The 139437-nt window shown below is 54.0% G+C and overlaps 4 protein-coding genes and 1 long non-coding RNA gene across 17 annotated transcripts in view; 2 read left to right on the top strand and 3 right to left on the bottom strand.

Annotated features, from left to right (window-relative positions):
• The window catches only part of PLPP2 (phospholipid phosphatase 2), a 12758-nt gene extending 7477 nt beyond the window's left edge, over positions 1-5281 (top strand). The window contains exons 2-6 of the mRNA XM_038384024.2: positions 1248-1399; positions 1834-2111; positions 2584-2641; positions 3101-3277; positions 4165-5281. Of these exons, the coding sequence (XP_038239952.1) occupies positions 1248-1399; positions 1834-2111; positions 2584-2641; positions 3101-3277; positions 4165-4302 (803 nt within the window). The 3' untranslated portion in view covers positions 4303-5281. The remainder of the gene's footprint in view (positions 1-1247; positions 1400-1833; positions 2112-2583; positions 2642-3100; positions 3278-4164) is intronic.
• Positions 5282-19654: 14373 nt separating this feature from the next.
• On the bottom strand, positions 19655-29657 carry LOC122457475. The gene is made up of 2 exons (XR_006277008.1): positions 29466-29657; positions 19655-20990 (listed from the first exon to the last, which is right to left on the bottom strand). It is a non-coding gene; the product is annotated as an uncharacterized LOC122457475 (long non-coding RNA).
• LOC119848314 (transducin-like enhancer protein 1) lies at positions 28284-54145 on the top strand. 4 transcript variants are annotated; one of them, XM_038383970.2, is made up of 21 exons: positions 28284-28418; positions 29626-29754; positions 30471-30610; positions 31293-31356; positions 32020-32064; positions 38009-38071; positions 38326-38367; positions 41536-41722; positions 42523-42539; positions 44493-44597; positions 44856-44900; positions 45392-45547; positions 46982-47120; positions 48139-48323; positions 48408-48484; positions 48819-49068; positions 51955-52202; positions 52358-52505; positions 52637-52787; positions 53362-53438; positions 53712-54145. In XM_038383970.2, exons 2-21 carry the CDS (start codon positions 29731-29733, stop codon positions 53817-53819), a joined length of 2271 nt encoding a protein of 756 aa, XP_038239898.1. In that variant the 5' UTR covers positions 28284-28418; positions 29626-29730; the 3' UTR covers positions 53820-54145. The 4 variants fall into 4 exon arrangements, with proteins under 4 accessions (XP_038239898.1, XP_038239897.1, XP_043358601.1 ...); XM_038383969.2 differs by having other exon boundaries at positions 38326-38400; XM_043502666.1 differs by lacking the exon at positions 28284-28418 and adding an exon at positions 29228-29246 and having other exon boundaries at positions 38326-38400.
• A 3670-nt stretch (positions 54146-57815) lies between these two features.
• Positions 57816-93074, bottom strand: TLE2 (TLE family member 2, transcriptional corepressor). Of its 9 annotated transcripts, XM_043502517.1 has the most exons (21): positions 92869-93074; positions 91620-91977; positions 91315-91412; positions 90540-90603; positions 88329-88373; positions 84390-84452; positions 84094-84168; positions 83281-83467; positions 77995-78011; positions 71698-71799; positions 69880-69927; positions 68714-68854; positions 66513-66654; positions 63831-63991; positions 63225-63301; positions 62393-62642; positions 60518-60765; positions 60035-60182; positions 59755-59905; positions 59108-59184; positions 57816-58544 (listed from the first exon to the last, which is right to left on the bottom strand). In XM_043502517.1, the coding sequence occupies exons 2-21, from the start codon at positions 91641-91643 to the stop codon at positions 58437-58439; spliced, it is 2226 nt and encodes a 741-aa protein (XP_043358452.1). In that variant the 5' UTR covers positions 91644-91977; positions 92869-93074; the 3' UTR covers positions 57816-58436. The 9 variants fall into 9 exon arrangements, with proteins under 9 accessions (XP_043358452.1, XP_038239558.1, XP_038239561.1 ...); XM_038383630.2 differs by lacking the exon at positions 92869-93074 and having other exon boundaries at positions 91620-92300; XM_038383633.2 differs by lacking the exon at positions 92869-93074 and having other exon boundaries at positions 83281-83464; positions 91620-92300.
• A 20673-nt stretch (positions 93075-113747) lies between these two features.
• Positions 113748-133746, bottom strand: TLE5 (TLE family member 5, transcriptional modulator). Of its 2 annotated transcripts, none has more exons than XM_038383640.2 (7): positions 133304-133746; positions 130171-130268; positions 128117-128180; positions 125295-125339; positions 122830-122892; positions 116122-116196; positions 113748-115080 (listed from the first exon to the last, which is right to left on the bottom strand). In XM_038383640.2, exons 1-7 carry the CDS (start codon positions 133328-133330, stop codon positions 114862-114864), a joined length of 591 nt encoding a protein of 196 aa, XP_038239568.1. In that variant the 5' UTR covers positions 133331-133746; the 3' UTR covers positions 113748-114861. The 2 variants fall into 2 exon arrangements, with proteins under 2 accessions (XP_038239568.1, XP_038239567.1); XM_038383639.2 differs by having other exon boundaries at positions 113748-115083; positions 133304-133743.
• Between the last annotated feature and the right edge of the window lie 5691 nt (positions 133747-139437).

Below are 139437 nucleotides of genomic sequence, written 5' to 3'. Positions count from 1 at the left end.
CTGAATCCGGAGCCGCAGGTGAGGGATATGCGGGTCTGTGGGAGGGGGGCTAGTGCTGAGCGGCAGATGGGAGAGACGATCCTTGCAGCTGAGTTGCAATTTCCGCTCTGCAGGTGGTTGTGTTTACAGCAGCATGGCAGCTGCCAGGGCCTGATAACGGGGCTCTGCTAATCAGCAGCAGCCAGGGAGCGGACTGGAGGGCCCAGGGGGGTGCCAGCTCCTCCGCCAGTTGCCTTGGCATCCCCGGAAGGCAGAGTCCTGTGAATCGGGGCAGCTGTGACTGAAGTTGTGACCTCCCTGGGGGACTCTGGGTGCCTGGGAGTGATTGGGCCCATCTATGCCATCCTGCCAGGGACCCCAACCCAGGGCTAGAGGGACCCTTGAGAACAACCGTACTGGGTCAGACTGACGGGTCTTCTTGCCTGGGATCCTGTCTCCGAACTTGGCCAGGTGCTGGGTAGTTCGGGATCCTTCCCTGGGATCTGCCCCAGCCTAGAGGCGCGTCTACATTGAATTAGACCCCGGCTACCCCCCTCCCTGAGTGACACGCGGGCATGGGGGGAGGGGACATGGATCAGGGTTGTAAGTGACTCTAGTGTGAGCCGGAGGGGCTGCCTTGTCCTCTCTGGATTTGGGAGCCCCCTCTAGTCGGAGAATAGGTGCTGTGTGGGCAGTGACGAAGAAGCCTTCCCCCGTGTGCTACCCTCTGTCGATGCCCCTCAGCCTTGCCCCCCGGTTCAGTCCTTACCTGTGTGCCGAGCCTGGGGCCCATTTGTGCCAGTGGCGGCGTTTTGGGCACCTGTTCGCTGGGCACGGAACCGCCAGCTCCTTTCACAGCGGCTGCCAAAGAGCCGTCGATGGGCCCCACGTCTGGTTCCTTCCAACCAGGACCCGGCCACCTAGGGGTGAGGCCGCTCCGAATCCCACCGCAGATCCAGGCGGTGGGGGGGCTGCTCTGCTGGTTCTGGTGCTCTCTGGGTTTGGTCTGTGGCTCCCCGAGCCCAGGTAGGCCTGGGTGAATGGGGTCGGCTGGGCCGGGAGCCGGCAAATCCCTGAACCAGAGAAAGGGACTTCAGTTCAACCCGTGCCAGGAGGGATGGGACATGGAGCCCAGTGGGGGTATCTCCCTGCTCTCCGGGGGTGGGGGGGGAGGAGGAGGGGAGCAAGGGAGATATACCCCTGGAGGGGGACTGTGCCCCCTCCTGCAGAGAGAGCCTCCCTGACTCCCCTCCCCGCTCTGCCTTCAGCCTCCCTGCCCTTCGTCATCCTCACTCTGGTGAACTCTCCGTACAAGCGTGGATTCTACTGCAACGACGACTCCATCCGCTACCCCTACAGGCCGGACACTATCACCCACGGGCTCATGGCGGGGGTCACCATCACCTGCACCGTCCTCATTGTAAGGAAACCTGGAGGGCTCCCCCTTTCATTTCCCCCTTCCTCAGCACCCTCTTAGACGGCCTTGCTCCACCCCATCCCGAAACACCTCGACCTGGCTGATCTGGACAGCAGATCCCTTCGCTGACTCCCACTCCAACCAGCCAGCCCTGCCGGGACTCAGGGGGCATCTCTGGTCCCGTTGATCTGACCGTGCGGCCGGCTCCCTGCGGGGAGAGGCTAGGGCAGGGATAACTCTCGGGGCCTCTCTGCCCACTGCTGGGAGCTTCCCCCAGAGCCAGCAGCTCCCTTCACCACCACCCTGCAGCAATGCTCTGGCCGCTCCAGCTGGGATTGGCTCAGCCGTCCTTGCCGCGCAAGACGTTGAGAGCAGAGCCGGCATCGGGGCCGCTCCTCTCGGGCGGCCGCTCACTGGCTCTCCCCTGGCTTCCACAGGTCTCCTTGGGTGAGGCCTATCTGGTGTACGCCGAGCACCTCCACTCCAAGTCCGAGTACAACAACTACCTCGCCGCCCTCTACAAGGTGGTGGGGACGTTCCTGTTCGGCGGGGCCGTCAGCCAGTCCCTGACTGACCTGGCCAAGTACATGATCGGCCGGCTCCGGCCCAACTTCTTGGCTGTCTGCGACCCCGACTGGTCCAAGGTGAACTGCTCCATTTATGTGCAGCTGGAGAATGTGTGCCAGGGAAGTGCCAGGAACATCACCGAGTCCAGGTGATACGAGAGGCTTCACGGGGGGACTTTCTCCCGGGTGTGGTGCGGGGGAGAGGGCAGCTTGAGACTAGACCAGACCCTGGGAAATGCCCCACCAGACTCAGATCCATCGGTGGGGAACGCTGGAGGGGAGATAGGCTGGGCAAGGAGACATGGACCCCCCTGGCCGCCGGATGACGGAGATGAGGTTGGGAGAGAAGGTCTAATGGCAGGTGAGGAGCTGGGAAGGGATCCCCCATCAGGCTGGGGAAGCAGCTCACTGAGGCTATATGGGGTGGGAGGGCGGAGTCAGAAGGAGCATGTGGAGGTGGAGGGAAAGCATTGCTCGGCGTCCTGCTCCAGGGACCTATCCATGGGGGATTGAGAGCATGAGAGATGCCTGGGCGGGGCGAGAGGGGTCCCGAGGGCTTATTTGAGGGCAGGGTGGAGGGAGTGGGGTCTCTCATCCTGATCCTGGTCTTTGTTCTTCTAGGTTATCCTTCTATTCTGGACACTCCTCCTTCGGGATGTACTGCATGGTGTTCCTGGCAGTGAGTAGTTCTCGCTATGTGTGCGTGCTCTGTGTCACAGCAGAGAAAGGGGGGAGAGGGGTCCAGTGGGTAGAGCCAAGGAGAAGTGGGAGTCAGGACTCCTGGGTTCTATTCCTAGCTCTGGGGGTAGGTGTGGTCCAGTGGGTAGAGCAGGGGGGAGGTGGGGGTCAGGACTGCTGGTTTCTGTTCCCAGTTGTGCCCCCGATTGTGTGAACTTGGGTTAATCCCTTTGCCTGACTGAGTTCTGGGGCAGAATTGAGCGGTATGCCCCCCCATCACTGTTGCCCCCCCTCAGCGGGGTCACACTGCCCCACATGTTTCTCGCTCTGCATTTTTAGGCCTCTGTGCGTGCTCCACGTGGCGATCCCTGGGCGGGAATGTCTAGGTAAAGCGACCCTGCCGGCACTGGGCTGGGGGGCAGCACTGGGGAGACTCACTGACCGTCCCTTCTCTCCTCAGCTGTATGTCCAGGCCCGGCTGATCGGGAAATGGGCCCGGCTGCTGCGCCCCACAATCCAGTTCTTCCTGATCACCTTCGCCATCTTCGTGGGCTATACCCGGGTGTCCGACTACAAGCACCACTGGAGTGATGTGCTGGTGGGGCTCCTCCAGGGGGCGCTCATTGCCATCCTCATTGTAAGTGCATGGGGGCATCCCCACCCCTCCCTCCATGCTCCACCGGGTGCTCTCTGGCTCTGCCTTGGGGGCCGCCAGTTGGCGGATGGATCCTAGCCCCACCCTGCAACCTTGCAGCCCTGTGCCCACCCCCTCGCCCCCCTCACAATCTTGCACGCCTGGCAGCTTTGCTCTAGATGGTGGTTTTGACTCATCCAGCCCAGGAACGGGGCACCTCGATTCAGCATCCTCTCTCTGTATCGGCCTTGCCCAAATCCAGGTAACTGCAGGTGCCTGATGCTTGAGGAAGGCGACCTACCCGTTCTGCCATCACATTAGCACCTGGTCTGTTGTGCCCCCCCAACCTTTCGCCCCAGGGGTCAGCGGGAACAGCGTAAAGATCTGGGTTGGATTATCTCCGGTCTTGGCAGGGTCGTGACCTGCAACAGCAGCACTAGCTCTGAATTCCTGCCCAGGGCTTCCTGCCCCCAGATCAGAGTCTCAGGTGCTGCTTGGCTCCCAGCAAAGGCCACCAAGGAGGAACTAACATGCTAAGCTGGAAGCAGCCGTTTGGGATGCTCTACGACGTTGCTTCACACCCTCCTCCTCTTCCTCCCTCGCCCCGTGCGGCCGAGTGGGGTGTCATGGTCCCAAAGCACCAAGAGTCAGGATTCCTGGGCTCTGTTCCCAGTGCTGCCACTGACTCGCTGCGTGACCTTGGGCAAGTCACTCGGACCGAAATTTTACCGAGGCTGCTGGATGCAGCCAGACCCCGTGGCCCTTTCTGGGCCTGTTTCACCATGCAGGATCTCCTTGGATCCACTGAGAGATGTTCCCTTGATGGAATTATCCCCTAAAGCCTCGTTCTTTTCTCTCCTCTTCCCTCCCCCCCATCCCCTGCCCCCCAGGTCCGCTATGTCTCTGACTTCTTCAAGCAGCGTCTGCCTCTCCAGTGTGATGGAAAGGACCCGGAACGCAAGCCCAGCTTAACGCTCACCAGGAGCGAGCCCGATCGCAACCACTACAGCTATCCGGGAGCCCCCTGAGCTGCGGGAGCTGGGGGGGCAGCGCTGCTGGACAGCTGATGGCAAATCCCAGGCCCCACCAGGCTGCCTACCAGGGCTTTGGAGGGAAGAGCAGCTTATCTTGTTAATTGGTTCCACAGCTAATGAATTCCTTATTACTGCATGGTGCCACGGCACCCGAGGGACCTCCTCCAGGGGGAACCAAGCGAAGACTTTTAACGCTTATATGGAGTGCTGTGTGCTGGCTGATGCCAGAAAAACCTGCCCTCCTCCCTCTCAGGTCCAGGGGCTCAGATCTCTCACTGAGTGGGTGGCTGCGTCTCGTGTTTCTGAGGGTGGCTTTCCAGCCCTCTGCGTGGAAGAGGCAGAGGGCGATGGCACGGGTGGGACTGCTTGTGAAGTGAAGAGTAAACTCCATGTGAAGCCTGAGGTGGTGTGGTGCCGAGAGCATCAAATTGTATTCGTGTTGACAACTACGGATCCTCGCCAGGACAAAACCAGGAGGACAGTGCCACCGAAACATTGCCGGGCTAACGATTTCAACCCATGTTCTTCTCTGCAGCTTGAGCACCTTAAAATATTCCCAGTAACCAGCAGCCGATGCAAATGATCAATGCATGGGGAGGGTCTGCTCCCGTCTCCCCGCCACGCTGGAGTGAACTGCCACCTGAGTTTGTGACGAGCCCGCTTTGGGGTGAACTGGACGCTCCATAGGCAACGCTTTGCAGCCGTCTCGGCTGATTCTGTGGGGGGGATGGGGGTGGGTGGGAATCTTCTGTGGTAAAGGAAACAAATTGCCATCTGGAGACTGACACGGATTCTGGCCGTTTGAGAGAGCGCGTTACCTGGTCCATCTCCTGCTAACAACCTCGCCTCCACTGCTCAGCTGCCTCTGGCACCAAGGATTTTGGGCCTCCTTTTAAACTACATACATTTTCAGGATGATGTGTTTTTTGTATTCAATGTGTTTTTATTTTTAAATTAGATCATCCTTAAAGAATGGCAGTGTCAGGTCTATTCTTTTAGTCCATAGATGTTTGTGGCCTCGAAATACATAGGTTTAAATGTTTTGTTTTGTTTTAAAAACGGGGGATTTTTATGAAACCCCAAATTAATAGACATGTTTGCCTCAAATTATATATTTTTAACATTTCAGTGGGAATGGGTTTTGGGTTCTTGACATCAGTACCCTTTCCCCCATCCCTTTCTTTGCTGGCTTTGCAAGGCAAGCTGGATGAAATTGGGCGAGGTTATATGAAAATGACTAAAAACAAGAGTGAGTGAAACTGACCAGTTCTGACTTTCAGCAGCCCCCCAGCGATCCTAGAGGAGTGAAATGCGAAAGGAAAACAAATGGGAGGAATGGTGGAAAGCAAACATGGGCACGGATCCTGCAGTTGGCTCTGTGTTATGTGCTAGCTGCTTGGATTGCACGATCCATGCCTCAGATTCTGTAAACTGCATTCGCTCGCCGTGTATCAATTTTCTTTTCTTTTTTAATTAGGATTTTTAACCTGGCTGCCCTTTTAAACAGGAGGTGGACCAATGGGGAAACTGCCACCGACACTGAGAGGAACCATGGTCCAGTGGTTAGTGCCCTAGTCTGAGACTTAGACCAGAGTTCAGTTCCCTGCTCTGCAACTGACTTCCTGTGTGGCCTTGATCGAGTCACTTAGCCTCTCTGGGCTTCAGTTCTCCATGTGTACAATGGCAATAATAGCACTAGCCTCCATCACAAGGGTGTTGTGGGGACCAATACATTAAAAATTGTGAGATGCTCAGATACTACAGTGATGGGGGATCATGTACCTAAGAGATCAGGGAAGTTTAGCAGGTTTCTAGATGGCTGTTAACTTCTTGTGCCTTAACGGTTGCTAGAGCAGAGAGGTGCCATAGGCCCCTTGCTGGGCAAAGTCGGTAACCATTCAAGTTTCTTGGCTCTGTGTAATGGGACCAGGGTAGGATTATTATTTTTATATCGACATTAAAAAAAGGCCTAAAAGCTCGCTGAATGAGAACTGTTTTTCTTGCTTTCCCCCGTAAGTCAGAGCTGAGTGACTCTTTCCAAGCAATCTTTCCCTTTGGCATTCAGGCCTGCCATGGAAAAGAAATCTCAGTCCAAACACTGTGGTCAGGGGCGGAAAGGAGGGCTTGCTGTCGGGTTTCTTAGCGTGTTGTAATTGGCAAGGCAATCGGTGGTTTAAAAACAGAAGGGGGTGATAGGCTGGGCACTTGGAAGAGGGTTGAAATGCATAGGCAAGAAGCATAAAAATGCTCCTTAAATGATAAAGTTGGAGTGGTGGAAAGCAGTGCTCAGTAATGGTTAGTGCACTGGGGAGTTGAGAAACCAGTTCAGTTCCCAGCCCTGCCACTGATTTGCCATGTTACCATGGTCATGTCATTTTAAGCCCAGGCATCCAGTACGGAGCAGCTCTTGTCAATGAGGAGAGAGGCACTTTTAACTGTCTTGGAAAACCTGGGCCTGAATATCCATGCATTGAGCTTCACCTGTCTATAAACCAGAGATGATACTACTCACCTACATCAGAAAGGTGCAGCCGCTCAATTAGTGCTTGCAAAGAGAGTGGAGATCCTGGTGGTGCCTTCCAGCAGTAAATTGTTGGCCTTCAAATGATACATGCCTGGGCTAGGTGAGATCATAGGAGGGATAGATGGTGATGTCTTGGCTGGCATCGGGAATGTTAACGAGACCCTCTGGTGGGTAAACACCTGCTCCTGCATTACTCGCACACACCAAGGAGTTCAAAGGGTGCAAGGAATGCAGGATCCCATATGGAATGGTGTGCAAGCCTGTCCTTAGCTGGACACCATCCTCTGGGCCTGATCCTTGCACATCCACCCCTGTGGAACTGGGCTTCAGGAAAGCGAACAAATCCCCTGTGTAAAGCCTTCCTCACATCACAACTGGGATGCCACAAGATGACGGTTGGGGCAGGCATGACATTCACCCCTTGGTGTGGCAGGCTGAGAGGGGACTTGGCTTATGGGCCATGAGAGCCTGATTCTGAGCTCTGTTACGCCAGAACAAATCAGGAGTTCAGGCCATGTGAGATCAGAACAGGGCACGTGGGAAGTGCTGAGCTGTGCAAACCACTCCCCCTGGAGCCCTCCGCAACCAGCAGCGAAGCGCAGCTGTTCGTGTTTTGCTCCAGGTGCTCATCTGACTTGCCCAACTCTGTAAAACTAAGCACAAAACACAAAGAGGCTTCTGCCTGGTATTTCCAAGTGTTTCTGCTGCCCGGCCAGTGGCAAAAAAAAAAAAAAAGCCCTGTAAAAACAGGATCTCGGTGGTGATTTATTATCTTCCAGATTTCCAATTACCCTTTTGTAATAATAGCGAGAGACACTGAGCAGTAGTCATTGCCTCTTGTGATTCTTTATTGCCCATCTCTGGTAAGAGCCATTTGCTCGGGTCTTTCCCCCTTTTTGAAGGATGGAGTGTGAATCTACCTGCGATACTCCTTGCTCTACCCAGCAGCTGTTATCTGTATTACAAAGAGATCCTTGCCCTCCTCTGAGATCCAGGCCCCGACGAGAGGAGGGGAGGGGACCCTGCGCAGTTGAAATTGACCAGACAAATTCTTCTCTCTGTGTTGGACATGATGAGCGGAGGTTCAGAGAGATCCAGGACCCTGTCTGTGGCACAGCTGGGAGTTGAACCCTGGCGTCCTGGGTCTGCTGCTGTCTGTCCTCACCTAGAGGTTGGGGATGATCGTTTTTAGGGCCTAGTGCTGCTCAAGCTGAACATGAGACTGGCGTATTGAGAAACCAGGGGGTGTTCGGCTCTGAGTCAGAGGCTCGGGTGCAGCAGCCCGGGTCTGGCTGTGGGGGGGTGGTGGGAGCAAAGGGGACTATAGGGAGCTGGGATAACAGTGGCTTGCTGGGGGGAGGTGGCCCAGGCTACCAGTAATCAGGGCGTGAGGGGTTGCCTGTCACTGGTGGCTGCTCGTATCTTTCGCAGCTGTTTGCTCCGGCTCAGCTGGACGAGCTGCTCCCGTTGTCAACAGCATTGGGCAAGATGGGGCTCCCTGCATGCCCCCCGCAATCTCAGCAGCAGGAGGGCAGGATGGATGTGGTGCTGAGGCTGAGAGGAGCAGGGAGCCGGGGCTTGTCCATGTGCTGGCAAGTCCAGCCGGACCCTTCGCGCCTGCATCAGCCATTTACAGCATGGCTGGCGTTTCTGGGGCCTTTTACCTGGAACGAGCTCAAAGCACGGTGACATTGGCAGGTTGGTATCTGCCCCGTTTTCAGATGGGGAAACTGAGGCATGGAGAGGGGACCCAACTCACTGGAGCTCACCCAGTTGGTGGCAGAGTGGCCATGCACATGCAGCTGCTCCTGACCGCAGTAGCTGTGGTTGCCCAGCACCTCTCATGAGGAGGGGCCAAAATGGGGAATCCTGCCTCCTCCTTGAACAAAACTAACTTTACCTTTACAAGCGAAGCGCTGTGTCCAGTTGGATCTAAACTCTCTATCCGAGATTCTTGATTTTTCAGCCAACGCGAGATGCTGGCTATGAACGAATGATGCCACAGCTGCAGCAACTCTGACGTTGCATGCAATTTGTTTTACGTGGTCCTCCGTGCTGTCGGTTTTCCATATGCTTCAGCTCTGTGCATTACCAGTGGACAACCCCATCCTGTAGAGGGAGTGGTAGCTGGGCAGGGACCAGACAGTCATTCAGGATTTGGGACTAAGCACCTTAACTGGATGTGAGCAACAGTGAAACAGTTCCCTAAGTGGTCATCTAACAATTGTCATCATGCCTGAGTCAACACTCCATTGAGATGAATGGGGCCGTCTCTCGAATGCTCATTCTAGGCTTGCTGCAGACTTGGGCTTCTGCAGCAGGGAGCAGATTCTGTAGCCTAGGGGAGGCCCGGCTTCTGGAACAACCTCCCCACCACCTTGGGCTGAAATGGCAGTTCCCAGCCCTGGCCTAGGGCTCCAGCTGAGAAGCTGGTCTCCATCCTTGCTCGGAGGTGGCCCCTAATTGACACAGAGAGTCTTGGAATGGGAACGGCACCGGATTCCATGACGAAGGCCCTGTCTACACTGGGGTTTGCTTTCATTGATGTGGTTATAGAGGGCACGTGTCTAGTCGAGACAAGCCCTGACCAGCCACTACCTACCCAGGAGAGCACTCCCCTGTGGATTGCATTTGCTCACCAGGCAGTTATGCTGCTTTGGCTCTTTACATCCAGCTTCCCTCTCCCCACCCCTGCCCGTGCCCCCACTTGCTAGGATTGTTGGGCCAGGTACTGAAGCATGTGTGTGAGGGGAGGGGGGTTCTCTCTGGCCTAGTTCCCCTCTCAATGAGGCCAGGTCTGCGCTATGAACTGTTAGCGTAGCGAGGTCCGTCAGATGTGTGACCAGAGCGGCACTGTCTAGGCCGGATGCAGCAATAGTGGCAGAACGGCGCTGGCATCATTATAGTTTGGTTCAGTCGGAGCAGGGCTGGAATGAGCTACCCTGGCAATGTTGTCGATATAAGCTCCGTCTGCATGGTGGTGGGATGGTACGCCAATATACCTACCCCGGCAAAGCAGGCCAAGCCTAGCCTGGCCCAGCGGGTTGGGATCTGTCTGGCTGACTCCTGGGATTTTACTGCAAGTCTTGGGGTATTTGGGGCTCTTCTTCAATCCCCAGCTCCTGGAGTCAGGTTACTAAGGGGGGATTTCAGCTTAGGGTTTGTTTTGTAATAAAAACAACAAGGAGTTCGGTCACGCCTTAAAGACTGACAGATTTATTTGGGCATAAGCTTTCACAGGTAAAAAACCCACTTCCGATGCACCATTTCATGTGTTTGTAATGAAAGTTTCTAGCCTTGGGGCTCTGGAGAAAAACTCAACTGCAAGGACTCTGCCTGCAACTAAACAGAGCCCCGTGTGGCTTTAGCTCTAAAGTCGCATGCTTTTTCAAGCTAATCTTTGATTTTTTTTCAGTAGGCTGGACTCATGTTTTGGGGTTTTTTCCCAGTGATCACAGCAAGACCATGGCACCAGCAGCTGCTTCCCTCCTCTCCCTTCCCCCCCCCCCAGGCCTCGGCTTCTGCACACTGTTGGTATCCCCATTGCAGTCCCACTGTGAGCACAGCCAGGTATTCTGATCTTCCCAGGCATGGAGGGGGCCAACTCTCAGCAGCGGAAGAGGTTGCAGTGGTTGAAATGCCAGCAGCTGCCCTGCTCCAGCCTGGACCCAGCCTCAAACTGCCCCTTTGCAGCTTCCTGCCCGGAAGCTGCCTCCTGCAGCTGCAGGCACAAGGGGCTTCTCTCTTTTCTCGGCCAGTGTGGCTGCTCCCTTCCCCCAGGAAAGGAGCTGGCTCTTTGGATGGATCACTGGAAAAACCAGCTGGGCCACGCTGCTATGCCTCTGACTCTTAAAGGGCCAGGGCCTCTCTGGCTGGGCTCCTGTGCACTGCCATGTGAGTGCAGGGGAAACGGGGCAAAAGACTTGGGGGGGGGGCAACCACAGCTGCCCTGGAGTCACTGCCAAAGGCTGGGAGGGGGCCCTGTCCCACCCCTGGGGAGCCGTGAGCTGGGTTCTCCCATATTCCAGGACGGAGCGGGTGGCGTGTTGCACCTGGGGTTCTGGCCCACTGGCTTTCCATCAGGGAGGGAAGGAGCCAGCTGAGTTTTGTGCCTGGCCCAGTCAACATGTTCCTGGCGGTTTTGTGCAAAGCTGCATAAAAACCCTCACAAACCTGCTGGGGTGGGGGGCAGCCTGGCATGAGCAGGATGCCACCAGCCCCAGCCTGGACAAATGAGAGCTCTGCTCCCCCCAATCCCTGTGCCCCCAGGTGTGAGGTTGGAGCTGAGGATTGTGGGGGGCACGCTGGGCCTGAAGATCCATAAAATATGGGAGCCCTGTCTAGGGGTCAGAGAGGGGGAGGTGCTGGGAAGTCAGGACTGTTCTCGGCCCTGCCAGTGACTTTGGGCAGGTGCCTTCCTCTAGCTCGGTGCCTCGGTTTCCCTGGGTGTGAAGTGGAATTGATCCTGGCCATATGGGGCAGGTGAGGCTTAATGCTTGCAGAGAACTCCAAGCCTGTTGCACGGAAGGGGCAGGGGCAGCTTGTGTCAGATTTAGGGCCTGATGCTTTTTCATTATGCTGGAGTGAATCCAGAGTACCTGGATCAAGCTCATTGGAGTTACAATAGGGGGAATCAAAAGTGACTCAATGGAGTTACACTGGAGTGAATTGGGAGTAACTGGATCAGGCTCATTGGAGTTGCCCTGAAGTGAGTCCAGAGTACCTGGATCAGGCTCATTGAAGTTACAAAGGCAGGGGGAGGGGGGTAACAGGAGTGATTCAATGGAGTTACACTGGAGTGAATCTGGAGTACCTGGATCAGGCTCCTTGGAGTTCCACTGTGGGAAGCAGGAGTGATGGATCAGGCTCACGGGGGTTTTGCACCATCGGCAGCCAGGGCAGACTCGGGCCCTGCTGTCCTGTCTTCTCTCTGGTTTGCCAGGCCCAGGGAGAGAGCTCAGTGCTAGGAGCCCTGCTTGGAAATTCCACTTTGAAACCATTCCCTTCCCCCCGTGCGAACGCTGTCGGAAACTCTGGGCTTCGAGGCGCCCAGCCAGCTCTCCCGCTTTCCAAAACAAGCCGCTTTCAGCGGCGTCTGGCAGGGATCCTGCCTCCAGCCCCAACCAGGGCTCCAAGCCACCGGAGAGCCCCCCTTTTACGTGTCACTCTCCCTCCTTCCTGCTGCTCTCTGCTCACGCGCTCCCTCCCACCACCCTGTTCCAGGGGAGGGGTTCCCCAGCCTCGTGCAATTCAAGGGGGGAGCTGGAGTCCCCACACTGTGGGGTGTCCGCCGTTGAGTCTCAGGCCTGGGCCTGCTTGCAGTTGCTCCACTGCTTCCAAAATCTTTTGGCAGGGCGCCCCTGCAGGCGGCAGTGCAATTCCAGCTGGGCAGGGGAGGCAGGGCCCACCCTGCAAAGGGGCAGGCGGGGAGGGGCACGGTGAACAAGGTAGTGCCTCCAGGCGTGGGCAAGGGAAATGGGGCGTCCCCTGGTGGCGTAGGGAGGTAGTGCACTCGCGCTGGGTAAGTATGCAGAAGCCGGTTTACTGGGCTGTTCAGGAGCATGCTCAGCCCCCCACACATCCAGGGACAGAGGCCCTAGCACTGTTTCCCCCGCCTCACCTTCCCTGGGAGCGCTGCTCAGGCCCCCCTCTCCTGGCAGGGAGTGTCCTGGGCTGCCCCCCACATGCCTGGGGGCAAGAGGCAGGAGAAAGCCTAGCCTTTCCACCAGCATTGTGCTCCCCCCCACCACACACACACACACACACACACACACATGCTGCTGCTTCCCCTCCTGTCCAGGATCTGCCAGTGGAGGATATTACTCAGCTCCCAAGCATCCCTCTCCAACCTGGCTGGCAGCCCAAAGGGTGGAGCCTGTGGGGAGAGGAGCTTGTGGGCTGGAGTTCTGGGGGTGGGAGGAGAGATGGGGTGGGGGGGGACAAGGTAGGACCGGGGCGGGGAGAGGAGAAAGTTTAATAGCAAGTTCATGGACAAGCTGGGGGGTGGATCCTGGCTGAGGAGGAGGTGATAGCTCTGGGCCAGGGCGATGGGTGGCATCTCCCATCTTCCAGCTGGGATTTTTCTGTTTCCTCCTCGTCTCTCTCTCCCTCCCTCCTTGTCTGCTCTTGTCTCTGGGAGAGAACCTGCTCCCTCGCTGGCTTCGAGCCCTGCCTGCCTGCGATCCCCCAGCCCGGCTCCCCCCACCCACTCCGGTGGGCCCGGTTTGCAGCCTCCAGGAGCGGAGGGACTACTGGGGTCACTGGGAAGGGAAGGGCTTGGATGCTCCCTCATGGGCTTTGATCAGTGCCACGGGCTTTAGACTGAACGGTGGCACGTTAGCCTGCGTGGCACCATCCCTGCCCCTTACCCCACAAGCAATGCTCTCCCCGCCTGCCCCATACATCAAAACCCTTTTGCTCTGCCCTCCCTGTAGCCTACTCAGAAGGGGCCATTTAGCCTCAGCCGCTGGGAGGCAGGTGAGTGTCGTTATCCCCATGGGGGGAAACTGAGGCACCGAGTTAAAGAACCTGCTCAGGGTGAGTACCTGTTGTGGTTGCCGGGAGATGGTGGGCTTAAGCCAGCCCAAAGCTAAAGGCTTAACTGAGGGAGAGAGGCCATTGAACCCAGGCCAGGAGTAAATACTGGGGACAACAAATGAAAAAGCAGGGGTGGGAATGGACCAGAGTGGGGAGAGAACCCAGGTGTCCAGAGCCCCCAAAGAACACAGCCCTGCGCCCCAGGACTGCGCTCCGGCTAGCCTGCAGACCGCTAGCGCCAGCAGGAAGACTCCCCGGGACTCCAGTCGGCTGTGGATCAGCTTTCCCGCATCCCCCACCCCAAAAAAGTCTATTGGACTCTGCGCTGGCATGAGCCATTTCCAGCCCCCCGGAGCAGCGCCGAAGAGGGAGGAAGTGAGCGTGGCCCCGGCCGCTGGGCCCGGCTGCAAGGGGCGAGGGGCTGCTCTCCCCTGCTGCCAATGCCGCTATACCCGTCGCTCCGGAGGGGCTCCCGCGCCCCCTGGTGGCCAGTGCCCTCCCTGAGGCCTGGCTTCCAAGGGGCCGCTTTTCCCAGAGCACCGGTGACTGCCGGTCGGGGGTCCCTCCGCTCTGGGAGACCAGTTGACGTGGAGTGGGCTTGACCCTGGCTGTCCCCCAGCCCCTGCAGAATCAGTCGATGCAGATCCTCTCCCGTGCTTCAGTCCCTCCGGCCCTGCCAGCCCGTCTCCGAATGCCTTATAGCCTCTGCCTGCGGACCACCCCCCGGGGAGCTAGGGAACACGGCTCTAGAAAGGGCCTGATCCTTCCTTCTTCGCTTCCAGGGGAATGTAACCTGACCAAGGAGAGCAGGCTCAGGGCCTGGGGTTATCACCCCTTGCTCTGCAGCATAATGCTACCCTGGGTAGCACTCTATGCCCGTCACCGTGGTATCTGAGCCCCAGAGCCGCAAAGATATTTAGGCTCCTATGGGAGCTAGGTGCCTAAATACCTTTGAAGGAGCTGGGGCTGGAGTGCTGAGGGAAGCACTGAGCCATGTGATTGGCACCAGCCACTCCCGGGTACGGCTCTGTTCCTTTAGTGGTTGGGCTTGTTCGCTGATGTGGTTTGAGGTGGGCAGGGCTCCTTGTAGCTTGAAGGGGAGGGGGAGAGGAGATGGTTGCTAGTACCTGTGGGAGTGAGTCCCACGCTCCTTCACCAGCCCCTGGTATCCCCTACACCCCCCCACACACCCCATCTCCTGTGCTAACCTGCATCGCCTTGCACCAGCTGACGCCATTGTAGCAGAGGTGCTGAGGATGGTGGTCAGCAGGTATCCTGCACTTGTACCATCAAGTGCCTTGGGAAGAAGGACTGAGACCTTGAACTTGACCCGACCCTGATTCAAAGTCCACTGCAGTCAATCCTCCAGGCCCAGACCTTCAAAGGTGCCCAACTCCCGTTGGTTTCAAATACCTTTGAGGAGCAGGGCCACCGGGAACTCTGCTGGGCTTTGGCCGAGGCCAGGGAGGGTACATGTGGGGCCCAGTGTTGTCACAGCACCCTGCAACCTCACCTCTGTCCCCCAGACACACACTGCCTCCCACCCCCCGCTGCGGATCAACCACCCCCTGCTGGTGAAGTGTAGAAGAGGCAGCCCTCTCCCCCACCCCCACCCCATCTCCAGCGGAGGGTGAGACGTTCTACTCAGGGCGCTGGATCGCCTCAGCCCACGTGGCTTTACTGTCCTGCCCCACTGGCTGGCCACTGGATAGAATCACTGACCTATAGGGACCACAAGGCTCAGCTAGTCTAACCACCGGCCAAGACACAGGATTTGCACAGCGCCCCCTCCGCTGTATTGCCTCCTTCCCCCCCAGGTTATGCACCACCGGCAAAGTCCTGCCAATCGGAGGCAAGATCTTTCTCACCGTCCCTCGTACCTCGGACGTTGCAGGAGGAGGCACCGCGCTGTCTGCTGTACGGGCCCCTGGCTTGGGCAAGTGCTTTGCGTCAGCCAGTTCCCACCTCTAGTGTAGAGTCGCCAAGTTGGATTTTTTTTATCGCTTCTTCCTTGCGCTTTGGGGAAGGGAGGGGGTTGATCTTGGCTCAGCAGTGGGGGCACTTTGTGTTTCTAGGAGGCGCTGTTTGCTCCGCCGCTTGGGAGCCTCGCACTGCAGAGCGCAGGCACCGCTGATTAATTAGTCCTGGGCTGGGACCCCATGGTGCTAGGCGCTGGGCAAACCCAGAACCAAGACACAGTCACTGCCCCAAGGAGCTTACAATCTAAGTGAGACGCCGATACGAATGGGAGTGGCTGTCAGTGACGGGGCTGTGGGCAGCTCGGCCTAGTGGTCAGAGCAGGAGCCAGGCCTACCGCGGGTGGTTGCCGGGCGATGGCAGGCCTAAGCCCCCCCACAGCTAAAGGCCATTCAACCCAGGCCACTAATAAATTCTGGGGACAACAGATGAAAAACCAGGGAGGGAGGAGTGAGGGTCAAAGCAGCCAAGCCTAACGGTCAGCGCGGGAGCCGGGAACCAGAGCCCAGGGGCAGAGCTGGAGCCAGAGGTCAGGAATTGGAGCCGAGGGTCAGCGCTGGGGTATCTGGAGGGAGGCATGGCTGGCAGGCATGGGCGCTAACACAGCTGCAGGCAAATGCTTGGAGCAGCTGCTCCAAGAGCTGGCTTGCTGGGCCTTCCAACTGCTCAAGCGGCATGGGCAGCCGACTACAGGCCAGCGGTGCTCAGTAGCTTGCCCAGAGACTGGCTCTGCGACAGGCCCTGCTTCCTGGCAGCGACCCCGTGGCGGCTATGTTAGAGACCCTCACTTTTCTTTAATCCTTTGGGTATTTTAGCAGAACTCAGGAGATCCAGGTTTGATTCCCAGCTCTGACGCTGCCTCTGTGTGAGGACAGACAAGCTGCTGCAGCTCTCTGGCCTTCGTTCCCCCCGTGTAAAATGGGGGTTGTACTATCCCCACAACCTCACCTACGTATACTGCAGGCTCTTTGGGGTAGGGAGCTTGGCTGTCATGCTGTGTCTGTGCAGTGCCTGGTGCTGGGGCCCTGATCTCGGCTGAGGCTTCTAGCTCCTCGTGTCGTACACGTAACATGGTGCCCCTTGCTCAGAGTGTTCCCAGCTGGTTTCCTTTCCGGCCCCACGCTCCCTCTATGATTAGCTGAGTCGATTTCTAGTTTCCCTTTGCGACTGTGTCTCTCCGGTAATTACAGCCAGCCTGATCCTGGAGAGTTATTCTTGCTTGGGAATACCAATGGGCTGGGCCCTGCTTTTAATGTCCTTTTGGGAGCTGAAATCCGGGACTAACTGTTCTGGCTTAGCAGCTGCTAATTCTCTTTCAGAGTCCCTCACTCCTGCGACCAGCTGGGAGGTGGATGCCTGGCCCGGCTCCTTAGCTGGCGTCAATCGGCCTAGAACCCTGAAAATCAATGAAGTGACGCCGATTGATGCCAGCTGAGGATCTGGCCCATTATGTCCCCTTGCGGAGGGGAGATGTAGGGGGTTGTTTTTTGTTGCTCCCACGCTGCAGCTCTCGGTAACTTGGCAGAGGGCGAAATGCCGGGGAGTTTCGATTGAAGGTGGATCGGTGGGATTTAAGACAAGTGAACCACTCGTGGCCCAAGGCCTGGTGAGAGGGTCTGTGGACAGGCCAGAGCGGGAGAAAGGGGAGGGCGGCTCAGTGGGCCAAGCCAGGCAATCCGGAGCCGCATAGGAAGACCAAAGGTGAGCAGGTGCCCGAGCCAGCCCTGGTGTGCCTGCAAAGGGCTGAGATGGGCAGGAGGGGGCAGCACCAGAGCAGATTTAACCCAGCCTAGGATGGAGAGGAGGAGGAGCGACCAGCATGTTGATCATCCCTGCAGCCCCTTCCACTTCCTGTGGCTGGCTGGGAACCCTGGGGCTCTCTGTGTCTGCACCTGATCTGGGGCGAGGCAGGGCTGCCCCTGCGGCTCAGACTCCGCCTGGCACCAGTCGCTCCCCCCAAAGGGCTCTGCTTTCTTTTGGCAGCTGGGGGAGCCCACTTGGCATGGGGCTGGGATTGAACTGAGCTCCCCATTGGCCTCCTTGAACTGAGCTCCTTCCAGGGAGGGACAGGCACTGAACAGGCATTCGCCAAGGGGATTGGCTGGCTGCCCTCTGAGGAGCTTTGCCAGCTCCCACCTAATGGATTCTACTTGGCGTCCCTGTGCCTGGCTGGTTAGGACCCCGTGTGCTGTGAACTTCCTCCCAGCAGTGCCCTGTCTTAGAACCCCATTGGTGGGCACTTCCTCCCCCATGTGCTGTGAGCTTCCTCCCAGCAGTGCCCCCCTGTCCCAGCCCCTGTGTGCTGTGAGCTTCCTCCTGGCAGTGCCCTGCCTGGCGCCGGCTCTGCCTCCAATGCTCGTTTCCTCCAATCGCGATCTGCTTGTCAGAGCCAGAGCAAATTCAAACCCTGGCAGTTCCCTCCCACCACTAACCTTGGCCGTGCCAGTCAGTGCCGCCAGCGGTGGGAGCTTGCTGCCTGCCGTGCCTTGTCCGTGGCAGCTGCTGCTGGCTTCCAGAGCAGGCGCTGCTGTGTGCGTTCGGGAGATGCCCCTCGGCACATGGCAGCATCTCATCTCTTCTTGTCATTTTTTGTTGTTTTTTTTTTTTTTGCCTGGCCATAAGGTAGAAAATAAATAACTAGTCCCGTGAATCCATTTGGAATTGCTGCCTCACGCTGCCTTCTCCTCTGGGGACAGAGTGTTACACAGATGCTTCCTTGCTCAACAGGAAGCTCTCCTTAGCTGCACAGGCTCCCAAGTCCTCCCGATTAAAGCAAGATGCTCTAAAAGATCCCGTCAGCCATGCAGGCCTCCCTGAGCTCAGGCCTGGCAGCTGCAATACTGGGAAATCAAGGAGGCTTGTTAGAAAAAGCAGGTAGGAAATAAGGAGGAACCCCCCCTCCTGGAGGATTTTTCGTTATTATTATACAGTATTATTACAGCAGAGTCAAGAAGGCCCAGCTGAGCTCCAACCCCTATTGTGCCAAGTGCTGCCCAGACACAAAGGGAAGGACAGTCCCTGCCCCCCAAAGTGGCCAATCTAACTAGAGAAGGCAGCCAAAGAGTGGGAGAAAGGAAGGATTATTAACCCTATTTTACAGATGGGGAGTTGAGGCACAGAGACGCAAAGGGCCAGATTTTAATGCAATCTCTTGTTATGGCAGGCAGGGCACTTTTGAAAATGTGGCCTTTTCTGACTTGCCCGTGGTCAGGCTGTGATAAAGCCGGTTTAGATCTAGACCTCTTGAGCCGAGCCCAGTGCTCTAACTGCCAGATCTCCCCTCCCCGCCGCATCATGAAATTCACACCAGACGGGTCCTGGGGCGGAGAAGCAGTTTGAAACAGATTGCGTGTGACAGACAACAGGAAGGGCCACAGGATCATTTGGCCTCTCCGGTGCTGGAAGCGTGGGAAACCGTTCTTTGGGCATCAGCGGGTGTGTGGCTGGGGCTGTGTTTCTACAGAAGGCAGCTGGAGACGGAAACAAGAAATGACCCACTTCAAAGCCTCATGTACGAACCCTGGGGTTCACCCTGGGCTAGCATCTATTTCCCTAGCCTAGATTTGCCCCGTGAATGGTCTGACATGTATTAAACCGGGGTCTGCAGCCCAAACGTCTACTGACAGCTATGGATGTAAACAGGATGCCACGAGAGAAAGTGCCAGTAGGTGGCGCTCCAGAACATACAGCATGATGACTGGGCTTGGTAGGGCCAATAAAACTTGTAGTGGCCCTGCAAATGGCTTCCGCTTGTAATGGCAGCAACCTGCTTTGAGCACATCGCAGGCCTGCCTCTGGGGCGAGCCACAGCAAGGCAACACAACAGCGGCGGGGAGGACGTGGAGGAGAAACACATTGAAATGGCCAGGGTGGGCTTTAGGGGGGATTTATTGACCTCACTGCTGTTCACATCTCTGCTCCTGCCAGGGCCGCGCAGGCTTTCATGACCAGGAGCGGGCAGGCGCTCAGAGACACCTGGGATGTAAGCAACCTCAGCATCCCTCCGTGTTGGAGCACTGACTCCGAGGAAAGAGCATCTCCCCCCCCCCCCCCCGCTGAGGTACCCACCGCAGTCCCTTGTACCATGCTGGGGCACACTGGGCTCAGTACTGATTCAAAGGGGGAGAATCACCCCGTAGTGGTCACCCCCCAGCTTCTTGTCGCACAGCCATCCCTAACTCACTGGGACATTTGGGTGGGTACTGACTCAGAGGAGAGAGCGCCCCCTATTCACCAACTCCTGCATCTGAATCGAAGGCCTCCCGTCCAGACTTAGCAAGCCAGCAATCACCAGCTCACAGCTGAAGGCATGGCTTGGGGATATTTTTATTTAACCTGGTACACATTCTGCTTGCGATGCAGTGAGCCCCAGCTGTTCCCTGCTTGCTGCCCGGGCTCTCTTCCTCCCTCTGGCTCTGGGTTTACTGATTCAAGCGTCAGCCCTCCAGCAGTGCAATAAGGTCTCTTCGGGCCACCCTCCCTTGAGCCAGGATGACATCAGGCAGCCAGGTGGAAGCAGAAAGCGGTTCCACCATGATGGATAACGCTGTCAGCACTCTGTCCGGTTCAACACCAGAGCCTGTCTTGGTAGCTGAAGTCTGTGTGCTCTTTCCCAGAAGGATGCAATCGGGGATGGGGAGGAGGTCAGAGGTCTGAGCTGGGATTAAACAGACATATTATAGGCACTTCTTTTCATCATTGCTTTAATCCTTTGGATATTACTATAGCAAGATGAGTGACTTTCCAGAGGTAGCACTCTGGACTGGGAGTCAGAACACCTGTGTGACCTTGGGCAAGTCACTTCACCCCTCTGTGCCTCCGTTTCCCAACCCTTTGTCTCTCTTGTAGATGGGAAACTGTTTGCAGGCTGGGTCTTGCTATGTGTGTGTACAGCACCTAGCACAAAAAGGCCTTAATCTCAGTAAGGGCCTCTAGAGGCTGTCATAATAATGTATCACATAGAGATTTCCCTATAATTAAGCCACTTCACCAGCTCTGTCTCTGTTCAACACTAACAGAGTAACCATCCAAACACTACAGTTTGCCAGTTGAGCATTGTAGGGTTTACAAAAGGCTATTATTGCAGATTATTGAGGCTATTATTGAAGATGCTGTAATTTTTTTGGTGTGTGTGGGGGGAAGAATTGAATTAGGAAAAGAAGGGTAAAATTTAGGTCTAGAGTTTTTGATTCCCAGATTCCATGTCCACGCACTCACTCTTTCTCACACACACATATATCATGAATTTGATGGCATGAATAAAACCTAACGCAGCCTCAAACCATCCTGGTCCAGGTTTTGTAAAGCCGATAATATAACTCACAAGGTTTTGCCAAAACCCCAAACCCAGGTTCCCTGGTCCATTTCTGAAAATTTCTTTGCATCTCAGGATATGCATCAAAAGGCATCAGAAAGGGAGTGCAGTCTAGTAGCCAGTGCAGGACCTTGGAGTCAGGACTCCTAGGTTCTCCTCTTAGTTCTGGGAGAAAAGGGTTGCCCAGCGGTTAGTGCAAAGACCTGCTTGTCAGAGCTGCTAACATCTTTTCCGCCACGCTGTCAATGATTCGCTGTGACCTTGGGCAAGTAATTTCATCTCTCTGTGCCTTGAGATTTATGGCCCAACTCCAGAAATTATCAGCACCATCTACAAAAATAGAAACATCTCCATTATTACATTTTAAAATATCATAAGAGCAGCTGAGTCGCACAATGGGAGGCGCTGGCTCAGCTATACACACCCTCCTCCCCACATATTAGCAAAAATGTAGACACCTATGGTGGATGGGGAGAGAGTGAATCTTTCCCTGGAGTAGGGGGAGCTGCACGTGGTCCGTGCATGGATTGTCAAGGTACTAGAGCTGGGCTCGCTGTGGTGGATTCAGTAATCCCCTTAGCACACTGGGAGAGCGGTGTTGTGAGGAGTCATGCTTGGCCAGCATAAAGAAGTACGGCCATTGCGCTGGCTGAGGTTAGAGCCCCGGCTGTGGAGAGCCTTTCTGAACTTCTGTTTGAAATCCTCTGATGTGTGGTAAGATTTGATTGGTTCGTTTTGAGTTTCCAGCTCCTAAGGTAATTCTCCCTGAGAATAACTCTCCTGGCCTGGCCCAGCTAGCCAGAGCACCTTGAACGGGCCTTGCCGAGTGACTAATAAGCAAAATAAAATCAAACTGCCGCTTTTGGTTTCCCTTTTGCATTTCATTCAGCATGATAAGCTATTAGTCAATTTCCCCTTCGTGTCTAGTCAATGTCACTTTCTTGGTCCCCTGCTCTCACACAAGGCTGCCATCTCTGGGCTGCAAATGCTGTAGGGGAGTGTTTATTCAAATTTTTTTAAAAAATTGGAAAATGTTCTGTTGCTCCTACGGTTTGTAATTTTTTTAAACTCCCATTTAGGTCTGAATTTGATCTGCTGGCGTCCCAGTGAAACCCTCTCTGCTTTCACAAAAGAACAGGAGGACTTGTGGCACCTTAGAGACTAACAAATTTATTTGAGCGTTAAGCTTTCATGAGCTACAGCTCGTTTCATCGGTATGCATTGAGCTGTAGCTCACGAAATTTTATGCTCAAATAAGTTTGTTAGTCTCTAAGGTGTCACAAGTCCTCCTGTTCTTTTTTGCGAATACAGACTAACACGGCTGCTACTCTGAAATCTCTGCTTTCAGACACTGAGTGTTGGTGGCCTGTGTTGCTAGTAAGGTTGTGGGTCTGGAGCAACCCTGCTTGGGAGGGGATATCAGGCCAATAAAGACTGGGCGAGACACAGTGAGAGGGATAGAAACTCGCCCCACTCAGTGGACACCGGTGTGTCTATATCAATGTGTGTCTATATCAAGGGTAGGCAACCTATGGCTTGCGTGCCAAAGGCGGCCTGCGAACTGATTGTCGGTGGCACTCACACTGCCTGGGTCCTGGCCACCAGTCTGGGGGGGGCTCTGCATTTTAATTTAATTTTCAATGAAGCTTCTTAAACATTTTAAAAACCTTATTTACTTTACATCCAACAATCGTTTAGTTATATATTAAAGACTTATAGAAAGAGACCGTCTAAAAACTTTAAAATGTATCACTGGCACGCAAAACCTTAGATTAGCGTGAATACATGAAGAAGCGGCACACACCACTTCTGAAAGGTTGCCGACCCCTGATTGTTCGTCTGATGTAATGCTTATATTGCGGTCGTGCCTGGAAACCAGCTGGGTTGGGACCCTGTTAAGCTAGGTGCGGTACAAACATGGTAAATGACCAGCTCCAAACCTACAGAAAGGATTCATGGACTTAAAGAACGTGAGTTGTCCCACAGATGCCATTGGAACAACCCAAGCGCTCAAAGGTGAGCGTTTGTATCAGTGTTTGAAGGACTGGAGCCATATTTAGTCATTTTTACAAATATAGTTCAAATGAGATTTTCAAAGGGGCCTGAAGGGATTAATTCTTTCAGAAACTGGCTCCTTACTCCCTTGGGCTGTTTTTCTAAGGCCTGGTCTACACAAGGAAATTAGGTCAGTCTAACTACGTTGCTCAGGGGTGTGAAAAATCCATGCCCCCCTGCATGACGCTGTCTTTTTTTTAGCATCTGTGCAATGTGCCTCAAGTGGCATGTGACCAAGATTCATCACTGCTGATTGGTTTGGTCCACTGACTGGATCATTAGCTTCTCCGGCCTGGCCCGGGTGCTGACAGGGAGCGTGATGCGGACACTGATCCACACCCCGCAGCGATGCACTTAAACTGACCTTCTCCCCCACCCCCCGCCCGGTGCAGACAGCGCTGGGTGGATGGGAGAATTCTCCTGTCGACCTAGCTACCGCCTCTCGGGGAGGTGGATTATCTATGCCAACGGGAGGACCTGCCTGTTGGCGTAGGTAGCATCTTCACTGAAGTGCCGTAGTTGTAGCGTTTTAAGTGTAGACAAGCCCTAAGTCTGAGCCTTTAATGGATCAGCCACACTATGGTTCCTCCATTAGAGACCGTAGCTAAAAAAGCTGTTTAATTGTCTATCTAGCTCTTCCTTCCTGGGTCTTGTCTATGCTATGCCTGAGATTTTCAGCAGTGGCTATTGATTTTGGAGGTTTCGTCTGAAACCCCTTAAAGGGGCCTGATGTTCAAAATGTTGATCTGTGTACGTGACTATAGGGGAGGCAGAATGCAAAGGTTTAGTTGAGTTGTTACTTGACTTGCGGTGCCTGGAAATGCAATTTGGTCTTCACACGCAGGTCTGGGACCATGAACAAAGTTATAAAGAAAGAGCTAAGCTCAGAGACTTGGAGGATTCTCTCTTCCTTAGGTTGTGGCTATTAGCGTAATAGGAGTATAGGGCTGTGGCCGCTCAGAAGATACAGAACTGGCATAGCTACCGTTGTTGAAATGTCTTATTCCTCGCTCTGTGACCCTGGATTGACCTGCAGCCATTGTAAAATGTTGAACCAACTAGCTAACATACAAAAGAAGAAAAAATCAGTGGATCTTGTCAATCACAGCTGCGGAAATGTCTGGATGGAAGAGCCCATTCAGGTAGTGGGGGAGTCACAGGAGAAGGGGGCTGGGGAGAGAGAACCGTTTGGCCTAGTTTAGGAAAAGAGTAAAAGGAAACGGGGCAGGGGTGGAAGAATAGTGGGAAGAAATGTACAAAGAAGAGCAGTAGTGTAGATTGGGCCCTGCCACTCGTTGCACTAGTGATCGAAACAGTGGTTTGAGAAGGGGACTACCAGCCAGAAGACCTGCATTCTATTCCCAATTGTGTCACAAACCCAGCTGCCCTTCCCTGTGCCTCAGTTTCCCCTGATATAAAACAGACATATCGAGAGGCACCTACCTCACAGGAATGGTGTGAGCACTTAGAGTGGGGCAAAGGGGTATAATGAAACCAGTCTGTGCGACCCCGCCCCGCCCCGACCCACTGCCACAGGATGGGTGAAGGATCGTGGTCTCCAGGTTGAAAATCCATTCGCTAGTGCCACTCTGACCCTATTTCCCTTCCCCAGAGATCCTGCAGCAAGACAAGCTGATACAGCTCCAGGGTCCTTTTACAGAAAGGTCTTTCTTCAGCCTCTCCTGCTTCTGCGAATGTTTGGGCGGTGGAAGAGAGGGAGCGCGGCAGGCCATGCCCATGTTGCAGGGGGAGCTTCGCCTTCTGAACTGGCGTCTGGCACAGGGATCCTGCGGGGGAACCCGGCTGTCCAAGCAGCTACTGAAAGGGGACCATGGAAGGCAGAGGGAAGGGTGCCCCGAGGTGGAGTGACCAGACAGCAAATGTGAAAAATCGGGACGGGGGTGGGGGGAAATAGGAGCCTATATAAGAAAAAGACCCCAAAATCGGGCCTGTCCCTATAAAATTGGGACATCTGGTTACCCTACCCTGAGGGGAGGGGGCTAGAGAGAAGCAGCAGGGTGCAACTGCCCAGACTCCCTGCTCCTGCCTCAGGATGTTTGTCTGCAAGGAAAAAGGGGACCAGACGTGCACTGAAAGCCAAGAGCAGGGAGATGTAGCTGGAGCCTCTGGATTAGGGAGGATGAATGAAAGAGTGCAACCCTCCTCCCATCAGGATTGCTGCCTTGCCGGAGGAGACTCGGTTCTTTGCAATGTGTTGAGACACAAAACCTGCTCCTTGGAGATCACTACCCACTGGTCCCAGATACTCCAAAACCCTTCCCTGCTGGTCGACCCAGATTGTGCCTTGTTAGCTCCAGGCCTGATCACTGCTCAGACCTGGCCCCAGCCCAGTGGAATACTAATTGGGAGCCTGGCCTTTCCTCATCAGGCCTGGGTGTGTGGGAGGGGGCACCGGGGGGCGGGGAGATGGCCTAACTGGAAGCAGACCCACTAATTCAACAGTAAACTCAGGCTCTCCTTCCACCTCCCCTGCCTATTAAGTGATTCTTTCCACTGCATGATGTTGTGTCCAGGAGGAACTGAAGATTCATAACGGTTGAGTTGGGGGGGAATTGTCAGCTCAGAGGTGTCACTTTCCTCCATCCACCCCCCTTCCCTAAATTTAAACAGGAAAAGCTTTTAAAACGCACCTGCCTGTATGTCTGCAATACAGTTCTCTTCCCTTTGCCATGGTGTGGGAAGCAGGTGTTACACAAAGTGAGAAAGGGATTCGAGCAGGGGACTCGATGCAGGATGCCTGGGTTCTACTTCTGCCTTGAGGGGCAACAGATTTCACCTCCCTGAACTTGCGTCTCCAGCTGTAAAATGAGGCTTGCATAATTCCCTGAAGTGGTCTGGAGGTTTGTTAGCAAAGAGCTTTGAGATCCTTGCATTGCTCGTATCTAGCATGTAACAAACCAGGGCCTTCTTTAAAAAACAAAAAGATTGTAATCAAGATGAAAACACCAGACATCATCGCTCCTTACACAGAGAACCGGAGAGGCTGGCTCCGTTAGTCTTAAGCTTCGGGCATGAAATATGTCCATGGATCAAAGCTCGGCTGTCCCAGTTCAACCTTCTGTGGAAGTCAAATTTAATTTCATGTCGTTTCTCCTGTGTGTGTGTGTGTGTGTTTCGATTCCATTGGCTCTGCATGGCCTGTTCATAAGAAGCTAGGCTTACTCTGATGCCCTTGACCAAAATTTCACACTCTTTACCCCCTCCCCCTGTCATTATTTGGTTGCTGTGTGCTGGTGGGTTGCCACCGTCAAGCATAGAGGTGCCCGCTGGGAGAGGCAGGGAGGGATCCTTTGGGGTATAAATGTTGTTCATCAGCTTCCATATGAGGAGAGATTAATAAGACGGGGACTTCTCAGCTTGGAAAAGAGACGACTAAGGGGGGATATGATGGAGGTCTATAAAATCATGAGTGGGGTGGAGAAAGTGAACAAGGAAGTGTTATTTACCCCTTCACATAACACAAGAACCCGGGGTCATCCACAGACATTAATAGGCAGCAGGTTTAAAACAAACAAAAGGAAGTATTTCTTCACACAATGCACAGTCAACCTGTGGAACTCCTTGCCAGGGGATGTTGTGATGGCCAAAAGTAGAACTGGATTCAAAAAAGGACTGGATAAGTTCATGGATGATAGGTCCGTCAATGGCTATTAGCCAAGCTGGTCAGGGGCACAGCAATGTGCTCTGAGTGTCCGTAAACTTCTGATTGCCAGGAGTTGGGACTAGAAGACGACAGGAGATGGATCACTCAATAATTGCGCTGTTCCGTTCACTCCCTCTGAAGCGTCTGGCACCAGCCACTATCAGAGGACAGAATACTGGGCTAGACAGACCATTGGTCTGACCCAGTATGGCCATTCTTACGTTTTTCATGTTCATTCAAAAGCTGAAGGAAAGAAAATGACTTAATGGAGAATTGATGGGTAAGGCCCCAATCCTACAACTGGATCCTTTTGGGTGGATCCCTTTAGGCCAGCAGATGGACCAGTGTTGCAGGACCTGTACTTAAAAGTGCAACCATCTTTTCAAGGATCTGTGGGATCCCTGTCTTATTTTAACCTTCTCCCTAAAATTTGTTAATATCAATTCCTCCCTCCTACTCTGTACATGCTCACAACACACCAGGAAGTGTTACCAGCTCTACAATCTTATTGCAAGAGTCTTAAGCGATGGTCTAAAACCTGGAGTCCCGTGGAGTGAATTTCAGCTGTCTAGGATAGGTGCTGGAACGAGGGTTTCTGGGAGTGCTGCCGGACCCCCTGGCTTGAAGTAGTAATAACAACCCAAATAGATGGTTTCAACCTTTAGCACCTGGTCCTACTATAGAAATTGTTCCAACACCATTGGTTTCTAGTTCTTGTGGTTATGGAGAAAAGCCTGAAAGCATGATGTATGGGCTCAGAAACAAGAAGGCAAAAGAAAAAGAATAAAAATTATTTCTCTCTCTCTCTCTCTAATTTTAAGCCAGTCTCGTGATTTTTGGAGGGCCTGATTGAGAGCTTAGGGTTGGTAATACTGTATAACCTCACACACAGCGAAGCAGCCTGGCCTACAATACACTTGCCTTCACCCTTCGACTCAGCACACCTCCTACTCGCTCATCGCTCACTCAGAGATAAAACCCATGGGCACACAACACATTTGTGTTATGACATATACCAACCGTGCACTCAAAATGCAGCTACCACCCATGCAGCTCCAAAAATCCCCTCCATGTGGATTCTCATGGTCATTCTCTCATCTTTGTCTGTCTTGTTCATTCATACAGCCCAAACGCTTGCACCCAGTGCCAATTACTAGCATATGCACAATGCACTTACATAACCCCTTCACACAACCCAAATCAGTCACTTGACATGTTAGCTTATACACAACACAAGCCAGATTCCTTCTGCACACAACTCCCTTCCACAGCATGCTGCCATTCATCCAACCAATAACGTTTGCACACGCAATCTTGCCCGTGTGCTCTTGTGCGCACAATCTCGCCTGCACGCCCTTACACATGGAACCTCACTTGCACGCTCTCACACACGCAACCTCCCCCGTGTGCTCTTGTGCACACAATCTCTCCTGCGTGCTCTTGCACAGGGAACCCCACCTGCACGCTCTTGCACACACAACCTCACCCGTGCGCTCTTGCGCTTACTCTTTCAATGTCTCTGGCACACTCATTCTCTCATCTTTTCACGCGCACTCTCATTCTCGTGCATGTTAGGTTTTCTCACACACACACACACACACACACACACACACACACGCACACTCTCTCTCTCTCTCTCTCTCTCTGTCTCTCACTTTCTCTTTCTCTCCCAATCGGGGCGCTCCTGCCCCTTTAAGGGTTAACCTTCCTCTCCGCTACATCGCGTTCCACAGATTGACACATCCTCCTGGCGGCGGGTCCCGGCCGCCCAATCGGCGGCAGCCAAGCCGTGCCCCACGTGGGGGCGGGCCGCTCCCGCCGCGCTCCCATTGGCCAGCCGGCTCGGCGATTGCCCGCACGAGCCAGGCCCCACGTGGAGCTGGCGCTAGTTCATTGATCGCGCTCTTCCCCCCCCCCCCACCCCCAGCCAAGCTGCTGCCGCTGTGGCGGGGCGGGCGGGGGCCGAGGCCGGCCGGGAGCGAGCGCGCGGGCAGCCCCCGACTCCGCGCTGGGCGCAGCCGCCCGGGGCCAGCGGCGCGGTGAGTCCCCCGGGGGCCGCTCCCTGCCCGCCGGGCTCTACCTGCGGCGGAGGGGCAGGGCCCATTGTTTGCGTGGGGGGCACGTTCTCTGGGGGAGCAGGAGAAAGGGTGGGGGGGCTGATTAGCAGGAGAAAGAGCTGGGGGCACTGGGGGGCCGGAGCAGCTGGGAGAGGGGCCCTCTTTGGAGTTGCAAGGGAGGGGCTGCTTGCTGGGTCGCCAGGGAGGGGTGCAGGTGGGAGGGGGTGCTTTCTGGGGTGCAAGGTATAGCAGGATGTTTGGTGGGGAGCTTCTTCTGGGGTGGCCGTAAGTGGGAATATTGTCTAGGGGAGCCATGGAGGGGGCACTAGACGGAGGATGCTAGGGGCATCACCAGATGGGGGGGGGTTGCTGGGTTTTTCCTTTAGGAGCCAGGGAGCCTGCAAGGACGGGGGCGGACGGGGGGCGGACGGACGGACGGACTGTATTTACTTGCCTGCTCATGGCTACGCATGGACATGTATGCTTGTGGGGGTGTTGGGTGGGCTGGGCTAGGGAGAGGCAATGCTGGGGAGTGCCCTGCTGTCTTTGTCCAGGGCCTTACCCACATAAAGAGGGCTGAGTTCCTCCCCCAGGTAGGGCTGGCAGCGGTGCTTGCAGGCTAGGTGCATAGCTGGGACATAGGCACTTATGGGATGCATAGGGAACCACGTGAGGCAAGCCTGGTGGGCCTAGCTATTTTAGTGATGGGGGCCAGCGAGGTGCTTGTAATGAACGGGGTGCAGGGTGGGATCTTAATGACCGAGCTGGGCGAGGAGCGTCTGGGTCGGTGGGGTTGGAATTCAGACCAGGGTGAGCTGGATCCTGACAGTTTGTAGCTAAATGAGTGCGAGCTTGTTGAATATGTGGGGCCTAGATTCAAATTATGGGTGAGATTATTGCGGGGTGGGGAAGAGACCTCTGGGTATGTACGATGGCTGAGGGCACTGCTGTACTGGGATGATGGAGAAGGGGTGTAAGGCAGAGACCTTGCTATTGAAATGTAAGAAGCATTTCTTGTTTGGGTCTCACCTTCTTGTCCCATGGGATGGCGGAAGATGAGAAGCAATGGCTCTCTGGCTGGCTGTAGTAGGACTAGTGGTAGTTGGGGTTTGGCAGGACAGGAGTGATGGGGGGATTCTCCTCCTTTGAGTTTCCTTGGCTGGAACGTGGCTGTCCCTGTCTCTTTCAGAGTCTGGAGCTGGCTGGCCTTGGGCCTGGGCCCTGAAAGAGGATCCCGTGACGGGAGTGGTGGCGTGAGATACGGCTGGGATTGCAAGCCTGCTTTGCTCCAAAGATGTTCCCCCAAAACCGCCCCCCGGTGAGTGCCCCGGTTACACTCCGTTTCCACGGCCCTGTCTGGAGCAGCATTGGGGCGTTTCTTACTTGCGCTAAATTGACCCCTTTCCCCACCGCATCCCTGCAGGCCGGTCTGTCTGGATTGCCCCGCCTAGGAGACGGAGGAAGCTGTTGTTGCAAGTATCTGTGCTTCTGCCTTTGCGTGAGAGTCCCACTTGAAGTGTGAATTTAAACCAGTGCAAAAGGCAGTGTGGATGCCCTTATTCCTGTTCCTCTTAGGAAGAGGGTCCAAGATAAACTGAATGACCAGCGTTTACACAGGGGGTTGCACTGATTTAGATAAAACTGTGCAACTTCTGCGTAGACGCAAAGAATTAGAAGGCATTTGGTTTAATACCCCTCCGACGGTCCATCCTGCATTCACCTTAGTGCTGTTGTTCTCCAGCTTAGCTGTTAAACCCTGGCTGTCAAGATGGGACCAAAGGTGGCAAAGGATCACCCTTCGAGGAGCTGATTTCCTTTGTGTTCATTGTCCTTCAGCTGTCCCCTTCCCGTGAGTGCCTGCTGTCTGTCTGTCCCTTGTGACAGAGCCAGGTGTGGGAATGGTGGCCCCAGGAACTGGGACTGGACATTCTGCAGTTGTGGTCCCCCTCCCAAAAGCTTGGTTATTGCAGGCTGCATGAATAGCATGGCCACGTTCTGGTGACTGCCCTCTTCCTTCCACGCCCTCTGCCGTAGGTTCATCTCCAGGCACCCACCGTGGCTTCGGCAGCTGCCAGCACGGTTTCCACGACCCCTCAGTCCCTGAAACTGACCTACCCAGAGACCCTGGACCGGATCAAGGAGGAATTCCAGTTCTTGCAAAACCAATACCACAGGTAACGCGCTGCCAAGCCCGACAGCGAGAAGCGGTGCCACTTTAACTGGGCTGGCAACAAAATACTCCTCTATCTCCACGCTGGGCATTATGTCTCAGTGGGCGGGAAGTGGCATGCCACGCCGGCATGGGCACTGAGCCATACGTGCAGCGAGAGTGTAAGAAGCCACCTCGTTTCCTTGAAACGCTCTTCTTGGGCAGCGCTGCCCAGCCTGCCAAAGCCCATCAAGCGTTCCTGGGCTTAGTCCCACGGGCTTTCCCCTGCGTGTCTGGTCATCCGGGTCTGGATTCCTGCCTGCTGTGTGGCTAGTCTGAGTAATCCTTAAATGCACCCCCTTCCCCTGCTCCTGCTTTGTAGCTTGCTACATTTGGAAAGCAGATGAGGGAACATTCAAACTTCCTGCAACCTGTTTCCTTGGAGCACGGAAGCCCACGACATACACTCCTTCCTGTGCGCCTGCCTGAATTCCTACCCCCTTTTCCCGTTCCCTACCTCTTGGCAGATGGGACTGAATGGATTCTTCCCAGTGGCTCTTTTCTCTGGGCTAGGGGAGGGCAGACCGAAGTTTTGCATGAGTCTGTTATGCTCAAGCTTCATGCTACTGTGCCACCAGCTAACCCTTGTTCTCTTGTTGGGGGGTGGTGGATGGGGGTGGGGGGGGTGTCTCTCTTTATTTTTACAGCTTGAAGTTAGAATGTGAAAAACTGGCAACAGAAAAAACAGAAATCCAGCGACATTATGTCATGGTGAGTGGGGTGGCGCTCCCCTTTCCCAGAGTTCGGAGCGAGCAAAAGACCAACCGGGTTGGGTTTCCTTGGCTCCCGGTTTGTATTTGGGCTGCTACGCCTGCTCCGGAGATCTGGCTGTGTGAGCTCACTCATGAGATGAGTGCAGCTGAGCTCTGCCTTGGTGGCTTTCAGTGGTGTGTTATTGCTGTGGGAGGGAGCGCTGGTCTTGTGATTTTACTGGGCCCCAAGCTGTGTGGGGAGGGGAGGGAATTGAGAAGCAGGTACAGCCCCATCTTTGCTCTTACTGCTGGAGTTGGGAGGGGAAGGGGTTGGAATCTCCTTGTTAATTTCCCTTTTCCATCTCTCTCCTTTCTGCTGGAAGAGAAATGGAGCCAGACTGTGAGCTGCAGAGATCCCCTAGAATGTGGGGCTTGTGTTTGAAGAAGACAGTCCTGGTTGCTGTATTGTTTCTGTTCCTGGGGGTGGAGTGCTGGGGAGAGCTCACCCTGCTCCTGGCAGTGAGATTTGGGGCAGTATCTTCTGATCCCAGCAGGGCCCGATAATGCAAGAATTCGGGGTCAGGCTGACCTTGCACGCCTGTGCTGGAGAGGACTTAGCAGTGGGTGGTTTGCCCATTAGCCTCGCATCTCCTTTAGTGACGCCGTGTTCTTTCCCTTGCAGTACTATGAAATGTCCTACGGCCTGAATATTGAAATGCACAAACAGGTGAGTCTCTAGCATGCCTGGTCTTCCCTCCAGCTGTCTGTGGGAGCCCACGGTGGGCTCACCCTTGCTTCCTGCTTTGTAGCCAATCCCCATCCCAGATAAACCCAACCCTGTCGCTTTTCTCCTTATGCAAAAAACAGCTTGGGCCATGGGTTCCCAAGATGGGGGCTGGGAAGGGTGTCGAAAAGTCACACTCACCCTGCCTTTCCCATGTTGCGTGGGGTGGGACCCAGCCCCCCCACTATGGAAAAGGACAGGAGTCACTGTTGCAGAGTTAGTGGAGGATTCCATTTCCAGCTCTGCTACTGACTTGCTTAGTGCCCTTGGGACGGTCCCTCGGCGCTGCCTCCCCTCTGCGATACAAGGATAGTTGTGGCCGACAGAGGTGGTCTTCGTGCGCCCCTTTGAGCCTTTGCACGGTGCTGGGGAAGCTCGGCGAGCATGCAGGGAAGATGGGCTTCAGGCCTGTGCGCTCAAGCACTTGCGGGAGGTGGGTTTTGACATTTGCCGCCATCCTGCTTGTCCAATCAGGGGACCTGGTGCCGTGGGACCCCTGAGCTAAGCCAGGCAACCCTTGGGCATTCAGCCAACGAATGGAAGATGGGTGAGAACTGGGCTCTGTAAGCCTTGGTGAAAGCTGTCAGATAATTAGTTACCAGGCTCTTGGTGAGCTCCATTCAGCAGCTACGCCGGGGCTGCCTGGGGGCCTGGCAAGGGTCCTGAGGCCCTGTGATGCCCAGGAAGAGCAAAGTGTTGGCTCTTCTCCCATTGCTGCCAGATCTGCCTTGCTACCCACAGTGGCCACACCGTGTCTGTATCAGGGAGTCCATGCGGGAGCAGAGGTGGGTGTGGGGAGGGGACTCTGGGGCTCCTAAGCCGTCGGGCTGTCCTTGCCTCCCCCTCCCCCCGCTGCACTGCACACTGGGTTACCAGCTGCTCAGAGACAGAAGGTTTCTTCTCTTCTATTTTTAAAGAGGCTGCATAGGAGTCTGGCAGCGTGTGCCTTCACCGGGCACGTGCCTTCCCCCCAGCCCTGTGGACTCACGCCCCCCGGCCCGGCCAGCTGTTGCATGGGTGTCTCTCTTGGGAGCTTTGTGCCAGGGTCGCATTTTGTTTAGAGACCCAGCTGCAGCCCAGACTGTGCTGTCCCCCCCTCACCTCAGGAGCATTGGGGGATGCGCTGGGGGCATCCTCAGCTCCAGGTTGCACTGACGGCTTTGCGTAGCTGGCCTGCTTCTCTGCTGCCTTCCCAGCAGAAGGAAAAGGCCACCTGGTAACGCCAGGGGCTAAGGGAAGCACGAACCACTCGCCCCCACATAGGAGATCGAGAGCCGAAGGGAAACGGACCCAGCTCTGCTCCCCCCTCCCCTTCTCCCCCATTTCATCTGGCTGCTCGCTCGATGTGCAGACAGCAGTATTTACTGCCGATTCCAGGTGCCGCTGGCCGCCTGCCAGTGTGCTGTCTGCACTTTTAACGAGGGCCCGTAAGTCTGCGCTCTGACAGCCAATGGCCCTCGTGTGAGAAATGGGAGCTGCCCGCGTAGAAGGCCGCAGGTTATCGGTGCTGCGGGGAGATGGAACCTCTCCTTTGCACGGCTTGCTCGTCGTCCCAGGTGGAGCCTTTGTCTGGGTCTTGTCCCGTTCTCACCCCGCCTGCCCCCCCCAGCAGGCAACCTAATGCCCCGAGCCGGCTGCCTGCTCCAACCCCCCCTCGCCCACTGCCTCTGCCAACCCGCACAAGCCCTGTTTTATTTTGCTTTCTCGCACGCCGCTAGCTGCTGGCATAAAGAGCGCATCATTAACTTAATGCTCAATAAGGAGTCTCATTAATAAAAAGGACGAGCGGCTGAACGGTCCAGCCAAGGAAGAGTCCACCCAACGCACGTCTTGCTGAGCCGGGTCTCCTACCCTGCTCTCAATAAGCTCCGAGAAGGATCCCAAAACCCCATTGTCTCAAGCGCCCACTGGGCAGCTATTATGGAATGGGCCGCGCTGCCTCCTAGCCAGATGGAGTCCTCGGGAGCTGGGGACCGAAGTCCTCTGAGCTGCAAGGGCCTGGTGCCGCTCCGTCCTTAGCCCCTCCGCTGAGACCGCCAAGAAGCCGGGGCTAGCTGTGTTGGTTCCAGCCATCCGTTCGAAACAAGGCAAAGGCGATCCGCTTCTCCTGGCCTCGCCATCGCGTGCTGGGCTTCTCTGCAGCCGCTGCCCTCTGGCTGACTTCGAACTGGTGATCCGGTCTAAAGGTTTTGTATCCCGCGAGCTCTCAACTGACCCGTCCAGTCCCTTTTACCCCGGCCACTCGTCAGTACTGGGCCGATGCACTAGTTAAGCCCTGATGCTTCTCCCTGGGCTGCCTGGTTTCTCCCTCGTGTCGCTTGACTCTGGAGCGCCCCGCTTTCTTGTGTTGGAGCTTTGAAAAGGCCGGCGGGTGAGCGGGCCAAGCTCTGTTGGAATGGCTTTCTTCTCTCTGGCCGGCTCCCGGGCTGGGAAGGAAGCCCTGGTCCCTAAGCATTCAACAGGGGATTCATTGCACTGCGGCTGGAGGGGCTGGATTTTCTTTTAACGGCTGCTCCGTGTTGCACTATAAACCCTGCCGTGGTCCAGGCGGGAGAAGCTGCAGGCAGATCCCAGCAAGATGATATTTTTGGCATGTTGTTTGTACCAGGGAAAAACCCTCAGATCTGCTTGGACTTGGACTTTTCCTCCCAAAATAGCAAGCAAAGGGGAAGCAGGGGTTGGGGTGGAGAGAGAAAAAGCCCTGAAAACAGCATGATCATTTTTCATGCTGAGAGCGTTAAAGTGCCAGTAAATTGCACATTAACGAGCGTGAGCGAATTGGAGGCAGCGCTCCCCGAGGAGCTGGCTGCCCATCAGTGCATTAGGAAGGAGAATCCATCACTGCTGGCCCCAGGAGATGGCTAAATCCTTCCCAGAAACTACCTGCTGCCAATATTTTTTTTTTTCTGGGGACTGGTGTGTGTCGATGCAGAGGGGAGTGGCCGTTTCCTTTTTGGTGCTGGGCCGGGAGAGAATGCAGAGAGCACATGGCTCTTGGCTTTGTTTTTCATGAGTGAGGGAGATCTAGGACAGGATCATTAGATTTGCAGGCTCCAGCTGAGATCAAGGCTTCACTGTGTTAGGTGCTGGACAGACGCACAATGTCCCTCCCCAGAAGAGCTTGCAATCTGGAGGCTCCAGAGAGGGGAGGTGACTTTCCCAGGTTGCCTGCCTGGCTCCCAGTTGTCCTGACTCCCAATCCAGTGCCCTGTCTGCTAGGCTGCACAGCCTCTGAATGATCTCCTTGGTATGTGGCGCTAATGAGGGTCGCCCCATTAGATAGCGATAAAGGGGGAGGTACCGAGCATCTCTTTGGGCCCATATGACTCTCTCCGGGGTGCGTCCCATGTGCGATGGCTGCAGGATGTGGGGACCCTTTTCTGGCCACCCATGGGTGGGTCTCATGCTCTCTTCTCTGTCTGACTGCTCGAATCCTGCCCCGGGGCTGTGCCTAGGTCATCTTCTTGGGCATACGCCCCCACCAGGGCCCTGCAAGTCTCGTCATGTGGGAGTCGAGCCCAGAGACTGCTTGCCTCCCATCCTGCCCTGCCTGTGGTGGCTTCTTAGAAGCAGCTGCCTCCGCTCCAGCGTTGGGAAGAGCAGAGCTGCTTCAGGCACCGAAGCCAATGAGAGTTGGGGCGCCGGGTCCCCCTCCCTTCCCCCCCCACAGCTGGGTCGTGCTAGAGAGAGGCCTCAGAGCAGTGCGAATGAACTAGCCCTAGGACGAGAAGGGGGTTCCTCAGTTGGAATTCCCTCGCCCCAGCTGATTCATGGGGTGGGGGCTGTGAGGGTCACCCCAGCCTGGCTTCTCCTCTGTGTTTGAGGGGATCCCTGTCCCTTTAATTCATCGCTTCCTGCAGCTGCTTGAAGCTGGAACCAGTGGAGACGGGGCGGGGGGGTGTGTGTGTGGAGAGTCTTTGTCTGGCCTTGCCCAGCTTGGTAGCTTGGGGCACTGATTGAAGTGCCTTGCTGTCCTCTCTCCACCTCCTTTCCTCTTCCTGCATTCAGGCCTTCTGATTGCTTGTGGCACTCAAGTGTTGCAGAAAAACAGCAGCTGTAACGAGAGCACCTCTCCAGGGCTTCCTGGCAAACCACTGAGCGCATCAATTAGCACTCGGCAGGGCCGGAGAACTATTTCTGGTGGGGAGAGGAGACATTTGGGGGTGGGCATCTTGACAGGACATGGGGTGTGTGTTGTGGGGGGGGTGGCAGCATGCTATTACCAAAACTTGGTGTTGCATGGCTCATTAGGTGTCAGCCATGGGGAGATGTTTGCACTGAGAATCTGGGGGAAGCTTTCTCAGGGGTGGGGCATAGCAGGCATGTCAGCACCTGGTCTGGATGCTAGGATCTGGCTTTTGAGATGCTGTGGGCTTCCTGCCCCCGTGCACCGAGAGCTGCCAAGGCCGGAGGAGCGTTGAGTCGGCAGGGACTGGCTTGCTGGTGCTTGGATCAGCCTTGGGGTGCAGGGGGCTCTGTTCCTCACCTGTCTAGGGGAGATTGTTACTAGGTTTCCCAGGGAAGCTGAGTAGCGTCCCCTGCAGTAAGGACCCCCCCCCGTCCCCTCCAGGTGCTCTCTGGATCACACATCGGTTCCACTGCCTTCTCCCCTTCATTGTAGCTGGGCAGCGGGACTCCAGTTGGGTCTGGAGGGCCTGGGTTGGAAGGAGCCTGCGGGATGGAGAGTGGTTGTTAAGGGAGGGGGCAGAGCTGGGTATTAAGCAGATAAGCATGTCTATTGCCCCCGAGGGAGATAGAGCAATGAATGAAGAGCTTGTTTGAAGATGGGCTTTGATGTATCAGTGGCTTCTGGGAAGTGGCGGTATCTGCTACCAGGGGACGGGAGGGGGGATGCACGGGAACAGGGGAACATTTAGTCCTCTTTCTGCTGTGGGTGGAAACTAGCATGTATTTGGCTTGCAGCAGCGCCCGGGAGCCCTGGTTCTGGAGCAGTGCCCCTCTGCGCCAGGCATTGCACAAACAACAAAACAACTGGCCCTGCTCCAGAGAGCTGACAACCTGCCTCCCCCAAGACTCCCCTTTTCCCAGGGAGCTCTCTGAGGAGGAAACGAGCCCCGGCAGCCTGCACGCTTGTCCGGTGCGTGGCTCTCCGCTCACGGCACTGGTTTCTGCTGCACCGTAATGCTAATGGGGGTGTGTGGGGCGTCAAACGTGCACATTGGCAGCAGAAGAGGCCATGGAGGGCAAAGCAGCCTGGTGCACTGGTTAGAATCGGGTCGGGGTGGGGGATAGGACTCCGGGGTTCTATTCGCAGCTCTGCCACAGCAATCGTGAGCAAGTCACAGCTCTGCTCTGCGCTCTCTGCTTTGCAAACGTAGGTAGGTATCATCCCCCCCTCCAGCGAGGGGAGAGACGAGCTAGCTTCTGGGAGCCGTGGATGGTGGGGTGTGTGTGTGAGATCTCATTGGTGCTGGGAGAACACATCTGTGTATAATTCGGTTTGAAATGCTGCAAAATCTAGGCTGGGATGTGGTAACTGCTTAGCACTAGCCGTGCTGCATTGGCAAAGGGGATCTGCGCGTGACACACTCGAAGCTTTCAGTGGTGCACAACAGGGCTTAAGTGTGATGGGTGTAGTGGGATTCTAGAGGCGGAAGGTAACCCCTGTGTTTGAATAGGGTCAGGACGGGGGCTTGCGCTGCTCCTCGTGGGCTCTCTGATGGGCAGTGTCTCCTAGCTCCAACTCACTCTTGGCTTGGAGGCTAGGCCAACGGACAGCCCTTGGCAGGAAAGGGAGGGGGTGTTTCTTGGAGGTCTCTGCAAGCCATGGTGAGCCCTGCCCAGGGACCCGAGCCTGTGGTGGAATAGATGTGCAACAAGAGCAGCTCAAAGGTGCCGCTGACGTTCGTGTGTTTTCTCCTTCCAGACAGAGATTGCCAAGCGACTCAATGTGATCTGTGCCCAGCTCATCCCATTCCTGTCCCAGGAGGTGAGGTGAACCTGTTGCCTCTGCGGGTAGGGGGTGCGTGGGCTCGTACAGGCTGGCTGGGCATTCATGGCTCTAGCCGGGGCTTGGAACATCCCAGGCTGGCACAGGCTGTATTCTCAACCTCTGGGCAAGCCAGGCACCTCCGCCTGTGGGTGGGGAAGGATCAGGTCATGCCATTTCCTTTGCCTACCTTTTTAAAGGTGACCAGAGGGTTGGGTGTGTGTATGTATTTTAATTATTTTGTCTCCTCACAGCATCAGCAGCAAGTAGTCCAGGCAGTGGAGCGAGCCAAGCAGGTGACTATGGCAGAGTTGAACGCGGCAATCGGGGTATGTGAATCGCCCCCCGCTGCTAGCCACAGTGTGTACTGCCCCTCCTGGGGTTTAACTCGGTCTCCTGCACCTGGGGCTGAGGGAGGGGCTCTTGGCCTGTCCGAGGCGGGCTCCATGTGCCCCTCTAGTGGGCTCTCTTGGCACTGGGTGGTGCCGCTCCCACAGCTCGGTGCATCCGAGAGGGGATTGTCCTACTTTAGCCGGAGCGGCTGCTGTCTGGGACCTCGGCTGATGCATTTCTTAGGGCTTCTATCCCATAATGAGCTCAGTGGGAGGACGGGGGAGGGGAGCACTCCACTAGCTCTGGCATCTAACAGCAAGGTGGGAAGCAGCTTCCCCAACTTGCTACAGCTCCTGCTCTCCCCCCCTTTCCCTTCCCCCGCCCATTGCAGGGGGTAGAATCCTAAGCTGCTTTATTGATGTTCCTGGCCCTTTAAAATTTGCCCCGCAACCTGAGCAGTGGAGTCTCCAAATTCCAGGAAACCTTGTGTAGGGCAAATGGGGTTTTGTTTTTAAAGGGCCGGTGCTGTAGGTACCCCTTAAGTCCTCCGCACCTGTGTTCTGCCAGCAAGATGCACCATCCACATGGGATGGGGCGTGGTTGGCCCCGTTCACTGGAGGGCAGTGTCCTTTCTCTTCATCTTCCTGAGATGCCAGCAAAACGCGTGCCTCCAAAGATTCCCTGGAAATACCCTCAGAGTATGAACCCCCACTCTCCAGTGCAGATGGCTAGTGCCTTAACCCAACCCCGTTCAGTCCCCACCGGGCACGGCCCCTAGAATTGTCTTAAGGTTGGGCTGCCCCCTTCTTGGCCTTGGGGGACTGTGTGAAGTTTCAAAGGTCAGAGAAGAGCTATTGATCAGGGACGTGGGGAGATGAGCGCCCTTGAAAGTTGGCGAATGTGCATTAGGGGAGCTGGGATGGCTGTCTCTGTGTCAGGCCAGTTGCCAGCCAGGTGCGTGGATGGGGGCGCACAGCCAGCCCTCTTGGGGACTTTGTACTGAGTGGTGGGAGGATAAGGGAAGCGTAATCCCACCCTGGGGCCGAGAGCGGAGGGGAAGCATGTGAGATGCTGGCAGAAATAAAACGGGGAAGGAAACGGGGCCCAATAAAGGAGCGGCGGACAACTTGCTCCATAGCCGCACTTAATGAGCAGATTGAGAACCTTTTAAACGGAGGGACGTGAAAATGATAATGGAACAGGGTAATTGGATTTGGCACGGCATGCCAAGGATTGGGGACATGAGACGCCGAGCAGAGCGCCTGGAACAAACCAGGACGAGGCAGCGTTATGGATCCTTGCAGCGGGGAGGGCTGGCAGCTTGGCTCTTCCAAGCTGTGATGGGGAAAGCTGAACGCAGCTGAGAGTTGGAGACCTGGATGTGACAGAAGCAGGACAAATGGTGCAGGAGAGAAGAGGCTTCTCCCAAATGTGGGTCGAAGAGCATTAGCGCTTGCATACCTTGGTGAGACAGAGGAGCACTGCTTAGGAGGCATAAATTAAAAATGATGGAGCTGGATCATGGCAGGGCTGGACAATTGATGTGTGAAGTTACCTTGCTGCTGTTGCTCAATCGATGTGGGTGCTGAGGGTTCTGTGGGCTGGTATGTCTGGGATTACTTAGCCACAGACATCACCCCTTTTTAGAAAGGTTTGGCAGAATTCACTATTTTTATATATAATTTTGATGAAGAATATCGATTATTTTAAAGCATTTTTCCCTTATGTTTACATTTTCACCGTTGTGGGAAATTATGGGTGGATCATCCAATTATTTATGGGCAGTAGATGCTGAGAATCCAGAAGTTACAACTTTATAACCATTAAAACACAAACTACCAACATCACCTCACGTATCAAAATACACAAATTAAAAACTCTTAAATCAAACACTTGAGGAGCATTTTTCTTACTTGGCCTGTTTGTAAGTTTTTTGGTTAGTGTTGTTGGAAACAGTGTGTGTGTGTGTGTGTGTGTGTTTGTGTGTGTGTGGTGAAAATGACATTTACCAACAAAAATCTGACCCTTCCATGTCTATTTTTAGTTGAAAGGTCACAATCAAGCTCTATTGTACCTCCAGATTCATCCTCTGTATTGATTTAAAAAAAAAAAAATCAAATGCACCCACAAGGTTCTTATTAAAAAATGAACGCCACCCAAGGTGCTTCTCTGACCAGCTTTCTGTTGCAGTGTAAACAGAGACTTTTCCCTGCTGTAGTTTGTCACCTGGCTGTTTGAGCCCTAAAAATGCAAATGAAACAGGACTCTAAACAAGAGTGAAACAGGCTCTCTCTGGCCCCATGGAGAGAGATGTGGAAAGTAAAGTGTGCAGAATGCAAAGTGGATTGTAATTGACGTTTTATAAAGGGGTGTTAGGGACTCAGATGGAGAAAGGGATGGGCTTGGGGGTTTATTTATTTATTTTTTTTGGTTTGCAAGTGAAGTTAACAAGTGGCCCTATTGGGAAGAGATTTTTTTTGCCACCATCTTCCCAACAGTAGCCATCCAAAACTCAACAAGGAAGAGGGAAAGTGATGGTCGGCTGAAGTAGAGGATTGTTGCGTATGGTGAATTACACTGCTAGCCCAGCCTGGCTCCTGGCTTGTGATATCTCAGGTGGCCAGGGGGAAGCCAAGACCGCTGCGGCGGAGGCAAGAGGGTTATTTTGGCCGCCGTTATCCTGTCTGGGATGTTACCTGGGAGCCCTCTTCAGGGAAGGCCCAGACTCGTGTCCTCCTGCCGCTGTAGTTCTGACCTCTCCCTTTATTTCTTAAAGCGGATGTAGCGCCGGTGCCAGGGGCTGGACTGAGAGCTCTGGAGACTGACGTCCTGTGTCCGTAGTGCAGGTACCACATGGGCTGCAGTGGCCAGGCCAACTTCCTCTGGGCCCCGGACAGCCTGCCGTCTGACCGCTGTCGGGCAGCAACCTCTGCTTCCTGCACGGATGGAGTGAGGCTCTGTCCATCTTGCTGCTGGCAGCTTCTTGGCGATCCTGGCTTGCAAGGGTTCTCAGCCTTGAGTCAGCAAGGCTGGCCTGGCTCTTGAGGGCAGGGTGGGGAAAAGCAGATGCCCCCTCTCATCTGGCGCTGGCGTCTCATCTGTCCGGTCTTCCGCTCTCTCTCTCTCCGCAGCATCAGCTCCAGGCGCAGCACCTGTCCCACCACGCCCCTCCCATCCCGCTGACCTCTCACTCCTCTGGCATGCAGCCCGCCAGCATCGGTGGAGCCTCTGGGCTGCTGGCTCTGTCCGGGGCCCTGGGAGCTCAGGCCCAGCTCCTCCCGAAGGACGACAGGGGACTTCACGACAGTGAGCACAGAGGTAGGGCTGTGGGCCAGGGTGTAGGGCATTAGGAGAGCAGGGAAACTTGACCCTGTCTTCCCAGCTGTCAAGAGGGTGAACTCCAGAGAGAGTAGGGATCCTGGGGTACGGCTGGCAAGGGGGAGCAGAGCCCTGGGGTTACACCCCATCCCGGCCAGCCTTGGACGGCACGTGAAGGCCGTTCTCAGTCTCTCTGGGCGCCCTGCTCTCTTGCACTGGGGTTAGCGATTGGACGGGGCGAAGTGCTGCAGGTGGTGGTTTCGGCCTCACTCAGCCGGGCACGGGGCAGGGTATCGGTGGATTGGGCCCTCTGAGTAGAGGCTGGGCGGTGGGGCAGAAGTTTGAGTTTCCCTTCGGTCCTTGCCAGCAGGGGGTCGCTTACAGCCAGGGCCAATTTCAGGCAGCAGCCCAGCTCCTCCGCCCGGAGCCACGTACTGGGGAAACTCCCCAGCTGCTGGGGGGGTAGGGGGGGGGCTTGCAACGAACACTTGGAACCCTCGGGCTGGGTGCTGTGGTGCAGGATAGGACCCCAGCCAGGACGCCTGCCAGGGGGTCCAAATCCTGGGAGCTGAACCCCCTCATGCCCCAGTAATGTGCCGGGTTGGTCTCCGGGACCGGCCCCCTCGTGTCCACAAGCTGCAGAGGTGGGTGGCCGCAGACGCTGCCCCCCAGGGAGAGGAATAAGGAGGGCGGGGGAGCGTGTGCATGCTGGGGAAGGGGGGGGGCTCTGAGATGAAAGCAGCACCCTCTTCTCTCTTCCTTTCTTGCCCTGCTGCTGATCCGTGTTGCCATGGAGACAGAGCGAGACCTGGGTCCCGTAAGTACTCCCCGTCCTCCTCCTCCTCCACTTATTGTTTCCTTCCAGCTGCAAGAGGCTTTGGCCGGGGAGATTGGGTTGGGGGCAGGACGGGGGGGGGCGGTCTTTAAAAGCATCCTTTTAGCCGTGGGTGGGTGTGGGGGGGGAGGTTCCGTCCCCTCGGTGTGGGTGGGGGGAGGAAGTTGCGGGTCTGGCGGAAGAGGGGTTACAACCTTAAGCAGCATCCTAGCTGCTGCAGCTGGTAAAGAGCTGGCAGGCGGCCAAGGTCAGGGTGGATTGAAGTCTGTGTGGATTCATTTCTGCGTTGCACGGGGAGGGAGGCAGTGCGTGGCACCTCCACACGGGGGGAAGAGGGGGCTTTGCATGAGCCCGCCCTCTAGCTCGCCATGGGGGCTGGAAGCTGCGCACCCCTTGGAATGCAGTTCTGGGGGGGAGGGCTCCGCACCCTTTATGAGCAGGGCTCGAGGTGGGCAAAGTCTTCCCACTCGGGCTGACGCGGCTACAGCTTGTGACCCTGGAAGCCCTCCCTCCGTGTCCACCCGGGCCCTAAATCCAGACTTTCCCCGAGGGGGGTGGGGGGGAAGGGCTGGGTTCATCTCCCTCATCCTTCGCCCGTCACCCCTGCTTGCTTCCTTCTCCCCCGCCCCCCACTTCTGCAGCTCTCTCACTGTGCAAATAGTGGGGCCCCGTCTCAGCCCCACGGGTGCAGTTCCCATTGGTCTGGCACCGCCCTTCCGATGCCAGGACTGCGTTGGATCCGCAGCAGCCCCTGGTGTGTGGGCGCTCGGCTGGTGATGCTTATACCTGGTTTGGTGGGCAAACTGAGGCAGAGGGGTGTCACACAAGGTGTGGAAGCCAGGAGTCCTAGCTCCTGCTAACATCGGAGTGGAGGAGCGGTCTCCTTTCTCTGCCAGCGGCATTCCTAGGTGTCCCCCTGGCTGCCACAGACCAGACAGGGACTTGCCAGTGCCTTACTAACCCCCTTGGGATCCTTTGCAGCCCAGATTTCCCCTCCTATATCTGCACCCACTAGGTGCCTTGTAGGCCCAGGATGGAGCTGGGGTGGCAGGAGGAGCTGGCTGGCCAAGTGCAGGAGTCCAAACGGGCCAAAGCCTGGGGGTGAGGGCAGAGCCATGATTCTAGCTGGTGAACTTGAGCCATTCCTGCAATGCAGCCTGTTCTCCACTTGTCGGGGGGTTTCCCGGAGACTGCCAGTAGGGGAAAGAGGAAGGCAGTTGGTCCAGCAGACTTGGGAGTACCCACGTCTGGGGGTGGGGGGGGGATCTCCCGGATTGCAACTCTTGCTGAGTGCGCGTCCCTATGGCCACCCTACTCTGCTGCCCTGCGCAAAGCTCCGGGCTAGTGGGAACCAGGCTGCAGGGGGGTGGGCAGGGCTGTGACCGCAAGCTGCCAGCAGAGCCCTGGGTGCCATGGAGCTCGGCTCACTCCTCTTTCCCCTGCCCCCACCCCCGCTTTCTGCCAGGACCTAAGCTGGGTCTGGAGGAGCCACGTCTGGCTGCGTGGCAACTGGGTCCAGAGGCAGGCGCATGCCCTGGAGCCAGGAGCTCGCCTCCTGGCTGGATCCCACTTCTGGCTTTAAGCCCTGCCCCCATCGGCCGGTCACGTTGCTGCCCTGGGGGCTTTTCAGGGGGGGTGAATGGAGCCTCAGTTCATCCTGCACTGCTCGAGAGATGCAGCCAGGGGAGGGTTAAGTGGCTTAGGTGTCCCATGGGCAGAGCAGAATCCAGCTGTCCTAAGGCAGTGGCCTTGTGGGAACATTGTGGGGTGGAGGGTGGGGGGCTCTGCCTTATCCGTGTCCTTCCTGCTCCGGTGGGGAGGGTAGAGGCCTCTTTGGGGCCAGCAATCCCTCTTTAAAAGAGTTGTGTGTGGGGGTTAAGCCCGGGCCTGCTGTCTCAGCTTCGTAATGCATCTGCTCCTCCTCTCGTTCCCCAGAGCTCCCTGGTGCTGCCCAACGGGGAGCGGGTGCGAGCCATCTCGGAGTACCTGAGCAACAGCAAGAAGAGGAAGGCCGAAGAGAAGGACTTTGTCACGGACTACGTGAGTGGTTCTTTGCAGCTGCTGGTTGTGGGGGCGTATTCCCGGGATACGAGAGCGGGAGGCCTCTCCCCTCTACTAGCTCCTTGTCTAGGCTGGGTTGGCGTGTGCCCAGCCGTAAGGAGTCCTCCATGGGAAGCTGCCTAAGTGGTGCGGTGACCCGTCGGGATAAAACCAGGTTCCTGTCTCCAGCCGGGCAGAGCCCTGTGCGCGGGGCCGCGCCGGCTGCTGGGTGTGAACGTTTCTCTCTCTGCGTTTCAGGGCAGTGATGCGGACAAGAGCGAGGACAACCTGGTGGTGGATGAGGTCAGTGCTAGAGAACGTGCCCTGGCTCGGGTGGTTGGCATTTAGATGGGCTGAAGTGCAGTCTGGTGGGCTTTAGACGCACTGTGAACCTCCTTTCCTTGTGGGAGGGCCTGGCCCTGTTACCGAAGACAAAACTGGCCCTCAGAGGTTAAGGTCGCACTACTGTGTAGCAGAGGTTGGAAATGGAACCCAGGAGTCCTGCTCGAATCACTAGACCCGGAGAGGGGGAAGAGCACCCAGGAATCTGGACTAGTTCTCCCCGCTGCCCTAACCTGTGAGGCTCCACTCCTTCCCAGAGCTGGGAGCAGAACCCAGGAGACCAGAGGCCCAGTCTACCCACCCCTGCTCTCACCGCTAGCTCACCCTGCCTCTGGCTGTTGTACGGAGTTCCCTGCTGGCGTTGCGGGAGATGCGTGGCTCCTGTACCTGTCAGCAGCCGGAGCCCCCCCCCACCTGAGGCCGGTCAATCTCTCTCTTTCTGTCTCCCACAGGACCCCTCCTCCCCGCACAGCGTCCACTCGTACTCCTCCCGCGAGAACGGGGTGGACAAAGTCCCGTTGCAGCGGAAGGAGGCTGTGCCCCTCAGTCCCACCTCCATGGCCTCGTCCAGCAGCACCTCCCCATCCCGGAGCAAGGACCAGCCTACAGTATGTGGGGGTGATGGGGCTGGTTTGTTTCCTGCTATCCAGGGAGCAGCAGGGTGTGGGGAGGAAGCGCAGTCCCCTGGTCACAAAAGGGGAAGGCAAGGCTGAGCCAGAGTCTGATCTCACACAGGTGCTACCCTGCGGGTTTCGTCCTGGCCTCCGTTCCCACGGGGGTGAGCAAGCTCAGAATCAGGCCCTCCAAGGGGCGAGGGCAGCGCACGTCAGTGTATCTGAGCTAGCTTTGAGCGCGCTATCAGTAGCAGCGTGGCCGCAGCGCCACAGGTTAACCGCCCCCAGCACAATCCTGCCTGGGACCGTAGGTACGGACCCCGCTGCAGCTCCTCCGCGCCATTTAGCGAGCTAGTGCGATCCCGGTGTAGCTCAGGTGTGCCCACATGGGCTGTCCCCATTGCAATGCAGACGTAACCTGGGCACGCTGGTCCGGCTTTGCTCAGACTTCAGGGCTATGAAACTGGCTGCTTGTTCTCTCTGGGTGTGGCGGGAGAGGGCAGGGCCTTATGGTCAGGAAGCGACCATGTAAAACCAGCCCCACGTGGCAGCTGCACTGACGGCCAAGCCCAGCGTTTGCTCCTGCTGGCCCGGAGGAGTTGCCTGCATCCTCTGCAGAACAAGCTGGGTCACTCTGCCTCGTGCTCGTGGAGTGGTTCGTGCCCCTCCTGGTGCGAGTGGAGCTGTTCTGCCCCTTGTGAGCCCCCAGGGGCAGCCCGCCGGAGCTGGGGAGCTCTGCTGGAGAGGAGTCCGCCCCACCAGCCACAGAGGCCGTTGCAAGGGCAGATCCAGGGGGGGAGAGTAGGACCGTGTTTCCTGGGCTTCTCCTGCAGCCGGCCTCTGGCAGCAGCCTCTGCCCTGAGTAGGGTGAGTTTGATGGCCTGTCGCAGGGTCCTTCTCCACTCTGCGCCAGGCTCCTGTGCTAACCCCTGTGCATCGGGGGCATGGACGTAGCTGGCCTGCTGCACAGGTGCCGGCTTGGCTTGCTGGGGTGCTGTATGCCAGGGCAGCATGGCTGTATCCTTGCAACTACACTGAGTTAAACCAATGCCAGGCTTTAGTCTAGACAAGCGCCAGTGCAAGCACCCTCTAGAGCCCTCCATCTCTCCCTTCTCGTGCCCACGGGAGCATCCCAATTTCACAGCAATGTTTGGGGCCTGGGCTTGGCCCCAGCCCTTCTCCTGGGGGGAAACCGGGCTGGGCTGTCTGTTCCCAACCGGGCAGTAAATCAGAGGCTTGGGTGGCTGCCGGTTTGGGGCTAGAGGGGCTGCAGCGCGGTGGGTGGGAGGGGGTTATAAGAGCAGAGTGCAAGCTCTGGGGTGGGGTTTGGTGCCCCGAAAAGCCCTGGCTGAAGGCGGTGCCCGTGGGGGAAAGGCACTTCCAGGCTGCTGCTGCGGCGAGTTTTGAGTTGGACTCTCTGCTTTGCAGGTGGAGAAAGCCGCAGCTCCCGGTTTGAAGTCCAGCACCCCGACTTCCCCAGGGGACACCACGGGGCCAGGGTTCAGTAGCAGCAGCACCACCCAGCAGTTCCGCCCGGGGGCAGCAAAGCCCTCGGCGGATTCGTCAGGTAGTGGGAGGCTGGGGAGACCCCTGAGGTTACAATGACCGTGGGGCAGGGAGGGCAGCGAGATGCAGTTGCTCCGCACTTGGATGCGGAGCAGCCTGTTGTGGTGACCCAGAAGACCGGGCTTTGACTGCCCGGGCAGCTGGCTCTGGCGCTGCCCTGGTGCGGGGGACTAGACCCCAGTCTGGTGCTCCCCATGTCTCAAGAGGTGGCACCACGGGCCTGGCCAGGCTGCTGGGACAGGGCACCCCAGCCAGGCTGGAGTGGTGTGATGGGGAAAGGATGCCCCAGCAGCCACCTCGTCCACCTCCGTGATACCAAGTTCAGTGGCTCTGAGGCCTTGTCCTGGGAGAATGAGAACTTGGCTCCAGGTACCCTGCCAGCAGCTCCCAAAGCCAGGGGGAAGCCCTGGAGCCTCGCTGAGTGCTAGGGCTGAACGGGGGGGGCCAGCCGAAGGCAGAGCCAGCTGCCTGACACTCAGCAAGGCAGCTCCCCAACCATGCTCCTCGAGCACATTGCCTGCCCTGCCAGGTGCAGGGGGCACTCAAGTGAGCCCACGCCTGACGCCCAGTGGAAGAATCCGCGAATGAGCTCACGCGCACCCCTGGGGGGATGCCGCCTCGCTGGCAAAGGTGGGGCTTCGGCGCCAGCAGCGTCAGCAGATCTGGCCATCGGGAAGCAGGACCGAACTGGGCATCGCTCGACGCCAGCTGTGGTGGAGAGAGTGAGCTCTCTGCGGCCCCTGTGAACGGTGGTGGCGGAAGCTGGCTGGGCCGTTCTCTGCGGCAGGTGGTCACAGCAGCCCCCGGCTGGTGGCTCCGCTCTCCCTTGGACTGGAGCGGGCGCCGAGCAAGGCCATGCCTGTGCCTAGCCCTGCATGCGGCCAGTGGATGCTGCTCCCCCGGACAGAAGGGAGGTGGGCCCGGTCACACCATAGCTTGGGTTGGCCCTGAGCTCTTCCCTCCTGCCCCTGTCCTGGCCACTGCTGCTCCTCTATCTCGGTGACTTTCTCCTTTCCCAGCTCTGGGCCTGAGGAACCCGCTGGCCATGCAGAGCTCCTACCCGGCCGCCTTCGGCATGGCGCACCCCTCTGTCAACGGCGACATGGCTGGGGCTGGCGCCTACGCGGGGCTGCACCTGGTGTCCTCTCAGATCAACGGGGCAGCAGCGGCCGTGGGAGCCACCGGCTATGGCCGCTCCCCTCTGGTGAGTGCACCGGTGGGGTGACGGGGAGGCGGCCAGCCTCCTCCTGCAGGTGACTGAAGGGGATTCTCTTCTCTGCTTGGCTAGATTGGCTACGACCCGCACTGCCACATGCGTGTCCCGGGGCTGGCGGCCGGCATGCAGGCGGGGACTTCGGGCAAACCGTAAGTGCTGCACACGCCAGGGCAGGGGAGACCCCTCTGGCAGGAGGCTGCGAGCGGAGCTGATGGGGGGTGAGGGGGGATACCCCTTGTGTGCTCCCTTTCCATGTTGGGCGTAGCCCTGGCCAGGTGTGAGTCTGGGGCATTGGATGGCAAAGTGGATCCAGCTGCTGATGCTGAGCTGCCTCCTTCCCTTTAAATCACCCCTGGCTTCGAGGGGGTTTTGGGTTTGATGCTGGTCTTTGATTAATGTGATGTGCCCTCCGGGAGTGGAGGGAGAACCAGACCCAGTTTGCTCATGGGACTGGATCTTGCTGATGCCTCCCTCCCTCTCCAGCGCCTACTCCTTCCACGTGAGCGCCGACGGGCAGATGCAGCCGGTCCCCTTCCCTCCCGACGCCCTTATCGGTACTGGCATCCCCCGGCACGCCCGCCAGCTTCACACCTTGACCCACGGTGAGGTGGTCTGCGCCGTCACCATCAGCAACTCCACCCGGCACGTCTACACGGGGGGCAAGGGCTGCGTGAAGGTGTGGGACGTGGGGCAGCCTGGGACCAAGACCCCTGTGGCGCAGCTGGACTGCCTGGTAAGGGGAAGGGTTGGAGGGCAGGACAAGAGAAGCAGAAATGGATTAGGGCTGGTCAGCTTAGAAAGGGGATATGAGAGAGGTCTATAAAATCATGACTGGCATAGAGAAAGTGATTTGGAGAAGTGCTTACCTCTTCACATAACGCACACAACCCAGGAGTCACCTGATGGAATTAGTAGGCAGCAGGTTTAATACAAGCAGAAGGAAGTATTTCTTCACACAACACACAACCAACCTGTGGAACTCACTGCCAGGGGATGTTGTTCTGGCCAAATATCTAGTTGTTTTCGAACCCAGTTAAGTTCATGGAGGTTAGGTCCATCGATGGCTATTAGCCAAGGGATACAATGCCGTGCTTGCGTCAACCCTAAACCTCCGACAGCCAGGAGGGGAATACTGGGGTGGATCACTCCAGCTGCCCTGTTCTGGACACGCTCCTCTGATGCTTTGGTATTGGTCGCTGTCGGATACTGGGCTACGTGGACCATTGGTCTGACCCACTATGGCAGCTCCTACGTTCTTTATGTCCTCGGAATTCCAGTGCAGCCTCGAGCGGGACAGACCCTGCTGGGCTGGATGCAGCCTCCAGTGCTTGTGGGTGCAGATGAGAGCATGTAGATGTGTCCGGTTTAGGGAAGCATTTAGATGGGCATCTTGCATTTAAGCATCTCCCCAAGAGGAGTAAGAGAGGTGCTCCTGGAGACTACCAGAGACCTGCAGGCGCAATGAGCGTCGGTGCAAAGTTCCCACCCAGAGAAACAAATGGGAGGTTGTCTGCAAATTAGCCTGAATATTCCCCATCGCTCCTGGCTTTGAGGTGGGGCATGGCCGCTGTGCTAATGTGACCATTTAAGACAGGAACTTAGTTCAGTAGAAACTCCACAAAGAGGATTTGGGCCTCTTGGTTCTTCGATACGGTGATGGGCACAAAGGATTTTGTGAGCATTGGCGGCCAGTAGCAGCCTGGGTGTATCTGTCTAGGTGCGCGTCTGGCCCCCGTCATCAGAATATCTCGGCATCTCACAGTCGGTGCATTTTATCCTCTGGCGGTAGCGTGTAGCCCTTTGTGTGTCACAGAGAGTCGTTAAATAAAATTAGTGGACATAAATTTAAACCCTGCTCCGTGCCTCACCCCACCTCCAAATTTCACCTCCCTTTAAACCATGCACAAATTGCTTGATGTTTGTGCCTTAGTTTACCCATCTGTAAATTGGGGCTAATACAACTGAGCTACTTCCTTAGAGAGCTGGGCCTCGAATCAAGCAGTGTAGATTGGGACTCGGGGAGGGGGCTGGGTTCTGTTCCTTGCTCTGCCACTAGCCTGCTGGGTCACCACAGGCAAGTCACTCTGCCTCCCTATGTCTCGGTTTTCCCATCTAGAAAACAGGGGTGGTGATACTGACCTCCTTTGTCAGGTGGTTTAAGATCTGTGGATGAAAGGGCTGGGTGGTGGTATAAAGCACTCTCAGATCCTTTGATAAAAGGATCTATGCATGTACAAAGGGCAAAAATCCTTCAGTTGCATGCACCCCAATTGAGGAACACACGTGTGCACACAAGCCCAGCTTCACCCACCCCCATGCACAGGGCTCGCATGGTTTTCAAAGCTCTGTCCAGATTCGTCGTCATCTGGTGAGAGTGAAAATGTAGCCGCGCTATTCCTTGGCTGATAAGTTAGGAGGACACGGGGAGCGGATTACTATTGCGGACAGGAAATGAGTCTGTTGGTTTTGACAGTGATGTGTGTAACCTGTTTCACTGTTTCCCCTGGATCTAGCCCTTGACGCCCTGGTCCTGCAAATACTTATGTGAGTGCTTAGCTTTAAGCACATGTGTAAGTGTTTGCAGGATTGGCCGTAGTCGGTTTCTGCTTTTGCTTATGGGGTCTGTAGTCCCTTGTTTAAGGAGAGAGAGAGACATTCTGGAAAATGGGATTCTAGGGCCACTGAGGCAGGGACAGGACCTGGAACTCTTTTTAGCATTGACTGACTAGATTTCAAGTATGTCCCTTTCTGACAACAAAATACAGAGCTATCTTCCTGTTGGCCTTAAAGCAGCAGTGTGGTAATAAATCTTCTTCCTGGAGTTGTGCTGACCTTGAAGATACTGATGCATAAACAAGGAAGCAGATGAGTCATGATCATTTCAAGCTGCACTGGAAATTTAGGAGAGGGGAAATCTGTATTGGAGGTGGTGCATAAATTATTTGGAGAAGGTTCTCTGTTCTGTGTTAGGAAGGAGGCTAGACAAGACTAACGTAGGGGCCCATTCTGGCCTTAAATCCATGACCACCTTTGTGAGGCAGGGAAGTGCTGCTGTCACCATTTGACAGGTAAGGAAACTGAGGCACAGCTAGGCTAAGTAACTTGACCAAGGTCATACGTGGAGTCTGTCGCAGAGCTGGGAATAGACTCCAGGTCTCCTCCAGTGTCCTGATCACTAGCCCTTCCCACCTGGGAGAAGGGCCTGTGTCCCTCCTGACTAATCTGCTCCTGGCCATGAGCCCCATCCCACAGGCTCTTGCACGGTTGCTCCTCTTGTTCATGTGCCAGAACCAGCCGTGTCTGTTGAGCAGCTGCTGGGGAGAGCCGATGCTGTGGGCATGAAGCACTAACAATTGCGTGCTAGTAAAATGAAGGCCCCCTCTTGGGCCCCAGGCATGTGTGTTCAGTGCTGGAAGCCAAGCTCCGGAGGGTGTGGGCTGCAGGTCTCTTCCCGCTGCCCAGACGGGCGCACTGCAGATGGTCCTATCCGCTGGGGTTTCCCCCATGGGAGTCCTCTCCGGAGCTGGGAGGCCTCGACTGGCCCCTAGCTAGGACTCAAGCGGATGTCTGAGCTGTGACAGTAACTGACCCCTCTGCTCTACCTCCTCTCCCTCCCCAGAACCGCGACAACTACATCCGCTCCTGCAAGCTCCTCCCGGACGGGCGCAGCCTCATCGTGGGTGGCGAGGCCAGCACCTTGTCCATCTGGGACCTGGCCGCGCCCACCCCCCGCATCAAGGCGGAGCTGACCTCCTCAGCGCCTGCCTGCTACGCCCTGGCCATCAGCCCCGATGCCAAGGTCTGCTTCTCCTGCTGCAGCGACGGCAACATCGTGGTGTGGGACCTGCAGAACCAGACTCTGGTCAGGTGAGCCCCGGGGTTTGCCTGCCGCCTGCTAAGCATCCCTCCCCAGGGCGCAATGCGCTGTGGCTGGCTGGCGCTGGAGAGGGGAGGAGCTCCCTGGCCGCAGGCCCCGATGCGCAGCAGGCGACGGTGCCTGACGGCCGCTCTCTCCCCTCCAGGCAGTTCCAGGGCCACACGGACGGCGCCAGCTGCATCGATATCTCCAACGACGGCACCAAGCTGTGGACAGGGGGGCTGGATAACACGGTGCGGTGCTGGGATCTGCGGGAGGGGCGCCAGCTGCAGCAGCACGACTTCAGCTCCCAGGTAGGGGGGCGACGGGGCGCTGCAGAGCCCAAGCAGGTGGGGGGCGGTTGCTGCATGGCGCTCTCCCCTCTCCCACAGAGCCAGCCGGGCAGGGACCCGTTCCCTGGGGCTTGACTCTGCCTTCTCCCCAGATCTTCTCGCTGGGCTACTGTCCCTCGGGGGAGTGGCTGGCCGTCGGCATGGAGAGCAGCAACGTGGAGATCCTGCACGTGGCCAAACCGGACAAGTACCAGCTCCACCTCCACGAGAGCTGCGTCCTCTCCCTCAAATTTGCCTCCTGCGGTAGGGACGCGCCGTCGCTTCTAACCCCCTGGCTGGGCCGAGCGGAGCCGTGAACCCCTTCATACCAGAGTTTCAAGCGAAGGCCTGTGTCGTGCCTCTGTCCCACCTGCAGTGGGAGGGAGCTGTCCTGCCCCAGCCCTATAACCCCTCTGCTCTGAGTCCCATGTCTGAGCTCCTAGGGGAAGGCGGACAGCCCGTTTTGCACCATGTGTCTAGGCAGCTCTGCAGTGGGAGTAGGAGGAAGCAGAGGGGCCTTCCTTCCTGACCCTTTGCAGCGAGCCTGGTACTCTCTCTGAAGCACGAGAGTGCCTCGCCTGTATCTCCACTGGCATCAATCCACCGATGGCTCTGCTGAGTCAGAGCAATCCCTTTTCCTCCACTTCATTTGGCTTTGGGGTGTAATTTTGGTGCATGCCTCTGGTTTCATGCAGGGGGTGGGGAGATATTCCCCCACCTGCTTCTTTGTGCTGGGGCTATCCTATGACTCATCTGGGGGGTGGGGCCACATGCTTGGCTTGAGCTAGGCTTGCCCCCTCTCCGTCTGTCCTGGTCACGCTCCGACACTCTGCCACAGGTAAATGGTTTGTGAGCACAGGGAAGGACAATCTGCTGAATGCCTGGAGGACGCCCTACGGAGCCAGCATCTTCCAGGTGAGCAAAGGGTTTGCTTGTCCTGGCAAGGGGTTAAACCAGGGGCAGTGGCGGGAGAGGCCGTCTCAGCAGGAGCCAAGTTTTTAGCCCAGTAGTAAATTTGTCTTAATCCGTTATCCTCAAGCAATCGGCTCTCTAAACTAGCACAGCCTTGTGCCTCCCTGGAGGTCTTGCTAAGTAGTTCAAGGCCAGCTGGTATAAATCACTGCACCACTCCACGGCCTTATATATGAGCTGGTTTGCAACGTCTCCTCTCCCCGCTCTTCCTTGCAGTCGAAGGAATCCTCCTCGGTCCTGAGCTGCGACATCTCCACCGACGACCAGTTTATCGTGACCGGCTCGGGAGACAAGAAGGCCACGGTTTACGAGGTTATTTACTGAAAGGCGGCTGGATGTGGGCGAGCCGGCTGCGCATCCGTCCCAGCCTGCCCCTTCTGCCCTGTGGACAAACATCCACAGCAGTGACTTTCCAAAGAACCCCTGGAAGGGAGGGGGGCGGGAATCAAAGCTGGAGAGAAGAGCAAAGTGGGGGACCCTTGGAGTTCCAGCCGGTGCCCCCGTCCAGTCAGGAAATCGCTCTCGGCCTGAAGGGACAGCGTCTGCCCAGATCTGACTTCCTGGGCGCACTCATTCTTTTGGGTTTTTAATCTGAACACTGGGGGATCGTTTTGTTTTTGTTTTTGTTTTTTAAACTGTTGTACACTGTTTTGTTTTGTTTTTTCTTTTTAAAGCTCCAGGCTGAGCTGGGAAGGAGGCGGCCACTCCATCCCGGCTGTCTGGCTTCTAGGTTTTATTTAATAAAATAAAAAAAAAAAAAAAACCCACCTGAAGAATCCCCCGCAAGAGCGGTGAGCCCCGGTGTCCGTAGAGAACAGCAGCCCACGGTGCAGGGGGGCTCCAAAACAATCTTGAGTGAGGGCTGGCAAACCAGAACAGCTCTTGTGTCACCCCCTGCAGCTCCTAGTGTCTTTGGGATGGGGAGTATTGGGATAGGTTGAAGCAGGGATAATAGCGCCCAGCAAGATGTTGAGGGTTAAGCGATTTCAGGGTAGTTTTTTCCTGCAGCTTGGGCGGAGACTTACTCGGTCACGGGGTGGCTGTGAAAGGCTTGGATTTGCTAGAATTCGTGCCCCCCCCCCTTTGCCCTGGTGCAATGGAGTACGTGTCCCTGTGCCTGTAAGGAGGCTGGGAGGGTTGGTCTTCCACATGGAGTGGAGAGCTCCTAGGGGTGGTCTCAGCTTCAGTGGCTGGCTCTAGGTCTCTCAATGGCCCTGGGCAGAGGCAAATCCCCTGGCTTGAGGGCATAGGGAACATGGTGTCTTCCAGCTGGAAGGTGCCTCTGCCCTGCTTCAGGTTTTCCAGTCTCTTCTGAAGAAAGATGTGCGAGCATCAGGGGCTGGTGCCAATGTCCCCAGGGCCTCTCCTGTGGGCGGCTGTTACTGCTTTGGCCTAGCTGGTGCAGGGCAGGAGCGGGCAGCTGCGGGCCTGCTTCTAGGGTCAGCGTTTCAGCCTGGCTGGGGTCCCAAGCTCCCAATGCTCTGAGCGTGGGGGCAAATAGCAAAATCTAGGGGGATGGGAGCAGCTCTCTTGTAATTCCCTTGCTCCTCTTTTCAGCCCCCTGCAAGAAGAACCAAGGGGCACAGCCTGCTTCCCCTAAGTACATGTGCTCATGGGGGGAGGGGGAGGTATAGCTGCAGAACTGCCCCCCCCATCCTGTGAACCCCACGTACTCCCTCTGCCAAGGTGGATCTGCTGCTACGCCCCTGCTCAGCGAGAACACTACAGGTCGCTGCAGTGATGCATCCATCTACCCTTCCAGCTGGCATCTGATGCTGCCTCCCGGCCAGGGTCTCTGCCAAGTGCGGTCTGTGTGTGTATCTCAGGGGGAGAACTGGTGTACCCTCTTTAGGCCTAACCGTTCAGCTGCCTCAGCAAAAGCATCTCCCTTCCCCCCCCCCCCCACTTCCTCTGTGCGGGGGGGGGGAAAGTGTTTCTCTGCTTCAGGAAGTGGTGGGGGTTTCTAATTGCTGCCCTACTTACACTGCCTGCCTTCCCCCTCCTGCAGGTGTGTCTGTGCAAACTGCTGGCTGCCTGGACTGAGGGCTGGCTCTCTACCCTGCTGGGGCTGGAAACACTTGCTCACCCTGGCCAGAAAACAGCTCTTCTGTTTTGCTGGGTTGCGGGGGATAAGCGGTGGAGGTTTTGAAGGTTTTTGTTCTGTTGGGGTGGGGGGAACCCTGACCTCTGGAACTCTTGTACAGAACGGCCACTAGCCCGGGGGTCAGGGCAACCGCCTGGGAGCTCCAGCATCTCGTCCCTGCGCTGAAGGGTGCAGAGCGGGGTTTTGAAACCGCGTATTTACTCCCACGTCTCGGGTGAGGGCTGGAGCTATGGCTCTGCCTTGAGGTCTGCCTAGAAATTCCAGCCTCTACCTGCACCGCCTTCCTCATGAAATTCTCAGCCGGGGGCTACGATTCCAGGAAAAGGAGTAAAACAAAATGGCCCTTTTTTTGTTTTGGACGGGACAGGGATGTGTCAGACTTTCAACAGGCTCCAGGGCTGGCTTCCACCCCCTGCCTGCGTGCTCCTAGACGGGAAAGCTTGGATGGCTGTTGTAGTATCAGTGGTGGACTGCAATTACAAGGGCTGGGCATTGAGGCTCATCCTTCCCTCTGAAGTCCCTGCTCCTGCCCCATCTCTAAGCGAGGGCCCTTCTGCAGCTGTGGGGAGAGCAGGGCCCGAGGGCGAGGTGCGTCTCCCTCCTGGAGAGCTTTTGAAGAGGACTGCAGCGTGGGCGAGCACTGCCCCGGCCCTGAGTGCTGCTGGGTTTTAGCCCCTTTCCTGCTGCTGACATTGGGTGAGTCGCTTCCCCACCTGTAAAATGGGGGGGGGGGGAAACCTTTGTAAAATGTCGTGAGAGCTCCTCTGCCAAAGAGCTCGGTATTAATGCCAGAGGGCTGGCTACAGTGCGTGAGCATCGGTCTCGCCCACGCCCTGCTGTGTGTTTCCCAACTGCTTATTTCGCCAGCCTGTCACCGGGACCTGTGCAGCCCCTGTTGCTTCTTAGCATCATTCCCTGGAAGGCCAGACACACCCCCCATCTCCCTGCCCCCCCAGACATGGGGCCTACGGCTGCTTTAATTAGGCAGCTGTACCATTTTCCACCTATTAGCATCTCCCGCCTCTCAGATTGGGCTCCACGGTGGTGCTAGGCACTGCTAGGGTTGCCAACTGGCTAATTGCACAAACCCAAACACCCTTGCCCTGGCCCAAGGCCCCACCCCTGCCCCTTCTCACTACATCCTCCCCCCCCCCACCGCTCACACTTTCCCACCCTCCCTCACTTTCACTGGTCTGGGACAGGGGGGTTGGAATGCAGGGTGGGGGGGGGTCTCAGGGCTGGGGCGGGGGGCTGCAGGCGCTGGGAGGGAGTTTGGGTGTGGGAGGGGGCTCAGGGCTGGGGCAATGGGTTGAGGTGCAGGCTCTGGGAGGAAGTTTGGATGCAGGGGGTTAGGGGAGGCTCTGGGAGGGAGTATGGGTGCAGGAGGAGGGGCTCAGGGTTGGGGCAAGGGGTTGTGGGGGTTGCAGGCTTCAGGGGGGCACTTATCTCTGACCGCTCCCAGAAGCAGCGCCATGCCCCTGCGGCTTCTAGATGCAGGCAGGGGCAGTGCGCAAAGCCACCTGGCTGCCCCTGCCTGCAGGCACCATCCCGGCAGCTCCCATGGGGCACAGTTCCCGGCCAATGGGAGCTACGGAGTCGGTGTGCCGAGACACCCCCTGGCTGCCCCTGCCTGCACCTAGGAGCTGCAGGGACATGCCACTGCTTCTGGGAGCCGCGCGGAGCCACGGCAGGTAGGAAGCCTGCCTTAGCCCCGCTGCACTGCCCCCGCCGACCAGACTTTTGGCCTGTGAAAATCTACTGGATTACTTTCAATAGCAAGCGGGAGATTGAGGCCAATTGCAGGAAACTCCTGGCAACCCTAGGCACTGCGCATCCTCGGAGGGGTAGGCCCTGCACTGAAGAGCTCACAGTAAACCCCCAAAAGCCTGGGAGCCAGGAAGGATTATCCCCATTTTACAGGTGAGGGTCTGAGGCCTCATGAGAGGAAGTGACTTGCCCAAGGTCACCCAGAGAGGCGGTAGCAGAGCTGGGATACTCACCCAGCTTGCTCAAGGTCCGGTCCAGCCCAGCACCTTAGCCCCAACCCCCACCCTAGGAGAGGACCCACCTGTCACCAGCATCTCCAGGGAGGACCCCAGCTCCTTTTTCACCAAGTCACCGAAGCAGTGGGGGTGTTTCGTGGGGGCCCTGGCTGTAATCTGGGCCCCGTGCTTGTCCCCTGCCATGCGGAAAATCCATGTTTCATAACACAGGGATTGAAACTACAGCCTGTTAAATACATTTATTTACTGAGGAGAAATTACAGCTGTTTTCTCAACAGAAAATTGGCGTCATTAAATCAGTAGCAATAATGTGGGAGAAGGGCCAGGCCCCAGCCCCTTTGCTCACTGAGTGATAACAGCATCACTTGCACCTGTAGCAACTCCCCTCCGGGCCTTGGGATCCGGCCATTGCTAGTCCCCTAGCTGGGAAGCCCATCGGGCCCTGCCTCTCCAGCCAAACCCCCGCGTGGGTCAGATCCCGGCTAGTCCTAACTCCCCCACACCTGGCCCAGGGAGGAAGCGTGGAAAATGCCGAAAGGAAGCGAGGCGTCTCGTGTCTCCATCCGCCTGCACCTGTTTGCGTGTGGAGGGAGCGTTGCACTCAGACAAGGCCCATCTCCGAGCCGGGAACGACGGCGCGAGGCTCGGCAGCTGAAGCGGTGGGGAGCCTGCTCCTGGCGCTCGTCGCATCCTGAGGCCCCGGCGATTGGTTGGAAAGACTGCCCTGGGTAGCGCTGGTTTTGGTCCCGGTACAGCTCGGTCCCGGCAGCTCCAAGGCAGTGTTGCCGGCTTTTGCAGGCAGAGGGGGGAGGAGCGCCCCCGCCCACGCACGCTTCAGTACACCACTTCGTAGACGGTGGCTTTCTTGTCGCCGGAGCCTGTGACGATGAACTTGTCATTGATCGAGATGTCACAGCTTAGCACCGACGAGGACTCTTTGGACTGAGAGAGAGAAAAGTGGGGAGGTTAGGAGAGGGCACCTGCCCCCTGGGCGGCCCCGATAGTGGGATAACAAGGTGGGGGCTGAGAGCAGGGCCAGGGAGACCAGTGGCAAAGACTGGCCAAGGCCTTGTTCTCAGGTGAGTTAAAATCAGAGCCCAACTTTCAGTACTCCCTGATCTCTGCCAGGGCAGGGAAGGCTGGCGCTAAAGGCCATTAAAAGCAAGAGAAAGCCTCCCACTGATTGAACTGTTTTCAGAGTAGCAGCCGTGTTAGTCTGTATTCGCAAAAAGAAAAGGAGGACTTGTGGCACCTTAGAGACTAACAAATTTATTTGAGCATAAGCTTTCGTGAGCTACAGCTCACCAACCGACGCTCTGGGTCAATCAGGAATTAATTCAGGACACTCCTGTTCTGCCTTGTGCAGGAGGTCAGACTGGTCCATTCTAGGTGAACCTGGCTTTGGGGCAGCCACTGATGGGCTGGGCAGTTGCTCCCACTCTCGGCATTGCCGGGGGCAAGGGATTTTAGCAGAACGTGCCTCCTGGCAGGGCGCCCTTCCCCACCTGAAAGATGCTGGCTCCGTAGGGCGTCCTCCAGGCATTCAGCAGGTTGTCCTTCCCTGTGCTCACGAACCATTTACCTGCAGCGGGAGGGTCCAATGGGTCAGCGGGGGGGCTGTCGCGTGCATGGACGAGGGATTCAGCAAAAGGGGAGACGCTGCCCATAGGCGCGGGGGGATCCCAACAGTATCCCACAAGCAACCACCTGCCCTGGGAGCAGAGGACGATGCACCGGGGACATCCAAAGCACAGCCCGGGCTGCATAAACTTTAGGCCTGCCTGTAAACATGGAGTCCCACCCACGCAGCCTTCCAAGCTCTGCCCAGCTCCGTTCCATGTTCCGGGACTGGCCACTTAAACCCCATTGCGGAGCTCTGCCGTCACGCTCAGATGACATTTGTGTGACATTAGCAACTCCAGCCCACAACCAAGGTCGGGTCCCCATTGTGCTGGGGCCACACAGACACGGAGGAAAACGGCCCCTACCCCAAAGAGCTAATCATCTTCACGGACCTTGGGTGGGAGGGGAAACTGAGGCACAGAGCGAGGCCCAAGGTCACCCAGCAGGACAGCGGCAGAGCCAGTCACTGCCCAGCCATGCAACCCCTCGCCCAGCCTGAGCCCGCATCTGCACTTGCACACACTCCTACCGCAGGAGGCGAATTTGAGGGAGAGGACGCAGCTCTCGTGGAGGTGGAGCTGGTACTTCTCCGGCTTGGCCACGTGCAGGATCTCCACGTTGCTGCTCTCCATGCCGACGGCCAGCCACTCCCCCGAGGGACAGTAGCCCAGCGAGAAGATCTGGGGAGAAGGCAGAGTCAACCCCAGGGAACGAGTCCCTGCCCGGCTGGCTCTGTGGGAGAGGGGAGAGCGCCATGCAGCAACCGCCCCCACCTGCTCGGGCTCTGCAGCGCCCCGTCGCCCCCCTACCTGGGAGCTGAAGTCATGCTGCTGCAGCTGGCGCCCCTCCCGCAGGTCCCAGCACCGCACCGTGTTATCCAGCCCCCCTGTCCACAGCTTGGTGCCGTAGTTGGAGATATCGATGCAGCTGGCGCCGTCCGTGTGTCCCTGGAACTGCCTGGAGGGGAGAGAGCGGCCGTCAGGCACCGTTGCCTGCTGCAGGATCAGGGCCTGTGGCCAGGCAACTCCTCCCCTCTCCAGCACCAGCCATCCGCAGCGCATTGCGCCCTGGGGAGGGATGCTTAGCAGGCGGCAGGCAAACCCCGGGGCTCACCTGACCAGAGTCTGGTTCTGCAGGTCCCACACCAGCAGTCTATGCACCCCTAAGTGTGAGCGTCGCCGACCGGCAACGAGAGGCAAAGGTCCCCCGGCTGATCCCAGCCGCATGCACTTGACCCAGGGGGCCGCACAGGGAAGGCCCTGCGATATATGGGGGCGTGGAGCGGGGCTCACCTGACCATCGTCTGGTTCTGCAGGTCCCACACCACGATGTTGCCGTCGCTGCAGCAGGAGAAGCAGACCTTGGCGTCGGGGCTGATGGCCAGGGCGTAGCAGGCAGGCGCCGAGGAGGTCAGTTCCGCCTTGATGCGGGGGGTGGGCGCGGCCAGGTCCCAGATGGACAAGGTGCTGGCCTCGCCCCCCACGATGAGGCTGCGCCCGTCCGGGAGGAGCTTGCAGGAGCGGATGTAGTTGTCGCGGTTCTGGGGAAGGGAGAGGGAGGAGCAGCCTTAAAGCCAGTCACTGGGGAGTGCGGGGGTCCCTGATCCAATGCCCCTTAAGGGTCAGTGGAATGGCTCCCCTGATTTCAGCAGGCCAGCTGCAAGCCTGCAGCCTCAGAGCCACCTGTCCTGCAGGGAGGGGGCACCTGTGCCAGGGACTCAGTGGAGGTCAATGGAGTTCACCCTGCAAGGCTCAGCAGCCGGGCTCTAAAGTCCTCCAGGCCTTGAAGCAATTTCCACCTTTCTCCAAAGCAGCCCAGTTCCCCACTTCTGCTTCCCCTACAACCTGACCTAGTGTCCTGCCCATTGCCAAGGACCCCACAGTGCTAGTTGCTACCCCCCCCCCCCAAAGGCTGGGCTCTGGCCCCAGGGGTTCACAAGTAGGAACACGGGGCAATTAAATGACTTGCCTGAGGTCACACAGGGAGTCAGCGGCAGACCCAGGAATTAAACCCGGATCTCCTGAAGCCCCAGCCAACGCGTTACGCACAAGCCCATTCATTGTCCCATGTGCCTGAGGATGTTAGCGCCCAGTGACAGAGACTGGCCTGTTTTACCCTCCATCCCATTGGCGGATGGGGTTTCTGTGGCATGGGAGAGACAGAGAGCGCCCCTAACAGCAGTGCAAAGCACAGGGAGCTCAGCACGTACTACGGCCAGCCAAACCTATCCAGCCCCCTTCAAGCACGCCCAGCATCGCAGCATCCAGCCTGGCTGAAATGACCCCAAGCTGCGATTGCTTCAGTCCCAGACCCGCCACACTTGGGACAGTTCATCGGGAGCTGTGTGTGTGTGTGTGTGTGTGTGTGTGTGTGTGAAGCAAGGGCATGAGGGACAAAAATCGGAGCCCTGTTGGTCAGAGATGGGAGGAGAGCGAGTGCCCCCCCGCGCCACTGGTGCTGCATTGATGAGCCGTCCTGCCACACTCGACGGCTCCGCAGCACCTTCCAATAAGGGCAGGAGCACCGGAATCTCTGGCATGCTAATGAGCAGGGCCCCCGGGGGGGCAGCTCAATTATTAATCGCTTTTCCTTTTGATGAGGGTTTTCTAGCGACGGAACAATTCCAGTCCCCGCCGATGCTCCAGACGCACTGGGGAAGCTGGCCTGGAACGGCCCCAGCTGATACACGCAGCTTCGCTCCGCTTTTAAAATGAACGTGGCAGAAATCGTTTCCCACCACTGCCTGGGCACGGTTCCTTTGCTGGCTCAACGGGGGAAACTGAGGCAGGGCATCACACACACACACACACACACACACAGTATTGGCCTAACCAATGCAGAGCCCAGCCCACAGTGGGCACACAGCAGCAAAGACAGGCACTAGAACTCAGGGATCCTGAGTCCAAACTCTATGGTCCAGTCTATCAGCCAAGGGGGGACACTCCAACAAACCAAGTGACAATCTGCAGTGCGTCTCGCCTGTGATACGGAGCCTGGTGTCTTTGTCTGCTGCAGCACACAGGGCCAGATCCTCAGCTGAAGTCACCGCAGCAATGGCGATTTTCCCCAGCCAGGGATCTGGCCCTCGAGGGTAGCAAGGAATTGTGCTGGATCCAACAGAAGCCACCTTCCCCCTGCTCATTTGTCCCCAGGCCCCTTCCCCTTACCAGGCAGTCCAGCTGCGCCACGGGGGACTTGGTCCCAGGCTGCCCCACGTCCCACACCTTCACGCAGCCCTTGCCCCCTGTGTAGACATGCTGGGTGGAGTTGCTGATGGTGACGGCGCAGACCACCTCGCCGTGGGTCAGGGTGTGGAGCTGGCGGGCGTGCCGGGGGATGCCGGTGCCGATAAGGGCATCGGGAGGGAAGGGGACTGGCTGCATCTGCCCATCGGCGCTCACGTGGAAGGAGTAGGCGCTGGAGGGGGGGAGGCAGGTAAGTGCTGGCAGGCCTTAAAGGGATGCAGCCCTCCTGGGCGTTACGCTCTGTGTCTGGGCATCTGTCACCCACTTTTGTCCCGTGGCCTCCGGCTGGAGATTTCCCCTGCCAGGGAGGGCGGGGGTCACACACTAGACAAGGAGGGGCCTCTCCAGGTAGTAGGTACCCAGCCCCATTACTGTAGTAGCTGAGCCCCTCCCAGCCTTACTTTATTGGTCCTCACAGCCCCCTCCCTGCCCCAAGAGGCAGGGCTGTAAACCCCAGCGTCCAGATGGGGAAACTGAGTCACAGACTGATGAAGCGACTCAGTCAGGGACAGAGCAGGGAATTGAACCCAGAGCTCCGGAGTCTTTACAGCAGAGCCCTAACCATTGGGCCATCCTTCCTCCCGGCTGCAGCACGGCCTTGGCCTGTTTATTACCGCCTCCATGTGGGAGCTCCTGTGCGGGCCAGTGGGAGCCTGGCTTGGTGATGACCTGCATCCCACAACCTCCCCCGGGGCGTTTCCACGACTTCCTCCCCCCGCCCCCAGCCCCTCTGCACAGATTTGGCTGAACTTACGGTTTCCCCCCAGGGATGGCCGGCAGAGAGGAGGAGATGGTGGAAGCCCTCAGGTGAGGGTGAGACTCAAAAGCCACCTGCAAAAGCAAAAGGGAGTCTGGTGCACCAAGCGGCGTGGTGGGGAGGGGCCGCAGGGGCTGGGCCTACAGACGAGCAGGGTCCGGCCGCCCTGCGCTAAGACTGGCTTGGAACAACCTCTCTGGCTATCTCTGCAGCCTATTTCCTCCAAGAATATATGGGAGGGGGCAGCGGCTGACCAGCAAAGGGCCAATTCCTGCTCCTGGCAGCAAAACTCTGATGGGACCAGGGCTTGGCTGCAAAGGGCACCGCCCTGGCCATGTTCCAAGGGGTGAAGAGCTTCAAAGAGACAAAGGGCCATGACAAGCTCACCCCCCAGCTCCCACTGGGAGCCGGGCACCTAACTGGAAAGGTGCCCCACTGTATTCGACTGGCCCGTGCCCTGCACTGAGCTGCCCCCTGTTGAGTTCACCGCTGCTACTCTCCATCCCACGCATGCACGGGATTTTGTGGTGGGGGTGGAGAAGGGCCTTTGTAGGAGGCGGCTGGAGGTGAGCTGGCCTCTGCCCCGGCCAGTCTGCGACTCACCAGAGGGGACCGTCCGTACATCACCGTGCCGCTGACTTGCGGAGAGAGGTGGATGCTCACGTAGGTGCTGGGGGCAGCGAGCTCGCCATTGATGGTGGCGTGGGGCACCATCCCGAATGAAGACGCGTAGGTGCTGGGCACGCTCAGGGGGCTGCGCAGAGCTGGGGGTTCGAGAGAAGAGAGGCAGCACCCCTGGGTGCTTGTTACCTGCATTATGGCAGCATAACGCCTCAGAGTGGGTCCTGGCCAGCGGGGATTGAACCTGGGACCAGTGGATCTAAATGCCTGAGCACCAAGAGCCAGAAGCCAGGAACTTGTGAGTAGTTAATATTTGTACCACAGTAGCACCACGAAGCCCCAGCTGAGATCAGGGTCCTGTTATGTTAAATGTTATACAGAGACATAGTGAGAAGCAGCTGCTGCCTCAAATGTCTTAGACAAGGCAGACAAAGGGGAAACTGAGGCACAAAGCGGCGACGGGACTTGCCCAAGGGATCAGTGGCAGAGCCAGGAAGAGAACTCAGTCCCAAGCCAGTGGCCCTAGCCATGCTGAGGCTCTGAAATCCCTTTAAACGGGGCTCATACCGAATTAAGCTAAATCAACACAAGTGAGTTCTAAGCTGATCCAGGTGCATTTATCTCAGAAATTCTCCTCATTTATCAAGATCGATTTCCATCCCCCTGGTCAGAATAATTTTCTAGCACAGACAAGGGCTTCATTTCTCAAAGTCTTGCTCTATTTCCACTTTGAAAACTGCCAGTCTCGATCCATGCTTTTCCCCACTACCCAGCTGTCTGCCTGGACACATTTCTATTAGCAGAAATCCCCATGACGCTCTACGGCTCCTCTCACGGGAGGGTTGCAAAAGCACCCTCCAAACACCAGTTCACAGCAACCCCTGTGAAGTTGGTAATGCTCCCGGTTTACAGATGGGGATACTGAGGCACAAAACGGCAAAATAACTTGCCCAGCATCACCCAGAGAGGCAGTGGCAGAGCTGGTCCAAGGCACCCTTACAGCCCTGTGCCTTTAACATTAAACTACACCCCTGAGGACTTTCAAGTGAGCCCCACTTATACAGCTAGATCTTTGGGGCAGGGACCATGTCTCTTGCTGTCTGTAGGGCGCCCAGTTCAATGGGGCCCTGATCTCAGTCGGGGCCTCTAGGCGCAACTGTGAAACAAACAATAAATAACAGTGCAGGGCCCAATCCTGCACTGCTTACTCAAGGGAGTAATACAGCAATGGTACGCCTTCTTCTGGCTACTGTGCACAGTACCAGAGGGGGCCCAGAGCCACAAATGACAGAGGACCTGGAAAAACTCTCCTAGGAAGAGAGATTGAACGGACCGGGAGCATCACCTGAGAGAGGAGACGAACAGAGGGCACAGGACAGAGTCTCGAAAATACTGAATGGTCCAGAGAATGGAGATCAGGAGCTTCCGTCCTGTCTCCTAGCACAAGACCAAGAGTGTCCAGTGTAAGAGTTTGCTTGTTTTCCATCTGCTTTTGTCTCTCTTTCCTGGTTCCTAAAATAACAATGTAGCCGCAGCGGCTCGGGCTAGCCACCTAGTACGTACCAATCAACTCTGATGGGGTTTCACTCGGGCAGCTAGCCCGAGCTGCTGCGGCTACATTGTCATTTTAGGCGCTCGCTTAATCAGAACTAGTACATGTACATCTAACCCAAGCTGGGAGTGACACCTTTCAGCTGCAGTATAGACATAGCTTCAGGGTACACACACATACAGCACCCAGAGACAAATCCAGCATTGGGCCCTGGTCTCTGAGACTGGCCAGTATCTGATGCATCAAAAGGAGATGAAAACTCTCCAAAGGCACCTGGACTACAGAACAGTATGCACCGTGGTGGGGAGGAAAATACATGAGGATCAAATAATTGTATCAAAATAACCCACTGCCCCCAATACCAGGGACCCTTTGTAACTAGGCACCATGTAGACACATCGAAAGAGACGAAAAGCCGACGGTCTCTTTTTCACAGATGGGGTATTGAGGCACAGAGAGAGTAAAGCCTAGATCCTCAAAAGGTATTGAGACACCTGAATCAAGGGAGTTAGGTGCCTTTGATAATCTGGGCCTAAATGACTTGCTCAGGGCCACCCAGGGAGTCTGTGGCAGAGCCGGAACTGAATCCAGATCTCCCGAGTCCCTGTCCAGTGCCATACCCACAAGACCATCCTTCCTCTGCCAGTTCCTTCCTGAGCCCATCAGCCAATGTCTTGAAGCATGCGCGTTGATCACCCTTGTTTTCACATGTATAATCAGAAATATTATTAGTCAGAAACAATGCAGAACCCTTTCCAAAATCCAGACACAGTATTTGTCATTCTGAATTCCTGAAGCAGTGAGTTCCACAGATTGACACAAACCATACTATGGACCCACACCTGAAAAGTAAGGAGGGCCTTGCATTGCACAGCAGGCTTTCTTGATGCATTGAACCTGTTGGTGTAATTAACCGACGCCATATTAGTGCGGCAGAAGCGCTTCCATAAAATTGGCTGTGATATGGGTGGAAATCCACCACTGACCCAGAGCCCTGTACATTGGTAACTGCACCAGCTGACATGCACAGAGCCCCCCTGCACACAAACATATGCTGTGTTATGAGGCCAGGCAGTTTCTCAGAAGGACGCGGATGTCTTAGAGAGACTCACTGATGGTGTCCGTGGCAGGCGGCTTGGAGGAGAGTTGCCGGAGATGGGAGGCCGAGCTTGGCCCAGGGCCAGGCGTAAGGGAGTCCCGTGGAGGAGAGGAGCTGGAGGACTTGGAGGTGGGAGTGTTGGCTGAGGCATCATTCTGCAATGGAAAGGAGATGTTACCCTGCCCTGCTCTACAGTCTTCTAGCCAAGGCCCCCCAGAGCGCTACCTGCACATTCACGAAACCTCACACACCCCGATGGGGAAACTGAGGCAAGGGGCAGCACCGTAATTTACCCAAGCTCACGGAGAGATTCCATGGCCGGGTTTGGTACAGAACCTAGGAGTCCTGGCTCTTGCTACTTCAACCACTGGGACTGGACCCCTCTCCTTTCCAGAGCTGGGAAGACAGCACAGGAGTCTTAACTCCCAGCCCCCTGCTCTGACTCCCTAGAGAACACCCCCTTCCAGTTAATACTTGCACAGAGAATCTGCAGCCCCCGCCCCAGGACTGTGTGCATCAGCCCCTTTGCAGGATCAGGCCCATCGACCAGCCGCCCCACTGTTTCACTGAAGTGGTGTCCAATAACCCCTGGTGCATTTTTGCTCGCCTGGGGATTTTGTGCAGACCGGTAGAAATCCAAGCGGAGCCCGCAAATCTCACATCACTCAGGTCATTTCGTCTGCTCTAACCAGACTGTCCCGGGAAGAAATACCAGCAAGCGCCAGCAGCCCTAATGAGGGCTCCCAAACCTCTGCTGCCGACAGATTGCTCCCGCTGAATCTTATAAGTGCCTCTCGCTCCCCCACTTGATGGCTGGGCTGGGAATGACAGCACAATCAATACCCTCCTTCCCCATGCTTTCCTCCCGCTGATGTTTCAATCTGAGAATCAGGTTGATGCTGGGCAAATCGATAGATTGCCCAGCGCGAGGAGGCGCCCAGGGGAATTCTGCAGGCAGCCGGATGGAAAATACCTGCAGAGCCATTACCAGCGTATTTACCTCCCTTCCGAAGGCACTCGCCCCTTGCCAGGCAGCACGGGAGACCCGCTAGCGATGGCAGTGCTTCGGAACTAATTAATTAATCAGCACGCCAAGGATCTCCAAGCATCTGATGCACGCGCGTTAATTAGGGCCTCCTCGTGCTCCCATGGCACAGTAGACACACTGTGCAAACGGGATGAGGCGAGGCCCAGGGCGGGGAACTGGCTGGTCCAAGGATGTGCAGTGAGTCAGTATAGAGCTGGGAATAGAACCCAGGTGTCCTGACTCCCGGAGCCCACCCTGCTGCAACCACAAGGCAAGGCTGCCTGCGGATAGCACAGCAAAGCCCACACGCTGCCTGCACCCCAAACCGTCCTGTCTCCTCGACTGCTGTTAACCCTTAGAGTGCCAGAGAACCTCCAGGGGACACATAGACCCTGGATTTGACTCCGGTGTCATGTGGCCTGGAGGGTTAACCCTTTGGGGACCAGTTTGTTTCCTAGGCTTCCAGTTGGGCCTCAGTGCTGGAGAAGGAGGGAGGGATCCCGGCAGAAGAGGATTGTTAGGAGGAGTAATCCCTGGTCTGTTGTGCTCTCCCCCCGCCCAGCTCCCACTGCCACCTCTCCATCTGGCATGATCCCTCTTACCCCATTGCCAATCATGCCTCAGGGCTTGGAACCAGCAATGGGGGACGTGGGTTGCATCAGGATAAGGGGCACCATGCAAGGGGCTGATGCTGGGGCAGGGGGAGGGGCAGTGCAATGCAATTCTTCCCCTCTGGAGGGGGCAGGGTTCTTTCCTCGTGTCCGGCAGGGACGGGGGAGCCAGGGGAAGATGTGGGGCAGGCAGGGATGTGGGGCGGGCAGGAAGCAATAGGATGGCAGGGAGAGAAAGTGGCAAGACACTCACTCATTAAGTGCTTGAGGCGTTAGGGACCAGACAGAAAGCCCGAGTAATTGCGTGTGATGGGGGAAGGGTGCATGGGAGGGGATTGCAGGGGGCAGCATCCACTATAAATCCAGAGCTCCAGCAGGGGCAGCCCCCGGTGCAGCCTCAAGGCTGGATTGCCTGCGACATGCCCTCTAAGCAGGGACAGAGAATCCATGCCACTCGCAGATCCACTGGCGAGGAGCTTTGGACTCCCCCACCCCACCCCATGTGCTGCAGCAGGGATACAGAGTTAGGTGCCGATCCCCCCCATCCCATGGCCTCTCTCCAGCTCATCTCCTTACCAGGCTCTGGTCCTTCAATTTGAGGGGCGTTGTGCTCCGGCTGGAGGCCAGGGAGGCTGGGCTTTCAGGCATGTCCCTGCGGGCGGGCGGGAGCTTAGTGCTGGGTGCGTGGGCAGGGCTGCTGGGCTCAGAGGGCGGGTCCTGCAGCGGGGAAGAAAAAAGCAGAGGCGCCTTCAGAGAGGAGGAAACCGGGGCCCACTGTATGCCCACAGCACAGGGATAGCACGGCCAGCAGCAAAGCGGGCTCTCCCCGTGCCAGACCCTGGTGCACTGGGGGCCATCCGCTGAGCCGAATGGAGATGCTCCAGGGTCACACAGCTGGTGGAGCGGGGTCCAGACCTGCTTTTGTAGATGTACCCTAGGAGGACAGGGGGAAATTGGCTCTGCTTTTGAATGCACTGGGAATTTTGCAAGCCATATTAATTCTCTCTCTCTCTTTTAATGCTTTGGGTGGTTTCCAATTGGCTGCATTGGGCAGCCGGGTAGCAACTGGGAAGAACTGGGGGATGCCTGCCGATTTGCTACAATATAATCAACCGGACAGACAAAACGACTGTTTGCAAATAAGTTGAGTCTCCACTCAGGGACAGGCGCCTCCAGCTTGCCAACCCATGGACCTTCTGACCAGGGAGGTTTTTTCTTTTAAAATAATAGCTCTGGGGTTCTTTCTGTTTGCCTTTCCGAGGTCACATTTCCCAGCTTCTCTCCACCATCAGGAAGGCTAGAAACTGACTTGTGTTTTTTTTTTGTTTTTGTTTTTTTTTTTAAGAAAACTAAGTTTCTGATACAGACACATGACTTCCAGAACTGGGGCTTCCCAAAAACCACCAAATATCACAAGACTTGTGATAAAACCGCCAGAGGTGGCAACTCTGACTAACAGAGTCGCCTTCAGTTACCATCTTAGGCCTGGTCTATACGCAGATTTCAGACCAGTATCATTATTTCAGTTCGGGGAGAGACGTTTCCAGATACGGTTTTATCAATACAGCTGCTAGAAGTGCCTTACTCAAGCAGAATTCATTCCACTTTCTGCGTAGCTATTACCTTCACACTGAGAGAACTGCGTCCAACCTACGTTGCAGCTGAAACAGTACAGCTAAAGTACTATGAATTGTGTGTCTAGACAAGGCCTTAAGAGAGCTAATTAAAACCTTCTCACTCACCTCATCCACTACTAGGTTATAATCACTCTTATCCCCGTCGCTGTCCTGCTGAGGGGAGAAACAGAGCAAGGAACCATTAAAACAGCAAAATACCGACACAGGAGAGATCTTCGAGGCAGTGCTGCCTAGTGGCTCCAGCACTGGATTGTGACTTGGAAGACCTGGGGTCTATTCCTAGCTCTGCCATTGGCCTGCTGGATGGGCAAGTTAGGTCACCTCTTTGTGCCTCAATTTTCCCATCTGGAAAACGGGCAGACTGATGCAGATGTCCTTTGTAAAGTGTTTTAAGATAACAGCTGGAAAACACTAGATAAACCCTACGGATTATTATTATCTATCCACTCTCTTGGCTTGTCTCCCTGACCCCAAAGCCCAAGGAAGTGAGTGGTGACTTCAATGGGCTTTGGATCAGACACCACACAAGCAAAGGCTGTGTCAGATGAGCGGAGACCCAGAAACTCCTTGGATTTAAGGTCTCCCTGTGGAATTCTTTTTTAAGGTATTTTCCCAAATATTTTTCTGCAGCACTTTAAAGCTAGTAAGCAATGTTGAAAGGTCCCTTTTACTTAAAAAGCTCTTCAGAGTCGTCATTTCCTATCTCCATAGGATCTGGACTGAATTTTCTTTTTTAAAGTAATCATCATCAGCCCCCAGATTTCTCCCCCAAAGCTTCTGCAAAATCTGGAAGAAAAATCCCATAGCATCTGGGAAACATTAAAAACAACAACAGGCTGGGCAGGTATATAATTGTTAGTAGTATTGGAACAGAGCTGAATGTGCTCAACTGAGATCAGGGTTCCATTGTGCTAGGTGCTGTATGTACAACTAATGAGAGACAGCAAGATTGCAGTCTGACTAGACAAGAGAGGAAAAGGTCAGAAGGGGAAACTGAGGCACAAGGAGGAGCTGTGATTTATTCAAGGTCAGTGGCAGAGATGGGAAAAGAATGAGAGTCTCCTGAGCCCCAATCCAGTGAACATGCCACCTGCCCATGTGACCCCTAACGAGAGAGGCTGGAGCAGACCCCCTCTGGGGTTCTGTTCTGGACACTGCCCAAGGCCCTCTGCCTTGCCTCCAAAAGCTCCATAAGGGACTAGAGCTCCCCCATGGTGCAGGTCACCCCAGCAGAGAATGTGGCTCATTGACTTTAATGGCACTGAAGCCAATTTACACCCTGTAAGCAAGATCAGAATCAGGCTCACTCTGTTCCTGCCCCAGATGCTTCTGGAACAACTCCCAATGAGGCACCCCGCTGCTCGTCCCCAAGGTCACCCAGCAGAGGCAGGAATAGAACTGAGGTCCCCTGAGTCCCAGCCCAGTGCATTATCCACTGAAGCATGCAACCTTTCTTCATGAGCCCCTAATGGGAGAGTCTGGTGATGACCACCAGGCTGAAAAGCCCCCCCAGGGTTCTCTGATAGCCCTTTGGGGGTTCAGGGAGACCTCAAGCTTCACACATGGGCAGCCCCCCCCGGCCTGGTGCAGTGGAACATTGGTCCGCTGGAGTCTGCGACTGAATCATAGAACTGCAGGGCTGCAAGGGACCTCGAGTGGTCATCAGGTCCAGCTCCCTGCACTGAAGCAGGACCAAGTAAACCTAAGATCCTCCCAGACAAGGGTTTGTCTAACGCGTTCTTATGAAAAGCCCCAGAGGAGCAGGATCTGCCTTTTACATCACTACATGGTAAACCCAGACCTTCAAATACCCGAGTGCCCTCTGCCACTTCCATAAGCACCTTCCCCCCTAGCAATACGCGGCCCATCCTCCCAGGGGCAGGGATCCAGGCGTCGCCCGCCAGGCTCCATGGCTGCACTCACATAATGTCCTGGCGTGTCCTTCTCCTCCCGTTTCCGCTTGAGCCCTGTGCCACCCGGCCGCTCCTCACCCTGCAGGCTCTCTGGAGGGGAGGCAGAAATGCTCTGCCCAGGGGAAGCGAGAGGAGACCAGAGTTAATGCATAGCAAGAGTGGAGAGTCCCAGAAGCTGCCAAGCCATTTCCCACAGCTTCCTCCCCGGAGGCCAAGGGGACCGGGGCTCGGCACGCACGCACCAGCTTTGCGGCTGGCCTTCAGCATGTGTGGCCTCGCTCTTTTCGGGGTGGGGAATTAATGTCATGGGCCTCTGGCACCTGAGCCTCTTCAAAGGCCAGGGTGGAGACTTTGGGTCTCATAAATGCTGCAGCTACCCCGATCTCCCTCACTAGTCGGGGGGTGGGAGTCACTTGGCACCAGACCCCCATCGTATCCGCTCTCTTGGCAGCAGGTTGTAAAGGGGAGGTCAACTCAGGCTCTCAGATCCCCCCACCCTCCAGCTGCCTTTTTAACACCCTGGGACTCTGCTCCTACCTGGACGCACCCACAAGTTCTCAGATTGGCACTGTGCAAAATCACACCCCAAACGTTAAAAGGCAGAGGCAGGTTTTATCCTAGTGGTTAGAGCAGCCAGTGAATATTAGGAATAGAATCCCAGAGTCCTGTCTCTGGGGAGGGAGTGGAGTCTAGCAGGTTAGAGCAGGGGCTTTTCTGCACCTCAGTTTCCCCATCTGCACAATCAAGATAATGATCCTTACTTGCCTTCCAAGAAGGGGGGGAAAGAACATGAGGCTTAATTCACTGAATGTTTATAAAGCACTTAAAGATCTCCCTGAAAAGGCACCAAACAGCTGCTGAGTTTTGTCAGTTTCACTTTCTGCCCTTAGCTCCCATGGCCAAGAATCATCCAGCGCTGCCCGGGAGCCCATGCGACCATCCAGATTGAGATCTGCCTGCTCCCCACACGCCTTCCTTTTAAAAAAACAAACATCTCTCCTCTCCCGGGCTCAGCCACCTTTGGGCACGAACATTGTTCAACTGCCAGCATGTCACTTCTTCAGTAAATCATTCCACAGCTGGGCTGGCAGGATTTTTGTGCTTGCACTGAAGGAAGAGGGAGAAATAAAAAAAATCCACCCAGCCCAACAAGGCCACATGCCTTTCCACAGTCAGGCACCGCCAGTGCATCTGGATGGGGCGGGGGGAGGCGGGGGTCAGTTCAAGGAGAGATACCAGCCGCTGGGAGCTGGCACAGGCAAACAGATCTGTGTGCGGCAGGTGGGCCTCGTAAATGACCTATTTAAATAAACATTTTCCAGAAGGAAGGGGGGGGTACCTGGGAGCAGATGCACCCCCCTGACACACACACTGGAGGAAGCGCTGTGGTCTCTTTGCAGACCAGCCCTAACAGAGATGTTTGTATACTGGCTAAATTAAAGCAACAGTGGAATAACAGCAGCCTCCCTTAGTCCCTGGACTTGAAAGAAGTTCTGCCCCTTTGGGAGATAATGAGGCATGACAGGAATGGAAAATCCCCATCAGCAGTCTACTGTTTACTCTGCACTTCCCCGCCTTAACCCCTTCCCCGCTGGAACAAGGGATGTGGGGTATGAAGATCAGCTAGTACATCCCTTCCCCCCACCCCATTGGCACTGGCCTGGTGTAGATTTGATTGTAACAAAACCTACGTGGGTGTCTTAAATCCCTTTATCCCTCGCTACCATGCTTTTCGGTTTCCTCTGATGATAATACAATCAATTCTCTCCTCCCCCCACCCCCACACACCTGCTTTGGCCAGACGCTGAGCCCCATGGAACTGGTGTATTATCCGGAGTTGACACTGGTGTTACAGGGACCATAATCTACTCGATTAGGCTGAGAGGATACTGGTCTGCATGGGTTTCAAAGTGGGCACCGATGTCAGGGTGCTTGGGCTTTGGGCTGCTCCCTCAGAGACATCCTGGGGCCTGATGTGCCCGGCTCCTGGGCACTCACAGTTCCCATCGAGTTGTAGTGCCCAGAATCTATGAAAATAAGGCCCTGGGGTGGGTCAGGTTGGGCACCTAGATCTGAAAACCAAATCAGTGGCCAGGCTGGAAAATTTTGACCTAAAATTGGTCATTTCCTCCCCTCCCCTTCCTCTCCATGAACTGGCATTTGTTCGGAGCAAGGATCACCCCCTAGCAAACTCAGAGTGGACCAGAGGAAGTGACCTGTTCGCCCCACAGATAGTTAATGCACCGGACTCCCTGCTGTAGGAGAACCCAAACAGTTTCTAAGGATTAGACACTTGTCTGGCCTCTCCAGTGACAATGTGCCAAGATGAAAATGACCATCAATCCTCAGGCTTCATGGCACAAGCTGATCCGTGGCTATGGTCAGGCAGAATTTCCCCCAGTCCACCCCACTTATGTACTACAGTAATGCCTGGGAGCTCCAGTCATGGCCCAGGACCCCACGGTGCAAGGTGCTGTACGAACACAGATCGTATGTGCCCCTCAAAAGCTTACGCTTTCCTTTAAGGATCTGGAATCGACCCCTTTTGGATCAATCCACCTGCTGTGGCACGGTAACCACTGTTCTTTCTTCTGTGCCTCACGCTGGCTGCCTAGCACATCACTGGTCCAGCCCAAGCCATTTCTCATCCTCGGAGGAATTACAAGACCATCCTTCATGGTGGATCGATGCAAATAACTCGCCAGCTTGAGGGGCATAGCGAGATCTTTAACCCTTCCTTGCCCGGCCTCCACCGTTCGCTACAGACCAGAAAGGCTGAACCACAAAGCAATTTAGCACAAAGGCAGCACCAGACCCTGTTGGCGCTAGCTGCCTGTGCCCTGAAGCATTCCCTAGTCTCCTATTGCACCAGGACAAATGCCTGAGTAGCATGAATCTGGAATACATTTGAATAGGGTCTTTTTGGCCCTACTGTGGAGATCAGAACACCCCTCCTCTTCCCCCTCCTCCCACCAGGCTACTGTGAAGTCACCTGGATTTCACAGGTGGACACGGCTCAGATGAAAGACCAGTTCTCTGGGCTTTTGCTCAGAGTACACACATATGGAGAGAGAGCTCTAAAGGCAGGAGGAGTGGTTCAAGCCTAAAACTGGGGGCTCAAGACATGTGGGTCCTATTCCTGGCTAGATCTTGGGCAATTCATTTCCCTGCCCCGTGCCTCAGTTTCCCTCTCCGTGACCCTTGGCTGGTGAGAGCTAGCTAAGTGGGGGTTTGATGCCAGGCACGGATGCAAGGGAGCTGCTTTAACTGGAGTCCTCAAGAGCCATGCACAAACCCATGAGTCGCTGGGCCCAGCCTGCGGTGTGGAGAAATGCAACAACCAGGCCACCCCTACCCTGGCACATCCCCTGGCCCCCGGACTCAGCCTGCTGACAGCGGTGTATCAGCGGGCAAAGCTGGAGTAAGGCAGCACAGGGAGTGGGAGGCACAGCACTCGCAGTTGATCGCTGCCAGAGCGGGGCAGAACAGCTCTCTCTAGGGCCCCATTGTCTTCAATGGGGGCAGGTCTTCCTGGGGGTGTTTAGAGCGCACTCACCCCGGGGTCAGAGCAGTGGCTCAGGAGTCAGCGTGGGCAGGGAGGGGGGGCTGGGAGGGTGTACCCTCTAGAGTCTCCTCCCAGAGTTTTGGCAGGGGGTAGGATTGCCTGGGGGGGGGGACCCCCCGAGGGGACACTCCTGCTCGTTCAATGGGAAACACTCTCTCCTCGGAAAGGATGCAAGAGGATATTTTGGGAGCAGCGCTCGACCTTCAGACACTTGCCTCAGCGAGCGGGCAAATGGGCCAAGTCAGGCTGAGCACCTCCATCATTAAACTGCCCCCCCCCACATCCCCAACAGGAGCACCCCTGTCAAAGTGAGGGGGTTATTTTATCCACCTTTTATCTTGCACGCTCCCAGCTCAAGACTGGATCGCTGATTCCCTCCCCTGCCCCCAACTCTGCTCAGAGCTCCTAGCAGATTTCACCTGGATCCGTTACCCTTCGCTTCCCATCCTGAGCTGCTGTGTGGCGCTGTTAAATGGCCACCATGCTCCATCCTAGAGATGGCTGCATTTTAGGGGTGGGTGATTGGGTTTCCTGTGTGCTTTTTGTAGTGCTTTTAAGTAGGGTGAAGAGGACAGTAGGAGACACCACAGGGAACACTTTCTGATGTCAGGATCCATAGGATATGCCTGTTTCCTCTGGGGCTGGCTGGAGCATGCTGCACAGCTCTGGGGGAGGGAAGGCCCCCCAATTCCCAGAAACCCCCTCAGTGGACACAAGGGTGTAATGGATGCACCCCGTTTTACACACTGCAACCTGCAGGCACCTGCCCATGTTTATTACAGTGTGTACTTTACAGTCACTGCAGCTCTGAATTATGAGAGGTGTGTGTCTGTGTCTGCTCCCAGCTCAGGGAAAGTGCTGGACACTTTGTACGGACCAACAAACAAGGATGAGGCCGGTTCTGTGCCCCTGGCAGGTTGGGGCTCCCTTTCATCAGGCCAGCTCTGAGCGAGGCTGATTTCTAGAGGAGGGGAAGGGATCTGGTGGGAGACCCAATTCCTCCATCCACAGCCCAGGGCAGCCTTCCGGGAAGCTTCTCCTGCCAGCGGGCACTCACCCTGGGGATAGGAACGAGAGGGGAATTCAGCCTCTATGGTCCACTCAGTCCCCAGCCAGGGGCTGAGTTTGCTAAGTGCTCAGCATCCACACATCCGGCCCTGCTCTTCCAAAGAGCACCCAGCGTGAGGAGCCTTTGCAAGCCCAGCCCTTCGCCCCGAGAAGGCAAGTCATTCCTGGGACAAGTCACCCTAGGCACTTCCCTAGACCTTTCCTTTTGGAGATTACAGAGAATTGAGCTGCCAGACCTGCCCTGTGAGGATCACTGTCCCCATTTGACAGCTGGGGGAAACTGAGGCACTGAGCAGGGAAGTGACTCAGCCAAGGCTGCGCATCAGGTCAGTGGCACAAACTAGTAACCTAACTCCTTGAGCCATGTCTTCATTACAAGGCCATCATCCTTCTCTACCAACATGGGCCCATCGCTCACTCCCCACTCTGCAAGGCCACCAGACAGGCTGGATCCGAGTGCGAGTCATAGTCAAAAGCCTCCCACCCTGTGCACCCCTTCCTGAGACAGACAATCCCTCCTCACCCCCGAGAGGGAAAAGCAAAGCTCTTTGGGGAATGCGTCAATGATCTTTGCTTCCTTGGTGCAAATTCCAGTTCTGGGCCAGATCCTCAGCGGGTGCAAAAGGCGGTAGCTACATTTACTTCAATGGGTCTGGATCTCCGGACGGTGTAAACCGACATAGCTCCATTGAAGGCAGTGGGGCCCAATCCCCAGCTGCTGTCAATCCACTGAAGTCCAGGGGGTCCGCCCTCCAGGGCAGGGGAGAATCCCACTGGAGTCAGATCCCCAGCTGGCGTAGGTAGCAGTAGCTCCCCTGAAGTCAACGGAGTGATGCCAATTGACACCAGCTACAAATGGGGCTCTCTGTCTTTGATACAACTCCACCCACAGCCCCTGGAAATAATCTGTTGACAGAAGCAAATTAAACGTGGATCCCGAGCGCTGCAGAAACAGCCCTCCTTTCTCTCCTGCTGGTTCCCCTCCAGCGGTGAATCGTTAGACTCAAGCCCTGGCATTGAAAACAAAGGGCAGCAGCAATGCTATCTCGGGGCTGTTTGCTTTGAAAAGGTCAGGCAACAAAACATTCCTGGGAATCCCAGTGCAACCACAAGAGAAGGAAGCCGGGCGCAGCACTTGGAGAAAAGAGGCCACTCGCCGCTCTTCTGGGAGGCACCAAAAGATGGAGTCTGGCTGAGCCTGTCCCACCAACAGAGTGACCCCTCGGTCCTTCATTCTCTCTGCTGCTCTGGGGCCCCAAAGGGTAGCCCCTCTGGGAATCCACCTGCCACACAGGGGGCATAGCCAGTGTAAGGGCCCTGCTCCAAACCTGCTCCCACCTATAGCCTGGCCAGAGTACCCTGCACTGTGGCTAGCTTCTGCTTTCCAGTGCCCCACCGGGCACCCAAAGCCAGAGGCCTCTTTGCCCAGAATCAGGTTGGGAGTTGGGATTCAAACTTAGCTTCCAGCCCTGTGCACAACCGAGCTGACCTCCCGTCTCCCGATCATTGCAGGCCGGGAGGGGACAAGATGCGCCCACCACCCGCCACAGCACCAAGACTGTGTCATTTCAGTATGTGCCCTCGCTCATTGTTTCAGGTCCAACACCTTCCCTCTGTGCTAATTTCCACCCTCGTCCAGACAGGTGATCTCCAGGCCCCCGTAGCATAGCTTACCCGGCTTGGCGTGCGCTCTGGGCTCCATCCAGCAGGAAGACACAGGTGCGTCAAGAGCCCCAGATTGGAAAAACACAAAGGGAGAACAAAGAGATTCGTTTAGTTCTGATATCATGTGGCCAAGCCCAAACCAGAGAGGTCTGATCTGGGTTGTACGTCCCCAGACTAATCAGGGCTATCAGCCAGGAAAGGCTGGACGAGCCATTCCTGGCAAGCCAGCTATGGGGGCACAATCACTTCCTTGCACTAGTGAATGGATGGTCCAGATCACTTGGGACTAGAACTAGATCTTTCCACCCACTGGGCTTCATTCTAGCATCAAGGGTTATCCTGGAGGGAGGACTAGGGCCGGTCATCCCACATAATCACAGGTAAGAGTGTCTGAGACACATCTATCTGAGTCTGACGCAAAGCCCCCAAGCAGGAATTCAGAGAACCTCAAAGCCTGCGGGCTGTGATGCCACAGCTTGTACCATAAAGAGCAACAGTCCGTGTAAAACAATAGTAAATTTTCTCTCGTGGAGGACAACGTGAACCCGTGATCCTTGGCCCAGGCTGCAGGGCCGATGTTGCTTGTACTTGTGACCAATACAGGAACTGTGCAAAATCTCCATGTAGCCTGGATTTGCTCCTTTCTATCAGGGTGCTTCTTTGGCTCCCTCTCCCCGAGCCCACCTTTCCAGACTACTGTGCCCCTTTCCAAGGCCGGTGTAACCACCTGGGAGGAAGCGGGCCGGGGGCGCTACAGCAGAGGAGATGCAAGAGGCCGGGCTCGGCTGGGGCCCGGCACCTGCCGGCCAAGAGCAGCAGGAACAGTGAGTGTTACCTGCCGCACCAGCCTCAGTGCCCTGCCCCATACTGTCAGCCACCCCAAGCTCACTGTGACACCAGCACCCCTTGGCAAAGGCCCCCTGATCTTCACAAACAGCTGTCACCGCAGGCCTGACAAACTCACTGCACCCCACATGTGTCTTACAGGGCACTTACCCACAAAGAGGAACGTGGAAGGGATCTACACAAGGCTGGTAACTTGTCAAGAGTGAGAATCTTTGTGAGATGTGTGCATGGGTAATATTGAAGGAATAATGTATTTACATTAAAAGTCTGCTTTACAGACTTGGAGTAGAAATTAGTCACCAGGGGATAATGGCCTTTTGGGGCAAGGGGGATTTGTCACCCTGCCTAACCTGGCTGGTGATGCAATGCAAGGCTCAATTGTTTAGCTTTGCACAATAGTAAGATTTTTAATGGGACACCACCAGAGAAAATGGCAAACAACTGAAACGCCTTAAAGGTAAAAAAAGAAACATTACAACAGCCGATGAAGTGAGCTGTAGCTCACAAAAGCTTATGCTCTAATAAATTTGTTAGTCTCTAAGGTGCCACAAGTACTCCTTTTCTTTTTGCGAATACAGACTAACACGGCTGCTACTCTGAAACCTGTCATTACAACAGCCGTTACCTGTTCTGACAGGCTGTTTATAATGCTAAGTTTATTATTTTTCGGAGGTTGTGAGTGGGGGCGGAGGCACAAAGTGGAAGTTTCGCCTAGGACACAAAATATCCTTGCACTGGCCCTGCCCCTTTCTGCAGTCTGCTTTGTCTCGAGTCCCCCCCATGTTCCACCTCACATCAAACAAAATCAGCCATAAAAGTACAAAAGTGTCACAGCACACAAGTACTGAACAATGGCTGACTTTCTCCTTTTGACCATATGATTATAAAATAAATCAACCGGAATATAAATATTGTATGTATTCAGTGTATAGTACATCGAGCAGCATAACCAAGCCATTGTCCGTATGCAATTTTAGTTTGTCCCGACTTCGCGACTGCTTTTTACATTGCCTATTGTAAAACTAAGTGACTGCCCCCAGGGGTACGCGAACCCCTGGTTGAGAACCAGTGCCCTAGACCATCCTTCCTCCCCTATCAGCGCAACCTTTAGCATCAGAACACGTAAGCTACAAGGGGAGGGTCTGAACTTCCCCAAAGTTTGAAGATACTCAGATTGGGGGCGGAAGGAAACGGAGGTTGGGTGCAGCAGGTAGACACACAATCCCTTGGCTAAAGGGAGACAGGCTAACTGATGCTGGACACAATTCTAGAAAAAAAGCCAGGTGCATCCCCATACCCATAAGCCCTGGTGTGTGCTTCCACTCTTCAAAGGCTTTGACCAGGCCTCTTTTGCATGCAATGCATGCGACACAAACACCATCGCCTCAAATGAGCCGAGATCACCAGAGGTCTGACTGCAAATTTCAGCATGAGGTTGTCTGTACAGTGCTCCCTGCTCCCGGAATATCCTGGCTGGTAATGATCGCATCAGCATTTGGAGAGGATAAATGGGTTCTCCCAGCAGAGTCCCAATCTTCTCTGGCAGGTGGACAGATGCTCAGGGATGAAGCAGACGGAAATCAAGAGACGGGGGAATGTGAACATATTTAACGGCTCCAGGGCTCGCTGGTCAACACAAAGGGGTGGGAGTGGGGGGTTACAATCTCATAATGCAGGATGGATTTAATAATACCAGTTCTTGAATAATTCAACCCAGAGATATTAGGATTACCCCTTAGATGTATGTAGCATTGCATGGGTTTTTAAGGGCGAAAGGGACCATCTAATCCATCGCAACACAGCCCATAGGAGGGCACCTACTGTCTCCTGCGTCTAGCCCAGCAGTGCACAGGACAGACTTCCTCTTAGGCCTAATCACATCAGCCACACTATCAGAGGCTCGTTCACCTGCGCATCTACCAATGTGATATGTGCCAGCAATGCCCCTCTGCCATGTACATTGGTCAAACTGGACAGTCTCTACATAAAAGAATAAATGGACACAAATCAGACGTCAAGAATTATAACATTCAAAAACCAGCCGGAGAACACTTCAATCTCTCCGGTCACACGATTACAGACCTGAGAATGGCTATCCTTCAACAAAAAAACTTCAGAAACAGACTCCAACGAGAGACTGCTGAATTGGAATTAATTTGCAAACTGGATACAATGAACTTAAGCTTGAATAGAGACTGGGAGTGGATGAGTCATTACATAAAGTAAAACTGGTTTCAGAGTAGCAGCCGTGTTAGTCTGTATTCGCAAAAAGAAAAGGAGTACTTGTGGCACCTTAAAGACTAACAAATATATTAGAGCATAAGCTTTCGTGAGCTACAGCTCATGAGCTGTAGCTCACGAAAGCTTATGCTCTAATATATTTGTTAGTCTCTAAGGTGCCACAAGTACTCCTTTTCTTTTTATAAAGTAAAACTATTTCCCCATGTTATTTCTCCCCCCACCCCACGCCCCACTGTTCCTCAGACGTTCTTGTTAACTGCTGGAAATGGCCGGCCTTGATTATCACCACAAAAGGTTTTCCTCCTTCCCCCACTCCTTCCTGCTGGTGATGGCTCATCTTAAGTGATCACTCTCCTTACAGTGTGTATGATAAACCCATTGTTTCATGTTCTCTGTGTGTTTATATAAATCTCCCCACCGTATTTTCCACCGAATGCATCCGATGAAGTGAGCTGTAGCTCACGAAAGCTTATGCTCAAATAAATTTGTTAGTCTCTAAGGTGCCACAAGTCCTCCTTTTCTTTTAAAATATCCAGTGGCCTACCTGTCTGGTTCTCAAAGGGTTAAGCAAGAAAGAGTAAAGCCAGCTTTTCTCCTCTTCCAACTGTTGTCTTTTCTTGGGGTGGGGGGGACTCTTAAAGAGACACTGTCAAAATTTAAAGCATGCAGCTACATGCGGAGGGGCCAGGGGTGTATACACCCCTCCCCCCCGATTGCTGGTGCCACTCATGCTATTTAAAATGATCTAGTTTTGCTTTTAATAATGTTAAATCTGTAGTTTCCCTGTCACCATTTTTGTTCTTATTTATATAACCGTTGCACCTGAGAGTTCTCCATCAGGGAACCGTCCAAAGCAACGCAACGCTTATTGAAAAGACAAAAAAGAGTTTGCAAACTAGGTTTTGTTTGCAATTTAGCAGGGATCTTAGACAGGTCGGTTTCGCTTCTGGCGTCTCATAAACCAGGCTAGTGCACTTGTGTTTGGGTTGCTAACATTACATTGGGACCCCTGTGTGTAAAGAAACAAAACAAATGATTGAGTAGTTCTTTTTTGTTTCCTTTAAATAAATCATAACAACATTCCTAGTACAATGGATGCTCAGAACACACGCCTCTTAACCACAACCTATGTTTAACATACACTGCCCCTACTGGAAGGCAGCATGGCCTAGTGGACAGAGCACCAGTGTGACATCCAGGAGCCCTGGGTTTTATTTCTGGCTCTTCTGACTCTGGGCAATGCACTTCACTACCCAATGCCTCAGTTTCCCCATATGTAAAATGGGGAGAGTGAGACCTCTGTTGCAAAGTGCTTTGAGATCTATGATAAGAAGCACTATAGAGCTAGATACTGTGATGACCCACAGTAGGTGAAGGAGCGTTCCGGGGAGGCATGCGGAGCAAAGCGTCAAAGAAACAGCAGCAGCTCTGCTCATTGCCCAGTGGAGCCCATCACACGTGCCTTTGCGTGTGCACTCGCACGTGCACACTCATGTGTGTACAAATACACACATGTACGGTGGCGCACACACCCACACACACACACCCCTGCATGCATGGGGCACACAGATAAAGACACACACATCCTGTGCACGCACGCGTAGGGTTGCACATGGAGACAACCAGGCATACGTCCCTGCACACGCGTGTGTCTTCAGGCTTCCATGCGGCACTGTGGCTGTTCCCGCCGTCAAAAATAGCCCCAACCTCGCGAGGTTCCAGGGACTTAATTAGCTTTATCTGCCACTCGCCGCGCCCGGCGCTTTCCCGGCCGGAGCCAGCAGCTGCCTCGCACCAGTGAGCCCTGGGTAAAGGGCAAAGTGGGGCAATGTCTGCCCTCACCGCTGTGGTTTGCTGGGGCGGGGAAGGGGGCTGTTGGCTGGCACCAAATGGCAGTGCTCGTTAGGGACCAATCACTTCCTCTCCAGTCCATGCCCTAGCCAGCCTGGCTCTGCTCCCCAGACACTCCTCTGGCATCTCCTTAGCTAACCAGTATTCCTGAGCGATAGAAATGGCAGCTGCAGGATCCATAGAATATGAGCACAAGGAAACTCTCCAGCGGCCGGGCACTGTTCGTTCTGTTGTGAGCTTAACTCCCAGGCACCAAGGACGCTGCTCCAGCATACGGGGAAACAACCAGTCTTTCAGGCTTCAAAGGGTTGATTGCCCCTTGTCCCTCCCCACCCCCACACCATAAAAGTCCCTTACCTCTGTTATTCTCGGCATCCTGAGCCCCCCTGTCCTCCTTTGCGGCAAGCTGAGACTGGGCCACCAGTGCCCCCGACAGGGCCAGGAGTCCCGAGGCGCTGGCCAGGCTGGAAGACTGCATGCCCGAGGGGTGTGGGGTGAGCGGGATGGGAGGTGCATGATGGGAGAGGTGCTGGAGCTGCTGCTGCTGAAGGAGAAAGAGCCAGGGCTGCGGGGTATTGCTAGGAAACCCCCTTCCCAGGAAGTCCCCTTCCCCCTGTTTCAGCCCTGCCCCCGTTCTCCACCCAACCCCCCCAACCCTGCTACCTGCCCCGAAGCAGTTCCAAGATCCTTTGCCCAGCTGCAGCCATGAGCCCAGGGCTGAGCACAAACAGGGACACTCGCTTGGAGGTGGGGGGTGATCAGGCTGTCTGCCGCAGGATGACCCCCAAGGCTCCCTGCGCGATTTCAACAGCTCTCCTTGAGACCTGCCCAGGGCCTGGAGCATCTCCTAGATCAGTGGGACTTTGGCCACGGTTGTCAAAAGGCTCCTGGTCTCCACCCAGGCCTGTCCAATGCTGCCTTGAGGCCGTGATGTCCCCCCCACCCTCTCCCTGGCTTTCCTGCGTTTTGCTGCCAGTGCAACACTGTCTGGCTTGCTCATCACATGGCTGCAAAGGAGGAAGACACAAGGTGAGGTCACAGGGGGCATCCATCCAGCTGGCTGGGGGCAGCCCCGAGCTGTGGTCTGGGGTTACCCTGCCAGGGGCATCCCGGCTCCAAACACTCCCTGAGCAGGACTCCCTTCCCCTCCCCCATCGCGGGGCTACTCACCCCAATGATGCTGTTCAGTTCCCCCATGGTCACCTGCTTGGCCCTCTCCACAGCTTGCAGCACCTGCTGCTGGTGCTGGGAAAGGAAGGCATGGCAGGTCAGGAGCCTGGCCAGGCACGAGGCGCTCACCCTCCTGAGATCTCGCTCTTACCACAGCACAACTGTTTATCCCAGTGCCAGCTCGGGTCCCTCCTCCCCTAGCATTCAAGCTCCTAGTGCAACCTAGTGTCCTCCTCCACCGCCACAGCTCCACCACTCGACCCATCCCCCAAGCAGCCCGGTGCACGCCCTCTTACCTCCTGCGTCAGGAACGGTATGATCTGGGCACAGATGGCGCTCAGCCTCTTCACGATCTCAGCCTGAAAGGGGGAAAGACAGCTCAGTCATGCCAGACGCTGGCACTGCTTAGAAGAATGGGGGCTCTTTAAATCAAGCCCCCTCCACCCAGGCTCCATAGGAAAGCACAGGGCTAGGAGCTGCATTGATAGCGTGGGCTAAACTCCCAAACTCCCGTCCCAGCCTGCAGCGGGGCTCAGTGGAAAGAGCAGGATGGATTCTTTAGGGATCACTGCTCCAGAGTCCTGGTGGGGTCCTTGCAGGGCATGTCCCCAGGGTATTACATGCACTGACCCATCTCACTGGATTTCACGGGCTCCCCCAATCCTGCTGGGCACAGACCCCGCCTGCAGCCTGTGCCTTTGGTCCATTGGTACAAGGGCTGGGTGCTCGGCCAACCCGTTTTCTGGGGTTTGCGAAAGGAGTCGGTATTCACTCAGAACTCTTCCTGTGGGGGGTCTCTCGTCTGCCCCCTAGAACCATCGCCCAGACACACGGAGTTCATGACACCCCTCGGAGGAGGAGAGCATTACGATCTCCGGTGTACAGATGGGGAAACAGACAGAGGGAGACTAAGTACCTTACAAGACAGAATTTAACCCTGATCTCCTGAGCCCCGGGCCAGCACCTTAGCCACAAGGCTCTTCCCATTCACTTAACACCTGTCTTTTCTTTCACGGCCGAGTCAACAGAAAAACTCTTCATAGCCAAAGGACAGGCTGTGCCAGTGCCGGGCACAGAAGAGCCCCGAAACTTAGCTGGCCCATGGCTGGAGCAGAAGGACCGTCCTAGAGAGGACTGGCTCCTCTGAAGGATGTTTCTCTCCCTTCCCTGCCAAGTGGGACGTGATACCAATAGCATTCAAGCTGGAGTCAAACTTTCCAGCCCCCAGTGAGTTCGAGTGGGTTCAAAATAAGGCAAAAGCAGTTCATCCACCCAACACTAATTCCCTCCCTGAGCCTTTTCTGGCAGGCTGCTTGGGGGATCTGGGGCTCTTCCCTACAGGGCTGTAGCTGTGGATATAAAAATCGGCCCCACTCCCTGCATTGAGCTTGATCCGTCACCCCCACCCGTGGAATCTTTCTAAACTGCCTAGGCTGGTGGGCTGCCCAGACGTAATTTGTCTACTGGTATTTATTTTGATGCATGATCACACTTAGCCCTTCAGCTGGCTTTTCCATGTACTGATCTCAGAGCACTTTATGAAGAGACGACACCACAATCATCTCAATTTTACAGAGGGGGAAACTGAGGCACCATGAGGGGCAGTTACTTGCCCACAGTCTTAAAGGGAGTCAATAGCAGGGAAAGGGGTAGAACCCAGGTCTCCAGTCTCCCAGCCTTGTGTCCTACCCACTTGGATACACTGCCTCCTGCAAGAGAAGCAGTAAAAGCCTCAGAGCTTGATAACATTTAAATCACATGCCTCACGCAGCAAATCCACCTTGGCACTCGCCTGGGGACGCAGATGAGCTGGTCTGCTATATTTTTCCATCTCAGATTTCTAGGACTCTCTGAGAGAGGTGCAGAGAGATTGAGCGCGCTAATAAAAAGCCCAGCGAAGAACAAAGGAAATCTGCCAGGCCCCCTAAGTAACACGGCCCCGGCAATTCCCAGTCACAGCCCGGGGGGCGGGGCACACAGCACAGGTAACGCCACCCAGCCTTCCCTCCTGACGCCTGCCAGTGACAGAGCGTCTGAGCGGCAGAAACCAGAAACCAACGGGATTAATTCAGTCCAATAGAAATTAAAGCAGCACTACTCCTCACCTGCAGCTCTAGTCCTGACTCCCGCTCCCTACTCTAACCACTAGAACGTACTTCCGCCCCAGGAGTTTGCAGACCCAGTCTTCTGCTCCTAACACTAGACCACTCACACATTCAGAGCTGGGATTAGAACCCAGGAGTCCTTGTTCCCAGGCGCCTTTGTTCTAACCACTTGGCAACACTCCTTTCCACATCACTGTATCTTTGTTGCCTTGTACAACAAACAAATACGGTATGTTCTCGTTCAGCTCCCGGGGCTCCTGCTGAATCTCGGGATCCCATCAGAGTTTGGAGTAAATTAGGAAGCTGAGAATGAAAGTGACTCTCACGCACCACCCTGCTAACAAAAGGAGCAAACTTGGAGGGCTGAGCCAGCTGGAGAAATATGGCAGTCGACTTGCCACTTTGTCAGGCATAGTTCCAAACTAATTTCTCTGGCAGAGAGCCCTGCGATGACTAGATTGATAAATCTGAAGAGGAAAGCAAATTACAGCTGGAACAAAAGGAGACTGGGACGGTGAAAAACACTCCAGTGTCTTTGGGAAGGGAAGGGAAAAAAAAAAAGATCCATTTGATTTTCAGTTCCTATAGGCCTTCTCTCCAGTTCCACCAGCTCCCTACTGTTCACCCCCAGCTTTCTCTGTAACGGAGGTGCCAGATAAACCATCCGCCTAAGAGCGCAGCAGGTGCTAATGCCCACTGTGCTGGGGCCTAATTAGGGGATCGCCAGCCAGATTTTTAAAGGTCTTTTGGTGCCTACAGATGAAAATAGGCACTAGTGGGATTTTCAGAAACGCCTTGAAATCAATGGCGCTGCATCTTTAGATGCTGAAGTACCTTAACAAATCTGATCCTTAGCCCCCTCTCAGATTGGCTGAGACTCAAAGGCAGCAAGCACCAACCTACCAGCCAATCTCTAGGTTCTTTACCTAACCACAGATAACCACCAGCATACAGCCTACGCTTAAGCCTGGTTCCACACCTGCCCCTCACACCTTTCTCCTTCTCAGCCTCCCTCTTCCCCTTGTCCTTCCATTTTAGCTGATCCCCTCCTAACTAAACCCACCCAAACATTATTAAACGAAAGAAAAACCATGGCTCTACCATGCTATTTGCAGCCATCACATCGATCATTCTGCTTAGGTCTTCAATCCCTTCCCCTGGGTCTGTCTTATCTATTTAGATTGCAAGCACTTCAGGGTAAGGACAGTATCTTACACCGGGTTTGTACTGCACATGGCCCAACACGGCTCCATCCTCCATTGATCCCGAGGTGCTACTGTACTAAATGTAAATCATACCACCACCCAGAGGTTCTGCCATGTGCATTTTTCAATTGTTATCCATTTAAATGTTCACAAAAGTAGGGGTTTTAAGCAACCCCCCCCCCCATTTTTATCAATTTAAATTTTCACAGTTGCAGGAAATTTGGGGGGGGAGGGGGCATCAGACAATAATTATTTAATGACAGTAGATGTTGAGATCCAGAAAGTTAAAGCTTTAGAACTGTTAAAACACAAACTGTCAACATCACATGTCAAAATCCACATAGGAAATAGCCTTAAATCAAAAGTTCTCAGGCAGAATTTTTCTTGCTTTGCTCATCTGTAAATTTAGATGATCACTGATGGAAAAATTTCCCCGGGTTTGTGTGTGCGCAGTGAAATTGACGTTTACTGACATTTATCAATAGAAATGAAACTCTTCCAAGTTTACATACAGGCCACTAGAGAGCGAGTCCATGCTCTGGCATGAGCTTACACGCTGAATCGGGTGTGTGGGCTGGCTGGCTAACGGGGCCTCGGGAATGCCTTGCAGTGGTCTCGTCACCTGGCTGCTTATTGAATTCAAGTCCCTGAGCAGACCAGAGGTCCAGCCCCCAAGTGAACCTCAGTTTCCAATCACCATGCTGCATTCCCATGGGATTAAGCAAATTCTCCCAGCCCTGGGTTTAAACCGGAAGCTCCGCGTTCAGATCCAGCCCCAGATGAAGACACAGAATGGTCTGCGTCGGAGATAACTGGGGTTGGGGTGGGGAACAGATTCCAGAGATGCTGAGCACCCACAGTGGGGGGTTCCTCCTATATCCTTCCCCCAATTCCCCGCAGCTAATCAAGAGCCCACCTCACTCACCTGCTTGTGCATTTCAATGTTCAGCCCATAGGACATTTCATAGTACTGAAAGCAAACCAGAACACAGCTGGTTAGAAGAGGACTCCCCATTCACCACCAGATAATGAAGCAGTTACCAGCAGGCCTTGGTAGCTACTCCACATGGCTCCCCCCCGGCCAAACTGGCCCTGGTGTAACTCCATCAGTAGTCAATTACAGAGATGGGTTTTGCTTTTCCCAGGGTCAGGCCCAGATTTATTGACTGAGGGACAGATCAGGGAGCTCTAGTTCTATTCAGCTTTAGCGCATGGTGATAGGTGCTGGCCTCTTTCAGTTCTGGGATGGTGGGAGGAGCCCACAGAAGGCCCGCCCCCTCGGATGACGGCGGGGCCACAGGACCAGGAGTCAAGGAGGACGAAAACAAGGACTGGGAGATGGTTCACCAGCCCTGGAGATTGAAGGCCTGTGTGTAGTCACCTGGGCAGTAGCAGGGCAAGCTTCCTCAGCATTGTCCCTGGAGGGTAGTTCAGTCTCCGTAGCCCAATCTAATCCAGGCCAACTCTGATGGGCCTGCCACAGCCGATCACCACTGAGCGCTGGACTCTGAGTCTCTGGCCCACCCAGAGATTAAGGGGCTGATTTCTCTGGCTCCAGCTCTAACCATTGGATAATACTCCCTCTGGCAATGAGCACCAATGGCAACAATGGGCTTTTGTGATGGTGGGAGGGGCACTCGTCCACCAGGGACTGGACTGAGACCCACCAAACTTGTATCACCAGAAACCGATGAATGGAAATGATTTTTCAGTCACAATTTAGCACAAGTTCAGGATGGTGACCTGGAGAAGGTATAGGTTTCAGAGTAGCAGCCGTGTTAGTCTGTATTCGCAAAAAGAAAAGGAGTACTTGTGGCACCTTAGAGACTAACAAATTTATTAGAGCATAAGCATAATGCATCCAATGAAGTGAGCTGTAGCTCACGAAAGCTTATGCTCTAATAAATTTGTTAGTCTCTAAGGTGCCACAAGTACTCCTTTTCTTTTTGGAGAAGGTATATTATGGTTTAAAGAAGGTAGCTCGGGATCTTTGATTCGCCCTGTTGTCATTATACCAGGAAGAAGGAGCAGTCAATGAAACAGAAAGGTGAAAAATTCAAAACTAATCACAGGAAATGATTTTTTTCCTCCAGACAAAGCTCCGTTTAGCCTGCGAAACTCCTTGCCACAAGAAGTCACTGAAGCTGAGAACTTGGCAGGATTTGGACAGGGATCATACATTTGTATGAACAAGGACAGCCAGAGGGACAAAAGTAAAGATTAAAGAATCAATGAGTGTTCTGGAAGAGAAATAAGTCCTCATGCTTCAGGGCATGCACAACCCCTAGCTATTGGGGTTAGGAGGAAGTTTTCCCTGGAGGCAGCTTGTCCCATAACTGCCTCCTGAGGGGTTTTTTACACCTTCCTCTGAAGCCCTATTGGGATCCGGGAAGTGGGCAAGCGAAGCCTGTCCACTGCTAAAGGATCCCCCCCCCTTCCTCTGAAGCAGCCGATAATGTCAGAGACAAGATATTGGGCTAAAATCAGACCCTGGGTTTAATTCACCATGGCAATTCCTGCGTCCCTATCCCGTTTCCAACCTCAGCCCTAACCCCACCAGGCTGATTTGCTTGGAGATGAATCCAGCCGGAGGCCTATAATTTGCTGGAATTATGGGCAGTGGTAAGTAGCAATTCTGATTAACCCCGCGATGGCCATTTCAAGAGGCCCCTTGTCAGAGTCCATCCTCCGGCAGTACTCTGGATGGGGTTTTATGAAACGGCCCCGGGGTTCGGTTTAGGCTGGGTTTTTGCTTCCAGCCACCCCCTCTCCACCTGGAAGGGCTGGACATTAATAGTTAAGAGGCCAAATGCAAAAATGGCATCGTTCCCAACATCTAACAGCATCATGGCAGTGGCAACAGACGGCGCGGCAGGAACCAACCGTTGCTAGGAATAGATATTAACTCCTTCCTAACCAGTGCCCTTCCCGTCTTCCCCACCCCAGGAGAGCACCCATAGGCAGTTTAGTGCTACATCATCCAGCTAGGAGTGGCAGTCCTTGGAGGTCAGCTCTCAGGCTGAATGGCTTGTTGACCTGCCCCAGTAGGATGATTATGGGGCCCCTGGTGTGTGTGTGGGAGGGGGGGGGTCAAGAGGCCCAACTGGTTCACAGGGGCAGGTAGACGGTCTCTTACCATGACATAATGTCTCTGCATCTCAGTCTTCTCGCTCGCCAGCTTCTCACATTCCAGCTTCAGGCTGCAAGGGGAAACCATCTTCATTTGCAACCCTGCCCAGATCCACCTGCACCCCCAGGGGAGCTGGCTGCAGGAGCCACCCTGCACACCTCCCACCCACCCCCGCTACAGGGGAAGGGACCACCCCTGCACCAGGAGTCGGGTGCCAATGCTCCATGCCATGCATGGCCCTAGCTGGGTTCCACCAGCTGGTCAGCGTCTTGGAGCCTGGCTTGGAAGGGTAGAAATCTGGCCCCTGGCCTGTCACCCACCCAGGCCCACTCCCCTGAGCTCCTCTCCCATCGCTGTCCCCCTGTGCTACGCACCTGTAACACTGAGTCCAGCGAGGCCTTGCTCTGGATTGAGAAAATAAACCTGCCTCCTCCCACTTTGCCTGTGACCCTGAGCACAGCTCTGGTTATCTTCTGACATCCCTCCGGCTCCTTGTATCCCCTGAACAGCCTGTGTCCCACCCACCCCCCAGCTCCCTCTCCCTGATCTGTGACCCGAAGACCGCTTGGAACTCCCCCTCTGATTTGTGTGTGCCCAGCCCAGCCTCGAACTCCTGCTGTACCTGGGATCCTTGGCACCACTCTCTCAACCCCATCCCTCTTTTCCCTGTGATCCTAGATGCTTGTCTATCTGCGTCACTCACCCTACCCCAGGACTGTCCCTTCCCAGTGACCCCCTCCCCCACACCTGCCTGCCCCACCCCAAACACCCTGCCCCTCACCTGTGATACTGAGCCTGCAGGAACTGGAATTCTTCCTTAATCCGATCGCAGATTTCCAAAATCGAGAACTTGAAGGGCTGCCCAGACTGAAGTGGAGTCTAGAGTGGATCAGTAACAACAACGGTGCGGCCAGCACAGCCCACCCCATCGCCAGCGCACTGCCCTGACCCACCTTCCAACCCCAATCCTCTCCTCTCCCTTAGCTCATGGCCCAGGGACCGCCCCCGCCCCCCCCATTCCAAAATTCAACCCATCTCCTCACTCCCAGCCCGTCCAGCACACCCGGAGCCCAGGATGGTACTTACAGGGTGCCGTCCTTGTGGGTACATCCTGGGAGACTTGCCCAAACTTGATGCCCACCGGAGGAGGGAGAACACCCTCTTTAACCTCCCCACCCTGGCTTCTTCTTTAACTTCTCCAACAGCCGCTGGTATCCAGGAGAACAAGAGGGCAAAGAATCCTGTCTCCGGGAGGGATGGACGGATGGATATTGGAATCTTCCTCCGATGGGCTTTTTATTTTTTTAAATACAATTATTTATTGTTGTGGGTACAGCTCAGCCGGGGCGAAGAACATTTCCGTCGGGTGAAAGGGGAGAGAGAATTCCTCCCCAGCGGGTCGTGCTTGGCCGGGTTGCCTCGGCCCCCCCATCGGACACGAGGCCTGGGGGGGAAATATAATCTGTCTTAAAGCACCAAAAAAAAAAAAAAAAAAAAAAAAAAAGACAGGAACAGAAGGTCAGTAAAAATCTGGCCGGATTTCAATAGTGGTCCCTGGCTAGAATGAAAACTGCCTCCTGGCAAGGCAAAGGGAGAGCAGGGGACTCTGTCGAACCGGATCCTTAAGGTGGTCCTTTCTCGGTAGGAGGTGGCACTGGGGGCTTTGCCCGCTGGCTCTGCGAGCCGTGTCAGAAACGCTTCCCATCCACGAGAGGTCTCAGAGGGTGGCAAGGCCTGGGAGAGAGATTCCCCGCACCACACGCCCACCGTGGTGGGAAGGCAAACTGAACGGAGGGAAGCAGCTGCTCCCACTTCCCGAGTGGCTCCCCCACATCCTGCTGGGCTGGGGGAGGACGGGTTGCTAGCCAACTGGCCCGCTCAGTCTCCTGCTCACTTGGCCTTTGAGGACAGGGCCCCGGATTCAGGCGGGGGTGGCCTCCTCGTTGACCTTTCGTGTCACTGGCTCTGCAATATCCCTGCGTGGGCCCCCTTTAAGTGTGGGGCTGGGCTGCCTCAACCAGAATGATGGGGACCCCCCCCAAATATCCCCCCACTCCTGTGCAGCCACACCACTCACTGACTGTCCATCCCTCATGCCCCAGACACACCCGCCTCTCCCAGCCCACCCCCTTGTCCCTCCTCTTTGCCCCAACAGTCTCTTCCCCCTCCTCTGCCCCCAGACCTCTCCTCCATACAGGGCCCCCACCCCACTGGCCTCTGGGATCTTCCACTCCCACAGAGATCCATGCTGCCCCACTGCCAGTGCCTCAGACAGGTGGGCCCAGATCTGAAGGGGCCTGGGTGTAAGCCCCCCCCCGACCTAAATGAAGCCAACCTTAATAAACTTTGCCCTCTGGAAGCCCGCGCTGCCTCCATCAGCCTGGTTTCATTCTTCCTGGCCCTTTGGTCAGCAGAGCTGTCTGCTGGCATTATGCAGCAGCATCTCGCTAGCCCATGGCTTGACACTGGGCACTGGAAATAGCACATGCTGTTTGCACAGCAATAAAGGCATCATAAATATATAATCGTAAAATATACTCAGGGTTTTAGAGCCTCTGTCTGACCCAGTGATCCAAACCACGCTGCAGCCGGGAGGGGGCGTTCCCTGGGCTGCTGGGATGGGTTTCCTTGGAGAGAAAGGGAAAAAATTCGGAGCTGGTTTTCGTGGTAGGATGGCACAGGCTGTTAGCCACCCCACAGCTGTGCCATCTGCATCGTTCCTTCCAGCACCTCCTGCTGGGAGCAGACTGGCGTGGCTCCCTGGAGGGTTTGGTGGCATGGTTCTTACTGAGTGAAGCTACCCCTGACATAGGGGGGACTGAGAAGTTGCCCACACACCCCCTCTCCTGCACCCTTCCCTACAGCACCTCCTGCTGGCACAGCGGTAAGAAGCAATTTCTCCACACATTTGTGTGCGACTCCGATGAAGTGAGCTGTAGCTTACGAAAGCTTATGCTCTAATAAATTTGTTAGTCTCTAAGGTGCCACAAGTCCTCCTTTTCTTTTTCCAACAGGAGAGAGTCCCCCTAAATGACAACAGGTGGATTATTAGGCAGGGAGGCAGCGTGGCTTTCCAGGTGCCCGAAAAGTCAGGCCATGGACGCCTCCTCCTTCCTGAAGCAGAATCCTCCAAAAGGGCCCCCCACTCCCTGCAGGATCAGATCAGGATCAGGATCATTATTATTATTATTACACCCAAGCCTTCATGCTGGTGAGAAAACCAGCCCCTGGGTCCACCTTAACCAGCTTTGCAGCCCCGGCTACTGGGGCCCTGCTTCCATTGGCTGCGAGCGCCAGCCAATCGGCCCCGCCCGTTCCCACATGGGTCTCTGATGTCAAAGGCTTCGGAGGCTAATCAGGAGCGAGAGACGCGGGAGGATAATCAGGAGTGAGCTGGGGGGTGGGGGAGGGAACCGCCCCGGGGCAGGCTGGGATTTGTAGTCCTCTCTGTCCCACACCCTCCAGCGCCTGCCTTGCCAAGGCGCAGCTGCAGCTGGAGCGGCTCCCGGAGTTAGTTTTTGTTGGAGGTCGCAGGTTGCACAGCCTGGGGGCTGGCGTGCTCCGGGGGGGGGTCCTCAATTTTCAAGCATCCTTCCCTGCTCAATGTCATGCTGCTGCTGTGATGGCCAAGGGCAGCATCCTGCTTAGACAGGCACCCAGACAGACAGGGGAATCAATCACTCTTCTGGGCCTTTGGGCTAAGGGCGAGTGTACCAGCCGCTCGCTAGTCCAGCAGGGGCCGATCTAGGGTGACCAGATGTCCTGATTTTATAGGGACAGTCCTGATTTTCGGGTCTTTTTCTTATATAGGCTTCTATTACCCCCCACCCCGTCCCAATTTTGCACACTTGCTGTCTGGTCACCCTAGGCCTATCATAGGCGTTGTTTGACTTCTATTTTGGTGGGGGGAGAAGCTCCAGTCAAGCCAATGGGGCCATGTGTGGAAGAGCAAATTCCACACTTGCCATAAGCTTGCATTTCGGGGGGGGTGGGGCAGGACAACCCCCGCATTGTCCTCCAAACTAGGCCCATAGGGCCTGTGTCCTTTTGGGGACAGACTGAGAGCTGCTGAGTCACACTTCAGTTTCCCCAATTGTAAAAGGGGGAGAAGGAGCCTGAGCCCCTTTGGAAAGCAATGGGAGATATACAGCTGATAAGAGCTAGGGATTATGGTTTATTGCCAGGGTCCTTCTCCTCCCTACCTGGCCCCCGACTGGCAGTTCTTTGGAGCCAGGGCTGTCTTTGCTCTGTGCCCAAGCCAGCTGCTCTGCCTCTGCCCCTTCTTGGCAAACACATTAACTCCCTGATCTTCCAACCCCAGGCTTGCTCCAGCAACCCCAAAGACCAGGGCCGCTGCAAACTACATTGCCCACAAGCTCCTGCAACTCTCTCCTCTGCCCTGTCAATCAAAGTAACGTGGGCCCTGCTCCCTCCTCAGCATCCCCACCCAAAGTGGCTGGATGGTATAATTACAGCACATTGATCTAACTGAGCAAGGCTTTCCTGCTGGCCATGAATCAGGCTTTCCAGAGAGGAGCACATCCCTTTAACATTAAGCACAGCACCTTCCATCACCATAGGGCCTCAGCAGACACACACACACATATATCCCAGCTCCCTCTCCACTGGGTTGAGCCCGCAGCAGCGCGAGAAGCAAACAGAGCTAGGCTCTCCCCCCTGTGAAAGTGAAAACAAGCTGAGTAAAAACCCAGCCGATCTTTGTCTCTTCCCCTCAAACTTCCCCAAAGACAGAGCCACCTTTCTGGGGAGCGATCTGAGCATCCAGCCCCTTGGAACCTTAAAAATTCCAACCTGCAGCTAGGTCAACGCAGCCCCAAGTTCCACTCTGCAGCCCTCCTTACAAGCTGAGGTCTTGTCCCATCTGCAGGGATGTTTAAGATCCTCAAGTTGCTGGGATCATCCGAACAGCCCCCCAGCCCAAAAAACAAATGTCTTTTCCTCACAGTAAAAACAACGAAGAGTCCAGTGGCACCTTAAAGACTAACAGATTTATTTGGGCATAAGTTTTCGTGGGTAAAAAACCCACTTCTTAAGATGCATCTGAAGGCAGAGCATCTGAAAAAGTGGATTTTTTACCCACAAAACTTATGCCCAAATAAATCTGTTAGTCTTCAAGGTGCCACCGGACTCCTCGTTGTTTTTGTGGATACAGAGTAACATGGAGACCCCCTCTGATACTTTCCTCCCAGCATTGTGTGGCGTGCTATGGGCCAGCGGCCTTGCACCACCCAAGAAGTGGCTGTTTTTGTGTGGCTGTCTGTAGTTGTGAAGCATGGGTGTCCAGGCTGCTGGATGGTTTGCTTACATATAATAAGTTGTTGGTTCTCAGACCAATTTCTAGTGGGGAAAAGCCCACCACCACTGTCAGCCCTTGTTAGCCCCCTTGTTGTCAGCCTCATCAGAGAGACCAAAGATGGAAGGACACACAGCTGGGGTTCCCATGCTGGCAGTTATGACCAGGTGCCAGGGGGTGATCACTACCTTGGCCTTCCCATATTGCTGAAACCTGGATTAGATAATGTAGCTAGCTTTTATACCATGCTTTTCATCAGGAGGTCTCAACATTCTTTACAAAAGGGGGTGAGCATCATTATCCCCATTTTGCAAATGGGGAAACTGAGGCAGAGAGCAGGAAAGTGACTTGCCCAAGGTTACCCAGCAGGTCAGTGGCAGAGTTGGACATAGACCCCAGGTCACCTGAGTCCCAGTCAAGACAGAAAGGGGATCCCAGCACGGAAAAGATTGAGAACCACTGAGTCTCAGGGACTGATTCATCTCACCCATCAAGCCAGAAAGAACCAGTGGATAGATCATAAATTCAGGAACCAGGACTCCTTTGTCCTATTCTGGGCTCTGCCACCAATTTACTATATCCCATTTGGTGAGTTCCTGTGCCTCAGTTTCCCCAGCTGTGAAAAAAGATAATGCTATAGACCACTGAGAGATTGACAGATGGAAGATGCTATGCATGGTTATTTACTGGATTTCAGCAGGCCTTTTTTTTTCCCCCGAGGAGAGAGACTTGGGGGGGAGGGACCTAGACAAAACCAAAAAACAACCCCCAAAGTGCTAGAATTTTTGCCAAAAAGATTCCAAGGGATGATTTCATCCATTCTGCATGTTTTGCTATAAACATAAAAGCTGCAATTAGGAAAGTGGCTACTGTAAGCCAGCGAGTGCATGGAATGTAGCGTCGATACCGCCCCACCATCCGCTCCTGACCACCGTAAATTCCCAGGATTTCAGGGTATTAACCACAATTGGCTTGGCATCAGGCTAATATGCAACAAACCTTTTATTGCCACTGCTAACCGACCGCTGATTTCTTGGGGATTGCCTTCCAATTAAACCTCTGTTCAGGGCTCAGGAGCAGGGATGATCCTGAAATGCATGGGGCTGTCAAAACCCTGACCCTCTCTCCCCTCCCCAGTCTCAGCTCCTGGAATAACAAAACTTCGCTGTTCCTTAAAACCCTTCGGCAAGGGAGCACTCAAATCAATTAAGCATTGCAGCACCCCTGGGAGGCAGGGAAGGATTACTCTCACTGTGTCACATGAGGGGAAACCGAGGCAAAGAGATTTTCCCAAGAGGCACAGCAGTGAGCGAGGAGCAGAGCTCAGAACAGAACCCCCATGCTCTAACCACTAGATACTGCTTCCCTCCCAGAGTTCTGGCTCCCAGTCCCCTCTCTAGACCCAGCTTTTCCCAGAGCTGGGACTAGAACCCAGGCATCCTGGCCCCCAGCCCGCTCCTCTGCCCACTAGACAATTCCTCTCCTAATGAGAGCGCCTTAACATTAGAGCTGGAAGAGACCTGTTGTGGCACCCAATACATCGCTCTGGCCAGGACACGACCGCACCCTACTGTAGGTGTCAGAGTAGCAGCCGTGTTAGTCTGTATTCGCAAAAAGAAAAGGAGTACTTGTGGCACCTTAGAGACTAACAAATTTATTAGAGCATAAGCTTTCGTGAGCTACAGCTCACTTCATCGGATGCATGAAGTGAGCTGTAGCTCATGAAAGCTTATGCTCTAATAAATTTGTTAGTCTCTAAGGTGCCACAAGTACTCCTTTTCTTTTTACTGTAGGTGTGTGGCTGTACCGTGAAGGGAAGTTGTTAGCCACAGAGAGCAGAGGTCCCAGAAAGGATAAGTGGCCAGCCTCAGCTATGATGAGGGCATGTAGTTCCCAGGCCTGGAAAGGGCAGATATTCCCAGCCGTGGGCACCGGCTGAGTGGCTACGCACCCAGGAGGGACAAGCTGGCTGCCACAGGTGCCCCCCCTTCAAAACCAAGGTGGGAGGTGACAGCTCCTGGCTCTGGAAAAGGGCTGATTCTTTCCCAGGCACACAGGAGCTGAGGTTCCTGGTGTGGAGAGGGGCTTTGCTGCTAGCCACAAAGGAAGAGAGAGATCCTGGCTGTAGAGAGTGGCTGAGTTCCCAGCTGCAGCGGGCCTGAGTTGTTTCTCTCTCACCAATGCCTGTATCTCACCCACCAGCCCCATGTGCCCCCACAGGGCACCCCCATGCCTGGAAGGGATCACCCATCCCTGCCCGCGCTGCCCCCCGCGCTGGCCTACACTTTTGGAGAGTTCCCACTTTTGACGGGAGGGAACGGGGAAGAGCCAACCCTTAAATATTGCAGGAGCCAGCTGTACCTGGCCCTCTGCACACAGGCAGCCAGGAGGTTAAATATTTAATGTGCCACATTTCTTCCTAATCTTTTATTAATTATGTTATTTACTTGCCGCAGGATGAAGGCTATTGGAGGAGGCAGAGATGACAAACTTACGGACTAAGACTCCTCCAAACTCCCAGCCCTAAAATCACCTGCTGTTACTACCGCTGGAACAGCAGCAACAGTCAGAGTGTTAGTGTAGACAGGAGCCGGTGTTTTCACTGCGGCAGGTGCCCGCCCCTGCTCAGAGCAGGGCTAGACGGTGGTGAGGTCACCACGTGAGGACACCTCTGTGCCGGGAGCTCCCACTGGTGGGACTGCACAGGTGGGACAAGCCTGGCATGTGTGTACACAGAACAAGAGCAGAGGGAGGGGGGGCTTGGTAATGAGGGCACGGGGCTGGGATTCAGAAGATCTGGGTTTGATTGCCAGCTGTGCCCCGGAGGGCGTCACTGAATAGTGCTCAGTATGCTGGGTTTATTAAAAGCTGCTCCATTATTCTGGTGCCTAAATAGGTGCCGAGATCTTTTCAAAATCCGGCCCCGTAATCTTGCCGTGCCTCAGTTTCCCCATATGTAAAATAGGGAGAATAATCCTTTCTTTCTCCCACCCTCGATCAGTCTTGTCGATTTAGATGGGCAGCACTTTAGGGCAGGGACTGTGTCAGACTGTGTGTCCATGCAGCCTAGCACATGGCCCTGCTCTTTCTACTACAACATGTGGCAGATCCTAGCAGAGGAGAGGCCAAATCCTTGCACGCTTGCTTGACGAAGAGCCTGCCTCTCTCTCTCTCTCTCGGAGCTCCTCTCCCTGCATGCCCAGCTGGCCCATTTCTGTAGGGTTAATCGGCTGCCTGAAAAATCGCCAGGTAATTGCATCCTGTCCAGACTACAAGGGTTGCCTGGTGGCACGAGAAGGCATCTGTGGCATAAGTGGTTGATCGAACCCATGATGGAGGCTATCGGACCAGCAGAGGCACATTGGAGCTCTTCAGCTCACACACTGTGTTGAATTAATCTCTCTTACTAAAAAGCAGCTGGTATTTTCCCCCACTTCACCTCCAGGTACATCCCTCCAGTGCAAAACAACAGCTTTCCCTGCTGCAGTTATATGCTTAAATGAGGTTCCAACCTGCCTCCCTGCCCAGCAAACTCCTTCCTCTTGCTGCTTTTCCTTTTCTTCATTAAAAAATCCCCCTTGGACATTTCTCAGGAGCGAAGGCAGCACGGACCTCAAGCGATAAGCTACAATTAACCGCCCCGGGCACAAGAGGGGAGAAAGCTGTTGCTCCTCCCAAGCAGAGCTCCCTGGTAGAGCTGGCAGAAATGTTTGTGTTGAGTAATTTCAACAGAAAATGGCGTTTTGTTGGAAAAAAATATTCCAGAGGAAAATTTCAGGTTTTGACCAAAATAAATAAATAAATAAATATATATATATATATATGTATAAATAAAACACAAACTGATTGTTGTCAACTTTTTTCATTTTTTATAAACTGAAATTTTTTTAACCCAAAAATCTGAAATGGGGGAAGGGTTGTTTTCATGTTTGGAAAGGTGAAAACGTTTCAATTTTGGATTTGTGTGGTAAAACCAGGGGTTTGGTGGGACAGTTTGACAAAAACGAAAACAATTTTTCCCCCCCTGGTTTTCTAAAACCAAACTAACCAACCCATAGCATTTTTTAACCCAGCTCTAGCCACTATTCTGTCTCCAACCTTGGCCGGTACAAGATGCTTCAGAAGATGTTACAAGTAACCCTGAAATAGGCAGTTATGGAATAACCAGGATGAGGAGGAAAAGTCTTCAGAACCCTGACTCAGTGATTGGTTCATCCCTTAAGCAGGTTAGTTTAGAGCCCGGAGAGTAATTTGGGCCAGTGTGCACTGGAACTAGACCATAACAACTACCCAGTGCTTAACAGCGGTAGATATGGGAGCGCTTTGCACCGGACGTCATTATCATTATCTCTGTTTTACAGATGGGGAAACTGAGGCACAGGGCGGGGAAGTGACTTGCCCAAGGTCACCCAGCAGGTCAGTGGCAAAGCCAGGAATAGCAGCCAGGTGTCCTGAGTCCCAGTCCAGTTGTCTGTCCATTAGCAGTGTGGCCTTCCACATGTAGCTATGTCTGTTTGTCGATCAGCAATGAGACCGATCGATGTCAATATAATGGGGGTGTTTGAAATCAAAGCCAGGATCCAGCAGTGTGTGTTGAAGACAGCCCTTCTCTCTATAACAGGATAAACCCACCAAAACGGATCCACCACCTCACCTGTCCTAGGGCATTCCTGAGCTGGGGTTTGCACTTTGAGTCCGACCCAAACAAAACTGAGTTAGTTTAAGAAATGTGGCCCGCACCAAACAGCCACCATGAACATTTCCGGGTGGGGAACAATTGCTGCAGCACCTCCCAAATGTGCCTGCGCATCGTCTCAGCTGAAGAGTCAGCCAGGTGAGCCCCTATCTGCGGGCAAGCCAGGTTCAACCCTTTCTGCTCCCCAGCTCTGGTGACCCTGGAGGGTGGGATCCCCGGCCCAGCCTGCCTGATTCAACACGATTTGTTTGCTGCTTTCGAAATCTGACTGGACCCTAGCTGGCTCTCAAACAGTTGGGTCAGGAGATGAGATTCTGGGGAACTCTCAGTCTTGGCTCCCCTGCACCTCCCACAGTAGGAGGAAGGGTGATCTGGGGGTTAAGATCCTTGGCTAGGGCTCAGGAGATATGGCCTCAATTCCTGGCTCTGCCGCTGACTCTCTGCATAATCTCGGGCAAGTCTTTTCCCCAATCTGTGCCTCAGTTTCCCCATTTGTAAAAAATCCTCCTACTCTTTCTCTGTTTAGGGTATAAACTCTTTGGGGAAGGGATTGTCTCTATGCATATGGACAGTGCCTAGCACAATGGGGCCCCGATCTGTTAGGGTCTCCAGCTGTGACGGGAAATTTAAATTAGGGCACCCTCTTGGGGCTTCCTCCCTTTAGACCCCCCATCCCCAAACCCAGCCTTCCTTATTGCAGCTCATTTTGAAAACAAGAGGAGACCCCCTTTGCTGGGAGCCAAAAGTCAAGCCAAGCCCCCCCTGCAAGAACACGGATGCTGCTCAACCTGCTGAGAGCCTCCGCCAGAGAGCCGGGGCCTGTGCCAAGCTGGGCGGGCGCTGGCAGGATTCCTTCTGTGCCTTGCCAGTGGCTCAGTGACAGCGTTGGAAAGCAGGAGTTTTTGCTGTCAGCTACCATGAACCCCATTTGCTCATGTCAGCTGGAGAGACCCGATGGGCTGCCTCTCCCCACCCCACCATGGAGGCAGCGCGGTGGTGCTGGATGCCCTCTCCATTCCTATCCAGTAAGGGCTGCCCCTTGTTAAGATTGAGTGGATAAGGTATGGAGCTGGGAAGCAGGAGACCTGTGCTTTGCACCCACCTCTGCCACTGACCTGCTAGAAGACCCTGGGCAAGTCACTTCCCCTCACTGGGCTGCTGTCTCCTCTCCCAACCCTCTGCCCATCCCATCTGTTTAGGCTGTAGGCTCTTGGGGGGAGGGGCTGTCTTATGTGTCTGCAGCACCTGGCACACCAGGGGCTTGATTTCAACTGGTGTCTCTAGGGGCAGCTGTAATACAAATAGAAATGACCCACGCACACACCCTGACTCTCCCCTGTAGTCCAAGTTCCCAACTCCTCTCACACTGGATCCGATTTAAGATGAGAACAAAGAGTGCAATAGAAACCCCCTGCCATGCACACACTCACCCTCCCCAGTTTCTATCTTTTCACCCTCCCCGAATCCATCATCCCTCTTCCTTAACTTTCTCCATCTCAGACCTCCTGTGCAACACAGCCCCAGCGGCTGGCACTGACCCCTTGCGCAGACCTGCAAAGCTGCTCTTCGCACAGAGTTCTCTCTCCCCTGCTTGAAACCGGCTGGCAGCCAAGGGCTGGAATCTGGGCAAATCCCGATGTGTAATGAGGGTATGCTTCTTGCAGCAGGGACCTACCTTCTCTTCTTCGGCCTTGCCCACCTGGGAAAATTTCTGCTGCTGGGACTGTCCCTATCCTGGTGGGAACGGCCTCACGTCTACACACAAGGGGTCTCCCATTGACGGGTCTTTGGGCATCCGTCAAAGGAAGTTACTCTGGTTGCCATCCAAAGTATGGCTGGGAGTTCAACCTCGGCTGCACAAACTGATTTTCACTGTAACTCAAGTGGAGCAAACACCTATTATTATTCTGCATCAGCACGTGGAGGCCTCGACCAAGATCAGGGCCCCATTGTGTTAGGTGCTGTACAAATATTCAGGAAGACCCAATCCTTGTCCCAAAGAGCTCTCAATCTATAGAGACTACGGTGTGGGGGGGGGGGTGAAACTGAGACCAGAGAGAGGACATGACCCAGCTGGTCAATGCCAAGTTGGGAACAGAACCCAGGGCTGTGTACTGGCTGCCCCTCAACCCTTCCAAGAGACTCCAAACACAATCATTTGCAAAAAGCCATGCGTGGTAAATAACGCAAGATCTTAAGGGCCTTGATTTTGAGCTTGCAAATTAATTGTGCGTGCAATTTTGCAGGTGCATTCAATAGCAAATTGGGCGGCTTGAGGTCGTGAAGTGTCAGCAGATACCCCCGCAGTTATTTGCCCTAGTGAAAAATTCATTTAGAAAAATAACTGATAGGGAACCAATTGGTGGAAAAATCCTCCCTCAAAGTACCAGGCAAAACTGCTGATGATTTTGGAGCCAGGAGGCAATCCTGGGGCTAAAGGGGTTATGGTTAAAATACCAGTAAACACCCCCCACATTAGGGAATGAAAAATTCTGCTCAGTCTGTGAAATCAGATTTACAACAATCATCTCCGGAATCTCTGTTGCTTTGCAGTTTGGGGGTCAGCGGGAGATTCCTGAGCACAGAAGATTTGGTGGGGACAGAAGATTAGATGTATGGTACCCACCGTGCACTCACTTCGATTACAGGCCACGGGCTCCACTCTATTCAACTCCAAATCGGCTCCCTGCGTAACCTTCCCGCGCGTCCAGCGGTCTCAGATCAGGTACCGGCAGGGTAAGCGATTATTGGCTACGGCTCAGTGCCCTGTTCGCTCAGAAGCATGTGGGAGTGGAGGCACAGATGTGCTTCCTGGCAGCCAGGCTGAACCGAGATTGCGCGCACATGGGAGCTGGTTGCTGGCTCACTTGCAGCAGTTCGGTAGCAGAGGGGCCAGCAGCTATTGAAAGGCAGTGGCAGTGGGTTCTATTCCCAGCTCTGTCACTGACCTACTGGGTGTTCTTATGCAAGTCACTTGCCCTCTCTGTGCCTCAGTTTCCCCTCCCACTCATGCCTATTTAGACTGTAAAGTCTATGAGGCAGGCTCTGTCTATCTGCGATGCCCAAGACAATAGGGCGTTGATCTCAGTTGGGGCTTCCATACATAATTTTTCAGGATATAAATACATTTTTATTACTTTGGACACAAGCTTTTCTCTCCAGCACCTGGGGGTCTCACCCCAAAACAACAGATCCTGCAGGTGACTTGGGTGCAAAGCACCCTCTCGACACTGATCCTAGAGCCCAGCGTGCTCCTTCGGGTTTTTTCCCCTCCATGACATCTCCAGGGCCTGCTGCAGAGCCACTGGTGCCCGGGGAAGCTGAGGAAATGAGAGCTGGCTGGGGGGCCTGCAGGTGTGGGGGTGGAGGCGCCGTCCTGTGGCTGCAGCATCTTTCCCGACTGCTGCAAACCCCTCTCTCCCTGCCCACCCTGGAGACACTGCAGGTGATGTTTGGCCATTGGATCTCTGGAACTGCTAAACTCAAACCACCCAGGGCGCTTGGTGCATTGTGCTCCATGCGAGTAGGGGCTGCAGGACACCTGTAGAGACTCCCCATACCCTGCCCCCCTACTGGCCCTCTTGCATTCAGGTCCTTCCTTGGCCATTGGGATATAAAGGCAGGGTTTGCCCTGCCCCTCCGGTGACAGGCCTGTTCTCAGTGTAGCCGGACAGATGCTTTGCTGTTGAAACTCATCAGCGGGGAGGCAGGGGAGGTGCTAACCCCACACCCCACCCTACAGGCGGGTCTGGCCCATCCGTAAGCACAGCACCAAGGTCTCGGGAACTGCAGCCTTTGCCTGGGGCAGATGTCTCACCTGGATGGCTGCTGGGATGCTGCAGTTGGTCTCTCTGACCGTACCTACGCACTCTCCATAGGGCTGACAAAGGCCAACAGAGCCTTTTGCCTCCAAGTCGCTGGCTCGAATTCCATCCAGGCTGGCAGTGGCTGAAGTTTGCTACCATCTGACTTGCTTCTAGGACTGTGTGAGATGAGTTTGGAGGGTCTCAGCCCACCAGCTGGCTATCCACATGGCACAGTTCTCCTGGCACTAATTTACCTCTTTGTGGGCAGCCTCAGCAGAGAGGCCAAGGACACAACGCCCCATGGAGACAGGATTCCCTTCTTGCTCCTTGCAGGGTGGAGACACACCGTAAGAACATAAGAGCGGCCATAGTGGGTCAGACCAAAGGTCCATCTAGCCCAGTCTCCTGTCTTCTGACAGTGGCCAATGCCAGGTGCCCCAGAGAGAATGAACAGAACAGGGAATCATCAAGTGATCCATCCCATCGCCCATTCCCAGCTCCTGGCAAACAGAGGCTAGGGACACCATCCCTGTCCATCCTGGCTAATAGCCATTGATGGACCTATCCTCCGTGAACTTATCTAGTTCTTTTTGAACCCTGTTATTTTCTTGGCCTTCACAATATCCTCTGGCAAGGAGTTCCACAGGTTGACTGTGCACTGTGTGAAAAAATACTTCCTTTTGTTTGTTTTAAACCTGCTGCCTATTCATTTCATTGGGTGACCCCTAGTCTTGTGTTATACCAGTAGACAGGTGCTCCCGCTGCCCCCAATCTGCTAACAATCTTTCTCCAGGGCTATGGAAACATGCACTCCCCTCTAACCCAGGAAGAGCCCCACACAGTCCTCCTACCACGGCAATCAGCCAACGCTGACTGTGAGAGCCCTTAGAGACCTCCAACAAGATCTGACAGACACAGCCCCGCTCTGAGCGTACACAAGAGGCTCTAGGCATCAGCAAAGCAACATGTGCTTGGGGCGGCACAATTCCAGGGGCGGCAATCCGGGCACCCTTTTTTTTTTTTTTTTGCTTGGGCAGTGGCTCATTTGGAGCTCGAGGCGGCAAACTTTTTGCTTGGAGCGGCAAAAAACCTAGAGCCGGCCCTGACAAGACAACCGCAGGACAGGAAGGGAAACTGAGGCACGGGGCAGTGACATGACTTGCCCAAGCTCTCCCAGCAGGTCAGTGGCAGAGCCAGCACTAGAACCCAGGTCTCCTGAGTGCTAGTCCAGTGCTCCATCCATTGGACTTTGCTGCCTCCCATTAAAGTAATCAGCGGGAGGCCTGGGAAAAGAACCTCGATCTCGGAACCTCTTCCTGATCTTTAATGCCACATGCTCCCGCCTCCCCCAACGCTCAGATTTGTGGCTGTGGCCATGCCGAGGGCCCTGGGCTGCTCTAGCAGACCAGCCGCTGCTGTTAATAGGCCCCGGGAGGCTGTTTACCTCCAGGAAGCTAAATTCTCAGCTCCTGCCATGCTGGGCAAGGAGCTCGCTGCCTCGTTACAGAGGAGACAGGCGGGGCCCAGCCACCAAGCTGTTACACTTCCAGGACACCTTGTCACCACATCACCGCAGGGGTGGGGGGCAGGGGCAGGAGGCAAAAAGCCAGGAGTCCTTAAAGGAACACAGCAGCTGCCAGAGCCTCTTCGCCGGCATTCCCTTCGATCTGCTCCTGGATGCACTTACCGGCTCCTGAGTGGTTTTTAATTATTGATGCCTCTTTTAGCTTTTATCTCATGTTTGCCGCAGCCGTGAGGGGCTGGCGGCTCCTGCATTAGTGATGAATTGGGAAGGAGGAACCGTTCCCCCCAGCCAGCTCCCGCCGTTACAAAGCACTCCCGGTTTGTGGCTTATGGCACTGTTTCAAGGCAGCGGAAAGCAAAGCTGTGCCCCCCACCCGCCCCCACCCCCGGCACCCAGGGGAGCTGCTGCAGCAGAGGTGACAGGGATCTCGCAGGCTCAGTCATTAGAAAGGGAGGCTGCAGTAGGGAAGATGGTGACGAAACCCACCGGACCCAACCCCTGCCACCTCCTAGCACTTATATGCTGGGCTTAATTTGTAATGAAAGAGGTGCCAGGGCTCAAGCAATTTTTTTACTTTCATAACTGACGTGGCAAGCCCAGAGGTGCCGGGGCTCTGAACTGTCAGGCCCAGAGGTACTGGGGCTCTGAACTGCCAAGCCTAGAGGGGCCGGGGCTCTGAACTGCTCAACCCTAGCACAAAATAAGCACAGCTTATATGTCACTTTCCACCCATAAACCTCAAAGTGCTTTACAAAGGAAGCCAGTATCATCATCCCCATTTTACAGATAGGGAAACTGAGGCACAGAGAGGGGAACATGACTTGCACTAGGCCACCTATCATGCCCTGGCAGAAACAGGAATAGAAGCCAGGTCTCCTGAATCCCAGGCCAGTGCTCTATCCACTAGGTAAGGCTGCCTCCTAAAACAAATAAATACCAGCTGTTTCTGTCTTGCACATGTTAATCCCCTAATGAGGCAGAGAGGTGCTTTTATCCCTGCCTCAGAGCTGGGGAAACCGAGGCAGCTGAGTTTAATTGATTCACCCAAGGCTGCAAGCAGGAGTCGAATCAGTGTTAGAGCCAGGAAAACAGGCAGCGCTGTCCAGTGGGTAGGGCACTAGGCTGAGCAAAGACTTGGCTTTTACGCCCACCTCCCTCTTGCAGATACTGCTGTACCAAGAGGCAGTGTGTCTCATGGGAAGGCACTGGGCTGGGAACCAGGACACCAGCTTCTTTTCCTGGCTCTGTCACTGACCTAGCAGGTGACCTCGGGCAAGACACCTCTCCACTCTGGTGTTCCTGTTTCTCCTCCCATGCTGGGTCTGTTGTGTCTATTTAGCTTGCGAGCTCTTTGGGACAAGGATTGTCTCTTGCAATGTACATACAGTGCCTAGCACACTGCCTAGCTCTCAGCTAAGGCCCCCCTGGGACTATGGCCATACAAATATTAACTACTGTGGAGTTCCTGGCCCCAAGCCCTGTGCTCTGCCCATTCTGGGGAGCAATTAAGCATGTTCCACCAATAGGATGAGCCCTACAGAAACAACACAGGACCGTGGGTTATTCCAAGACCCTGAACTCCATCCCAGCGGTGAACATCACCAGCACCAGCTCCGCTAAAACTCTTACCTCTTACTGTATGATCTTTGTCAGAAAGCCAGGGGCAGCAGAGCGAGCTCTGAGAAGGGCCCCTGGAGAAGCAGGGGCTGGATTTCTTATGGGTATGATAGGAGTGTGTAGTGGCCCCTGCTGAGAGCAGGGCCCCATTGTGCTAGGCACATGGCAAAACACAGTCCTTGCCCTGAAGAGCTTCCCTCTACATAGACAAGACAGATAAAGGATGGGAGGGGAATTAGAAACCCAGAGGGGAAGTGACTTGCCCAAGATCACCCAGCAGGTCAGTGGAAGAGAACCGAAGTGTTCTGACTCCCAGCCCCGTGCCCTGAATGCTGGACATACTGCCTCCCATGACAGCAGCAACTGCAGGAAGCAGCGGGTGGGAAGGAGTTAAATTATTTTTTTTCTTCTCTTCACTGAAGAGAAATTTACCTGCAAGCTACAGCTCTGGAGTTTCAGATCTTCACTGTAGCATTTCAAAGGAAAATTTGCCTCTGTATTTTTCACCTAAGCTTGGGTAACTTTCTGCTTTGCAATTCTGAGTGCCCACCCAATAAAACTGGCTTTGTCTATGTTCACAGCACTGGCTCCTAGACTAGACTGGAGCCAAGACTCCTGGGTTCTATTCTCAGCACTGCCTCCCTTCCCCTAACTAGGATCAGAAACACCAACTAGAACAAAAAAGGCACGGGCTACGTTCTGTACTCACCTGGCTTCATTTCCCTTCTCAAAACACAGCTGGCAATAAAGCCAGCAGGCTCTAAGCAGCAGTTTTAAAATACTTGGATTCCCTGAAACGACAAGTTCCAATCTTGACTGGGTCAGCTCAGACTTTTCATAGAATCATAGATTATCAGGGTTGGAAGGGACCTCAGGAGGTCATCTAGTCCAACCCTCTGCTCAAAGCAGGACGAATCCCCAACTAAATCATCTTAGAAAAGAGACGACGGGGGGGGGGGGGGAGGTGGGAGAGGGGAAGACATGATAGAGATCTATAAAATCATGACTGGTGTGGAAAGCGAACAGGGAAGCATTATCTACCCCTTCACATAACACAAGAACCAGGGGTCACCCAATGAAATTAATAGGCAGCAGGTTTATAACAAACATAAGGAAGTACTTCTTTACACAACATACTGTCAAACTGTAGAACATATTACTAGGGGATGTTGTGAGGGTCAAAAGTGTAACTGGGTTAAAAAAATATTTTAAATAAGTTCATGGAGGATAAGTCCATCAACGATTCTTAGCCAAGATGGCCAGGGATGCAACCCTGTGTTCTGTGTGTCCCTTTTTGTCCTCCTATGATAGATAAACTGAACACTGGTTAATGCTGCCTAGATATCAGAGATCCCCAGGGAGCTCTTCATAAGAGCAAGGATCAACTTAGGTGTCTCTCACCAAAATTTCCCCTCCTCCCACATTCTACCCCAGAGATGGCTGCATTTCACTGCTGCTATGGAGTATGGTTGAGAAGCCCTTTGGGTTTAAAGAACTACAGACATGCCAAAATAAATCCCAGGTGAGACACACCCAGCCAAAGGCGAGGTGCTGGGAGCCAGACAGCCCAGCGAGGCAAACACCATGGGGGGGGGGGGGCCTTTAAGAGCTGCGTTTCTGCAGGATTTAAAGATCCTGGTGCCAGGGGCTGTTTATCAACCTGTCTGCCTGGGTTCCTCTTTCGACATTAACAATCGTCTCGCGCTTTAACCTCCTGCTCAGAAAGCAGAGCTGCCTTGAATCCAAGAACTAGTCTTAAATCACACTAACAGGGCTCTGGAAAAATCCAGCCATTTGCCTCTTGCACTAGGGCCGGAGACGAGCTTGTACTGAGGAGAGAACAGGCCAAGAGGACAAGCTTGTTTGGAACCAGAGTGACACATCTCCTTGTTTTCAGCTAGCAAAAGGGGAGATTTTAGGGTGATTTTTTTTTTTTGAGAAATGCATTAGAAAACCCAGCTGCCTTCAGAAGCCACCAAGACGAACATCCTTTGAGTGATCAAAAAACGACCAGAGAGAGAGAAACACCAGAGAGACCCACAGCGCTTTGCTAGCACACCAGCCGGGGAAGTCATATGCCCTGGTGGGAAAGCCTGAGGCATGAAATCAATAGGCTCCTATAGAAATCATGCTCAGAAAAGAAGAAAAATGCAAGATGAGCTCAGCATCTGCCCAGAGATCCAGGCGATTTGAGAGAGAGATGGCTCTCTGTTTACATTTTAAGTGGGCTAGGGCCCGGGGCCCCTGGAGACTGACGCTCTATATACAGCATAGGTAGCATCACCACATGCCTTCCCCCATAGCTGTCAGGATCCCGCAGCTCACAGTAAACACTGTCTTGTTGTTCATTCAACCTTTGAGTGACCTGCTGAGGCTGCAAATTCATTCCCATGCCAGTGAGTTTTGTAATGGAGCCACCTGTCCACCCCCATTCTAAGGAACCGGGTCGCAAACACGCCAAACTGACTTCACCATCAGCCATTGGAAGGTGACAACACCCGGTCGCGCCTGCCCGCAGGCTAGATTTGAACCCACGACCTAGCAGTGAAAGACTCTGCCTGCCGCAAGCCAGCCCCAAAGCCAGCTAAGTCCCCACAGCTATTTCTAGAAGAACTGCTTTAGCAAATGTGGCTGTAACTGAAGCCGCCGAGTTGGCCTCTCGCATTATAAACCTTGATTCCTGGATGTAGCAAAGACCATGGAGCAGCTGTTGGACTAGATACAGCAGGAGCCGCAGCTTAACAGAACCTGACCCACGTTTGCCTCCATGGTCCACAGAGCCCCTGGCTTTTCGACTCAGGCTGCTGACCACAGGTCTAAGCAGGTACAATCTGCATGGGGATTTTTTTGGGACGTGCTTTGACTGTCCCCTGGGAGTCAGACTGAGACCCTTCAAAACTCATTTCACATCAGTCCCAAAGCTGTGCCCAGCTGGTGGCTCCTATCTAATGCACATGGGCAGCAAACAGGCCCCCAGCGGGTGAAGGCCTCCATGCACCAGGGCTGATCCAGCCAGTGCTGCAGCAGCTGGCAGATCCAGCTCGAAAACGCTTCATTGTGTTGGTGGAATTGTTGATTTTTGCTGGACTTGCTGGATTAGAGATTAAACTCCTCAGAGAGCTGGAATCTCCTCTGTTTCTGCAGTTCAGTTTCAGGGCTATATCCATTAGTGTCTGGGAATGGCACCTACCTCCCTTTTTATTCCCCGGTATTAATGCTATAACAGACACCTGGCTACTGAGGACAGATGTCCCTGTGCCATACACTACAGCCAGATGGAACAGAACTCAGATGCCCCAGTCACTTGAGCTAAAGGAGAATCTCCATTAGCAGTTTAGGACACACAGTGGAGCAGTTCCGATTCTCTGATTGTACACACTCGCCATTCATTACAACACATATATAGCACGCCTCATCTCCCAAAAACTTTACATCACCTAATTAATTAATCCTCCAGCCAGAGAAGCAAATATTATCCCCATTTTATATATGCTGACCAGTTAAGTGGCCCAACCAAGGCCACAAAGAGAGACTGTATCAGAGCTGGGAATAAAACCCAGGAGTTCCTGGGGACCCTGAGCTGTTCTGGGATCCTCTTTCTGCTTTTTCTAGTGACATAAAACAAAACAAAAAAACAGCTCCAAAGAACTAAAAAAAGGAACCCACAAAAAATAACAGCATGCAGTTGACTGACCCTGGACCAAGTGAGTATTATACAGGGCCATACGCTGCCCCCACGGTGCAGGGAGCTCTGCCCACAGAGGGAGTATAAGGCCCTTCAAGGCAGTTGTTAAAGGGACATCGAGGACCCTGACATCTAAACCCCATTTCTGAAACTGACAAGAGCAGCCTCAGGTTCGACAGCCACCAGTTACAGCAATTTGACAAACCCACCTCCCTAGATTTTAAAACCTTTTTTCTCTCCCCTGTTGGCATGTGAAAGCACCCCACACCCACACATGAGTGTCACATACCCCATGGGAAATGATGAAATGCTCTAGATGCAAACTGCTGTTGAATGCGCAAGGTACCTGTAAATGAAAGAACGAAGCTTCCCTCCCTCCCAAATCGCTGACAGAGAAGCTTGAGGTTACTGAAAAAACTGTTCCAGGCAAAAGTGGGATTTTTAAGTGCACAACATCCTTTAGAGCAGCAGACACACAAACTGGTCTCTTATAAACCTACCTTGTGTTTTCAGGCCAACCCTAACAAAATCCAAGGGGAGGGCAGGGACCCAGGCCTCTCTATGTGGTCTCTTGCACAATTTACCAAGTGAATTATGGTCTCTGCCCCTCCACCACTTGCACACACCATTCTCTGAAGCAGCCCAAGGCAGGATAATGCACTCGATGAACCTCTGGTCCCATTTGGCAAGGCAAATCCTATCTTCTTAAAAGGGGATGATCTTTGCTAAATGTGATCAGTTTGCAGGCCCAGTGGCTCGCGCTCCCCGACTCAGCCAGCACCCAGCTTTACCAGGGCCTGAGCCGGCACTGCTGCAAGGCCTGACAGCTTTCCCCTATTGACTTGAACGGGAGCAAGACTGTGCAGCCAGGCAGCAGCACTCTCCCCACTCCAGCTAGTCTGAGAGATCCCAAGAGCAGAATGAGGTTATCGAAGCCAGAGGACAGCTACGCTTAAGAGCTAGCAGCCAATTCCATCAGTGTGATCCCAGCCCCAGGGCAGCGAGGGGCCTGGATTGTCCAGAGGTGATGAGCAACATGAGAGCAGCTGGATGCTCAGCACCTCTTGGGCGTCGGGGGAGAGATCAGGCCTGCAGCATTTCACGGAAGGGACTAGTCATGTGTAATCTGTAGAGGTCATATTATAAACAGCTGCAGGCCAGCACAGATCATTTGCACCAGCCACGTCTAGTGGCCTTGCACTGTAACATTCAGCCACCAAGAAAACCCATCACAGAACTTGCTCTTGGCCAATCCTGGCATCAGCTGCGTTTCCCCAGGAAGTCACCTGCTCCTCCCCCTTTATCTACTCTTCTGCTTGCGCTTGCAGGAAGCCACCGGCCTATTCCTTTGTCAGAGTCGTTTTGCTTCACCCAAAGCACCAACAGCAGCAGCAGCCTCTCCCAAAGCGGAGCAGCAGCTCAGGGCGCAGGGTTAACGCTGACAACGTGATGCAATTGCAGAGCTCTGCACGGTGCCAGTGAAAGGCCCGTGGGCTGATGACTGTATGAAGCCAGATGGCAGCTACTGCCTGGTGATTGGGAGCGCAGAGCAGAGAAGGGAGGTTTTCCTGAAGCAGGGAGAGCAGAGAACACCCAGCACGGCTCCGGACCGAACCAAGAGTGCCAGCACATGAAAGGTGCTGGGGCCTGGACAGCAAATCCTTGCACGGCCTTTTAGTCTAGGCACTGCAATCGACCCTTCACTCGGTTTCATGTGCACAGGCGGGGAGTTGTCACAGGAGTAAAACCACCCCAAATCAGTGGGATTCAGGCTCCCTGCCCCCTCTGAAAACCACAACGGCACAGAGACTCTTAGAGAGACAAGGAAATCTCACTGCCACTGGAAGGCCAACTTCAGCTGTAGCCCTGATTTTGGTGGGGGGGGGTGAGGTCAGGCAGAGCACACGTGGCCAGGTGCAGAATTGAGGCAGGGCTTCCCCAGCCTCGGAGACTCCCAGCAGAAGCCCCTGTTGAGGACAGGGTAATGGAGCAGGTGGGCTCTGGGAAAAACCCTTCCTCATGCTCAAAGCGCACCTGACTCCTACGCCCGCTGGAGCATTCACTCATGTAACACCGAGCGCTCACCGCCTGATGCAGTGTGCGCAGGATCGGGGCCTTGGGTGTGTTCTTTGCCCACCACTCTGAGCACCCAGCAAAGGCAGCACAGTCCAGTGAATACAGCACCGAGCAGGAATCCGGGTTTTATTGCCAGCTCTGCTGCTGACCTGTGGGGTGAGTTGTCTCCTCTCTCTGTGCCTTGTTTCTCCCTCCCATCCTCTCTCTCGTGTATGCAAGTCTAAGCTCTTTGGGACAGGCCCCGCCTCTCACTAGGTGCTGGGTGCTGTACAGACCCAGCAGGGCAGTGATCTCAGTTGTGTCAGCCATAATATGAAGACCCAACCCAATTTTACAGATGGGGAAACTGAGGCACAGAGCAGGGCCATTCAAGGCCACACAACCAGTCAGGCAAAGAACCCAGGTCCTGTGCTTCTGCCCTAGGGGGTAGAACAGAACCCGCCCTCTCCCCTTTTATTTACCAAGGGCCCAGAGAGCAGCAGCTGAATCGCGGGGTTAACCAACCTTCTTATTTCTTTATTTGAAAGGCACAGCTAGTAACATCCTCAATACAGCATTTTCAGTTCCTCTTAGTATAGGTTGAGTGATTAAACACAAAAAGCAAAACAAGATTTCTCTCTAAAGGACTATATACAAACACGAGATTCTTTTTTTTTTTTTTAAACTCCATTTTGTGTGTTTTTTTTTTTTTAAAAGAAAGACACGCTAGCGCACTGAAATAGAAACAGAGAAAGCTGCAGTATCCTTTTTCAAACGGGGGGGCAGGGAAGTGGGGGGAGAGGTTCTAATCTGGTCTGATTTCTCCCCTCCCTTCCTCCCACCATCATAGACAGCCAGGTCCAATGCTGAGGAGGGCCAGCGGGCGGGGGGACTCCAGCTAGAAGTGGAGAAGCAGCGCGAAGAGAAACACCTGGCGCCTGGGGGCACTGGATTAGTACTATGCTCCCAGGACTGGTTAAACAGGGACACATGCAGGACAGCAAGGTGCAGAACTGGCGCTAGTGCAGGTGGGGTGCCGAGAGAGAACCGGTCCAGAACCAGTGAGACGCAATTGAAACCTACAGAGGTGGGGGCGTGGAGGGGCAGGGAGGACTGGGATGGAGAACGGGTCTGTATCTTTAAATACGCACCGGGGAGGGGTGGCGGCGGAGGAGAAGAGGGGCGGCAGGGGGAGAAAACAGGCAGAATGGTAACACTGTGGTTGCATGCAGTACCCAGAGTCCAGACACAGCTGGGCCCATCTGTCCAGCACGGGGTCAGATCAACCTACTGCGGGCCAAGAGCTGGGGACAGCAACGCTTGGCCCGAGCCCAGGCCAGCGAGGGATCTGGGGGGCTGGCGGAGAGTGGAATTTAACAGCCCCGCATTCGTAGCTGTGGTGTTTATTGCTGCCGCGTTTTTCTTCCGTTCTCAAGGGAGATGGAGGCTTGGATTCCCACCCCCTTCCCCATCCCCCCTCCATCGTGGGCATGGGGAAGGGGGGGCACAGCATGGGTTGCGTGCCAGATGGGCTGCCACCATACAGACTACTGCAGTTTTGCGAAGCGTTGACCAGAGTGATACTGCATCTTTTACTGAACCCCTCTTCCCCCCCTCACAACCCCTCACTTTAATCCGACTTCTCCCCGTCGTCATCTTGGTGGGTGTCCCCGTCGTGACCGTTCTTGTCCTCCTTGGAGAGGTGAGCTTGGGAGCCCAGGGCGGAGAGCGAGAGGAGCCCGGTGCCGGCGCTGACAGCCGGGAGGGAAGGGGGCTGGAGGCCCACAGGCAGTGGAGTCAGGGGGAGAGCCAGAGCCTGGAGCTGCGAGAGCTGGTGAGCTTGAAGCTGCTGCTGTAGAGAATGATGGACAGACAGACAACAGGAGAGGGTCATGTGTCATTTGGGAAGCGGGCAGCCCCATTCCCGCTAAGGGTCCCTCTCCGCTGGGGAAGCTGCTGCCTCTGATACCCCAGCTGCAAAAGGCTTCATCTCAAAATGCCATCTTGGCCAACAGCTGGGACTGAACCAGCGACCTCCAGAACTAAAAGCGTAGGCCGCTCCAGCTTGAGCTGAAGAGCCTGGGCCCTGTAAGAGACTTGCCCCCCCTCTGTGGATCACCTGTAACCCTTCCCTCCCCCACGAGTTACACTCATGACTGAGCCGTGTCCAGACCAGACTACAGCTTTAGGCTCAACCACGTTCCGGGCCCCGTGGGTGCTTGGAGCCAAACCTGCCGCGCGAGCCCTGCCTTATGCTTTGACCCTGTGCGGGAGCAAGGCCACTGGGCTGCGGCCAGGCTCTAGCCTTGTTCCTGTGCTGCGTGGATGGAGCCGAGCCTGATGGACCCCCGCAGCCCTGTCTAGATGCTCACATCACCGGTACTCGAACGCAGCTTGGCTGCTGATGGCTGAATGAGCGCAGAACACGGCCTGGCCTGACGCAGCCCCGTCGGGCTCTTACCACATGCTCTGGCTGGGCCAGGCCAGCCTGATGCAATTCCTACAACCCAGCCCGGCCAGGGCACAGCTGCAACCAGCCAGCTTAAGCAGAGGTCAAATGCTCTGTGCGTGGGTCAGGGTAGGATATGGTGAGTGGGTCTTGGGGGGCATCGGAGGCAGCTGCTGGCCACAACGATGTGCAAAGAGCCTGCGTCGGTTTGGGTAGGGAGGGGGGCAAAGGCCAAGGCTCAGAGCCCCACCAGTTCCCCTGCAGAAGAGCTACAACCCTCTCCACTCTGGCCCCACCCTGCAGCATGCCAGGGCCTGTCTGCTTTAAAGAATTCAGGCTGGCGTCACTTGGGTCCTGCGCCAGGTTTAGCCAAAGGGATCTGAGCCTGGCGTTCACGATCTCCCCCCTCCCCACAGCTGCTCCTAACCGCGCATCACGTACACGGATGATGGAATTCAGCTCTGGTGCGGTCACTTGCTTGGCTCGTTCAATGGCTCCCAGGACCTGCTGTTGGTGCTGAGGGGGGTGGGGGGGGGGAGAAACAAGACAGGCTTTTGAGTCATTTAAAATCGCTGTGCGTTATTCAACATGGCTGGGTCTAGCCCAGGCCAGTGACCCCTCGGTTCTCCCAGCCCGTTGCACTGCCAGGCAGGTTAAACGCATCCCAACCTGGGTTAATTCCTGTTCTAGGAGAGGCTCAGGTGAGGAGGGAGATTGTAAACGGGCCTGATCCTGCAATGTTCCCTGCGTATGAATGGCAGGAGAGATGTTCCCCCGAGCATGCGCTGCAGGATCCGGCCCCATGTACATACACCGCTGGGGATAGCAAGCCAAGAGATTTTGCTTGCAGGAGCTGAGCACCTTCTGCTTGTTCTCAACCTGAAGCCCCTGTCCCTCTCTGGATTTACTTGTCACTGCACATGTGACTTCTGAACCCGGAAAAGGTGCCCCCTCACCAGCCCTGGCAATGTCCGGCCTTCACCGGCAGGGCAAGATTCCCCCCACCTGTATGACTCAGACCCTGACTGTGAGAGTCCGTTCAGTCCTCTTCCTACATGCCACGGCTGCCCTCTCTCGTGTGCCACCCCTCCCCGCCTGCAGCACCAGACGAACTGCCCAGGGGAGATACACAGCAGGGGAGTGGGCAAACCAGAGAGCCTCCAGTGGGACAAGGGGGGGCTAACTGGCACCTTCAGTGGCTGGGGCGCAGAGAGAGCAGGCTAGCCTCCAGCCCTAGATGTAGCCCAGTCCAGCCCAGTCCCTCCAACTCAAGGGGGAGAGAGACTGGCAAAGCTGGGAGCAGTAGAGGGGCAAAGGGAGGCCACATGGCCACGGCCCGCACAGTATAGATGACAGGCGGCTTTTGAGTTATCAGCCTGGCATGCTTCCCAATCACAACATGCATGTGAGGCCTCATGGAGAGAAGTTTCCGATCAGTGGGCTGCCTTCCCCTCCCCTCGCCATCCCCAGTCACCTCAGCTGCATTTCCAATGAACACACGCACCATTTTGCAATACGGCAATTTCCACCCCTACCCCCACCAGCCCATCTCAACACAAACAGATCCATCAGCCACACACCAAGCCCTTGTCTATTGTCCAGCCCCCTACAGACTCCAGAGAAAGAGAAGCCAGTTAAATGGCATAAGCCCAACACGAAGAGTTAAAAATCAAAGAATCACCCGACATTAAGGAGCAGCCACACGCTACGGAAAGGGAATCAAAGGGCAAAATGCTGCCACAGCACATGGGGCACAGGCTTGCACTGGGTCAGGAAGCTGCAAGTTTCCTGCTTCCTGGTGAGCAAGTTCCAGGTTCTCCATTCCAGTACAGATGCCGTCCCTGGAGGAAACGGAGGAGCGGAAGGAACGGGAAGCTTCCCCAAGCCTGAGCGCTTTAGCATTGGCTTCCCCTACAGAGCTACAAACTCAGTCATTATTATGGCTATTATTCACCCTACAGGGGCACCTACATGGTCCCAGCTCAAACTGGGGCCTTAGGGCGACAGATGTGAGAGAATCTCTGTCCTAGGAGCTCACGAGCTAAACAGGCAGGTGTTATCCCCTCTTCACCGACGGGGAACTGAGGCACAGAGAGGTAAAGCTCAAGAAGTCTGTAGCAGACCCAGGAATTGAACCATGAGCTCCTGGATCCCAGTCCAGGGCCTTCACCGCAGGGCATTCCTCTCCATAACACAGCCACCAGCCCAGATTTTTCCAACAGAGTTACGCCTAGGCCAGTGGACTCCTGGGTTATGTTTCACAGCCAATGCAGGGCACCCCCTCAAAGGCCTGTGTATTGTTTCAGTCCTGTTTATGACCTTGGGGGACCTCTTCTGACTAGCACAGTTAGGGGTATGGGGCTTTCCACCCCCTCACCTTCCCACCACACATGGTGCCATAGGATGCCTTGGACTACTCATAAAAATGGCCACATTGGGTCAGATCAATGGTCCATCTAGCCCAGTAGCCTCTCTTCTGACAGTGGCCGGTGCCAGGTGCCTCAGAGGGAACCAACAGGATAGGGCAATTATCGAGTGACCATCCAGTCATCCAGTCCCAGCTTCTGGCAGTTGGAGGTTTAGAGACACCCAGATCATGGAGTTGTGTCCATGACTATCTCGGCATTGAGGGACCCATCCTCCATGAACTCATCTAGTTCCTTTTTGAACCCAGTTATTCTTTTGGCCTTCACAACATCCCCTGGTAATGCGTTCCACAGGTTAACTATGTGTTGTGTGAAAAGATACTTCCTTATCTTAATTTTACCTCTGCTGCCTAATTAATTTCATTGGTTGCCCCTGGTTCTTGTGTTATGTGAAGGGGTAAACAACATTTCCCCGTTCACGATTTTATAGACCTCTATTACATCCCTTCTCAATTGTCTCCACTGCCCCAACCTCAAACTCCCGTACCAGCACATGGCTCGGTAGGGTAGATCAATTTAAACCAAAACGTTTTAAAAATCATCAATTTTAATCATGATTTAGATCAGCAAGCAGCACCCTTGATTATAATAATCCATTTTAATCTTGTTTTGCATCTGTATTTTCTTGTTATTTTTCTAAAGAAAGATAGATTCTCATCAGTTGGTAACAAATTGATTTGCAACTAAATATACCCTTTAGCCTAAATTAGGTGCTTCTTTTTTCCAACCAGGAAGAAATACTGTATCTCTTCACATTTATTTAAGCAATTCTGTTAGAAGATGGTGAATGACTCAATTCTTATTTACTAGAGGATTAATTTTTTAATTGTGGTCTGTCAAGCTCTTCCACTTGGGTGGAAATACAAAATTAAAAAAGCACAACAACATTTTAAAAATTATTAGTTAAATAAAACTACATTAAATGGGCAGGATATGAGAGAAAAAATTAAGTTTAATCAAAACACGTTTTGCATTTAAAACTGATTTATTAAACAAATGAAGTATTACCTGTAGTTAGCGAACTGAATTGATTGTTTCTGGTCACCGTGTCCTTCAAGATATTAGAACTAGCAGATCTCATCCTTTCATACCACCTTTTTAACATAGATTGGAAAATGACGAAGGGGAAATATGATAGAGGTCTATAAAATTATGAATGGTGTGGACAAAGTAACCTATTATTTATCCTTTCACACAACAAGAGCCAGGGGCAACCAATGAAATTAATAGGCAGCAGACTTAAAATTAAGATAAGGAAGTATTTCTTCACACAACACATAGTCAATCTGTGGAACTCATTGCCAGGGGATGTTGTGAAGGCCAACATTCCTGCTTTTTCCAACTCCCAACTGCTTTCTCAATTTTGAATGAGCTTGTCACCGAACTGAATAAGTTGAATAAACTAAAATGAAAAAACGTTCCCCCTGCACCTGCAGAAGAGGCTACAGCAGTCAAAAGCTGAGTTAGCACTTCAACAAACACTGGTTAAAGGTACTTCACTGGTGCCTGCTACCAGTTCAGTGGTTTGACTTTAAGACTTCAGGTGCAAATATGTACTGCTTAATACGATGTAAATTATTTTAACAGACTATAGTAAATTTAGGCCTTAACACTTTTGTCACAATGTCAAATTTAAATTTTAAATCTATTTAAATAAAAAAAAAGTATTTGATTAAAGAAATGATGGATTTTTATCCACCCTGGATCCCCAGTACAGCTGGACTCTGCCACCTGGGGGTCCCATGCACCCCCCCAAAAAAAATCCCATTTCCAATGCAAGAAAGCCCTCTGCATCACCAAAGAAGGGTCAGGATTTGCTCCAACTGGACTCAGGTCCCTGTGCAGCACCAGGGCGAGTTTTACCCTTTAGCTGGACCATGCAGCGAACTCCAGGCTGCTTGGAGCCACCATGAAAAGCAGCAAGGAAGAAACACTGGTTAGTTTAAGCACCCTTGTATTTGCTCCAGAGATCAAATACTCTCTGCCCTGGAACGTGACCTGGGCACAAATTCTGATGGCAGGCAGCTTCGAAAGCCACTGGGAAGGCTAGCACCAATGCTAGAAAAATTCAGAACAGGAACAGCAGCAGCTACGTTCAGAAAAGGTACTATTGTAATTGGTCCATGGGGTAGCAATAGGAAAAAGTCTCTGAATATTATCTCCAGCAAGTAGATTCTTCTCAAGTTTGGCATAGGGGCAGGGTGAGAGGCCTGCAGTAAGACAGAGAGTGTTTAGCTGTGGCTAAGATATTAAAGAGCTCTGACCTGCAAGTTCCTTAAATTCTCCCCCAATGGAGAACAAGGTAACCCCCCACACCTATGGCTAATTCCGACCACAATTCCATTGCGCGTCACATCATTTGTGGAGACTTGTACTGCAAAGGTAAACACGCCAAGATGGCCAAGTCAAAAATCAAATTGAGGTGTCAGATTCTCCCCCAATGCCCTCCTCCCTCTCCAATTAATCAGTCTCCAAAAAAAAAAAAGAGAGGCAGCAAGTACATTAATTAATGAAGCAAAGGAAACCAGATATTAAGGAACAGCCACATGGAAGTTGTGTTTTTTTTTTTTTTAAATACACACTCCGTCCTAATAAGCTGCCCGCATGCCCCAACCCATAGTTCACAGAAACAGCCGATGATTCTAATCTTGGGAAATTCATGGAGCGAGAACAGAGGCCATCTTTGTCTGCGGATGCTCCACAAAGGACAGGATATTTTAGCCATAACATGTAGAAAGGGGGAGAACACTCAAAGGCTACTTTAAATGTTTCAGGCCAGAGTTTCAGAAGGATCAGCTCTAGGGCTGTCGATGAATCGCAGTTAACTCAGGCGATTGACTCAAAAAAAAAAATGAATCACTATTAATCACAGGTTTAATTGCACTTGTAAACAATAGAAAACCAATTTAAATGTATTAAATATTGTGGATTTTTTCTACATTTTCATATATATTGTATTTTGTGTTGTAATTGAAATCAAAATGTATATTATTTTTATTACTATTTTTTGTTTATCATTTTTACAGTGCAAATATTTGTATTTTTCAGTTCACCTCATACAAGTACCATAGTGCAATCTCCGTCATGAAAGTGCAACTTACAAATGTAGATTTTTTTGTGTTACATAACTGCACTCAAACAAAACAACGTAAAACTTCAGAGCCTACAAGTCCACTCAGTCCTACTTCTTGTTCAGCCAATCGCTCAGACAAACAAGTTTGTTTACATTTACAGGAGATAATGCTGCCCGCTTCTTATTTACAATGTCACCAGAAAGTGAGAACAGGCATTCGCATGGCACTTTTGTAGCCGGCATTGCAAGGTATTTACGTGCCAGATGTGCTAAACATTCGTATGCCCCTTCATGCTTTGGCCACCATTCCAGAGGACATGCTTCTATGCTGTGATGACACTTGTTTAAAAAAAATAATGCGGTAATTAAATTTGTGACCGAACTCCTTGGGGGAGAATTGTGTCTCTCCTGTTCTCTTTTACCTGCCTTCTACCATATACTTCATGTTATAGCAGTCTCGGATATGACCCAGCCCATGTTCATTTTAAGAACACTTCCACTACAGATTTGACAAAAAGCAAAGAAGGTACCAATGTGAGATTTCTAAAGATCGCTACCGCACTCGACCCAAGGTTTAAGAATCTGAAGTGCCTTCCAAAATCTGACTGGGATGGGGTGTGGAGCATGCTTTCAGAAGCCTTAAAAGATCAACACTCCAATGTGGAAACTACAGAACCCGAGCCACCAAAAAAGAAAATCCACCTTCTGCTGGTGGCATCTGACTCAGATAATGAAAATGAACATGTGTCAGTCCGCTATGCTTTGGACTGTTATCGAGCAGAACCCGGCATCAGCATGAACACATGTCCCCTGGATTGTAGCTGAAGTATGAAGGGACATATGACTCTTTAGCGCATCTGGCACGTAAATATCTTGCTACGCCAGCTACAACAGTGCCATGAGAACGCCTATTCTCACTTTCAAGTGACACTGTAAACAAAAAGCAGGCAGCATTATCCTGCAAATGTAAACAAACTTGTCTGGCTGAGTGATTGGCTGAACAAGAAGTAGGACTGAGTGAACTTGCAGGCTCTAAAATCTTACATTGTTTATTTTTTAATGCAGTTTTTTGTGTACATAGTTGTTCATTTGTAAGTTCAACTTTCATGAGAAAGAGATTGCACTACAGTACCTGTATTAGAGGAATTGAAAAATACTATATCTTTTGGTTGTTTACAGTGCAAATACTTGCAATCAAAAATAAATATAAAGTGAGCACTGTACACTTTGTATTCTGTATTGTCACTGAAATCAATACATTTGAAAATGCAGAAAACATCCAAAAATATTTAAATAAATGGTATTCTATTATTGTTTAATTGCACGGTTAATTTTTTTAATTGCTTGACAGCCCTAGTCAGCTCCCATGGAGGCATTAAAGCAAGTGATCACATCTTCCAGATTTGGTGCATCGGATGCAGAGCTCTTTGGAAACAACCTGGGCTTGATCAAGAGGGCTGAGCGCTTGAAATTATCTGACCCTACCTGCCCAAATCGGTGGGGTGGCTCCACAATGCCCACGGAACTCAAGAGGGGACCTGAAAGCACTTGGCAACTGGCAGGATCGGGCTCTTCTAAGCAGTGTTTTTAAAGTCTCCACCGCCTGCGATTCACAGTGTAAAAAGGGATGGGGAGTGGGGAAAAGGTTACCTCTTGAGACAGGTAGGGCAAGACTTGAGCGCAAATCCCATTTAACCGCTTGACAATTTCAGCCTGGAATTAAAAAAAAAAAAAAAAAAAAAAAAAGTCAGAAGAAACTGGTACACTCCCTGCAGATTATCTGCCCTGATCAATATCTGTCCACCTGAGCAGTCCCCCAACCCCAACCCTCCATGACTCCTAGCAGAAGCTACCCAGACTCATTTAGAAAAAAAATAAATCCACTCCAGACCCTTGCAAAAATAAATCCTGCTGATCACACTGAGTGAGTTTTCAGTATTCTCCCTTCCCTCTCAGGGACTCGTATATGCATTTAATAAAGAAAACAGGGGCCTATACGAAGGAAATTTATTAGAAACCAGGCTGGGAAGTGCTGAATTATGTACAATGCTCAGATTCAGACAGACATTTGTTTCACTGTAGCTCTCACTTCCAAGAGGGAGACGCCGTGATGAAATTAGTTGTAGGTCTCCTTGGAATCATCTCACCCCTTCCCCCACATTATTCTTTTTTTTTTTAATTCTATAAATCTTGAGAGTTTGCACCAGGAAGGTTCTCCCAGCAGCTGAGCTAGCAAGTGGGAGACTTGGTTAATAACAACCAATAGGCCCAGGGAGAGACAAAGACTGATTCTTAATAAGGGCAAAAAGAAAAAAAACATAGCAGAGATCAGATAAAATAACAGTGTCAGCTGGTTCCCATGAGGTTTACTAAAGAGACTCAACTTTTTTTTAACACTCTTCTCTTGGGGAATGAGCAAAGCTGTTCATAAAAATTATTAAAAAATAAAGGACGGATTCCAACTGAAGGGAGAGGAATACGGGGCCAGGTTGATGCTGCAGACAGGCACCTAATGGGCTTTATAGAAGCCATGAAGCAGGTTGGGGACGGAACGTGAAAAGCTAGAGAGGATTCAGAGAAGAGCCAGGAGAGAGATTAAAGGATTGGGAAACATGCCTGGTAGGGACAGACTCAAGGAACTTATCAAAGAGAAGGTTAAGGGGTGACTTGATCACAGCCGGAGCACTTGCACGGGAAAGAGACGTTTGATAGGTCTCTTAACACTAGCAGTCAGAGGTCTGACAAGGTCCAGTGGCTGAAAGCTGAAGCTAGACAAATTCAGACTAGAAACAAGGTGCAGACAGAACCCAGTTTCCGGTTTTATTTAAAGAGCCGTGGAATGAGGAAATCCACGTGTAAAAATAGAGGCTTATATTACCCAATAGGGACTGGTGATTTTTTGAATGACCAACGTGAGACAACAGAAGGGGCTGGGTATTTCCTTAGGGGTGGGGGCTCATTGCTTTTTGAAAATCAGGCCTCCAGAAAGCACTGAAAACAACTGGGGTCTACAAACTGTGCCTCATGTCCCCCACTTGGGCCTGCCAAATTCTGCAGCATCTTCCATCCAGAGCAGGGGCTGCCCTTTAACTAGAAACATTTAATTTTGGATTGGTGCTGGGGCATGAGTCAGCAGCAGGGGTCTGAAGTTACCCAGAGGCCCACAGAAGAGACCTAATTTTACCAGCCCCCACGCCAAAGAGAGATTTAAGAGGTGCATAAAATCTGCAGCCTCCCAGATTCTCCCCGTCAAAGAGACTCCCTGTCCGCGAGCAGCTTGCCCGTCCCTGGGGCTGTCGTACAACAGCGGACCACAAGAATTTTCTATGGCCCAGGAACAGTTAAAAAAAACAAAACCAAAAACCAAAAAAAAAAAAAAAAAAAACCACCCCATACAGCACAAGTCTTCGTGAATCACAGGCTAATTGTTTTCAAAGACTCTTTAAAAGATTCTTCCTGCTTCCCCAGCCTTTTCAGCGGAACACGTGACAGGGAGGAAGCAGCAGCTGCTAAGGAGATCAGCAAGTCCAAACAAGATTTCAGGGGGGGCTATGAACTAGGCCCGGCTCTGTGTCATACTGAGCATTCCAACAGCTCTCCGGAGGGGAGGCTGTTCAGCCTGGCATTACACCCTTCAGGGGCCCTATCTCTGATCTGTGCCTGTCTATGGGCCGCTGTGCCCCCCAATCCCATGGAGTTGCCCACCTCATTCTGGTCCTGCACCTCCTCCACTGGAGCCGAACATCTGACAGGAGATGCAGAGCATGGAGCGTCCTCCCCACAGTCTCCCCTCTCCAACTGGACTCTAACCCCCAATCCATGGCCATCTGCCATGGAACTGTAATGACCGGCAAGCAACGAGGCAAGTGTGCGTATGTGCAGGGGAGCCCAAGGAAATGAATCCATCACAAAAACAGCTCAAATCTTACAGCCTAAAGAAGCTTCATGGCTTTTCGATGACTCCCAAAATGAAATTGGGCCAGCAGAGGTGGGGTGGGGCAGGGCAGGTCAGAGAGGTTCAGCGAAGAAAGTAACTAACTTCTTAGAAAGTCCAACCTCCTCCACCCCGGCCCTGGCAGCTGCAGAAAGCGCCCAGAGAGAGAAACTTGTCTCACCTGTTTGTGCATTTCGATATTGAGCCCGTAGGACATCTCGTAATACTGCAGGGGGAGAGGAAAGAGAAACAGCAACAACTCAGACTCCACACGCAACGAGCGTCACAAACGATCAAAGCTTTTATAACGAAGCTGCAAAGGAGCCGGACTGGAGTCACTGAATATAAGGGGGGGGGGGGGGAGGGATAGCTCAGTGGTTTGATCATTGGCCTGCTAAACCCCAGGGTTGTGAGTTCAATCCTTGAGGGGGCCATTTGGGATCAGGGGCAAATGTTGGAGATTTGATCTGCTTTGAGCAGGGGGTTGGACTAGATGACCTCCTGAGGTCCCTTCCAACTCTGATATTCTATGAACATAGTGTCAGAGGAAGGTGAAAAAAACCCTGCAATAAGTAGTTCCAGGAGTACGGGTAAGGAAGGGATGTTATCTCCCCTTTAGAGGCTGGCTTATGCCCTGGAGCATGAGGGTTTCACATCCTTTTCTGCACACTTGGGATGAAATCCTGGTTCCACTGGTATCAAAGGAAAAAGCTTCCGTCTACTTCAATGAGGCCAGTGCTGCATCTCTGGGGTGTTCTCGTGTTCACTGCGTAGCGCGGTTTGGATCCGCTTATTGCTTCATTCCGATTAACGTCAATATTCCTATGCAAGGATTTTCTTCTTTTCATTTTTAAAGCCCACCAGGGAATGGGGGCTCTCGCTAATTGTGATTCAAAGTTTCTCGGCCACAGCAGCCAACAAATTCAGAAATAAAACCCTTCTGTTTGCTCCCCGCTAACGGGCTACTGGCTACGATGGACAGAGGGCAACAGCTGTCTGCAGGGGGCACCTGGGATTAAATTGAATGATTTACTTAGGTGGGCAGCTTTTGGGAGGCAGGGACTGGTTTTTTGTTCCGAGCCTATACAGCACCCAGCACAACGGGATTCTGGTCCCAGATTGGGGCTCCCCGGCGCTACCTAATAAATGGTAGGAATTCTCTCCCTCACAGCCCCACCAATTGACAGAAGGTGAGAATTGCTGATACTCACTAACTCATGAAAAGAATTTCATCCTTCCACATTGTCCCAAGCCCCTATCCTCCACCACCTCTGGTTCAAAGCACGCATCAATGAGAGCTGTGGCTGTCAAAACTTCCCCATCCCTATCCAAAAAAACAGCTCTCGACACCCTCCCCTTTCCGCACCAGAAATATTAAAAAAAGACACTAGCACCCCTATCAGCCAACTTCCTCTGTTCACGTAGCAACCAAGGCCTGGGATTGAGGCAGGGGGATGTATACAGAGTGGGACTGCCCTTTTTATTTCTGCTTTTAAATCCATAACTCCTCCCAGAAGAAATTCTGCATTCATTCCTGCCTCGTCTCTCCATTCCAGGGTAGGTGCAGCAGCTGTCTGCCTGGCTCTGGTTCATCTTTATGGACAGCACTAAGTACTTCCATCAACTCCTTGAGCCGAGCATGTCAGCCCAAGCCTCATCACCAGCTGCAGACTCTGTACTTCCAGCCTCACCCCACCTGTGGCCGGGAGTTAAAGGTGCGTGTTTAATTATACACGACGGCAGCCCCCCATCCAAAGATGGCACTACCAAGGGCTGAGTTTTGACCACGTCTGGAAGAACAGCAGAACAGTGTTTCCCTAACGAATGGAAATGTCACAGCATGCATCAAGCAGCCAGTTCCCTGCCGGAGTCTCTGCTGTCCTTGCACTTTCACTCCAGCACCCACCACTCTGACATGGCAGCGTTTCACACCCACTCCGCGTTGGCGTAGATGACTGTACAAGGTAATGAAGGATGAAGCCTGGGGTCTAAGTTACGCCCAGCAGCTGTGCTACAAGTCAGCGTTGTCTGGCCTTTGCATCACAAAACCCACTTTTACAGCGGTTTCAAGCGCTGCTAGTTTCAAATTCACCGAGCTGAGGATAACATTGTCTCGCCCCTTACCTTCCAGCCCTTCACCACCACTAGCAAGTCACAGCCTCACTACTTCCTATCAGATTGGGATGGGAAGTGACATCCTATTTTACTGACACACTGAGAGGTCAGGAGCAGAGCCAGGAATCAAACCCTTGGATCTTGATGCCCAGGTCTGAGCGGGAACTGCTTGGCTGTGCTTCCTCCCCTCAGCTGGGGGTTTCCCCAGCCCTCCTTTGATTTCACTCCACTTCCATCTTCCTTAGCACGCAACACTTCTGCTTCTCCAGTGGCCGGCTGGCACCAAGTTCTTCTGCCTGTTGCTTACAGAACACGGACATCCCTTTCCCAGGACTGGCAACTCCCTGCCATGTCTCATGATGCCCCTGCCAATACTGCCCTGAGAACCCTCAGGTCTCCCTTAAAATACCTCTGGGTCAGTTTTTAATGACCCTTCTCGCTGTGGTATCCGAGTGCCTGGAGACCATGTTCGGCTCCCTGCTGGAAAATGGCATGTGACACGCAGGTTTCCCTTACTCTGTTGTCTTGTCTGTTTCATTCGTTAAGCTCTCTGGGACACGGACTATCTGTACAGAGCCCGGCACAACAGCAGCCTATTCTCCGCTGGCCCCATAATTATCCGACGTATTTCCTTACAAATCCAGCTTTCTAACTTCTCCTCTCTTTGGGATCTTTCCCCTCCCATCTCGCCAGGGACCCCACCCTCACGTGGCAACACAACAGAGGCAGGAAGGCGGTGACATGTGCTGGTCCAGTTACTTTGATTGGGGTGAGGGGAGGGGAGTCGTGTATTGGACTGTAGATCTGAGAGCTAGCGTTCTGTTTAACTGCGTCCCACTGGGTACGTCCCTCGCCTCCGCCCCATGCCCTACTGGAGCAGGGCCTTACCATGACATAGTGACGTTGCATCTCTGATTTCTCACTGGCCAGCTTGTCACATTCCAACTTCAAGCTGAAAGAGCGAAAACAGACAGGGACTCAGAGAGCTTGGCTAGAGATCACAATGGCTTTGGGGGAGCTACGAGTCTCGACTCGTGAATAGTTGTTTCCTGTATGTTTGTATAGCACCTAGCGCAATGGGCCCCCCCGAACACGACAGCAATCGAGAGTTTATAAAGAAGATCGTAAACTCTTTGGGATACAGACTGTCTTTGTGTTGTGTCTACAAATAATTAAAGAGATACTCTAACAGCGTTAGACTGCCCAGTGATGAGAAGGGCTTACACTGGGTTACCCATTAGTCAGGACTTTATTTTTCAGCAGAAACAGAGAACACTGGAAGGAAGTCGAGTTCTCCAACTGGTCCTTGGATCCACTCCTACAGCCCTTACTTAGGTGAGTCAAGTCACAGGTGTCAGGAAGGGTTGAAGCATGGATCTGTTTCCAGGAATTATCACATGGGCTGTCGGGACAGGATTACACACACTCTCCCAAAAGATTCTGGGTGTGTTATGGGAAAGTAACAATTACCTGACTAGTTTCCTGATAATGCAGACACTCAAAAAACAAAGCCAAACTGGCATCTTCTATTATTTAATGTATTTAAATTTAATAAAGCAGGTGATTTCCACTGCTAGAATTTCAGCATGTGCCATGGTTTTGTATTTCAAACGAGGAACAGCTTTACCTTTACCTGCCCAGAACCTATTTCTTCCCAGCAGAGTAGCTCTCGCAAATGTCTCCCACTGAAAGACCTACAGTCTACTGCAGCTGTATTTCTGGCACTTGCATACACCGTATATGGCACTTCTAAAGGCAGAGGTGTTCTGGGAAATCAGTCATTTCTGAATAGTGACTTCTGCCCACCACAGACTTCTGTTGTGATACTTTTGGCATGAACTTGCGCTCCTATTGTTCAGCAGAAGCCTGACTGGGATGCAAGGCACGTGGGAAAGTCATAGCAGTGCTAGATGAACAAGCTAACAGTCACGAAAAGTCATATCCATAAGGGCACAAAATGGACAGATCCATTTTGGCAGATTCGATAATTAAAGAGGATATCATCAGGTTGATTTAGCCCCCACATTTTAGGCCCACTTTAGGTGTTGTTACAATAAAAGCCAAATCTTAAAATCCTTAGAAATGTTTCTTTGAAAAATTTGAAATTCTTAGATTTAAACATTCCCCTAAACCGAAACGTTGCCATCACGGATTAACGCATGGGAGCCAGAAGGCAAAACTGATTAGAAACTCCCAACCAGAGTGCAACTGGCTAGTTCATCGTCCTCGTCATAGCTGAGCAAAGGACAAACCAACAGCACTGCTGCTCAAGGGAAAATTTTAAAGCATTCAGCTTTCATTATCTACAGGGTTATAACACTGCATGATTTTTTTTTTTTTCCCCACAACCTGGTGCCATTTTAGCCATGGCCAATCCTTCCTCTAATGCGCTCAATTACATTTCAAGTCTAGCCACTGGGAAGGAAGTCCTCCTCCAAAGCACATTGCTAGGGTCTTTTTCTCCTCCCTCTGGGATCACCTGTTAGGATCAGTTCTATTTCCCTGGCAACTGCAGTGCTATACTAGGGGGAAGGCTGCGAGAAACTGCTCTGGTTCTTCCAACCGTCTACCACCACGTAGCTATCGAGCAAATCAGCCTCTGAACAATCCTTCCTGGCCTGGAGAGCCCTTTTTTAAATTTTTAAAGCTTCACACCAGAAGAGAACAAGTGACAGGCCCTTGGGACCCACCTGCGAAAGCATCATTTATCACCGCCATCTCTGGCTAGATACCGAGAGCATCACATATTAGGAGAGCAGCCGCTACGGCTCGCCGGGAGGAGGGACGTCACCAAGACAACACGCACTTTGGCCTGGGCACTGGAAAACATCCCCGCTGGCTCCCAGCAGTCCTTAGGCACCGAGAGCCGGACAGGGTGCAGAAGAGCTGGAGGACACTGCCGTCCGCCAGGCTGCGGCTAGCCGCCGGGCACTCAGGCTCACCTGTGATACTGAGCCTGCAGGAGCTGGAATTCGTCCTTAATCCGGTCACAGGAATCGGAGGTTGTGAACTTCAGCTGCTGTGGCAGGTGAGATGAGCCCTTTAACGACACAGAACAGAGCGCCTGGCAATGTGGTGGGAGGGAAAGCAATGCCCCGACGAGCCCTTCCCCCTCCAGCTCAGCTGCCCCCATGCCCCATGGATGAGAGTCAGCACTGGGCAGTCACCCCCGGCTTCCAGGCCCCTAGCAATGAATGCAAGAACAGCCCCCTTCCTTAGCACTTTTGCTCCAAGGAACTGGAATTAATTCATAGGCTGGACAAAGCCTTGGCTGGGATGATTTAGTTGGGGATTGGTCCTGCTTTGAGCAGGAGGTTGGAGTAGATGACCTCCTGAGGTCCCTTCCAACCCTGATCTTCTATGATTCTATGAATTAAGCTGCCCCCCATCCCTGGGAGACACCTATTACCCCCATCTCTCAGATAGGGAATGCAGGCCCAGAAAGATGACATGACTTGCCCAAGGTCACGTAGCCCTGGCACTGCCCTGCTGTCTACAGCACTTAGCAGAGGGCCAGATATCTCACTGCCTCCCAATCTTTAATGCATTTATCCCCACAGCACCCCTGTGAGGGAGAGCAGGGCTCATCATCTCCATTTTACAGATGGGAAACTGAGGCAAAAAGGCTAGCATCCTAACCGCTAAGCCCCGCTTTCACCTTGCTGATCACCACTCCCAGGGCCTTTGCAACAAAGTCTCCTTTAATAGGAGACCAGTGCGCCTCTTCAACCAGGAAACACCCCACTCCAGAAATCCAACACAGAATTTTATAAGGAGAATTGACTAGGGTGGAGGTGGGTTTATGATACCCTCCTCCCCCACCCCCGATCTTCCAGCCTAGTTTGTTTTAAGGCAACACTCCTACATAGCTCTAAATAGACGTGGGTATTAAAAAGTGGAGGAAGAACAAACATTTATTCTTTTCTGTCAGGATAATCACGAGCTCAAGCCCCCACTGCAGTAAGGAGGGAGGGGAAGAGAAATATTCCAGTGAGCACATTCCCTCCTTCCCCACCCACCCAAAAAAAAAAAAAAAAAAACCACACAGAGGGAGCAAAGCAACCAGCCTTATGGAAAGGAAAAGAGCTACTCAGGTAAATGTGCCGATTGACAGATACACCCCGACACACCACACTCCCCCCAATACCCTCTGCAGCCCTCCCACCACCCTGTCCCAGCCACTATCCCCCCCAAACACATCTAGTACCCCCAGCTCCTACATCCAACCAGCCTGCCCCATCTAGCACTGAACCCCCAACTTCTCAGCCAGCACCCCAAACTCTATCTAGCACCCCTTCCACCAGCCTGCCCCAGTCAGCACCCAACCCCTACATTGCTGCACCCAGCACCCCCATATTCCAAGTAGAACCCCCAAGCGTGCAACCCCACAGCCGACCACAGCCCGTACCCCCAGCATTCAACTCCCAAACGTGTCCCACCCAGCACCCCATATCCCTCCCAGCTTGCCCCACCACCCCACCCAATTACCCCACTGCACCCCAAAATATGTCAAAACACCCCCCTCCCCAAAGCAACACCCCCTTTCCCTGCTGCCAGGGGCTAGGCCCTTCAAGCACAAGGGGGCAGTGGCAGCTTCTCCCAACTACACTTCCTGGGTCAAGGGTACCACCAGCCACCCACTTCCCCGAAGTGCCCTACTGACCCCCCCCCCCCCGTGACACCCCCACCCTCTGACTTCCTAAGCCCCCTCACTACACCCCACCTCTGCCAGGGCCTCTCAGCCACAAGCCACCTGGCCCAGCCCCTAAGCACATATCCCCAGGCCCAGCTTCGCTTCCCGGCTCTCCCACTCCTACGCATCCCCTTACCCACCGGGGCCCCCTGCATTTACCCCAGAGCCCCCAGTCCCACGCACACACTCCTGTGCTGAGTCCCCCAGGCACCCCCCCCACACCAGTGTACCCAGCTCCTCCACGCATTCCCCCCCATGCACACTCCGAGGTGCCCAGTCTCCCCCACACACATTCCCCTGCTCCCCATGTACAATCGGCTACGCCCAGGCCCCCCCCACATTCTCTAGCCCCCCGCACACTCAGGTGCGCCCAGCCCTCCCCATGCATTCCCCCCCATGCACACTCCGAAGTGCCCAGCCCCCCCTACACACATTCCCCTGCCCCCTCATGTACACTCGGCTGCACCCAGGCCCCCCCCCCACATTCCCTGCCCCCCCGCACACTCAGCTGCACCTAGGAGCCCCCCCACATTCCCTGCCCCCCCCGCACACTCAGCTGCACCTAGGAGCCCCCCCACATTCCCTGCCCCCCCGCACACTCAGCTGCACCTAGGAGCCCCCCCACATTCCCTGCCCCCCCGCACACTCGGCTGCGCCCAGGCGCCCCCCTACATTCCCTGCCCCCCACGTACACTCGGCTGCACCCAGGCCCCCCCCACATTCCCTGCCCCCCCACACACTCGGCTCCACCCAGGCCCCCCCGCATTCCCTGCCCCCCTCATACACTCAGCTGCACCTAGGCTCCCCCCCACATTCCCTGCACCCCCGCACACTCGGCTGTGCCCAGGCCCCCCCACATTCCCAGCCCCCCCACACACTCAGGTGCGCCCAGCCCCCCCCACATTCCCTGCCCCCCCCGCACACTCAGGTGTGCCCAGGCCCCCCCCACGCACACTGGGCTGCGCCCAGCCCCCCCCCCACATTCCCCGCCGCCCCCCACGCAACACTGCGGTGCCGCCAGCCCCCCCCCGCATTCCTCCCCATGCACACTCTGGGGTGCCCAACCTCCCCCCCACATTCCACTGCAATGAACCCCCCCAACACCCCCCGCATTCCCCCGCCCCCTCACTCGGGTGCGCCCCCCTCCACGCACTCCCCCCTCCTCCACGCACACTCCGGTGCCGCCAGCCCCCCCCCACGCACACTCTGGGGTGCCCAACCTCCCCCCCACATTCCACTGCAATGAACCCCCCCGCCCCCGCCCGCTCACTCACTCGGGTGCCACCCCCGCCAGCGCGCCCAGCTCCCCCCCGCATTTCCCCCGCGCCCCTCCATCCAGCGCGCCCCCCCCGTCCCATGCATCCAGGTGCCCCCCCCCTCACCGAGTGCCGGCTTTGCGGAAACATCATGTCAGGCTCGGCTCCGGCTGCCGCTGCCGCCACCGCCGCCGCCGCCGCCGCCTGGGCCGGGACCCGCCGCCTCCTCCCGGGCCCTGGGCAACCCGCCGCCGCCGCCCGCGCTGCGCCTTTGTCCCCCCTCTGCGCTGCGCAGCGCCCCGGCCCTGGCCGCCTTCCCCCGCCCGCTGCGCTGCGCTGCGCGGCCCCGGCCCGGGGCGGCAGCTTCGCTCGGCGGCGGCGGCTGCTATTGTTTAATGGCGGCTGCGGGCTCCTGTCCTGCGGCTGAGCAGCACCACCTGCTGCTGCTGCATCGCCCGCCCTGCCCGGAGCCCGGCGGTGGGGGGGAGGGTGCGCGCCGCGCCGCGCCGCGCCGGCAGCCTCCCCTGGAGCCGCCTCGCTGCCGCAGCTCGCCGGGCTGCGCTCCCTCGGCCCGGCCTCGCACGCCACGTACCCGCCCCCCCCGCGCCCGCCTCTGACGCTGCCTGAGCCCGGGCCCGGGCGGTCCGCTCCCCTCCCGCCGCCAGCGCCCCCGGGGGGGGGGCGGGGAATGGTCGTGACAGCCTCCCCTGGGCCCCGGTGCAATCCGCTCCCGCCCCTCGGCCCGGGCTGGGGGGCAGCTCCTCCACCCGAGCTCGCTTTGCCTTCCCCCGGCTGCCTTCAGTGCAGCTCCCTGCTCTCATGCGTCCTGGGATGGGAAGGCCGCCCTTTGGGTGGTCGTTACAGCCTCCCCTGGGCCCAGCATAATCCGCTCCCGCCCCTCTCCCCGGGCTGGGGGGCAGCTCCTCCACCCGAGGTCACTTTGGCTTCGCCTCCCTTCCCTGGGCTGCCTTCAGTGCAGCTCCCCACTCAGATTGACATCTAATGCATCTTCCTCCCCCAGGACTCTGTTTAATGCAGGCTATTAGATCCTCGGGGAGGGGATCGTCTTTTTGTTCCCTGTTTGGCCACACGGCCCAGCACAATGGGGTTTGGGCCTCTAGGCCCTACAGGAATACAAATCAATCACCATCATCATCCTCTCCATCACTAGACTGTGTTTTCTTCCCAGGCCGGGTCTCTCCTCCTGCATTGTGCTGAATGCAACTCCCCCTTTACAATGTCTCCTTCCCTGCCCTGCAATCTGGGAGCTGGAGAAGTTACCTGAGAGCCCCCAAAGGCATTGACCGTTTCCGTGCAGTTCATCGAATTGGGTTTCTTCAGACTGAACCCAGCCAATTAAACCTAGCCATGCCACAGGCCTTAGACATTACCATCTCACCCCCTTGGCTATTACAATCTCTGTTATGGAGTCAGTTATCCTTTCCTGAGTGTCTGGCTGGTGAGTCTTGCCCACATGCTCAGGGTTTAGCTGATCGCCATATTTGGGGTCGGGAAGGAATTTTCCTCCCGGGCAGATTGGCAGAGGCCCTGGGGGTTTTTCACCTTCCTCTGCAGCGTGGGGCACGGGTCACTTGCTGGAGGATTCTCTGCACCTTGAAGTCTTTAAACCATGATTTGAGGACTTCAATAGCTCAGACATAGGGGTTTATTACAGGAGTGCGTGGGTGAGATTCTGTGGCCTGCGTTGTGCAGGAGGTCAGATTAGACGATCATAGTGGTCCCTTCTGACCTTAAAGTCTATGAGTCAGGAAGTGCCCCAGAATCTTTCATTTCCACCTATATGCAGGCCACAGGGGCCACCATTTGATGTCATGCCCACGACCGGATGGCACCTCTAGCAGTGCAGTACTCGCTGAACTGCAGCATCAGTGTTGGGTATGCGCTCACACTGCTGCGGGACGTGGCCTATGGATGGAAGAGCCGTAACAGCTGAGCTATTGTAACATGTCTGCAGGGGCCTTGGTTTATGTCCTGGCTATGAGTAACTCCAGAGCTGAAATCTGACATGGAGTCTAAAGCTAGGAATTTTCAGATCTGGAATTCCCAATGGGCTGTAACAGTAGCCGCGGGAGCGAGTGGATGCTACGCCTGCCAGGTGAGGGGGATATAACCTTTTGTAACCCTGCCCCACAACTCCCCTGTGTCGCATCTTTATTACATAAAAAGAAAAGGAGTACTTGTGGCACCTTAGAGACTAACAAATTTATTAGAACATAAGCTTTCGTGAGCTACAGCTCACTTCATCGGATGTACTTCATGAAAGCTTATGCTCTAATAAATATGTTAGTCTCTAAGGTGCCGCAAGTACTCCTCTTTTTTTCGTGGCTACAGACTAACATGGCTGCTACTGTGAAACCTATCTTTATTACATGGTGAGTAAGGGAATATTTGCCTCAAATGAAGCTACCTGCATCCTGCAAATTAGAAGGGAACCACGGAGAGATCTGGAGCAGGGATACTGTTTGCAGCACTTCCAAATTGTGGAAGGTGGAGTTCCCCACGCTTGTACCTGGGGCCAGGCCCCGAATATTGGCGAGCTATGGTACAAGCGCATGGTAGCACAAAGGGAACGGAAAATGGCAACATGCAGCCAGTTGAAAATTCTTGGAACACTGGGATCCATGCAAGAAAGAACAGTTGGGAAAAGCACATTTTCCTCTGGTGCCAGATGAAACCGTTGATCATTATGTTACAGACCTGTGTATTAAAGCTAAGCCATGTGAATTGGAACAGTTAATAGATATACTGGCTACTAATTAGAGACTAAATGACATAACCGAGAAATACATAGGTCAAAGCAGGGTTGTTATGAGAATTGGATTTGACTTTGCAAAGGGTTGGATATTTTCAAGGCTGGTGAAAACTCTTTTCTCACCGTGTTAAAAAGCAGTGAAAGAACTGAAGTGCAGCGAATTAAAAATGCATACAGACAGAATACAAAGGTAAGTAAACAGCAGAGATTTATTGTTTGCAGTGAATGTGGAAGCAATCACAAGATGACAGGAAGGTGTGCAGCCCAAGGGATGCGGTGTCAGACACACAAGAAAGGCAACCATTTTGCACAGAGTGTTGCTTTCAGCACAACCCGAAAAGACATATAAAACCAAAATACATTCATGGACAGACAGCGCTGACGATGATCTTTGATAGATCCCTTACCGAGCAAGTTGATACAACAGGTTGGTTCATGATGCTGGAAATAAATGAACAAAAAGTGAATGAATTCCAGAGTAGATGCGGGAGTTGAGTGCAACTTAATCACACTTGGCAGAAACAAAAATATTAGTGACCACCCAATGTTAAAATAAAAATATCTAAGCTTGCTTCATAAAGCAAACGCATAATGAGCCCACAGGTCTAAGCTATCCTGGAATATTAGCATAAGGACAGATTCCATTCCGTACAGTTTGAAACATTGGACTGAGAAGGACTCAATGTGTTTGCACTGAAGAGCAGTTTGCAAATGCATATATTTAAATGGGTGCCTAACCTGAACAAGATGCAAGAGAGATTCTGGGAGTGTCTGATAAGGTATTTGAGAGGCTTAGATGCTTCAATGCATCATATTGATTTCCTGCCCCAAATACCTGTTCTATGTAAAGAGACAATGTGGGGGAGGTAATATCTTTTAGTGGACCAGTTTCTGTAGATGAGAGAGAGAGACAAGCTTCTGAGCTTACACAGAGCTCTTCTTCAGGACATAGTCTATATAAAGTCCAGTTAGTACTGCCACTGAGCAATAAAGTAAAAACTGAACTTGGCCATAAAATTAGATGCGACTGAGGGAAAACACATTCCAGCTGCTTAGGTTACTCGTATGGTCACCACAGTCAAACCAAGCAAGTTAAGGATTTGCATAGATTTGAATAAGGCCATCAAACATGAGAGCTACCCCATGAGAACAGCTGCAGAAGTCATGTGTAACCACTCAGTTATTTTTCTTTTAACTGAGCTGTTGCACATCACATCAAGTAATAATAAGCTTAGCTTTTATATAGCACTTTCCACAAGTAGATCTCAAAGTGCTTGACAAAGGAGGTTACTATCACTAGCCCTTGTTTTACAGATGGGGAAACTGAGGCATAGCAAGGTGAGGTGACTTGCCCAGGGTCACCCAGCAGCAGAACCAGAAATAGAAGCCTGGTCTTCTGAGTTCCAAGCCAGTGCTCTAGTCTCCAGGTCACAGAGTTTGCACATTGTGGGGTTCCAGATACACAGATACCAAAAAGAAAAGGAGTACTTGTGGCACCTTAGAGACTAACAAATTTATTAGAGCATAAGCTTTCGTGAGCTACAGCTCACTTCATCGAATGCATCCGTTGAAGTGAGCTGTAGCTCACGAAAGCTTATGCTCTAAAAAATTTGTTAGTCTCTAAGGTGCCATAAGTACTCCTTTTCTTTTTGCGAATACAGACTAACATGGCTGCTACTCTGAAACAGATACCAAACTGGCTTACAGTTCACTAGTGGCTCATTTTGGCAATTCTCTTTGATATATCAGTTTAAGGATTACAGGTCAAGCCGTCATCATGTAGAGTCCAATGGGTCAGCAGTAAAGTCAATGCAATCAGCAAAGAACACAATTGTAAGAAGTCCTTGCAATTTCGAAGAATCCATACCTCCCACTGTTAGAATAATGCAATGCACCACACAATGCTTTGGGTCTATAATCAAAGCTGGACATCTCCTAAAAGATACGCTCAACTTCAACCACAAGCTGCTGGGCTAGATGTAGAAATTGCGGGTGAGGCTTGTGTGATTCTCATTTACATTAATGCCCCTTTTACATGTAAAGTGAGTGAAAATGTAATTTGCTGCTCCGGCAATACGACAAGGGGCCTTAGTGTGAATGAGAACCAGACCCTATGAATCGAAGATTGTGAATAGAAATGACCAAGTTTCACACAGCTCAAGTGTCAGCTTGGAATACATTCTTGTGTGTGTGTGTGTGTATATATATATATATATATATATACATATTGCCCCCGAGACAAAGTTACATTTGCCATCTGTGTGTCACTGCTCCTATACTGCAAGCAACTAAATGGAGATTCTCCTTTAATTCTAGCCAGCCTGAGCTTTTAGGGCAGGAGGATTTGAATCCTCTCCCTATCATTGATCTGTGTTTGTGAGTGTCCCTGATATGCTGCATAGTGACAACCATGACACCTGCATTGCTGTGGATTTATTATTAAATAGAGGGGTGGGTTGAGGCCAGAGTGAACACTCTCCTACTTTGACAGGTTTCAGAGTAGCAGCCGTGTTAGTCTGTATCCGTAAAAAGAAAAGGAGTATTTGTGGCACCTTAAAGACTAACAAATTTATTAGCGCATAAGCTTTTGTGAGCTACCGCTTATGCTCTAATAAATTTGTTAGTCTCTAAGGTGCTACAAGTACTCCTTTTCTTTCTCCTACTTTGGGTTCCTCAGCCAAACTTTGCAGCTGGCCACAGTGTGGCTGGACCAAAACCTCCAGATACAAAACAATAGGGAAATTCTGATCTATATGTAAATTTTGTCTCCAATGCTGAAAACAGTTACAGGTGTGCTTAACTTTGTGCATGTCACTGGTCCCACTGAATTCAGTGCATGAAATCCTGGTCCCTTTGAAGTCAGTGAGAGTTTTGCCATTTACTTTATTGGAACCAGGATTACACCCAATGGGAACTACGCATGTGTATAAAGTTAAGCATGTGCATAAGTGCCTGCAGGATTGGGTCCTTTGCATCCTTCCTTGACACAGGAATGCACATGAATAATAATAATAATATATAAGATACAAAGTGTGTGTGGGGGGGGAGAAATTTCATGCACCATCTTATGCGTGTGTCTTGCAAATCAATGCATTTTCCGATTAAAAATAGAATGCTAGATGTCATGGCTCCAGCAACATGGAGCAGGCTGTTGTGGTATTTATTTTTAAAGAGAACAATGTAAATGCCTGAGTTATTGTGACAGCTACTGTATGTTGTGCTGTAGCTTCTATTCCCTTAGGCCTATCCATATTAATGAACAGTATGACAGCTTCATGTCAAGGATTATTAATAGTACTGTGAGTCTTTGCATCTCTGTAGCACCTTTCATCCAAGGATTATAAAGTTCTTTCCAAACCCCCAAAGCCTCCCAACCCCCCTGCCGCAGTGTGTGGTATCGTTATCCTCATTTCACAGATGGAGAAACTGAGGCACACAGAGTTTGGGCTCATAAGAACATAAGAATGGCCATACTGGGTCAGACCAA

The sequence above is a fragment of the Dermochelys coriacea genome, chromosome 25, assembly GCF_009764565.3.
Source record: "Dermochelys coriacea isolate rDerCor1 chromosome 25, rDerCor1.pri.v4, whole genome shotgun sequence".
NCBI lineage: Eukaryota > Metazoa > Chordata > Testudines > Dermochelyidae > Dermochelys > Dermochelys coriacea.
This window is presented reverse-complemented; position numbering and strand designations above follow the sequence as displayed.

Coding starts and splice junctions, on each gene's coding strand:
- TLE5 (XM_038383639.2), bottom strand. CDS start 133,330: ATGATGTTTCCGCAAAGCCGGCACTCG. Junction 128,181..130,170: donor CTGCAGGCTCAGTATCACAG/GTGAGCCTGAGT, acceptor TCGCTCTTTCAG/CTTGAAGTTGGAATGTGACA. Junction 116,197..122,829: donor TGCCCTACCTGTCTCAAGAG/GTAACCTTTTCC, acceptor CACCCCCCTCAG/CACCAACAGCAGGTCCTGGG.
- LOC119848314 (XM_038383969.2), top strand. CDS start 29,731: ATGTTCCCCCAAAACCGCCCCCCG. Junction 32,065..38,008: donor ATATTGAAATGCACAAACAG/GTGAGTCTCTAG, acceptor TTCTCCTTCCAG/ACAGAGATTGCCAAGCGACT. Junction 44,598..44,855: donor AGGACTTTGTCACGGACTAC/GTGAGTGGTTCT, acceptor TCTGCGTTTCAG/GGCAGTGATGCGGACAAGAG.
- TLE2 (XM_043502517.1), bottom strand. CDS start 91,643: ATGTACCCACAAGGACGGCACCCT. Junction 63,302..63,830: donor TGTACGGACGGTCCCCTCTG/GTGAGTCGCAGA, acceptor TTGCTTTTGCAG/GTGGCTTTTGAGTCTCACCC. Junction 60,766..62,392: donor TGGCGCAGCTGGACTGCCTG/GTAAGGGGAAGG, acceptor TCCCTTCCCCAG/AACCGCGACAACTACATCCG.